Source organism: Protobothrops mucrosquamatus, unplaced genomic scaffold (genome assembly GCF_001527695.2).
Source record: "Protobothrops mucrosquamatus isolate PMUCROS unplaced genomic scaffold, P.Mucros_1.0 scaffold1225, whole genome shotgun sequence".
NCBI classification, from domain to species: domain Eukaryota; kingdom Metazoa; phylum Chordata; class Lepidosauria; order Squamata; family Viperidae; genus Protobothrops; species Protobothrops mucrosquamatus.
This window is the reverse complement of record NW_015387433.1, coordinates 99,148-239,504: the sequence shown is the minus strand read 5'-3', so window position 1 is coordinate 239,504 and position 140,357 is coordinate 99,148. Positions and strand designations below refer to the sequence as shown.

General features: G+C 46.2%; 8 protein-coding genes across 11 annotated transcripts in view; 6 read left to right on the top strand and 2 right to left on the bottom strand.

The window, feature by feature from the left end:
- Positions 1 to 3: 3 nt before the first annotated feature.
- On the top strand, positions 4 to 5,748 carry LOC107291915 (cytochrome P450 1A5). Its single transcript, XM_015820966.1, has 6 exons — positions 4 to 1,011; positions 1,683 to 1,809; positions 3,074 to 3,163; positions 3,557 to 3,680; positions 4,344 to 4,430; positions 5,460 to 5,748. The coding sequence occupies exons 1-6, from the start codon at positions 178 to 180 to the stop codon at positions 5,746 to 5,748; spliced, it is 1,551 nt and encodes a 516-aa protein (XP_015676452.1). The 5' UTR covers positions 4 to 177.
- A 4,416-nt stretch (positions 5,749 to 10,164) lies between these two features.
- Positions 10,165 to 20,806, top strand: EDC3 (enhancer of mRNA decapping 3). The gene is made up of 6 exons (XM_015820967.1): positions 10,165 to 10,328; positions 11,444 to 11,754; positions 13,183 to 13,515; positions 17,835 to 17,988; positions 18,102 to 18,319; positions 20,472 to 20,806. The coding sequence occupies exons 1-6, from the start codon at positions 10,165 to 10,167 to the stop codon at positions 20,804 to 20,806; spliced, it is 1,515 nt and encodes a 504-aa protein (XP_015676453.1).
- Positions 20,807 to 23,553: 2,747 nt separating this feature from the next.
- CLK3 (CDC like kinase 3) lies at positions 23,554 to 41,249 on the bottom strand. Of its 2 annotated transcripts, XM_029285043.1 has the most exons (13): positions 41,229 to 41,249; positions 38,477 to 38,628; positions 34,021 to 34,240; positions 31,559 to 31,652; positions 31,214 to 31,280; positions 28,533 to 28,649; positions 27,316 to 27,482; positions 26,686 to 26,780; positions 26,175 to 26,304; positions 25,838 to 25,920; positions 25,021 to 25,100; positions 24,603 to 24,693; positions 23,554 to 23,990 (listed from the first exon to the last, which is right to left on the bottom strand). In XM_029285043.1, exons 2-13 carry the CDS (start codon positions 38,626 to 38,628, stop codon positions 23,805 to 23,807), a joined length of 1,482 nt encoding a protein of 493 aa, XP_029140876.1. In that variant the 5' UTR covers positions 41,229 to 41,249; the 3' UTR covers positions 23,554 to 23,804. The 2 variants fall into 2 exon arrangements, with proteins under 2 accessions (XP_029140876.1, XP_029140875.1); XM_029285042.1 differs by lacking the exons at positions 31,214 to 31,280; positions 31,559 to 31,652; positions 34,021 to 34,240; positions 38,477 to 38,628; positions 41,229 to 41,249 and having other exon boundaries at positions 27,316 to 27,488; positions 28,533 to 28,541.
- A 3,098-nt stretch (positions 41,250 to 44,347) lies between these two features.
- Positions 44,348 to 49,621, top strand: LOC107291919. The gene is made up of 4 exons (XM_015820970.1): positions 44,348 to 44,685; positions 46,111 to 46,262; positions 48,691 to 49,000; positions 49,520 to 49,621. The coding sequence occupies exons 1-4, from the start codon at positions 44,455 to 44,457 to the stop codon at positions 49,619 to 49,621; spliced, it is 795 nt and encodes a 264-aa protein (XP_015676456.1). The 5' UTR covers positions 44,348 to 44,454.
- Positions 49,622 to 73,264: 23,643 nt separating this feature from the next.
- ARID3B (AT-rich interaction domain 3B) lies at positions 73,265 to 109,735 on the bottom strand. Of its 2 annotated transcripts, none has more exons than XM_015820973.1 (8): positions 109,154 to 109,735; positions 91,499 to 91,570; positions 90,188 to 90,260; positions 80,131 to 80,314; positions 78,472 to 78,731; positions 77,221 to 77,475; positions 75,204 to 75,308; positions 73,265 to 73,410 (listed from the first exon to the last, which is right to left on the bottom strand). In XM_015820973.1, the coding sequence occupies exons 1-8, from the start codon at positions 109,733 to 109,735 to the stop codon at positions 73,265 to 73,267; spliced, it is 1,677 nt and encodes a 558-aa protein (XP_015676459.1). The 2 variants fall into 2 exon arrangements, with proteins under 2 accessions (XP_015676459.1, XP_015676460.1); XM_015820974.1 differs by having other exon boundaries at positions 75,204 to 75,305.
- Positions 109,736 to 118,912: 9,177 nt separating this feature from the next.
- Positions 118,913 to 120,043, top strand: LOC107291912 (actin, clone 302-like). 2 transcript variants are annotated; one of them, XM_015820962.1, is made up of 2 exons: positions 118,919 to 119,050; positions 119,171 to 120,043. In XM_015820962.1, exons 1-2 carry the CDS (start codon positions 118,919 to 118,921, stop codon positions 120,041 to 120,043), a joined length of 1,005 nt encoding a protein of 334 aa, XP_015676448.1. The 2 variants fall into 2 exon arrangements, with proteins under 2 accessions (XP_015676449.1, XP_015676448.1); XM_015820963.1 differs by having other exon boundaries at positions 118,913 to 120,043.
- Positions 120,044 to 121,999: 1,956 nt separating this feature from the next.
- UBL7 (ubiquitin like 7) lies at positions 122,000 to 132,106 on the top strand. Its single transcript, XM_015820972.1, has 11 exons — positions 122,000 to 122,080; positions 123,332 to 123,571; positions 124,586 to 124,705; positions 125,476 to 125,558; positions 125,874 to 125,958; positions 126,384 to 126,441; positions 127,607 to 127,743; positions 127,961 to 128,010; positions 129,081 to 129,248; positions 130,335 to 130,457; positions 131,521 to 132,106. Exons 1-11 carry the CDS (start codon positions 122,017 to 122,019, stop codon positions 131,656 to 131,658), a joined length of 1,266 nt encoding a protein of 421 aa, XP_015676458.1. The 5' UTR covers positions 122,000 to 122,016; the 3' UTR covers positions 131,659 to 132,106.
- Positions 132,107 to 135,198: 3,092 nt separating this feature from the next.
- The window catches only part of SEMA7A (semaphorin 7A (John Milton Hagen blood group)), a 42,663-nt gene continuing 37,504 nt past the window's right edge, over positions 135,199 to 140,357 (top strand). Inside the window, exon 1 of the mRNA XM_015820969.1 lies at positions 135,199 to 135,262. Within this exon, the coding sequence (XP_015676455.1) occupies positions 135,199 to 135,262 (64 nt within the window). The remainder of the gene's footprint in view (positions 135,263 to 140,357) is intronic.

Genomic DNA, 140,357 nt, shown 5'->3' with positions numbered 1-140,357 from the left:
CAAATACAATATCTCTATATTGGGAGACACATGTACACATATGAAATTAAAGAAGCATTTTGACAAAGTTTAAAAAAAAAAGATGAACACTACGCAATACCAAACAGATATATAAATACATACATTCATCCTCTTCCTTTCTTCTCTGTTTCTTGGCTCACCAGCCTATTGAGGACGATGAAGTCGGTCTTGATCGGAAGCAAAAACATGGTCTCTGTCCCAGAAATCCTGATCGGCACTGCTGTTTTCTGTCTCCTGCTGCTCCTCTTCAGAATCCGGCAACGGATCCCACCAGGATTAAGGAAGCTACGAGGGCCGAGGGGGTATCCCTTGATTGGAAATATCTTAGACCTGGGGAAAAATCCTCATCTGTCGTTGACCCAGATGAGCCAGAAGTATGGAGAGGTCATGTTAATTCATCTTGGCGCAAAGCCCGTGGTGGTGCTGAGCGGGCTGGAAACCATCAAGCAAGCCCTAGTGAAGCAAGGGAGTGACTTTACTGCACGCCCAGATCTCCACAGCTTCAAGTTCATTGGTGATGGTCAGACCTTCACTTTTGGGAGGAATTCTGAGGAAAGCTGGCGCACTCGCCGAAAGCTGGCCCAGAATGCCCTCAAGACCTTTGCGACCTCAACCAGCCCAAACTCGTCGACTAGCCTGCTGGAGGAGCACGTCTCCAAAGAGGCAGAGTACCTGGTCATGAAATTCCAAGATCTGATGAGAGAGAAGGAGAGTTTTGAGCCCTTCCAGTATGTGGTGATCTCCGTAGTCAACGTCATCTGTGCCATGTGCTTTGGGAAGCGTTACAACCACGAGGACCAAGAACTTCTGAAGATAGTGGACATCAACAATGATTTTGGGCTGGTGGCCGCATCTGGAAATCCAGCTGATTTCTTCCCAATCCTCCAATATCTTCCCAGCCGCAGCATGGAAGCCTTCAAAGATCTGAACCAGCGATTCAACATGCTGGTTCAGAAGCTGGTTGAAGAACACTATGAGGGCTTTGACAAGGTGTGTCATTAGACATTAGGATTGTATATAGTCACCAAGCAAGGCTTAGAGGGAAGCGTTGGAAGGGGTTATATCTGGTCTTAATGCAGGGGTCTTCAAACTTGGCCCTTTTATAACTTGTGGACTTCAACTCCCAGAATTCCGCAGCCAGACACAAGTCATAAAAGGGCCAAGTTTGAAGACCCCTGTCTTAATGCCTTAGATAAGTTTTTCTCAATCTCAGCAACTTCAGGATATGTGGACTTCAACTCCCAGGATTCTGGCTGAGGAATGCTGGGAGTTGAAGTCCCCACATCTTGAAATTGCTGAAGCTGAGGAACAATGTGTTAAGTTGATCACCTCTTATTAATTGAGTTAATCACTATGGCTGACTTTGCACAGCAGGCTAAGCAAAGCAAACTGGACCCATCATGGCTTGATGTGATGGGTGAATTCCAACACTGTGGTTTGAATATTACCCGAGTCAGTAGAGGATGTGGACCCAGCCAATCCTGGCTTATTCAACAAACCACTTTTAACCAATACTCAGTGAGAACGACTCCTCGTGACCTAGTTTGCAGAAAAGTATTTGGCATGTGGTCGTCTAAATAACAATGTTCGTTCTTCATGAAATTGAGAGTCGGGCGGGCTGGACGTTGGTCTCACATCTCTCCTTCTGGTCTGCATTCCAGGACAACATCCGAGATATCACGGACTCCCTCATCAGCTTCTGCCAGGATAAAAAACTGAACTTAAATGGCAACAATGCCCTCAAGGATCAGAACATTGTTGGTATCGTCAACGAACTCTTTGGAGCTGGTAAGAAACCCTTGTCCTAAAGGCAAGCCCCTTTTTTCTTCTTCCCCAGGACCATTTCAGCAACATCCATTTAACAGACAGGTGTCAATGCGTTTAAAGAAAATAAACCTTTGTAGCCATCAAGACCCATCTCTGATTCATAATTCACCCAGATGCACAAACTGCGTCCCATCATTCCACGTTTCTCAGCCATTACTGCAGACATGTCAAACACAAGGCCCGGGAGCCGGATGCGGCCCGCGAAGTGGTTTCATGTGGCCCGCGGAGCCATCCTGGAAACAGTGAGGGAACGGCCCCCGCTGCCTTGGCCCTGGTCCAGGCCGGCCAGGAGCCAATGTACAATTTTGTGGTGGCCATCTATGCTGAAACACATTCAGTCTTAGCTCCACAAGGCCGTCTGGAAACAGCGAGGAACCAGCCCCTGCCGTGTCGGCCCCGCCCCCTGGGTGCATGCTGGGGAGGTGTCACCCTTTGTGAGGAATGAAGAAATGGAGCATGCCTTGGCGCTTGCCCCAATCCCACCCCCTTCTGCCAGAGACCCTCAGATCTGTCCCACTCCTGCCCAGCCCCCCACAGGCACCCTTGACGCAAACGATGTAGAGCTGGCCATGCCCACCCAGTAGGCCACACCCACTCCATCCACACCCACCCAGTAGGCCACACCCACCCTGGCCACACACCCCCAGCCCCCCGAGGGCAACTGCAATGCTGATGCGGCCCTCAATGAAATTTAGTTTGACACCCCTGCATTACTGTATCTTTCCTGTTTTTGTTTTTTTTTTTTTTGGGTCAAGACATAATTGACAGATGGGAAGGAGATGAGTCATCTTCATCATCCTTGGTAGTATTGCATGTGATAATAAAAATTTCAACTTGGCAGGCTGTAACATATTTTTTTCAATAGAGTCCTCCAGATTTAATTTAACCCTATCATTTGGAGACCTTTGAGGTCAGTGCTTCTCAACCGTGGCCACTTGAAGATATGTGGACTTCATCTCCCAGAATTCTCAAGCCAGTGTGATTTCAGGCTGAAAGCCTTTGGCGATTGGCAAAAATGATGCCATTCACTCAAGCCATCTTCTGAGCACACTTGCTTCTCCAAAATGAGCTAAGCCCTGGATGACGTAGCATTAGATATGGCTCACATGCTGGTGGTTAAATGAAAGCATTTAATATCATACAGGGAAACCCAGACCCCAATCTGCAATTCTACATTTGATGCTTAAATGCTTTTTTTCCGCCCTTTTTTTTTGTGTCTGTCCAGGATTTGATACGGTCACTACTTCTCTCTCCTGGTGCCTTCTGTATCTGGTGACTTACCCAGAAACCCAGAGGAGAATTCAAGAAGAACTAGGTAAATCCAAATCTGTGGAGCTTTAAAAGTCCCTTTCCAAGTCTGGCTTTCCATTGATATTCTGTAAATCTTATTGATTGATTGATTTGTATCCTGCTTTTATTTTTTTTACAAGAAACTCAAGGCGGTGAACATATCCAACACACCTTCCTCCTCCTATTTTCCCCACAATAACAACCCTGTGAAGTGAGTTGGGCCGAGAGAAAGGGACTGGCCCAAAGTCACCCGGTTGGCTTTCCTGCCTAAGGCGCGACTAGAACTCACCGCCTCCTGGTGATGGGCCCAAAGTCACCCACCTGGCTTTCATGGGACCTGAACTCACTGCCTCCTGTTTAAGTGCTTTCACCAGTAGACCAAAGTGACTCTTATTTCTGTTTTTCTCCTGACGCACAGACCAAATCATTGGAAGAGAAAGGACACCCAAGCACTCTGACCGTGCCATGCTCCCTTACTCTGAAGCTTTTATCTACGAGATGTTCAGGCATTCATCCTTCATTCCCTTCACAATCCCGCACTGGTAAGATTGAACTGACTGGAGAGTAACCTATGTTAGAAAATTAGAGATCAACATGACAAAAAGGAGTGGGCAAGTGATCCAGGATCTCCTGAGGTATTTTAAAGTACCACCATCATTTTAGGGGGGGGGGATTCCAGAGAGTTTGGAACAAATATGTGGGAGAAGAGCAGGCAGAGCTGGGAGGCAGAGCTAAGCTTGCCATCAGCTTAGAATCATTAGGTTGCCACAAATGCTCCAGATCCAATCCCTCTTGAATCCCATTGACTCTTCTCTGGAGCCAATTTAATATTGAACTTTCATTGACTGGATTCTTTTGCGTAGGCTTAAGCAATAGATCTTGTGAACGGCAACTTAACACATAGTCCTGATTTTGTTGTGGGCGAACTCAGCTCATTGTGGTAGATTCAAAAAGCTAGACTTCAGCAAACTGTGTCTTAGTGTGACGTGTGAACACATCCCCATGGTGACTGTAGGGTAACAGAAAATACTATTAGTGACTAGCAAGAGTTAGTAGTTTGTCAACTGCTTGGCCTGCTGTGTGCTTAAATTCCATGTTTTCAAAAAAGTTGATTGAATCTTATCAAAAGGACCGACTGTGTTCATGTGGTTCTGTTAATACTAGTCAGTCTGTTATCTTACTGCAAACATTCTCTTTCTGTTTAGCACCACTAGGGATACAGTTTTGAATGGCTTCTATATTCCTAGAGATACCTGTGTGTTTGTGAACCAATGGCAGGTCAACCATGATCCGTAAGTATTGCCAAGAATAGTTCTTTACTTAATTGCCAAGCAGAGCACAAATAGAATTCTTTGTGCAGTCAATTACTGTAAAATCTGAGTTGCATTTACTGCCATGCGGTGCCTTAAATTTCATAACTGCTTTAAAGAGTTGTAGTAAGGGCTACTACTGTATGTTACTTCCACATATTAAAAAGACTTACCTTTGGGGAACTGAATCAAATAGTTTTCACAGCCCCCGTAGCTAATTGCAATTGTGGTTGTAAATCAAACTTGAATATACCTGTACTTGTGCTTGGGATTAAGTACTAGTAGCAAAAATAATGAGGGCTTTAGAGGCCTCCTACAAGCCTTTGGAAGGGGGACTATGGGCTGTCTGCTCCTTCCCATCTTTATTCTAGATTCCGGTTTCCCAATCTTCGCACCTTAAAAATTGGTGAACTTCAGTTCCCAGAATACTCATCAATGGCCAAGATGGCTGTGGAATTCTGGGATTTGAAGTCCACACATCTGGAAATTTACATTTAGAGGAATTGTGGGCATATGCTGAGTCAATTCGATTCAAATCATTCAACTCAACATCTGTTCCCTAAGAAGTATGTGTAATACACTCACAGAAGATCTACCTGATCACCAAATCCATTTGGCAATTGGAAGATCTGGCTAAAAAGGAGAGACTGGATGAAATCTTCACAAAACCTTAGTAGGTTCCACATAGATTGTTACCGAAGGAAGGGGTTGGCAACTTCAGGAGTCATGTTCCAACTCGAATGTGGTTGATTTAATCTGGCTAGGCAAAGGATATTTGAATGTGTGCTTTCTCCTACTCTGCCTTGGGGGTTTCATAAAGAGATAACCTAGATCAGGGGTCTTCAAACTTAGCCCTTTTATGACTTGTGGACTTCAATTCCCAGAATTCCTCAGCCAGGCACGCGCGCCTGGCTGAGGAATTCTGGGAGTTGAAGTCCACAAGTCATAAAAGGGCCAAGTTTGAAGACCCCCTGACCTAGATGGTTTGTTTGCATTTTTTTTTCCCTTTAGGAAACTTTGGAATGAGCCTTCTGTTTTCAACCCGGAACGATTTCTTGCGACTGACGGGACAGGAATCAACCGAGCAGAGTGTGAAAAAGTGATGGTTTTTGGCTTGGGCAAAAGGCAATGCATTGGACAGAACATTGCGAAATTGGAGGTGTTCCTGTTTCTGACCACTTTGGTGCAGAAACTGGAATTCACCCTGTCTGGCACAGAGATGATGGATGCAACTCCCGAGTATGGCCTGACCATGAAGTATAAGAAATGCGAACACTTCCGGGTCAAACCCCGTTTCTAGCAAGGGAGAGCTGCAAAGAGTGGAGGCTGACCTTTGTCCAAGAAGGGGGGCAAGGGGTTACTTAACTGATAGGATTTATTGCTTGGTTTGGTGTGTGGCTCAGCTGCCCACAACGATGTTACTAGCTTGCTGCAAAGAAAAATGGGGGATTTATATCTCGGGGTGTATGTGTGTGTGTGTGTGCGCGCTTTCATGAGGTCTTTTATTAACACAGAATATCCTTTGAATTGTCTCAGAGCCTAAGCTGATCTAAAGAGGCACTTCATTCGAATCCGCGAATAATCCTGTGATGTGGGTGGCTAGATAGTCCACACTGAGTGAAATTGTTTTTCCAGCATGGAGTTATAACAATAATAATAGTAATAAAGTTGGAAGGGACCTTGGAGGTCATCTAGTCCAACTACCTGCTCAGGTAGGAAACCCTACACCATTTCAGACAAACGGCTGTCCAGTCTCTTTTTAAAAACTTCCAGTGTTGGAGCATTCACCACTTCTGAAGGCAGGTTGTTCCACTGGTTAATTGTTCTAATTGTCAGGAAATTTCTCCTTAGTTCCAGGTTGCTTCTCTCCTTGATTAGTTTCCATCCGTTGCTTCTTGTCCTGTCTTCAGGTGCTTTGGAGAATAAGTTGACTCCCTCTTCCTTGGGGCAGCCCCTGAGATGTTGGAACCCTGCTATCATGTCCCCCTAGTCCAGGGGTAGGCAACCTTGGCTCTTTTATGACTCCTGGACTTCAACTCCCAGAATTGGAATTCTGGGAGTTGAAGTCCAGGAGTCATAAAAGAGCCAAGGTTGCCTACCCCTGCCCTAGTCCTTCTCTTCATTAAACTAGACATACCCAATTCCATCAACCGTCCTTTATATATTTTAGCCTCCATCCCCTGATCATCTTTGTTGCTCTTCTCTGCCCTCTTTCTAGAGTCTCCACATCTTTTTTACATCGTGGTGACCAAAACCGGATGCAGTATTCCAAGTGTGGCCTTACCAAGGCATTGTAAAGTGGTATTAACACTTCACGTGATCTTGAGTCTATCCCTCTGTTAATGCAGCCTAGCACTGTGTTGGCTCATGGGGTTCTTATCACAAGTGTAAAACTGAGAAGCACAGTGATGAATTATTACAGGTTGGAGGTCTTGTTGAAAAACCACCCCAAAGCATTTCTAAAATTCTGGCCCTTGTATTGGAACACGGACAGCATTTTTCCCCATGTATATTATGCAGCAACTTCTTTGTATGTCAAATGTAGAGTCCTTCAGACTCGTTATCCATGTGCGAGAGGAATGCATCAACACATCTAGGTACACCAGAGCAGGTGGCCATCCATATGTGCACACCCCAGTTCGCCTTCTAAGATACTCAGCCATACAGAACAAAGAGGTTTTTCTTTTTCTTTTTTTTTGCAAGGGAAAGTATCTGGGACTTTGCAAATAACAGGGATAGAAGCAGGATCTAAATATTTTCAAAAGAATAGATGTAAGCTGGATCTACTAGATATTTGCAAGAGAACAGGGTGGGGTGGACCTAGAACTTTGCAAGGTGACATGGGTGGAATCTGGATCTAGATCTTGGCAAGGTAACAGGACCTGGACCTAGAGGTTGGCAAGAGGATAGGGATGATCTGGTCTAGATCTCTGCAAGGTGACAGGGATGGGATCCAAATCTTTGCAAGATGACAGGGAAGGAATCGAAAAGGAAGGAATAGAAAACCTATCATACTCTTGACTTCACTGGCCACTTGTGTTATGACTTTGAACTAGCCACTATCTCTTATCTTAATCTACCTCGTAGGGTTTCTTGTGGAACAAATGGCAGAAAATAGTATGCATACTTTGAAATTCTTAGAAGAAAACTGAAATTAAAATATGAACCAAAAAAAAGAACAAAACACGATCATTTTAAGTGTGATGACTGGGGAATTATGCTTGAAAAAGGTGCTTCGAATTATTAAATGCACTTTATGTATCAATTATCTGCCTACGAGCCACTGATTCTGCAGAAGTATATGTCACATTCTTGCCTAGAGATTAAATTTTGGATGACCCAGAAAATCTCTATTAAGTATTATATGTATATTGTAAAAATAAAAATAAAAATGGCTTTCTACAAGATGGTTTGTGAATTTGTCAATTGCTCTTTTAGAGGAAAAAATCGGATAATATTTTAAAGGGATACAAACCTTTAGGAAAACAGTAATAAAAACCGGTGACCTGACGCTTTTCTAAATAATATATTGGGCATTTACAGTTACACATGCATTTTTGCATACGCACCGATTTTGCTAAATTCCCCACAAAGTTTTGACTCATTGACAGACATTACAACATTTCAAGGTCTGGCTTATGGTCTAGCTCGGTATTTCTCAAGCTTAGCAACTTTTAAGACGCCTGAACTTCAATTCACTTATAAAAAAAGTTATAAAATTACCATTTTCAAAGTTATAAAAGCTGAATAACATAAATAAATAAAACTCCCATAAGTCCCCAACCAGGGGGATTCTGGGAGTTGAAGTCCACCCATCTTAAAGCCTGCTAGGCGAGGAATTCTGGGAATTGGAGTCCTGACACTTTAAAGGTCGAGAAAAACGCTGATCCAGCTTCCCTAAGCACCAATCCGCAGCTTTCCCCAATATCGCCAATACGCATGCCCAGCACCCCGCGAGCGCCTATTCCAACCGCCTTGCCCCTCTCGCGCGCGCATGCGCCCCAGCATACCTTCCCACGAAAGCCACCGTCTCTCCGCCTCATCCCTAGAGTGCCTTAAAGAGAGGCGGAAGCGGAAGTGATGGCCACTTCCCCTGCTGGGCGACGTTTCCGGAGCGAAGGCGTCCGAAGCGGAGGGTCGAGCGAGGCGAAGGCTGGAGCCCGCGGTTCCTCGGCTTCCCCGTCCCAGGTGTGGAGGCGGCCGTGGGGGGGCCTGTGGGGGGGCCGCAGGGTCCCCGCCTCTCCGCCGGCCAGGGCCGCCGCCGCTCTCCCGCCTGGGGCCGTTCAGGCAGGGCGAGGAGGCGCGAGGGGAGCCTCCCCCTGTTGGCCCTCTTTGGCTCGGCCACGCCCCCTTTGGAAGGGGAGTGACGTCACTTCCTCCCCTCCCAAGTTCGGTTCATAGAGCAGAATTGAGGAGCTGGGGAGGGGGAGAGGTTGGAGGGGGGGAGGACCCGGGTTCGAGTCTGCCCTCAGACGCCCTTGCCGTGATAGTCTGGGGAGGGGTTGCTCTTCCTCCCCCCCAAAAGGGAGCTTACCCCCCTCCCCTAAGCTCAGTGGGGGAGACTTTCCCCTCCCCCACCATTTTATCCTCCCCCCCCCATAGACCTGGGAATTAAGGAAGGGACTGTCCCAAGTTCTTCAGTGGGCTCTGGGTTCTGCTGCAGAGTTTGAACTCGCCACCTCAGCCAGTTTAACGCGTGTGGACTGCAGCTCCCAGAATTCCCAGCCAGCACATCTGTCTGCCCACCTGCCCATCTGTCAGATAGATAGACTGATAGGTCAGGGGTCCCCAACCCCCAGTCCGCCAGCAACCGGTCCGCACAAACAAGCAAAGCCCCATCCTTGGGATGCAAGCAGCACACAAAACCACACCCCCTCCGGTGCGCGGAAAAACCTTTCTCCATGGCACCGGTCCCTGGTGCCCAAAAGGTTGGGGACCTCTGTGATAGGTGGATGGACATATGGATTGATGGACAGCTAGGACTGACAGACAGGTTGGCGGACAGCTAGGCAGATGGACATACAGACAAAGTGACTGATGGGCAGACCGATGGACCAGCCAAGCCCACTGAATAACTTTGGGCAATCGCCCTCTTAACCCGGCCTACGCACCTGGCTGTTAGGGAGCGAATAAAAGATTTATCCTTAACAGACAACGTATTTCAGGAATTATTTCGGTGCAATCTATGTGGAGCCCTTGGTGCTCTCTGAGCTTGGTTGTTTGCTTGGGGACATTTCCTCACCTGACTAGATAACCTCATCAGTGCTCTGGTGATGTTGATGGTGCTCTGATGATTATCTCATATTGATAAGATAACCTTTATTGTCATTTTTATGAGCACCCTGACCCACATTAAAAATGAAACTCTGGAGCCTGCTCTCAAAAGACAGAATATATCTACCCATATACATACCTAACACACAACACCATATACATACCTAACATACAAAACCATATACATACCTAACACACAAAACCTATCATACTCTTGACTTCACTGGCCACTTGTGTTATGACTATACACGTGCTATATACATACATACATACATATGAGTAATGAAGTAATGTTGTTGGCCCAGGAAACGTCTGCAAGATAACCAAGCTCAAAAAGCATCAAGGACTCCACAGTTGGACCCTGAGCTGTAAACACTCTCTTTTGGTGCAGTATATATTAGCTCATCATCTCTTTGATTGTTTTGCAGCAATCCGGGAAATCATGGCTACAGATTGGCTTGGAAGCATCGTCTCAATCAGTTGTGGAGACAGCCTGGGAGTCTACCAGGGAAGAGTGTCTGCTGTGAATCAAGCTAGCCAGACAATTTCACTCACACGGCCTTTCCATAACGGAGTCAAATGTTTGGTACCCGAGGTTACTTTCAGGTAAACGCTTCTCCGGGACTCTTCGTTGAGGCTCGAAAACGGAATGTTGTCGTTTTTTTTCCTGAAAATATAGCAGGAGGCATGGCACATTCGTGGTATATGGTGGTTTATATTTCATATGAGCCCTGGTGGCGCTGTGCTTAGAATGCAGCACTGCAGGCTACTTCTGCTGCCTGCCGGCTGCCTGCAGTTTGGCAGTTCGGTTCTCACCGGCTCAGGGTTGACTCAGCCTTCCATCCTTCCGAGGTCGGTAAAACGAGGACCCAAGATTGTTGGGGGCAAATATGCTGACTCTGTAAACCGCTTAGCGAGGGATGTGAAGCGGTATATACGTCTAAGGGCTATTGCTATTAAGAGCTGTGGTGGCAGAGTCGTTAGAATGCAGCATTGCAGGCTGACTCTACCCCCTGCCAGCAGTTCGATCCTGAACGGCTCAAGATTGACTCAGCCTTCCGTCCTTCCGAGGTCGGTAAAACGAGGACCCAAGATTGTTGGGGGCAAATATGCTGACTCTGTAAACCGCGTAGAGAGGACTGTAAAGCAGTGGGAAGCGGTATATAACGAAGAGCTATGGCTATCTTTCAGAACTTCGAGCAGCTGATGTCAAATTGAATTGCTGTCTTCTTTTTTTTTTTTTGCAATATGTGTTTATAAAGGGGATGGGTTATTTGGAAAGCTGGAAGCATCTTTTGAAAATGGAAAATGGGTATACATTTGGACAATTGAAAATGGCTGGATTATGGTTCTTGGGTTGTTGATGGGACTTTTTGTCCATGCTTGGGGGGGAAACCAGCAGCCTGGAAGTCTGTCAGTTCTTACAAAAGTGAGTTACATTAAAGAATGTAAATCTTCGGCTACCTGAAGTCATCTTTAAGTGACTGAATAGACCTAGACTTAGGTTCTTCTGAGAGTGTCATTTCTGGTGGTTAAACTATGAACCAGGGTGATTTATGTTCCTATACAGCACTCTTCCCCAGCTTGAAGCCCTCAAGATGCATAGCTTTTCCTTTTCTATCTGATGCTGGCCGGAAGTGAGCAGAACAGGGCAGAGGATGCGACGAGAGGCAAGCGTTGTGGGCAATTAACCCCCACTCTGGCCCTCTTTCCCTCTTTAGGGCTGGGGACATCACCGAGTTGAAGATTCTGGAGATTCCAGGCCTTGGCGATAACGGACAGTGTGGAGATTTCCAGCACCCCGACCTTGGCATTCCCGCTCTCGAGGGCCTGGGTGGTGCCAGTCAGAACGGCACTGGCAAATTGCTGAAGAAGCCCAGCAGTGCCCCCCAGAACATCCCCAGGAGAACCGATGCCAAGAGCCAAGAGGTTGCCCTTTCTCCCCAGCTGCACCCGTGTTCTAAGAGCTACGTGGATCGACACATGGAATCCTTGAACCCCTCAAAAAACTTCCGCCGCAGGCACAACTCGTGTGAGTCTCTTTGGCGTCGTCTCCGTTGTCCCACCTTGGCGCGGCTCGGTTGCTGTGCCAGCTTCCTCTTTCTTGAGATGCGGACCGTGGCCCTGCCGGTGATAAGGTGGCTGCCTTTGCGCGTGTTCCTTCTACCTGTCTTCATAAGGCACTTCCTTACCACCTTGGCTCATTCCTGTCCTTTGAACCTCTTCCAGCCGTGTCAATATCCTTTTGAAGATGTGGTGCCCAGCATTGTGCACTGAGACTCTAGCTGTGGTCTGGCGAGAGAGAAGCAAAGACTTCACGGGTCTTTATACCATTCTTGCTGTGATGCAGAATGCCACTGTGGAGCCTGGCACCACCCCTTTGACTGACTGGTTCAAAATAGGGGTATTAGGAAGGGAAGGGAAGAAGTCTAGCGGAGGCTGGAGATAACTGGCTTTTAAAGTGGGCACGGTCAAGCTGATTTCGTTTGTTGTGCTAAGCCATAATGTGATTTGCATCATTCTGGCTTAGCATGATGGTTGGACCCAGCTACTGATGTCTTGTAACAGCTGAATGGAGTGAGGAACCCAGCTAGTTATATACTATATAAATGGTAAACATGAACAGTGGTTTAGTGCAGTAACTTTCACATACAGCGAGTCTTAAAACCTTATGATGCAAGCCGCTCTCAGCTTACGACTGGAATTGAACCTGGAATTAGAGCCATAAATTGTGCCAGATATTAAGCAGATCACCCCCTGACCGTTCCTAATTTTAACAACCTTTTTCACAGCAATCCTAACAGGAATCCACTGTCTGCCGTGGGCGTTTTTTGCCAGGCACCAAAAATAAAAGTGGTTTTCAGCAAAAACCGCATCTCCTGCTTGGGTGGGGGGGGAGGGTTGGACTAGATGACCTACAAGGTCCCTTCCAACTCTGTGATTCTGATAAATTGCAGTCATGTGATTGCGGGATGCTGCAAACAGCTGTGAATGACGATGGCTGAGAACTTGAAATGTGATCCCGTGACTGGGTGGGCAGCCATCTGAACGTGGAACCCTGGTCTTAAGTAACCCTGGGGAGGTCCGTAACTTCAACCGGTCATAAATTGAGGATACCATAGGATACCATAATCCACCCTAAGCATTTTGCAGCCAAGGAGGAACGATTTAAAAGGCAGCGCTGGGGGCTTCATCCTCCAGCAAAGTGGAGGATGACTCAGTAAGCCAGGGGTCCCCAGCTCCTGGTCCATGGACCAGTACCGGGCTGTGGCATGCCAGCAACCGGTCCGCACAAACAAGCAAAGCCCCATCCGCAGGATGCAGGCAGCACGCAAAACCACGTACCCTCCGGTCCGCGGAAAAACCTCTCCACGGAACCGGTCCCTGGTGCCCAAAAGGTGGGGGACCTCTGCTGTAAGCAGATCCCCTGCTCCTTTGACCCTACTGTCCTTCCTCCCAGGGTCGTCCAGTAGCCGCCATCCCAACCAGGTGACCCCGAAGAAAAGCGGCCCCAAGAACGGCCCGATGAAGAACAAGGACGACGAGTGCTTTGGGGACGACATTGAAGAGATCCCGGACACCGACTTTGACTTTGAGGGGAACCTGGCCCTTTTCGACAAGGCCGCCGTGTTCGAGGAGATCGAGACCTACGAGAGGAAGAGCGGGACCCGCTCCCGAGGCACGCCGAGTGAGAAGGCCGCCCGTTATCGCCACGATGAGAACATCCTGGCGTCTGAGCCCATCGTGTACAGGAAGATCACCGTTCCCCAGCCGAGCAAAGAGTTCTGCACTGGTGAGCTTGGCTTTTCCCACCCACAGGCAGTCCTCGACTTAACGGCCGTTCGGTTAGCGGCCGTTCTAAGTGAAAATGGCACCGGGAAAAATGGACTTGCGAGGGTTTTTCGCAGTTATGGCCGTTGTAGCACCTCCCCCTCCCCCATGGTCACGTGATTTAAAATTCGGATGCTTGGCAACCGGCTCGCTTTTATGACGGTCGCAGCATCCCCGAGGGGGGGGGGCTCACGTGATCCACTTTTGCGACCTTCTGACAAGCTTCGCTTAACAGCCGTGTTCCTAACTTAACAAGAGCCGTGTTTCACTTAACAACTATGGAATGGAAGCTCGTAAAATGGGGCAAAACTCCCTTGGCAACTGTCCCAGAACTGTTGGGCTGAACTGGGGTTGTAAGTCAGGGGTGTCAAACTCAATTTCATTGAGGGCCGCATCAGCATTGCGGTTGCCCTCGGTGTGTGTGTGTGGCCAGAGTGGGTGCGGCCTACTGGGTGGGTGTGGCTGGAGCAGGTGTGGCCTACTGGGTGGGCATGGCCAGCTCTACATTGTTCGCGTCAAGGGTGCCTGGGCAGGAGTGGGACAGATCTGAGGGTCTCTGGCAGAAGGGGGGGGGACCGGGGCAAGTGCCAGGGCATGGTCCATTTCTTCATTCCTCACAAAGGGTGACCCCTCCCCAGCATGCACCCAGGGGGGAGGGCTGACACGGCAGGGGCTGGTTCCTCGCTGTTTCCAGACGGCCTTGTGGAGCTAAGACTGAATGCGTTTCAGCATAGATGGCCACCACAAAATTGTACATTGGCTCCCTCCGGTCGGCCTGGGCCAGGGCCAAGGCAGCGGGGGCCGCTCCCTCACTGTTTCCAGGATGGCGTCCCGGGCCACATGAAACCATTTTGCGGGCCACATCCGGCCCCCGGGCCTTGTGTTTGACACGGCTGTTGTAAGTTGTACAGACTTCCTTTAAGCCTTAGGAAATTATTTGGGGCGCTGCTTTGAAAAGGAAGGTCTAATAGCGGTGTGGTTACTCTCAATCTACTTTAAATGTTCTGCACAGAGAAGGAACTGGAGCAAGCAGGTGTATCTGGACACCGCTGGCACCCTGATGCTCCGCGGAACTGTGGCCCAGTTGCCTCCAGCAAATCGGATTAGGCCTCAGAGTGGAACTGCGATTCTCACGTGACCCATTGAATTGGAGGGTGACCGCAGTCTAGTGGAGAAAACATAGTTTGTGCAGGGAAAAAGCCTGTCATGGTTGCAGGCAACCCCATAGAAGCAAGCAATGGTGAAAAAGGCCTGGGGCAAATGTGGGGGGATTTGAAATAAATCAGAATAAAGAGTGGGAGAAAAGCAGAAGCCCAGCAAAGGAAGTGTAACTGCCTCCTTCAGTGTCCTTCACAAAGCTGTGTCGGTTGGCAAGTGCAGTGATACCCTATCCCCGTGGTGGCGAACCTATGGCACGGGTGCCAGAGGCGGCACTCAGAGCCCTCTCTGTGGGCACTCGCACCGTCGCCCCAGTCCTAGGCCTTCAGCTGGGTTTTATAAAACTTTTTCACTTTAGGCCTCCTGCGCCATGTGCAAAAAAAAAAGGTCCAATCAATCAATCAATTGCAACTTCTCGCGGGAAAAAAAAGATCTTGGAAAGTTGGAATTGATTGATTGAAATTTTTAGTCCCACCCAAGTCTGCCGTTACCACCGCAGCCACGCCCACCCAGTGGGCCACGTCCACCCGGCACACGATGATACAAAAGTGGGTTTGGGGTTGCAGTTTGGGCACTCGGTCTCTAAAAGGTTCGCCATCACTGCCCTATTCAGTCCTGAGCTGATCTGTTGTACTCTTCTATCTCCCAGCCCGAGTGTAATTTAAATCTGGCTCCGGGCCAGCCTCCAGTTGCAGCTCTGTAATTACCTATATATATATTTCCCCTCTAGCTTTACACGCTACCTTTTTGATTGCCGCCCTTCCTGAGTTTATTTAAGAAGTCTGGTTGTGATAAGCTGGTCCGACTGGTTGCCCTTGCGTGAGGGAGAAGCAGGGAGGGGAGTCCGCTGGGTGCTCTCACGCTGGGAGCGATTAGCACAGAGCAGCGTGCAGCCGTAGTGCAGCACTGGCCTTGCGTGCAGCCGGGCTGTGTAATCGCACACCTTATCTCTCTCGTGTTCCCAACAAGATTCCCTTACATGAAGGGCTATTGCGAGCCAAGAGCTGCGGAGGCACGCGAGGCCGGCGAAACTAGAACACAAATATCATGTCCAAAGAGGCCCGTTTCCCTGGAGAATAGCCCAACTCTGCACCCTCCGTTCACCACCGTTGGGGCTCAGAGGTGCTGCAGAGTCCTCGGTTTACAACCGGTCACTAAGCGCTTGCTTACTTCCCAAACTCTGCCCACAGAGAACAGTGGGTTTGCACTTACAACCGCTCTGTTAGCAAAATCACAGAAGAGCTGGAAGGGACCTTGGACGTCATCGAGTCCAACCCCCTGCTCAGGCAGGAGACCCTATACCATTTCAGACAAATGGCTGTCCAGTCTCTTCTTAAAAACTTCCAGTGTTGGAGCATTCACCGCTTCTGGAGGCAGGTTGTTCCACTGGTTAATTGTTCTGACTGTCAGGAAGTTTCTCCTTAGTTCCAGGGTGCTTCTCTCCTTGATGAGTTTCCATCCGTTGCTTCTTCTCCTGCCTTCGGTGCTTTGGAGAATAGCTTGACTCCCTCTTCTTTGTAACCAGTGCTTTTGTCTCTCTGACTTTGAACATCTAGGATTGGGTGGTTGGGGTTTTGGGGGGATTTTTTTTTTTTTTGCAATAAAGTTATCACTGTTTTAGTGTGAGTTTCAAGAACAAAATAGCCGAAGCATTGATACTTAATGTAATAAAGCCAATAAAGATAAGGCAGCTACTTTAATTGACTGTGAACATGCAAGGTCAAACTACATACAGTTCGGCTTCCCTTTTTTTCTGTAATAAGCTTGTCACAACACACATTAAAACAACCTGTTGTTGCCAGTTGGATTCACAAGTCAGGGTTCACTTCGATTTGATTGAATTTGCCCATCCCTCTAAAGCCAAAACCAAACCAGGTTCTATTGCTATTAAAAAAAATACAAACATCTTGTGATTACCTCGGTAGGTGTCCCATCAAGATCTGGCACTGAGGCTACTGAGGGACAACTGAAATAATCTTTAAGAATAATCATTTTTTTTTCTTCTCTGTAGCTGTAAGCCATACCTTAAGGAAGGGATGAGGTTCCAATAGCTTCCAATAGCTGCACAAATTCCCAGTAATTCCCTTTTTTAGCATGAGGTGTTGGTAACTGTAGTTCAGACACATCTGGAGGAGCACAGCCTCCCTGCTTCTTCTCGACGGTCTGGATTCTGTCCCTCGGCTCTGAAACCAGCTTCTCTTTTAGGCTTGTTCACATGCTGGCCAATCGAATTGGGAGCAGCCATAGTTCCTTCAGCTTCATGTGACTGAAAAAGCCATTCATTGTGTCGACGGTCCTAAAGAATTCCAGAGTGGGATGGCCAAGTTGAAAAGGGTCAAGTCCTGTTGCTTGAGCCTGACCTTCCTTTGGATGGTGACGTAGGGGATGGGTCTGCCCTAATCCCTTTGCTCTTGGATAACTCTTCTCTGTACTCTTTCTAGAGTCTCAACATCTTTTTTACATCGTGGTGACCAAAACTGGATGCGGTATTCCAAGTGTCCAGTTTTGGTCACTGCGATGTAAAAAAGATGTTGAGACTCTAGAAAGAGTGCAGAGAAGAGCAACAAAGATGATCAGGGGACTGGAGGCTAAAACATATAAGGAACGGTTGCTGGAATTGGATATGTCCAGTTTAACGAAGAGAAGGACGAGGGGGGACATGATAGCAGCCTTCCAGTATCTCAGGGGCTGCCCCAAAGAAGAGGGAGTCAAGCTATTCTCCAGAGAACCAGAAGGCAGGACAAGAAGCAACGGGTGGAAACTAATCAAGGAGAGAAGCAACCTGGAACTAAGGAGAGATTTCCTGACAGTTAGAACAATTAACCAGTGGAACAGCCTGCCTCCAGAAGCGGTCCAACACTGGAAGTTTTTAAGAAGAGACTGGACAGCCATTTGTCCGAAATGGGGTAGGGTTTCCTGCCTGAGCAGGGGGTTGGACTCGATCAGGGGTTTCCAACCTTGGCAACTTTAAGACTTGTGGACTTCAACTCCCAGAATTCACAAGTCTTACAATTGCCAAGGTTGGAAACCCCTGGACTAGATGACCTCCAAGGTCCCTTCCAACATCATCATCATTATTAATATTATTATTATTATTATTAACTCCTGATTCTGGCCTTTCAGATTCTGGGCTGGTGGTCCCAAGTGTCTCCTACGAGCTACACAAAAAGCTGCTTTCCGTGGCTGAGAAACACGGCTTGACGCTGGAGCGAAGGCTGGAGATGGCGGGGGTGTGTGCCAGCCAGATGGCGCTGAGTTTGCTCGGAGGACCCAACAGGTAAAGATTCGGAAGTTCTTTTCCTAGAGCGGTGGCGACAAGCGGGGCTTCCTCTTCTGCACCTTAGCCGGCAGATCCACACGTGACGAAAGTAAACCCTCCTTCGCTTTCAGGCTGAATCCCAAAAACATTCATCAGCGACCTACCGTTGCCTTGTTGTGCGGCCCTCACGTGAAAGGGGCCCAGGGAATCAGCTGTGGGCGACACCTCTCCAATCACGACGTGGATGTCATTCTCTTCCTCCCCAATTTCGTCAAGATGCTGGACTCCATCACCAACGAGCTGACCCTGTTCGGCAAGACGCAAGGCCAGCAGGTGTCCAGCATTAAAGGTAACTGCAAATGTGGAACGGGGGGGGGGGGATTCGCTCTGCCTTTTAAATTTCTCTCTACCAATAAAGGAGAATATTTGTAGCTCAGGGTTGAAATGTGGGGTCCTGGTTGCTCTCTGAGCTTGCTTGTTTTCTTGCAGACGTTTCATGACCCAACTAGGGAACATCATCAGTGCTAGAAGGGAGTGGGGTTTGCATGCAGAGAAGAGGGAGGAGGAGGAGGAGAAAGACTCTGGGGTCTTTGGTGCTCTTTGAGCCTGTTTTCTTGCAGATGTTTCATGACCCAACTAGGGAACATCATCAGTGCTAGCCCTATATTAACTAGCCCTGATGATGTTATCTAGTTTGGGTAATGAAACATCTGCAAGAAAACAAGCAAGCTCAGAGAGCACCAAGGACCCCTCAAATTTATCTCTCAATTTCAAAGTCTTCAGATGGCTAATGAATAAGCCCCCAAATCATAAACACGGTAAAAGCCAGCACAATAAAATAACAAACAGAAAAACAGGATAATTTTTTTAAAAAAAGCTGCCTGCTACTAAAAATGTTCCAGATCACCACCCAGATTTTCCCACCCTCTAAAAACTTGAAATTGGGAAGCCTGAACCGGGCTGTTCCAAGCACTCCATAAAACCGTCAGTTAAGTGATTCAAAAAATTGGATCACTTCTTGGAAGCCTCCAGGAGTCATGTTGCCTTTCAACGTTGGTTCGTGCCACAATTAAAGGCTGTGCACTCCCTTGACCTTTTCAAACACCTCTCAGGAGGCGAGGTCAAGACTTGGTACCTTAAAGGCTCTTAAAATCAAATGTCTTTGTTTTAAAGGGGGAGGGGGAGGCTTAGGAAGAAGGTGGGGTGGTGGAAATTGTAATCCAATCATGCTTTGGGGGGGTGTGTGTGGCAGATTTGGTGTGTGTGTGTGTGTGTGTGTGTGTGTAGCAGTATGCGGAAGGACAGCTAAGAATTTAACGCAAGAGGATTACCGGGGCCCAGGAGCCGGGTGCAAAAGGCACTGCTCCTATAAAAACAGCTACCCCACTGATGGCTAGTATATATATATATATATATGGTTGCAAATAACATAAAAGACAGACGAATGACTCCTGGGAATATCCATGGTACAAAATAAAAATGCGAACACCAGGAGAATATAAGACAATTAAAAGTTTAGTAAAAACCTTAAAAACTTTTAAAAGCATACAATCATAGGGGCCAAGCTTTCGTCGGATCCTTCCGACATCCTCAGGGCACAAAGTCAATCAATGGGAAAAGCAGTTATAAATAAACCGACGCCTGCATCCGGGCCCTNCTCATTAACCCCTTTAACTATCCTTCTATCCTTAGAACGGAAAGGCAGCAGAAATAAGGATAGAAGGATAGTTAAAGGGGTTAATGAGGATGTTACAATGATTGGTTATCACGGCCCTGTCACGAGATCTAGGGCCCGGATGCAGGCGTCGGTTTATTTATAACTGCTTTTCCCATTGATTGACTTTGTGCCCTGAGGAAGAGGCAAGGAAGTTGAGGTCTAGTAAAGATTCTAGATGGGAAAAGCATTAGTTAGCTGCTTTCACCCGCCTGTTACATTTTTGAACCTTATTAGCTCCATCTAGTGGGGAGATGTTGGTTTGTTTTTCCATCTCAGGGATAAAGGCCGAACAGGTGAATTGGGGCACAGGCAGAGGCGACAGATTAGACCAGGGGTAGGCAACCTTGGCTCTTTTATGACTGGTGGACTTCAACTCCCAGAATTCCTGAGCCAGCCATGCTGAGGGGAAAGGGAGAGGTTTCCAAGCTGAGCCATGCTGGCTCAGGAATTCTGGGAGTTGAAGTCCACGAGTCATAAAAGAGCCAAGGTTGCCTACCCCTGGATTAGACTAAGAGGCCCCCAAAGTCCTTTTCTGAGTGGTTACTAGGCGTTTTTGAGAGACTCCTGCAAAACCTCCTATACGTTATGGCTTTATTGATTTGTATTCCACCACCATGCGCGGAGGGCTTCCCTTTTGATCTCCACCGCAGTGCTGTGAGAGAGGAACCGGTCCCAAGCTGTCCGTGGCCGGGGCTGGATTTGCACCTGGCTCTCACCCCCACTTCAGCATCACATCCCATCAGCCCCAATGCCTAAGGCCCTCTCTTTTCCTCCCTCACCGTAGATCTCCCAGAGACGCCTGTGGACCTCGTGATAAACTGCTTGGACTGCCACGAAAACGCTTTCCTGAGGGACCAGCCTTGGTACAAGGCGGCCGTAGACTGGGCCAACCAGAACAGAGCCCCCGTCCTCAGCTTGGACCCTCCCGTGAACGAAATGGAGCAAGAGGTCGACGCCAAGTGGTCGCTGGCCTTGGGACTGCCGTTGCCCCTGAGCGAGAGGGCCGGCCGGCTATATCTCTGCGACATCGGCATCCCCCGGAAAGTGTTCCAGGAGGTGGGCATAAATTACCACTCGCCTTTTGGCTGCAAATTTGTCATCCCGCTGCACTCGACCTAAGCTAAAGCCTCTCTCGTCCAGGGGAAGAAGACCGCCTCCGACTACCCGACGGATCCCGGCCGTTACGAAACGTTTGGACGCCTTAAGGAAATATTAACTTCCGGGCTGTGTTTCTGCTCCAAGGAGCAGCGGCGCAGCGCTGGGGGGTGGGGGGAGAACCGCAAGGACTCCCCTTCCTCTGAGCCATCCACGCTCTTGTGCCATTGCCGAAGAAGGCAGCTCACGTCTTCAACCCGCTCACCGTTGGTGGTGGGAAGATGAGCAGGGAGGTCCACTCACGCCAGGAGCCCTACTGGGTTTGGTTGTGTACCAGACCGTTGTGATTTTTCTTTTCAACTTTTGGGTTTTCTTTTTTTTTTTCCCCTTCTTTTTTTCTTTCAGCACTAGAGCGGGAAAGGTTGCTTGGGTGCTGCCCCTTGCCTTCCAGGATCACCGGAGGAAACGACCACAGTTTGGCTGTGCTGGGATTGTCCTTTCTCTCTTTCAAGCTCGCGTGTTCTTGGATGCCCACCTTTGGGTCGCCGTGGCACGGTAACGTGCTCCGTTTCCAGGACCCGCCCTCGTTTCCCCGCTCGTGGCTAAAACTAGCCCTTGCTTCTCCCGTTTCTGCTCGTGAACGTTGTGTGGGTGTCGTCAGGGGCTCGGGGTGCTTGAGGAGCAGAGGAGATAGTGCCAACTTTTAGGTTTCCACCGTAACGTGCGTCCTGCCATCTTACAGTGAAGAGCATACGCTGATTAACGGCTATTCCTTTTTTTTCCCCTTCTGGTTGTGCGTGCGACTATGTGCACAGGACAGAAAGGACTAGGAACTTTGTTGGGTGCTTGCTGTTCCCATTGGATACAAAGGCCCAGGAAGGTTGAAGTACTCAATCCCGGCACAATGGCCTGCTTCCCTTTAAAACAAGCACCCAGCAGTGCTTATAGAACGGACGTGATGTCGTCAGGTAGTCCAGGACACCCAATAAGAGGCAACTGGCTTGCAACAATTGTGGTCGTGCACACTGAAAAGCCCACGAGCCACCGTTTCTGTAGGCACCGTCGTACTGACCCTTGCTTCTCCTGTGTTTCTCCATTTGTGTGGGGAATTGTCTCACCATGCTCTCCGGGGGACCCAGTTCTTGCTATAAGGGGGCTTGTTCCTGCAGTCCTGTGGCGCTGTCTAGATTTCAGGCGCTCCGTGCATTAGCCAAGTGGGATGCGGAAGACGCCTGGCTTCAAGGAATCCACCACGCTCAGCCTTTTCTCGTCTCCAAAGATGCCATGCAGAATTCTCATTCATCACAATGATTAAACTGCAGTAAAAGCAGCTCGCTTGCCAAGTCGTGTTCATTTCCCCATTTGCTTCCCAAGCAGGAAATTGGCATTTCCCTCTCCCCCCCCCCCCCAAGAACTGTCAGCCAGACTGAAGCTATTGACACGGTTATAATCAATACATATATAAGCAACAGCTACCATGCTGGTTAATTTAGACTTAAAATTAAACTCCCTTTTTATGATCCCATAATCCCTTAATGCAGGGTAGAGTCAGGGTGACTGGGTAGAGCTGAGCATTTACCGGCTGGATACCCTTCCTGACTCCTATATGGAGTTCAGAGCAGATATTTTCTCTTTGTGCCCTAGGAGAGAAACATTTGCTGCTCCCTCAGGTTGAACTCTCAACTTTCTGAGTGGAAGGCGAGCATCTTCGCCACTAGGCCTCTAATTTAGGCTTAAAATAAATTTTAAACAATTAAAATTGGAGACTGGGGCAGAGAATTTACACACCCCGATTCTTACCATGGTGTTTAGTGCCATGCATATATCTTGTAATTTAATGGGAGTTGTGCATCTTTTAAGATCGAACCACAAGCTTGGGTTGAATTGATACAAGACCTTGGAATGGCTTAAGAGTTGTGTAAATCCCTGAAAAATCAGACCTTTTGCATAAATTATCCCTAGGAATGATAATAAAGTTGGAAGGGACCTTGGAGGCCATCTAGTCCAACCTCCTGCTCAGGCAGGAAACCTTATACCATTTCAGACAAATGGCAAATGAAGCAGGTCTGTCAGAAGAAATGGTGCAATAATGATGTACTAGACAATCACTTTTCTGTAGCTTATTTCAGTTCAGGATTTGTCATGATACTGGCTAGTATGGCACTCAAACCTTATTTCTTATCAAATATTCCATTTAAAGCTCATCTTCAGATAAATATATCTAAATATGTAAGTCAGGCCTCAGAATTCAGGTCCCAAAGGCAATTTATTATTATATAAAATGTATTGTTTGAATTGGCTGCCATTTTCTTTTAAATGCTTCCTTACTTTACTGCTGCATAACTTTTGAACATTGCTAAATACAGAACATTTTCTCTGAAAGAAAAGTGGGGCCTGATTTTTGGTATACATATATCCTCTCAAAACCACCTATTTTTAGTTAAAACTTTGCAGGTTGACCGTGAATATCGGCATAGCTCCTTCAGGTGGTTAAGCTGTACTTTTAGCTTTACAAGGCCTGGGTCTTTGAAGTCAATTTCACAACTGGATTAACCACAAAATGCAGAGTGACCAAATACGCTGAAGTACAAGATCCTATATCCTCCATGTTCTCCTTTACAAAGAAAAAAAGGACTTAAAAACATAGCCAGCAAGGGAAGAAACATTACTGTAAAATTCCCAGATTTGTGGCAAGATATAAAACCACCATTTTATTGTTAAATGTAAAAGTTCATTCATAGGAAGTCAAAGTAGCTAGACGCAGTCATAAGTAAATTATCAAACAATATGAAACACTTTTATTTGAACTTTACAACATATAAATATGAGATAAATCTGTGCTTCTGGACTGCAGTCCCGTTCCCCTCCCAGGTCTGATGTCCAATCTTAGATCGCACCAACACCGAAGTCCATGGTGCTCCGGGGGGTATGGGGGGGGAACCCTTGACGTTGTTCTCTGCAGAGGTCAGACTAATCTCGGAGTATTTACATATCCTGCTGTGGGCTCCCCTCTATTCAGCTGTCATCTGCTTAAATCGCGGCTCGAATCTCGGCAAGTGAGCCGCCGTTCCTCTGGAGATAAGCCAGCAAAGAAAGGGTGGAGCAGAGCTTCGCCGAACGTGATCCGCTGCGCAGGATCAAACTCTAACATTTGCATCATCAGATTAAACAACTGCAGATGCTCAGTGGAATTGTGGAGCATGTACGTCTGGGAGAGAAGACGAATAGGGATCCATAAATTGCTGGGCCTTTTTGAAGCCCTTGAAATAATTAGGGTTTTTTTTTTCATGTGATACCAGATTTTGAAAAAATATATTACTATATATTAGCAATGTATAGGATAGTAATGTATAGGGAATAATCCCCTGCTTTAAAAATGTTACAGAAGTAAAAACAGGCAAGATAAGAAGTTTACAGGAGGCGAACCCTTAAAAAAAAAAAAAAGCAGATCAGAATCTTGTCTAGTGAAATTGGGTGTACTTGATTGATAAGACACAATTTAAGTGAGCCTGTCTGCTAATTTTGGGGGTATAAAAGTGGCAAAATGTTTGATTACCACTTTCAGCTCATTTTAGGGCATATGGACTTCTCTTTCATTTACAAGACATTCCCAGCCAATGGACCCAGGTCTCTAATACTGGTTCAGAAAAAAAAAGGAGAGATCTAAGTATTTTTAATGGTTACAGAAAATTAGATAAACAACTCTGCTGGCATTTCCTGTTCCAGAGGCATAATGAAAGATGAATTCAGGTAACAGTCCATTGTTCTTGCTGTTTTTAATGAATTAAAAGCATTATTAAAAGCTTTTTCTCCCCCTTACCTGTAGTGGTTTGCAGTTCTCTTGCACGTATCTTCCATCAGAAGTGTTCTCATCCCATACTAAATTTCCTTTGTGAAAATATTTCTGTTTCCTGGTTGCAAACAAGGAAAAAGAAAGCACACAGAAAAACTAACTTTAAGGGTTGAGGCAAACAAGCTTCATTCCCCCCCCCCCTTAAATACTTAATAAAACCACCGCAGAAATTGTTCTACAACATACAAAGGCTCCACTGTGTAAACAAATCTTTCATTTACAGGTTTAGTACTTCCTCACGTGTGTGTTACTCTTCCAGAAAAACCTTGACCAGCATCTTATGTTGTCAACAAATAATCCTTGGCTGATCTACCTGTCCAAGATGATGATGGCCTACTTCCTGCTCCTGAAAAGACCAAACTTACTCAGAGTCAAGCACTCCTACCGGGTTTTGCGGATCATGTGCTGTGAAATTGGGCCAAGGATTTTCTCCATCATTACTAAGTGTTCTCTGTTCTCGTGAGTCTGTGAAGTCAAACAAAATAAGTTATTTCTACTCAGCAAAACAAAACAAAAAGCAGAATCAGCATATTTTTCCCTTTTCTCACTGACTCCAAGAAAGTAAGTAAAAAGTCAAGTTCATCTCTTTTTCATGTGAAGTAGACTAGAGGCTGAATACTACAAAGTCAACCACACACTCAGTCGCCAAAACATAATAAAACACAATGAGTGCACCTTAGCACGTAGACGAGAGGTTGAATGCTGCAACTGAATAGCCATTGATAGACAAGGCTTAATGACCAGTGCTTGTTCAAGGTTACGATAGTGCTGAATGAAGGGTACTTATGACGGGGTCCTTGTAATTGTGGCCATCACAGTGTCCCTGTGGTCAAATTATTGCAATTATGACATTGCCGTGTTCTCAGTTACATGACTACAACTTACAACCTTCCCAGCTGGCTTCTAACAAAGTCAATGGGGAAGCCAGCAAGAAGTCGAATGTTGCAGTCACACGAAATCCTCAAGGACTCAGGATGATTTGCTTAATGGGAACTGGGTCTATTTCTAAACAATGCACTCATACGTCACTATATGACCCCATCGCTTAGCGATGGAGTTTCCAGTCCCAATTGCCGTTGTTAAACAAGGACTACCTACAGTCTACAAAACACCACTGAAGGTCTGTCAAAAGTGCTCATGCTTTAACACAGAAGAAAAAAATAAATACCTGAATCTATCCAGAGACAATGACATTTACATACCTGGAAAAGTGTGAATCCCCGGTAATATTCAAACAGGATACAACCAATACTCCAGACATCGCAAGGCTGTGCCCAGCCCAGTTCTGCAAAAGAAGGTACACAATCACACTTGTTTTTCATAGCACCTTTTCATCCAAGTGAACAGATGACAACTTCGGCGATCACAACTGGAAGTCTACAAAGATGGCTGCGTTCTCTCTTTCCCACTCGGTCCTTTGGGTCCAAACTGCTCTGATTCTTTTTTATTCCCAGCGCTTTGCTTCCTGCTTTTTGTAAAGGAACTATTTAGCCAATTGGCTCAATGTGAAAATCAACAGGAACAGGAGTGTCGACTCACCCAAGATCACTTCTGGCGGGCGGTAGTGCCGAGTCGCCACAATAGTGGTGTGATGCTCATGGTCAAACGTGGCGCTTCCAAAATCTGCCACCCGGATGCAGGTGTTCCTGATAGATTTCTCTTCACAGTTCTGCAAGGCAGAAGAGAGGACGCCCGTTGCCTTCTCAAAAATGTGATATTCTCCAGGGAATGTTCTATAAATAGCCATTTTTTCCCGACTAGGTGGAAAATGGCCATTTGCTGCCTAAAGGTCACAAATCCCCAAAGCTAACACAAGTTAAATGGCTTAGCATCAGCAAAAAGACCTAACTCGTATACAGTAAGAATCAGAGCTACATCGAGGGAAGTGACCATTACATCGAGGGAAGTGACCATTTTCAAGCTTCTGAAATCTGGGAAAACTGCCCTACTGAATATTGCTTTAATCATAAGCTACCCCCTTATGACAACAGATATTCCTCATTTCCATGTAAAAGCAACCGGCCGGCCTTCATATTCAAATGAAACCCACCTTTTTCTCATTGTACAAGGTATCAAATTCTGAGTTTACAAACAAGATGTTTTCAGGTTTGAGATCTGTGTGGGTCAGCTGGTTGTCGTGCAAAACTGCAGAAAAATGGGAGGAGACATTCCAATCAGCTTTGTAGTTACAGCTACAGACTGGTAATCCAGAGCTGGAGTCTAATAAGGATTTAAGTACTGAAATATCTGTTTAGAAATAGCTATCCCGCAGACAGTTTTTTTAAAAAGATGCTGCAAAGTGTTTAGCCTTTTTGAAAGAAAATTGACCGAAAAGGGCACCATTCAGGCTAATCACCATCCCTAAATTATGAAAGTTTAGGAGATTTAAATTCATTTCCCTTCCTTTCCCTCCCCATCTGGTTTCGCAGTGTGCCTATCCAACTATTAAGCCATCATGTCCAGGTAGATATTCTCCCGCGAAAAACCTGGGTTGACTTTTGGCCCATTGGCCATTAGACCGACAATCTTGCTGGATACTGCAGGATTGATCAGGATACTAAACAAGGGTTGTGGATAACTAAAACCCCACCCCTCCCAAACAGAGAGAAAACCAAGATCTTTATTTCTTGGGGGGGGGGGGTCTTTCTTCTTAACCACAGATAACACGAGTAGCACTTACATTTCAAGGCATGGCACAGCTGGTAGGCCATGTGCCTTATCTGTGGAAGAGGATAGGGCTGGAAGTTATTCTCCTTCAGAAATTCAAAAGTGTTCTTGCTCAGCAGCTCGAAGGCGATGCACATGTGGCCGTGGAAATTGAACCAGTCCGACATCAAGACACACAAGCTAGGCCTAAAGGAGGAAAAGAACAGAGGGGGGGGGGTGGAAATCTGGCTGCCAAAGAAGCAAAACTGCCCGGCCCTTCGTTACCGCCTCATCTATGGGGCTGCCTTTAAAAATTCACCCCCACCTTTCGATCAGGAGCAACTATTACTGGGAAATCTGGAGAGAAGGAAAAGCAACTTAATGTAGCTTCTATGAGTGGATGGGTGGGATTTATTCCCTAAGAATAAAAAAGGTATTTATGCATAAGCATATCAAAGTATCTATTTCCTCAAAAACTAAAAAAATTCAAAAGAATTAATAGAATAAGCCAGACATGTCAAACACAAGGGCCAGATGCGGCCCGCGAAGTGGTTTCACGTGGCCCGCGAAGCCATCCTGGAAACAGTGAGAGAACGGCCCCCGCTGCCTTGGCCCTGGCCGGCCGGGAGCCACTGTACAATTTTGTGGTGGCCATCTTGGCACTTGCCCCGATGGACCATGCCTTGGCACTTGCCCCGGTCCCACTCCCTTCTGCCAGAGACCCTCAGATCTGTCCCACTCCTGCCCAGGCCCCCATAGGCACCCTTGACGCGAATGTAGAACTGACCACGCCTACCCAGTAGGCCACACCCACTCCATCCATGCCCACCCAGTAGGCTGCACCCACTCTGGCCACACCCACCCGGCCCCCCAAGGGCGACCGCAATGCTGATGCGGCCCTCAGTGAAATTGAGTTTGACACCCCTGGAATAAGCACTACTTAATTTTTAGAAATTCTTGGGAGGGGGCTGTGCTGATTCTCTCCTTCCAATGGAACAGTGTTTCTCAACCTTGACAATTTTAAGGCATGTGGACTTCAACTCCCAGAATTCCACAGCCAGCATTGCTGGCTGTGGAATTCTGGGAGTTGAAGTCCACATGCCTTAAAATTGTCAAGGTTGAGAAACACTGCAATAGAAGGTAAAAGAGTTGCCTATTTCATGTCCCCCCCACCCCAGTTTTCCCCCTAGAGGTTGTTCCGGTGTTCCTCTTTTGAAAAAAAGAACATGCAACATTAACGTCAATACTTACTGTTTACTGTCCTTTTCTTTTTCTTTAATTTTCTTTAGGACATTAATTTCTAGTCGAGCTGCTTCACGGTATTTGCCCACATTTCGAATAATTTTCAAAGCTACCAGAGATTTGCCTCTGCGGAGCAGGCAGAGAAAGAGAAGAGAAAGGTGGATTGTTAAGATAAGTAACCACAGACGTTTCCAATAAGTAAATGGCTGAGACTAAATTCAGTACTTTGGTTGTTCCAATAAAAAACCCCAAAAGGAGAAACGAATTTCTCTTCCCGTTCAAGCATCCAGAGACAGGGGTCAAAAAAACAACAGAGCAAAAAGTACAAGATAATGATTAAATCATAAAGCTGACAAAGGAACGGTGCTCTGCCTATCTCACAGCCTGAAGGCCCCCTTCATATCCTTTTGAGGGCCAGAGGTGCTTCATGCTACTTAATGATGCAGGTTCTGGATGACAAAGCACTAACAAAAGAGGCAGGTAATTGGGATTATTGGTTCAGCATTCATTTACTAGTATTCAAATAAAGCAGTGGCACAGCATAGCATCTTAATGTCCCCCTCCCCCAAATGCCCTGTCAGGGGGTTATGTTTTATCCACCCTGTAGAAAATCAGGGTGGCATCAATTCAGATGTCTTAAGGCAGTGGTGGCGAACCTATGGCACGGGTGCCAGAGGCGGCACTCAGAGCCCTCTCTGTGGGCACGCGCGCCGTCGCCCCAGTCCTAGGCCTTCAGCTGGGTTTTATAAAACCTTTTCGCTTTAGGCCTCCGCTGCCATGTGCAAAAAAAAAAAAAAAAAGGTTCAATCAATCAGTCAATTTCAACTTCTCGCGGGGAAAAAAAAGATCTCGCAAAGTTGGAATTGATTGATTGAACTTTTTAGGCCCACCCAGTCAGCTGTTACCACCGCAGCCACGGCCACCCAATGGGCCACACCCACCCGGCACCCGACGATGCATAAGTGGGTTTTGGGTTGTAGTTTGGGCACTCGGTCTCTAAAAGGTTCGCCATCACTGTCTTAAGGCAAGCTGTTGCACTGACAGGCCACCTCTGGTTAAAGGGGTCCCTCCAGTTAGGATTCCCTCGAGGTCAAGACACTCAGCAAGCCTCCTCTTGACAGACACTTTGGAGAAGGGGGTCTTGAAGATACTCGAGCCCTCAGCTGCGCAGGACTTTAAAGGGGACAACTGACACAGATTCTATATTACCCACAGAAGCTGACCGCTTCTGACGGAGTGAATTTAGAGGTAGTCCATGCTGTAACGAATCTGCATGGACTTCAATCCCATGTAGGCAAAGTTGCAAAAGTCCAACAATCTGGTACTTCCCAGGTACCTGGGAACCATGATTGGGAAACACTGTGGAAGACCTTCTCTATTTACCATTCTCTCTCCCCCCATATTTCTAGAACCTTGTCTAGAGACCATGTCTGTAACTTTCTTTCAGTTTAACACTGAAAGCTGCGTTCACCCCATGCGCTCAATTTGCTCATGGACGGGTCAGATAAACTCCAATACGAATAAGCTCCCAAAGGTTAGGAAGCAGCAGCTCTGGGTGGCCTGGAGTTAAAAATGCCTCTCCTCTCAGCCAGGTCATTCAAATGACAAGCCTCCATGAACAAGAGTTGGATTCAGAGAGCAGCTAGCAAAACAAGCTCCTTGTTCAGAGAAATGACTCCCAGAGCCCTGGCAACTGCTATTATCCAATTTTTCTAAAGAGGATTGGTCGCAAAAGCAAACCAAGCCATCTCCTAAACCTGGCTGAGGAATTCTGGGGCTTGGAAGTCCATGAGTCCTCAAGTGGCTGAGTTTGGAGAGCTCTGTCCTAAACTTTTAAAGCATTCCCAAGAACCCGCATGGGCTCCCAAATGAGCTGCTGTTCCGAGCAGCATTGCTTGGGGGGGGGGGGGGTCAGCCCTGCTTGCATATTGGGGGCAAAGCCTGCTTCCTGCCGCCTTGTTTCTGGGGGAAGGTCGTTCTTCAATTGCTTGCAGGTTTCCTTTCGCCCTCCTTTCTCACTTCCGGGATATACGTCTCCCCTGAGGGCCGTCTTGAGGATTGTCTCCTTCACTGAGGACTTTGGGCTGACCATTGGGGAAAGTCTGTGAAGGCGACACTTTTAGGACTCTTGTGTTTTTTTGTAAGGAAAAGAGGGAGGGGGGTCTTAAGGGTAAGAAAGACCTATGGTGGGTTTTGGTGAAAGGATGCCAACAGCAAGGAGGGGTAGCGGGGGTGTCACTGAATTTACTTGGAAATGCTAGCTTTTCTTGCAGCATTGCCAATTTTCTCTGTTTCTTCCCTCTTTTCCATTAGTGTCCAAGGGGGGAAGGAGGTGATGATGTTATGAAGTGCGTCCTTTTCTAAGGGAAGGGTGATTCTGTGCCGTTCCTGAAGAAATAAGGGCAACCTTGATGCCAATTGGTGAGATTGTACCCATTCAGAATCATCAGGGGAGGGTTCTCACAGGCTTTAAGCAGGATGTGAAAATGTGGCCCTCAAGGGTCTCATTAGTTGACCTAATCTGTGCTCCAGCTGAGAAATGACCGTGCACGCTAGTGGCCTTGGAAAGCCCAAAGGTTTTGACCTCTGCTCTAGAGGTAAATGCGACAGATTTCTGCCTTTGAAGCGGAGCCTGAATAATTCATCCATGGGTTAAATAGCTCACTGAGGCTGGGGATCCGGGCTCATACCTGGCGTGGTCCACGCACTCCACCACTTTGCCAAAAGTCCCTTCGCCAAGGCTGCCCACAATTTCATCTAGGAGAAAAAACAAAAGCGGATGTGAGCGCCGGGCACGTGCGCGCGTGTGTGAGGTCCTGCAATTTAACACAGCATTCAAATATCAAGAAAAGCTCTCAACTGCTACACTCTTTAATGCACAAGTTGTCTATTTTCTGTTGTCAAGCAATTACTGTTCAGTCCATTTTTTTATAAGCAATAAAAACATTAGAGACCCCTCCCGTACACTGAGAGCGATCTCGTCTAACATGGGGATAGAAAGTAGAGAGGTAAAGTTTTACGAAAGGTGGCTGTACATCGCTCTTGGAGCCAATCGCCGATCCTGCACACCAGGTGACCTTCCTTGTCATCTTCCACGCTCCTGCTGCGCTTATTGCTCTGTTGGCTTCTCTGTACACACCGCCCCCCGAAACGCCATCCGACCAATCGCACACAGCGGGCAGTTTCCGATTGGCAGATTGAGTTGTCATTCAAAGGCGGAGAGACGACGATGCGTCGGTGGTTGGATTTTCCAGATCCCAGCATTTCATAAGGCACACAGCATATATAACGATAGGGATATTGCAAGGGACACGTCAAGACACAAACCGACTTTCAAAACAAAGGTTAAAAAAAACAGCTACAGGTATGTAAAGAAACCGATTAGCTATGGGAGGCGAGGACTGGAGTCTCACAGCAGTGGTGCCCGTAGGTCTTGAGCGGGGAGTAAGCAGCGGGCATGTGCCCAGTGACCGGGCATGCTCCCAAAGGCCTCAACCGCGCAGGAAGGAGGATTCAATGAAAGCAGCTTCTCCATCAGCAACTTGATAATGGGCAACCTCCCCCCCAAAAAACAGGTCAGCAGAAGCCTACGTTGCCCCCTCCTACCCCAGGGGCTGTTCAGTTTTGAAGCACCCTCCGGTTTCAGCCTGATCAGATGGAAACCACTGCAAATCTGGTTGTTCTACCTTGGAGAAGCCTGGTCTAATCTCTTGTTTGCTTTCAGTACTGAGTAGAGGCCAAGCTTAGAAGAAGTCTTTAGACAGGAACCATGGGGGGGGGGGGGTTTCAAGCATTTTTAAAATGTTGCTGATGACTGTTCTATAAAGGACCAAAAGCCAACTAAGGTCATAGAGATCAGCCCCGCCCCGCCCCAATGCTCAGGAAAGTTTTCTGACCCTCTTGAAGAAGAAGGGGGAAAAACAAAACAAATCGGAAAAGGAGTCCTTCGTGGTCACTAGGTTCTACTGGAGGAGTGGGAAGAAACAGCCAAGCAATGCTGAAGAGTTCTGCTATTATAAATAATTATCCCAATCACCATTTTTAGGACAACCTTTTGATTGCAAAAAATGTTACAGCTTGTTTAGAATGAGCTGCAGGAAGAGGGGACAGACTCCAAAGTCTGCCCTCTCTTGTTCCACCTTCCACTGAGGAACAACTAATTGTCTAAGAGAAAGTGGTTGGAACACAGGCAAGGTGAGGTAACCTTAAGATCCTTAAGCATGTTAAAAAAAGGTTAAGAAAACAGAACTGTTTAGGTCACACCGAGCAAACTCCATTATCCTTAACGCGGCAATCATACTTTATGGGACCAATTCCAACAACGGGAATCTGGAGGAAAGGGGGAGACTTACAGTAAGCGGCCTGTAAGATATTAGCAAATGTGTAATTGAAAAACAGGGTAAGGAAAAGAGGACAGACTGGCTCAAACCATCCACAAAACTCCCTTCCTTTACTATGTGTGTAAGGGCACATAGCAATTATAGCATGTCCAGCCTTAGGTACCTGGGAGGTGTATGAATCAGTAAAGCAAGGTCATACATGCACCTTAATGTTCACTGCTTTGTTCTGTTATTAAATTACTTGCTTCCTTTCTTGGCAGATTGGTGAGTAGAGGCAATCCATGGTGAGATTTGGGAACTACTTCTTCATTTAATAATAATAATAATAATAAAAAAGCATTAAATAAGAAGGTAGTTGTAACCAAAGCTAGAAAAACCTATGTGTGTGCATGTTTCCCAAACCTCCAACAGGCTGAATGTATGCTGTAGCCTTGTATCATTGCCCCGCAGGTACTCAAATTCCCATCATCTGGAGTTCTTTGAGTCCTTGGTAGGCTGCCCACGGATAACTACGAGGCTGCATGGGTCATACATTATTCGGGCTGGCTCTGTGCTCAGCAGGATCTAGATTTCGCCAGAATTATCACAAAGAGGGTCGTATGACAAGAAAGGGAAGTTCTTCAGCCAAGTCCAACACAACCTGGCTGTGGTCAACAAAGGCCAGAGAGCTAGAGTAAAAAAATGCCCCACTGCAAAGGCAGAGAAACAGCCGGAGTCGCTCGAATACGACTCCCAAGCGTCACCGTGCATCTTATGGAGTAGACGCTTCAAGGTGAAAAAATTAAGGAAGGCAGCCCAGCCACTCTGAGTCACGTGCACAAGCACCCCTTGAGTCATCACCTCCCGATTCATCTTAGAAAACACACACTGGATTTCTCATCCACTACAGCTCTTTTCACAGCTGGGTCACCAAGCCTAACATAACCAGGACCGCACAAGAAACCTTAAGAAACCGTAACTGAGAGAGGGAGAAGGGCGGGATATAAATCCAAAAATAAATAAATAAATAAAATAAAAAAAAATAAAAATAAAAATAAAATAAAAAAGAAGATAGCGATTAGAAGTACTCACCCAATGTTATAATCAAAGCTGAAAAAGAGCTAGAAGGTCATCGGGGCCCTAGAACATTTCCTGAACTCGTTTTGGATGCTACTCACCGAGGAGGTGCTGCTACAAGACCTGGTCCGGCGTTTCCGACAACGATGTTGGTGCTTCCGGGTCCGATGACGCTCCCGCTCCCGAGATCGCCTGTGATGACGTGTAGAACGACGGGCAGAGTAATACTCCTCTACAAAAGACGGGCTCGGCTCTTCAAACTTGTGGAGTTCACTGTCCGTCCTGTCTCGGTACCCTCTCTGGTATGGCAATCTGTCCTGGCTGAATTGCAAACAAAAATCTCAGTACAAATGGAAAAGAGAAACGGCATCGTTCCCCCCCCCCCCCCGATACTGGATGTTGCTTACTCGCAACGGCCTTACAACAGCTGCCTAAAATAACTCTTTTTTTTATTGAAAATTTTTATAAGTTTTACAATATACCTCCCCTCCTCCCCGAAACCCACCCTTCCCTACGCCCCTCCCTCCCCCCCGACTTCCCAGAGCCAATCACAGGGTTAACAATACAGAAAGCATACTCTATCTAACATTAGATCACTATTAGATTAACAAATCTATAACATCCTTTAACTCTCTTCTAAACAAACATATTAAACACAATAATTATAACATCTTATTACTATTTATAAATAAAAATAAACTACATTAACACTCTAGAGTTTACTCAAAAANTCTTCTATAGTGGGCAAACGTTCCGTTTTCCAACATTGAGCTACTAGTAATCTTGCAGCAGTTATCAAATTCAACATCAAATCCATTTCTTTTTTGTCCAAATCTTCCATAATACCCAGCAAAAATAACTGCGGCTTAAACTTTATCTTTTTCTTAAAAATATTTTGAATATTCCACCATATCTTTATCCAAAATGCTTAAAATAACTCTTAACACACAAATCTTACTGACTGCTCGCCAGGTGCACCTGCCGATTGGTTAACCTTCAGGTCTCGTGGCACCACTGACTGGGGCACATTTCTGTCACAAAGCTGGAAATGCATCGTGTTTTGTTTATTTCTGAGGCTGCCGTTAGATTCAGCGAAAAAGAAAACGATGGAAAACAACAGCACCAGGAAAATAATGCTTCACTGAGATTACATGGGACAGGTTGTCCGCGACTTACAACCACAGTGGAGCCCAAAATTCCTGATGCTGAGTGAGGTATTTGTTAAGCGAGTTTTGCCCCATTTTACGACCTGTCTTGCCACAGCTGTTAAGTGAATCACTGCAGTTGATAAGTTAGTAACCCAGCTGTGAAGTGGATCTGGCCTTCCCCATTGACTATGCTTGCCAGACGGTCGCAAAAGGGGATCGCGTGACCCCCGGGGACGCTCCGACCGTCGTAAATACGAACTAGTTGCCAATCATGTGAATTTTGATCACATGACCATGGGGATCAAAGGTTGTAACTGTGTAAAACGATAGTAAGTCATATTTTTCATGCCGTTGTAATTCTGAACGGTCACTAAATGAACTGTTGTACATCAAGGACTACCTGTACATAATAAACCTTCCTACTTTATTCTTGGTTTGCCTCATCTGCATCTGCATTACAAATGAGGCCTTTAAGCAATCTATAATCTTCTGAGGTCAGAATTGTTAATAATGGCCAATAGCAGATCAGAGGAAAGACTGAGTGGGCAAGGAGGCTGATTTATGAAGCCACTCATGGAAGAGAAAAACAGTAGGACTAAACATCACTTTCTCCTTGGTTAGCTGCTTTACATGGATGTTCGGATGTAGCACACAGAACAATTAACCAGGATTTGGAGAAAAGCAGTTCTTTCTGCCATATATGTATAAACCCACACCCTACTTGGACTGAGGCTAGAATGTCAGCCTCCAGGATCAAGTGGGCTCTTTATTCCAAAGTCTCTTTGTACAGCAATCTACTGCTTTGTGGGCCCACTGTTCTATTTTTCACTCACGAAAATAACTTTCTGGTTCACAAAGGGCAATGAGCACAAAACAATGCAGAGCCTACATTTATTATCTCTTAGTCTCTTTCGTGGTACCAAGCATTTTTCAATTCTTAGTCCTCACAAGTATGAAGAAAATTCTTTCAAATGAAGGCAAAATAAAGCCTACCGCCAGAATGCCTCATGCACAGGTTTTTATTTCGGTTCATCCAAATACGGTTTGTACCTTTTTCCATACAAAATAGTTCACACATTACCAGCTAAGAAGCTCATTCATGCAAGAGATTCCCAAAGGCTTATCTGCCCATTTCTGTTAGTTCAGGATTCCAAGCAATGTATAAAAGTGAAATTCGTAATTCGATGCTAAAGCCAGCCAGCCTATAATTGTAGGTCACTGCTGACCTTTCAGTTTCCTTACTGGATTTCATTTAAAGTTTGAGCACAATGTTTGCCTGGTCTCCCCAGTTCCACAGAGACATGCAAGGGAATGTGGGGCTGTGATTCTCTATCACAATACAGATCTATGTTGAAGTAGTTGTTGGAGACAACCTCCCACATCTTGAGCCTGTGCTGCCCAAATCTGAGCCAGATTTTCTATTGGGGGGGGGGGAGCAGCCAGCTCTAAGAGCAAGAAGGATAGCAGATTGTTCCCCAGAAGTATTTCATTCTCCGAGACCGCCTTCTGCCGCAGGTTACCTCCCATCGGCCGGTACGCTCCCACAAAGTGGGTCTCCTCAGGGTGCCGTCAGCCAGACAGTGCCGGCTGGCGACCCCCAGGGGGAGGGCCTTCTCGGTGGGAGCCCCCACCCTCTGGAACGAACTACCCCCAGAGATCCGGGTGATCCCGGATCTCCCCTCCTTCCGCCGCGCCCTAAAGACATGGCTTTTTCAACAAGCGGGTTTGGCCTAGGGAATTTTAGTGGGGTTTTTAAGGGTAATTTTAAGGGTAATTTTAACGATTGGCCTTTACGAATATTTTCTTTTAATTTGGTTTTAATATGGATATTTATTGTAATGTTGTTTTATAAGGCTGTTAGCCGCCCTGAGTCCGGTGAGGAGAAGGGCGGGATACAAATTAAATTATAAATAAATAAAATAAATTCCATTTTTTTAATCCCAAACCCATGGGCCAAACTTCAGGTGGCTTGGGAGAGGTTCAGAGTGGGAACCTCTATATTTGTCACCTGATCTATTTCTGTTAAGAGGGCAGAGTGATTTACTTATCCAATTTCTCTGCCGCCCATCTCATGGTTTAGGCAACTCTGGGTGGCTTACATCAAGATAAAACCCACAAGCATTCAACAATTATAAACATAAAAACAGATTTAAAATGACAAAAAATTGAAACGAACTAAAAAAAAAAAGGTTTGGAGGGGAGAGGTGGAGTGCCTTCTCTTGTTAGTGCACCACCCACCTCCAGCCAACGGCTTTTCCTTCCGGCCTGCCAGCAGAGCCAGTTTTTAAAGCTTTCCCTGGAGGCTAAAAAGAGAGGGGGCGGATCTTAAAATCCACTTTAAAATGCCACAAGCTGTCTGGTATACATTATACGGTGGTGGATACTTACTAAGATACTGGTTCTAAATATTACGTCTAGGCCAGTGGTGGCGAACCTATGGCACGCGTGCCAGAGACGGCACTCGGAGCCCTCTCTGTGGGCACGCATGCCGTCGCCCCAGCCCCGCCTCTCCCCGCAGCCCCCTCCTCACCATCAGCCCCCGTGGAGGAGAGTCGCCCTCGGGCACAGCCCGCACAGAGCAGCACAGCCAAGGACATAGCCAGGCAGCAGGGACAAGACTCTGCCCTCGCGCCCCATAGCGTGCAGATGATGCTGTGGGGTGTGGGCGGAGGGCGTGGCTGCCATGGCGCTGCAGGGCTACCTGGGCGAACTGCTGTGGCGAGCCATGGAGCGGTGCGTGGCCCTGTGGGCAGGGCAGGAACAGAGCAGGCAGGGCGGGAAGCAGAATGAGGGCGGGTTTTGGGCACTCGGTCTCTAAAAGGTTCGCCCTCACTGGTCTAGGCTTTCCCAATCCTCTTCACTTTATCTGCAAAGCCTCCTAGTTCTTCCTAAGGTAAGCTATGTTTTATCTGCATAACCAAGGACTAAGGCAACTAATGTTTCATTATACGTTTTGAAAAACAGAGAATGCGGGAAAGAACCCTTATCAGAATTTGTATTCAGAAGCCAACAATCGAAAACAATCAGGTGCAAATAATTGCAGTGTCCTGCTTTGGAGCATTCTAGACTCACTAAGCTGTGGGCTGACCTAAGAAAGCAATTAAGAACACAATAGCAGTTTTGCTCAATCCAAAAGGACATCTGGTTGAGCGTTCGGTTGCCTTCAGTGGTGAAAGCGATTCACCAAGTCTCCACCACAACCTCACCAAATGTGAAAGCAAAATTCCTCAACTGTATATAAACCTGAAAGGTCGTATTTTTTTAAAAAAAAAATGAATAGCACGATGTACATTGACAGGTTTATTTTCTAGGATTCTTGATACCTACAGAGGTGAGAAGGTATCTCTGAGCAAACACATTTATAATTTCTCATTTCAGACCAGTCAAATGCTGGTTTCAAGCAGCTCACCTTCTAGAACGTGACCTCCTAGGAAAATCCCGGAGAGTGGGATACCGTGGTCTTCCCTCATGGTGCTCTCTGCTACGAGACCGCCGCCTCTTCCATCTATGGCTCATATAGGGCTCTGGCTCGGGTGAGTGGTAACGTTTGCAGTGATGCATCTGAATACACAGGGGAGACATGTGTGTGAATGAAAGAAGCCACCTCTCCAGCAGATCTCAAGTTCATCCCAATAATCCACACCTTTTTGCCCCCATTCACAACCTTCAAAAATCCTATTACACTCTTGTTTTTGTTAGTGTATCCTCAAGAAGGCAGGTTAGTGAAGCATCAAATTCAAGAATATTCATACCAGTGGCATTAAAAAGACCTTTATGACATAAGCAACAGACAGATTGTCTATGAGCAGTCATGTTAAAGGAATATTACCTATTTATATTAACGTTCTGTCGGAAATGTTATAACGTGAGCATAGCTGACACAAGATAAATTTAATGAGAGTCACTGTGTACATCATAAGGATATTGTTACTTGTTTCTATCGGGTAAGCTTTTTTGAGAAATAATTATAATGCAAACAGCTTTTGGAACTGCAAGTCAAAGCATCTCAATTACTGTTTTGACTTGCTAAAATAAAGAAAAGAACCAGAAATTTCTTAAGTCAGTATTTCATTAAAAATAACAAAGTAATAAAATAAAATAAAAAATGATTAGCCGCAGAAACAACATACTAAAATAAATTAATATATAAAGTTATTTAAAATACGTACAAATTACTAGTATCAATAACAAGAAGCCGTTGTATGGGATTAATGTTTAAAGATAGGAATTTTATTCTAAATTTTAAGGCTAGTCATCCATAAAGGGAAGAAAAGAAGGAAATGGTTACTCATATAGCAAAGCTGTCATTCCAGCCAGATATTCTTCCATACTAGTGTCAACAAAACAATTATGTTAAAACAAAAAAATTCCACCACTCCCAATGAGAGCTAAGCCCGGTAACCAGATTCTAGTCTCTAATTTATTCTCAAAATCACAACTATAGAACTGGGGATACAGGACTCTAATGAGATTAAAAAAGAAAGAAAATAGTGTCCTTTATCTAATATTTTCTCTCTCCCCTGGAAATTTCCACACAACTCTTACAATAAAGGTTTACATAAAAGCAAACTTAACAAAATAGTAACTGATGTATGATCATAAAACCTATACATCTAAGAAACTAAGTGTACAGTTTGTAAAAAGAGCATGCAAGGTATTTATATATTTGACCCTCAAATAACAAAATGCACCTTTGTTCAAAGCACATATCCTAAAAACAGCAGTCACTACCATATTGAATTGACTACTACTAACTACGAACAACCTTTCCAAACTGATGCACATCAGATGTGTACATTACACCTGTACTATGACACACCTGGACAGTGGTCAGAAGGCTGAAGAGAGGATGTAGGTAAGCCATTCAAGCAAAGCAAAAGAACCAAAGGCCCAGTTCACCCCAAGGATGCGTCATTGGTTCACATCGCAAAAAGCAAAACAACCCGACTTTTATGACCATTTTTCACATTTAATCACTGTAGCATCGCCATGGTCACGTGATTTACATCAGGATGTTTGACAACTGACTCATAGTTATGACAGCTGACACAATCCCCTTTTTTGATCATTTTTCACATTTAATGACCGTTGCATCGCCACAGTCACGTGATTTACATCAGGATGTTTGACAACTGACACGATCCCCTTTTGAGACTTTCTGACCAGCAAAGTCAAGGGAGGGGGGGGAGAGGAAGCCAGATTCAATTCGCAACCCGGTCACTAATTTAACAAATTGCCGTGATTCACTTAATGGACAGAGGGGGCAAAACCTGCTTAACCAATTCCTCGCTTAGCAAGATCAATGTCGGGCTCAAGCTGTGGGTCATAATTTGAGGACTACCTGGCGTGTCGTGCTTTTAAAGACGACGGGCGGCGGGGGGGGGGAGTCTGTTTGCACCAAGATGGGTAAAACCCAACCAGCCAGAACATAACCATCATGGCTTCCATAAGGAGCAAGATTTTTTTTTTAAAAAAAATCCGGGGCCATCTTTGCAGTACACACATTTCATGACGGTACTTTTTATCTTTAGGCAGGTTCAGGAGGAGCAAAGAACCCCTTTGACCCCCGAATTGGCCCTCTCCCCAGCGGGTCCCGGCCTTGCCCACTCCCAAAGCGCCCCCCGCACCAGGCCAGGCCCTCGGGAGAGATCCCGGAGGAGGAGGCCGAGCCACACCCGCGGGACGGCCCTGCACCGACCGGCGCGGGCGGCCACAAAGCGGGGTTTGCCGGTGGAAAGCCAGCTCCGGGCCGCCCCTTAAGCCCCTTACCCTCGCCCCCTCTACCCGGCGGGGGTCCCGGGCGCGATCAGGAACCACAAAAGCCGCATTCGGGGATCGGGGACCCGTCCGGCGGGCGGAAGGGACCGTCCACATCTGCTTCCAGCCGCGGCGCTGCGCCGGAGTTCCCGCGAGATTTGGGCGACCGAATTCGTGGCAGTCCCGGAGGGGGGGGGGAATAGAACGGTGAGGCCTTTGGAGGGGCGTGGCCCGCTCTCCTGCGAGGGAAGCCAAGCTCCGCCCTTCCTTTCAAGCTCCCCTCAGAAGCGGCGGGCCCGGCTACTCTGACTAGGCCCGTCGTCGCAGGCGACGGCTTTCCCGCTTCTACCCCGCCCTCTCCGCTTCATAAGCGCCCCGAGTACCGAACGAGCCCCGTCCCTCACCGCTGTTTCCGGCCCCTCCGAGGCCTCCGACTCGGCTCCTCCGCCACCTACGACGAAAACGACACTTGCGCGCAGGCGCACTCGGGCGTTCTAAGCGCTGTGAAGGGGCGGGGGAAGAATCTCGCTGGCGGTCGTCGTGCGGGCTAGAGCGGCTAACGCCGATGTCCTCCCCTTGGCCGGACGCCACGCCTGGTCGATAGCATCAGCCGCTCTAGACGTCCGGCTTAGTGGTATTGGAGGACTGCGGCAAGGAAGCATAGAGTCACAGGAGACGTGTTATTATTATTGCTGTTGTGGTTGTTATTGTTGCAATGTATAGACTGCCGAATCTCTAAGGGCTCTGGCAACTTATGAGAAAGACACATAGGGACAATAAACCAAGTGTGCAAAGGAAAGCTCCACACACTAATTAAAAGGGTCTCCAAACCAATTAAAAGTCAGTATACAAAATTAAATCAACTAAGGCAAAACTATGCCCAAACTGAGATGGAACCAGTGCATAAATGCCTTTCGAACAGCTCCCAGAAAGCCTTTGAGGTGGGAGTCAACTGGGAAGCCATTCCAACGTTATATAATAATTTTATATAAATAATTAGGAAACTAGATGGCTATCTGAACAACTGTGGCAAGAAAAGTCGTCAAATGGGGCAAAACTCACTTAACAAATGTCTCACTTAGCAACAGGAACTTTGGGCTCAACTGTACCTGTACTTAGCTATAGGTAAGCACTATTTAAGGCAGTAGGACTTAACCAAATCCTGCTGCAAAGCATTGCTGCACATTTATGTCCCCTTTCCTTTATATCGTTTTGACAGTTTGTAGATAAACGTTTGGTGAAACGTTCCTTCTCAGCAGGTCACAACAGGCTAAGCCACATTAGCTCCATTCATGGCCTGGGCAAAAGAAGAAGATGGTTAATTGGAGACTTGTGGTTTCATTCAGACCCCACAGGCTTGCCCTGGATGCTGAATTAATTCTCTTCTGCATTTACAGAAGACGCTGCACTGTACTTGAATGAAATGGTATTTCTTTTGGGTAAGTTAACTAAACACATTATACAGCTACTAAATCTTCAACTGATTAAATGCATCATGTGAATGAAGCTGTGCGACTCAACCTGGCATGGCTAGCTTTATTATTTAACACCCTTGTGACTCCAAACAACTAGCGTTTGTGATTCAGCTGATCATTATGCAAACAGACCATTAGCTTGGACTTAATATATGAACAGAGCCATCTGATTTATACATGGCTCCATGCCATGTACGATTCTGGTCAATTGTTTATTCAAAAGAACCGTGTTAAATCCCACCACTTTATTCATCAAACCAATATGGCATCATAAAGTCCGCACTTGTTTATTTGTTAACTCCACATTTTGTCTTTGGAAGTTTTAATAATCTAGTCTGCTGACGAAGGTCAGTGAACTCAAAATTTGTTTTATTTCTTTGTGGTTTTCCAAATGCTATTTTTGACACATCATCCCTTACAGTGACTTTTGATTGTTTTTGCTTGTAAGGAACGAGCGAAGCCACTGCCCATCTTCACAGCTTAAAGAACACCCGGCAAAGTTTACCTTCTTCCTCTTGGCACTTTTCCACTTCTTCTTACCTGGCAGGTGCCCATGTTTCAAAACTCCCAGTTTCCTGAACAACTGAAAGCAAGTAAGCAGCGAGATTAGTTGCCACCACAGTTCCCATAGTAGCAACTGCCTTGTTCCTCTTGGCATGGGAAAAAGCTAGTGCTCTCAGAAGCCAGCTTGATCAAGTGGGGAGATTGTTGCTCACTCCCCACTTATTGTGAGATCTGCACTGGGCAGCCCTGATTATTAGGAGGTAAGCAGGAATGATAATTGCTTTTTAAAATCACTTTTGTCTGCGATCTCCCCTTTAACAGAACGCTGGGCTCATTTGCTCAACACATCTGGAAAAAGGTAGCTTTCTAATTAGAATAATTTCTAGTTTTGCTCCCTGGTTAAGGAACTGTCCCTCTACAGACGCATGAGTTTTGGCTGAATGTGAGAATCTGTTTTTTCCTGGGATCTCTTCCCAACAGTGACTCTGCTATAGTTCCTGGTTCAAGTTGGGCATTCGGTTTCTTTGTCCTCTTTAGCAGAATTTTTCCAGGTAAAACTCCCACAAAGTCCGCCTTCTCTTTATTGCATCCACCAAAAGCTGCTTCCTTTCTTTAGGTTTTTTTTTCCATTCCTTTTCTTGTAGGTTCCTGCATGTGTATCACTTTAGCCTTAGATCAGCAAATCTTTGTTTTGCATTCTTGATTTACTGAATAGTATTGTATTGTATTGTTGATGTTTTCTCTTGAAATAAAGGGAAAGTTTACTTATGATCAAAAGATCCAGCTATGAAAATACAAATATAATCTAAAATTTGGCCTTAGATAAAACAGTTCAATAAATTAATATTACATAAAACATTTGCAGATGTTAATATTACATAAAACATTTGCAGATACTTTACTAAAGAACTGTAAAACAATTGGCTGAATGAAATAATGCACTTATCTTGGATTGTTTAATAAATTGAACCATCTCTTTTAAAGACTGCTTGGCAGAGTGATGACTTAACTGAAGCCATCTAGTGAATTTATGACTACATTTAGGAAATTTGAACCAATTACCTCATTGTCTGCAGTCAAAAGTATGTTATAAGAATGAAGCTTTGGTCTATGAGGGTAGAGAATGTGAATTTTTGAACATAGTTTGGAGGAACAAATTGGAGACTGTTTAAATGTCCCAGAGGTGCTTTTTCAAAAGGCAACTGGACTTTCTTCGTTTTTCCTTGAAGATGTTTCGCTTCTCATCCAAGAAGCTTCTTCAGTTCTTCAGTTCAGAACTGAAGAAGCTTCTTGGGTGAGAAGTGAAATATCTTCAAGGAAAAATGAAGAAAGTCCAGTTGCCTTTTGAAAAAGCACCTCTGGGACAACCACGACCTGGATGACTGAGAATCTCCATAGACTGTTTTAAATGTCCCGATTGTGAGATTTTCATTCCGTTCTGAAGAAACTTTTTCGTGCATTGGGTTAAAATGCTAATTTTGGGGAAATTTTTCCTTCCCCTCTATTTTGGGTCCTCGGTTTTGTTTTTTTTTTAGGTTCTTCAGACTGGATTCACAAACCTCCATCAGCCCAAACTTCAGACTGGATCACCACACTGATCTGGCCACATCGCTCAGGAAAGATACGTTTCCCTGGGATTCTCCGCTCTTAAATGTTACTCCGCAAGTGGACTGGATTTCGGAGTTTGCCTTCCCGATACAGAGGCGTTGATGGAGGCTTCCGATGCAGCTCTGTGGAGACAGGAAGCTCAAGTTTTCCTGGCCAAGACTCAGAAAATTCCAGCGGGAACCGTGTGTCCTTCTCTCCGTCTCTTTTGGCCGCTGGGCTGGAGGAGATCGGTGTGGAAAATGCCCTTCCTTCAAAGAGTCCTTTTCCATCACAGGTAAGCACTCAGGTGTTTCTGCTGAAGGTCAGGGTTCTCAGTTAACAACCGTTTGTTTAGAGACCATTCAAAGTTACAACAGTACTGAAAAAAAAGGGACGTATCGCCATTTTTCACCCTTACGACCCCATTGCAGCATCCCCATGGTCACGTGATCAAAATTTGGAGGCTTCGCAACTGGCACGTACTTATGACAGTTGCAGGGACCCGGGGTCATGTGATCGCCTTTTGCAATTTTCTGACAAGCAAAGTCAATGAGGAAGCCAGGTTCACTTAACAACTGCAGGATGAATGGTTGTAAAAGGGGGCAAAACCCACTTAACCGTTTCACTTAGCAACAGAAAGGTTGGGCTCAGTTGTGACCGTAAGTCAAGGACTATCTGGATTTATTTGTCAAGAGAGTGTACAAACTAATTCTGCCTCCCTCCTATTTTCCCCACAAAATGACCCTGTGAGATGGGTCCCTCTTGTTCATATCCTAGTCCAGCATCTTCATCACCAGAATGAGTATATATGTTTTTACTACTACTACTACTACTACTACTACTACTACTACTACTACTACTAATAATAATAATAATAATAATAATAATAATAATAATAATAATAATAATAATAAAGTTGGAAGGGACCTTAGAGGTCAACTAGTCCAACCCCCTGCTCAGGCAGGAAACCCTATATCATTTCAGACAAATGGCTGTCCAGTCTCTTCTTAAAAACTTCCAGTGTTGGAGCATTCACTGCTTCTGGAGGCAGGTTGTTCCACTGGTTAATTGTTCTAACTGTCAGGAAATCTCTCCTTAGTTCTAGGTTGCTTCTCTCCTTGATTAGTTTCCATCCGTTGCTTCTTGTCCTGCCCTCAGGTTCCCCAAAGAATAGCTTGACTCCCTCTTTTGGGGGGCAGCCCCTGAGATATTGGAAGGCTGCTATCATGTCCCCCCTCGTCCTTCTCTTCATTAAACTGTGGGAAGTCAGCCCCCCAGAGAAGGAAATATTTAAAGGGCAGAAAAATATATTTCCTCTGAGGATCTTAAAGAGGCAGGAAAGCATGCCCAATTTTCCTTGACAGCCCCAGGTCTCCCTCCCCCAAGCAGAAACCAGCTCTGTACAAATGCAGATTGTAAACCATGATGAAGACTTTTCTTCCAACAAAACTGAACATACCCGATTCCAGCAACCGTTCCTTATATGCTTTAGCCTCCAGTCCCCTAATCATCTTCGTTGCTCTTCTCTGTACTCTTTCTAGAGTCTCAACATCTTTTTTTACATCGTGGTGACCAAAACTGGATGCATGCTTTCTCCTCTCTCTTCTCCAAGAAGCTCTGATTTCCTCCTGTTCTTCCCAAAACCCAATGTTAGATATTTCCAATTGGTGCCCATTCGCATCCGTTTTGAAACTCTTCTTTCCTCTTTCCATCCCCTCAGCTGAAGACCGGTGGGGTAACAGAAGCCCTGGAGCTCAACAGCCCAAAAAGCAGCTCAGGAGGAACCAGCATGAAGTTCCTACACCCTGGGCCTCTTTTGAGAGCCATGTCTGTGGACCCCCAGCCTGGTATTCAGGCCAACGACGACAGAATGTAGGTTTGGAATAATCTGGAGATGACGAGGGAAAGCTTTTGCATGAAATCTAAGAGGGGCAGGCGGTCCAAAATTTACTCTTTTGGATACAGTGGGACTTACTCTCAGCTAACTGCACTGCAGCCAGGATAAACAAACTATATAGGCCGCAGAAGTTTCAGTTCTGTGGTTGGGCGAGGACTCGAATCTGGGTCTCCTTAGTTCAAGTCCGACATGCAAAAATCCATTGCATTCTCTTGGCAAACTAAACTCTCAACCTCTAATGTCATCATATAATTTGCAGGAAGGTCACAGAAGGAGAAAACATTCCGAGGATTATTGTACTTTCTGGGAAATGGGTGTCTTGCAACTGACCTGGTCCTCTCTAGGCAGGCCTGCCACAACAGTCATTTGTGGGGCATGTCCACAAACTCATTTTCCAAGTTTCAAACTTGTGCCCAGCTCCCAAACGTTGCCTGCCTTTGGTACAGCTGAATTATCGGACATTCCTGCTTCTTTCTGAGGCTGTTTCAGTCACACGTTCAGGGATGGTGTGTTCTGGACATCTGGAAAGATCATACCACTTCTTGTAGCATTTCGATGGCAACTTAGAGGTACACAGAGCCAGCTCGGTGCAATGGTGAACACATCAGGCTAGAAATGGGAGACCATGGATTCTAGTCCCCACTTGGGCACAGAGCCAGCTGGGCGAGCTTGGGCCAGTCACTTTCTCTCAGCCCTAGGAAGGAGGCAATGGCAAACCACTTCTGAAAAAACTTGCAAAAAAAAACCCCGTAGGGACTTGTCTAGGCAAAGAATTGGACACAAATGAATGTAAGAAAAAAAAAGAAAAAGGAAGGAAGGAAGGTATGGTCAGCTAGAGGGCAGCACCTAGCTGACCATTGTAGACAAACAACCAAATGGACAGCAGTGCCTAGCTGGCATGAAAAAAATTAAAGAGGGAAGCACTTGGTTAGTACGTAGAAAAATGAATAGAATAGAGCTGGAAGGGATCTTGGAGGTCTTCTAGTCTAGCCCCCCGCTCAAGCAGGAGAACCTATATCGTCTCAGACAGGTGACTGTCTAGCCTGTCTTAAAAACCTCCAATGATGGAGCGCCCACGATTTCTGGTGGCAAGTTGTTCCACTGATTAATTGTCCTCACTGTCAGGAAACTTCTCCTTAATTCCAGGTTGCTTCTCTCCTTGATCAGTTTCCAACCATTGTTTCTCGTCCTGCCCTCCGGTGCTTTGGTGACAAAGCAGAAATCTCAGATCTCTAGTGCAGATTGGAATTTTTTTTTAAAAAGACACTCTCTATAGAGCCTCCTGCTTGAACAAGGGGTTGGACTAGAAGACCTCCAAGACCCCTTACAACTCTGTTATTCTGTTTACTGTTAAAACTCTTAAGAGCAGTACGGCTCAATGGTGGGTTTGGGATTTCGTTGCTAATAACGGAGATAAGCAGGGGCTTTGGATTCGGTTTCTCAGAGATGCTTTAGAGCAGACACCTGTTTTTAGCTCTTTAAAGCAGCCTTGTCTTTTTTGGGAAATCACAGCTTGCTGCAAAGGGCAGCCACTCCACCTCAGGGGGAAGAGATGCAGCTAGCCTCTTTCAAGCGGCTTTAAAGAGCTTGCAGATTCTGTAGGAACTGGCTGTCTTTATGTTGTTTTATTATGTTACTAGCTGTACCCAGTCACGCGTTGCTGTGGCTCAGTCTGGTAAAAGCGTGTGTTGCTTTTACGTCCAACAGATGGCGCTGTTTTTCAAAAAAAAGCATGTTTTACCTGTCACAGGTGTGGCATCTATATAATATAGCAGTGATGGCAAACCTTTTAGAGACCGAGTGCCCAAACCACAACCCAAAACCCACTTATTTATCGCAAAGTGCCAGGGCTGCATCAGCATTGTGGTGGCCTCAGGGAGGGCATGGGGGCATGGCCCACTGGGTGGGCATGGCTGCGGTTATCACGGCAGACTGGGGGGCGTGGCTGGGGTGAGCATGGCCTCCTCGATGTTGCTCATGGGGGAGACGCCTGTGGGGGCTGGCGGCCTAATGGACCTGCACAAGTTGCTGGCAGCAGCGGCGCGCGTGCCCACAGAGAGGGCTCTGAGTGCCGCCTCTGGCACGCATGCCATAGGTTCGCCACCACTGTAATATAGGTATATAAAAACACGCATGTATTTGAATGCAACATTGTGTCAAAATTTCAAAGCAATCGGTGAAGAACCTTTGGAGATTTAAGATTTTGAACAAACGAACATTTACATTTTTATTTATATAGATTGTAAATCGCCCAGAGTCACTTCGGTGAAACGGGCAGTGTAGAAATTTAACAAATACACAAGACCATGGATGCTTTTACGTATCCACAAGGAGACCCGACGGAAGTTCTGTCTCCAAAATCCTTTTAAAAATACAACATGGGGGTGACTTTATTTTTGGCAGAGATGTTCCAAGGCGCCCGGAGTACAGCCTACTCTCTCCCAGTTCGACCCTTCGGAGGAGGAATTCCTTATCTCACCCTCCTAACCCTAAAAAGGAGGACTTTAATTCCGATCAGCCGTTGGCTAGTAGTAAGAGATGGAGCGACTCGCAGCCGGATCTGCAGGCAAACTTTTTGGAAGAGACGCAAAGGAAGGCGAAGCTCCGAGAATCTGGCTACTCGCTTGCAGGACAGCCAAAAGAATTTGGAGGACGGAACCTTGAGCTGGAAGTTGACATGATGGAATTTGAGCTCGGTTCCCTTAGACAGAAGGTAATGTAGGATCTCTCCCCAATCTGCCGACTGTAGAGATAGTCCTCGACTTACAACGGTTCATTTAGTGACCGTCCAAATTTACAATGGCACTGAAAAACGTGACTTATGACCATTTTTCACATGGTTGCAGCGTCCCCCATGGTCATGTGGTCAAAATTCAGACGCTGGGCAACTGACTTGTATTTATGACAGTTGCCGTGTCCCCCGGGGTCGTGGTTCTCAGCTTTTTTTTTTTTTGACCTTCTGACAAGCCAAGTCAGTGGGGGAAGGCGGACTCACTGAACAACTGTGTTACCAACTTAACAGCTGCAGCACTTCACTTAACAGCTGTGGCAGGAAAGGTCGTAAAAACGGGGCCAATGATCTTCTCCGTGAAAGAGTTTCTAGGGCAAATTCTCTTCCGCCGAACCGAATCGTTAAGGGAGAAAATACAGATGATTTTTTTTCCCCGCCAGGCCCTGGTGAACGTGCAGGCCTGCCTGTGAAATTTCCCCTGACTCCTTGTCTTTCCTGCAGCAGATGGAGAGCTCCTTTGCCTACCTAGAAAAGGAGAGAAAGTGGCTGGACGGGATCCGTTCGGAAGGCAGGAAGCGAAAAGGGGAACTGGATGAGAAGTGAGTAGGTCCCTTCTTTGAGAACAGGGGGCGGGTGTTGTACATCAGAAATAAAGGAAGAAGGCGTTGAAACTTTCTCATGCCGCACATTGCCGTTCTTCAAAAGAAGCCAACTCTGTCTGGTCCTGAAACTGGGCAATATTTCATAACCCTGTGGCTATTTTGTGGCTTCTAGACAACCAAGATGTTCCTATTAACAATTCCTAGAGCAGTGATGGCAAACCTTTTAGAGACCAAGTGCCCAAACTGCAACCCAAAACCCACTTATTTATTGCCAGGTGCCAGGTGGGCGTGGCCCACTGGGTGGGCGTGGCTGTGGTGGTCATGGCAGATTGGGTGGGTGTGGCCAAGGTGGGCGTGATCACCTCGATGTTGCTCATGGGGAGGGACACCTGTGGGGGCCGGGCAGGGTTGGGGGAGATCCAGGGGGTCTCTGGCAGGTGCGGCGGTGGGCAGGAGGCTTGTTCTGCAGGGTGAGGCGAGGCAAGGCGAGGCAGGGCTGGGCTGCCATTGTCGCAGGGTAAGACGAGGCAGGGGCCGGGCCGGCTGCCTGACACCATCGGTCCCCACACAGAGGCCAGCGAGCCCATGGGGGCCGACAGTGTCCATCAGCAGCCACAGCCTGCCGGCCCCTCGACCGGCGCACTTGGGCTCCGCAGCCTGCCGCCAGTTCAGAGAAGCCGCCTTTGAGCTGGACGGCTGGCCGACAGCTGAGGAGGCGATGCAGTGGATCGTGCCCGGGAAAAGGAGAGCATGGGAGGCCAGGAGGGATGGGACGGGGGAGGGAAACCAGCCATGCCGGGATGCATCCGGCCACATGGGACCTCGGCGAGTTAGCGGGCGGCTGGTTGAAGAGGGACGGTTGCCATCTCTGGTGCATGGCACGCATGCCCACAGAGAGGGCTCTGAGTGCCGCCTCTGGCACGCATGGCATAGGTTCGCCACCACTGCCCTAGAATATTGCTGGAGATACCGGAATCTGTCTTCTTGCTTGGCGTGTCTTTCAGGATCTTCAAGGTGGAAATGGAATTGGCCAAGACGAAGTCTTACTTTGGTAAAAGGGATCACCCCTTGCTCTCCCAGTGTTTCAGACAGAGTGAAGAGGTGGTAAGGAAAACCTTCCAAATCTAACACCTGGCTTTGAAGCGGCCCCAGGCTTAGGTTTATTTCGCAATTCTGCAATGAGGCAGAATTCTGCAAGAGTGCAAAGGAGATGTGGGCTAGGAGAATGGAATGTCCTGACCATCCCTGTACTTTTTGAATCGTTCATGCTTCAAAACAGACCTTTGCAGTATAAATACGTGGTCTAGCGCGTTCCAGCTGGGTCTTTGCAGGTGTGTTGGGTCATATCCCATCCTACCTTGCTAGTGTGGAGGTTAGCCATGCTGCAAGAGCCGTGCTACCTGAGGAACTATGGGAATTGTGGTGCAACACATTAGGGCAGGGGTCTTCAAACCTGGCCCTTTTATGACTTGTGGACTTCAACTCCCAGAATTCCTCAGCCAGGCAGTGCCTGGCTGAGGAATTCTGGGAGTTGAAGTCCACAAGTCATAAAAGGGCCAAGTTTGAAGACCCCTGCATTAGGGAGATCTTTGGGTGAGATGTTGTGATGTCTTGTAAGCTCCAGGGGGGTCGCCGAAGTAGCTTTGCAAGACCTGGGAGACAAACTGTCAATTCATTATTTGTGCCCATCACTTTTATGNTTTTATGTAAAATAAACCACTGCTTTTGCATTGCCCCTTGTGCAAAATACACGAAAGGCACGGCCATCTAATTGTTAACAAATCCCAGCCTTAGTTTTAGAGGTTTTGTCACCATAAATGTAATGTCCTCACCTCAAAGGATGAGAAACATTTACAACATTTAACCACCATTCGCTTAGTGACTGTTTGAAGTTACAGCAGCGCTGAAAAAAGTGACATAGGGCTGGTGGTAGCATCCCCAGGATCACGTGATCCAAATTCTGATGCTCGGCAACTGGCAGGGACTTAAGACTGTTGCACTGTCCCAAGGTCACACGATCGCCATTCGTGACCTTCCCAGCCAGCTGCCCACAGGCAAAGCCAATGGGGGAAGACAGATTTGTTTAACGACTGCTTGATTCATTTAACGGCTGCAGTGATTCACTTAAGAGCTGTGGCAACAAGGTCATAACATGGAGCAAAACTGGCTTAGCAATTGCCTTGCTTAGCAAAAGACCTTTTTGTGCTCGGCTGTGGTTGTAATTCAGCTCTCTCCTGGTAGTAGTATATCTCTTCAGTTGAGAGGTTGTGTGATGTAATGGTTAGAGGGCTGACCTGGCGCGGGCAACTCTGGGTCCAAAGTTCCCTTGGCTTTACTGTCTACTAATGGTCCAGAGGAAATTGCTTGTTCCTGTCAACCTACAGTAGTGGCCAAAATTGTGGAAACCTTTTGGGAAAAGTGTACAGCAGAAATGCCACCTTTGGTTAAGTTTCCACCCATTTTTCTTCTAATTTCTTTATAACTGTAGCCTTGTTCACTTAGTAATATTATTTTACATTGCTTTCTGGGTGACCAGTCAACTCTCTGTACCATTACTTTAACTTTATTACATTTTACAAGCTCACTAAATGAAAGGGAAAAAAAACCCAGCCAACATGATAGCGATCATATAACACACTGACAAATATCCTCCTCTCGGCTTCAATACATGACATCGATAACTGAATCCTACTGAGATCTGATTGGCTCATTGCCAAAACAAGATGACGCCTGATTGGCTCTCTAAACACTCACGCTCATTGGCTACAATCAGATGAAGGAGAGCTACCTGAGATCATCCTGAGCAAGTTGTGCTTCCTTTTTCTGGTTATTTGGCTATAACTGTTCATAGACTACAGTACAGATAATTGAACAAACTATGTTCTTGATTAAATTATCTTTCTATTGATATATCATTTTATGGTACTACTCCAAAAAACAAAGTGGTGTTATTAGCCATCAAACCTCAAAAATACACTTTTCCCAAAAGGTTTCCACAATTTTGGCCACTACTGTAGTTTGCTAAGAAGATGAGGGTGACCAAGGGTGCAGCTGGATAAAATAGTCAGGAAGATGACCTGGGTTGCTTCGAAGTCTACAAAATAAGTGTGCAAACTGAAAAATAAAAATAAAAATGGAAATATTCTCTTCAGTCCCAGGAAAAGTGGGATGTCGGCCACGAGCTACGAAACCTTCAAAAAAGTCTGGCTGCTTTGAAGAGCTGCATCAAGACGCTGGAAGAAAAACGAAACGAGATGGTGCAGCAGCTGAAATGTGTTCAGGAGGTTAGTCTGAATGGGCGGCCGAGTGTGCCGCTTGACTACTGCAGTAGGCAGTAGTGGGAAGGGTGGTGCTGCGGAAAAGAAATAAGCAGTACACAAAGGGGTTTTTCTCAGTGGCAGGGGACTCCATTCCATTTGCCACTCGCTTCAAACTGAGAAACGTTCAGTTCCATGGCCACGGAGTCTTTTCTGGGCAATGCCTGCCTTCAGGCCTCTCTAGCCCTCCTTCTCCAATGTTTCTATCCCTCTCTCCAGACCTTGAGATTCCTCCATTCGCTTCTTTCTCATCCCCCTTGTTTCAGTCAGCTTTCGACTTCACTGTTCTGGATCATGTTTGGCATTTATTGGGTTAAGTGCTGTCTCCTTAAGAGATGGCTAATGGGAAATGTAGTTTTAGCTAGTTAGCTATCTCATGTTAACAGGTCAGTATTAGGAGGCGCCTTTGAGCTCTTCTCAGGACATACTGGCTACGTGCCCAGTTTGGAATGACTTTGTTCATCCAGCCTCATGTCTCCTAGCCACACGGCTTGGAGGTCCTATGCCAACATGTGATGCTTATGCAGAAGAAGAGGGGAAAATCCATTATCAAATTACCTGTGGAATGAACCAATATTGCTGAAATATACTTTCGGACGTATCTCTACATAACTGTAAGTCATTGTTTAGGATTCCCAGAATAAAGCAATATTTTCTGTTTATTCCTCTGAGTTATCTGTCTGTCCTGGATAGGACTAAGGCCGTCTGTTCTGTCTGGGGCAGAACATTCACCATTATTAGACGTGAAGGTCTGAGAGCTGTTTTTTAAGAACCCAAGAATATTTCTCTTCTTTTGGTTCTTTCAGGGAGAGCAGAGCTCAGCCAGCCACCCAGTAGCCACAAATTTACTGGAAATGAAGCAAGAAAGACGCCAGCTCCGAGCTGCTTACAAGAACATCAAACTGGTGGGTTTAAAAAAAAGATCCTTGAGTTCAGGCCACAAATTGTCCATAAAGTTTTGCTAGAAGCCAGGCCTTCTCTGTAACAGGGCCAATCTTACCGATCACCCTCTCTGCAGTGGCTCATAAATTGCAATCCTGTATATCTTGGCCTAAAGATTTTGGCTCCTTTAGAAGCTTTAATCCGGTTTCATCTTTTCCAGCTTTGCTGTCTGGCGCGATAGGTTTCATCTGCAAGGCCAAATCATTTTCCTGGTTTATATTCCACCTGCTTGTATTTTGAGGTGGATTGTGGTTTCCTTTCCGAAGGACGCTTTGTCTGTAGTTTATGAATGAAAATGAGATCTGAAAGATCGCTCTTAACGACAACTTAATTGCAGAAGAACGTTGCCTTGCTTCAGCAAGTCCAGGATCTCGGTCTGGAGTTAAAGCATGCCCAGAAAAAACAAGGAGAATTCGAGGACCAGATCTCGGCTCTCAAATCAGAGCTTGCAAGTAGTAAGAATCAGGCCCATCAACAGGAACAAGAGAAAGTCCTCATCAAGGAGGAGATGAAATCTGTCCGGCAGGTAAATCTCAGTTCTGGGAATGGACTGTGTCCCTGTTCTTTTTAGGGAGAGGACCCATCCAATAAAAGCAGTGGAGCTTCTGACACCTTCATGGACACATCCATGCAATCTTCTTGGCTGCAGTGCGGAAGTGATCCACCACTGTCTTTTCAGCATGTGATGTGTCTTCTCAGTTTAGTTTACAAACCTTTGAATTCCCTGTTAAGCCTCCTACTGTGATGGAATGTGCACCTGGAGAATCAGAGGATAAGAGATTTGGCGACACAGAGTTTTCCTCAAAAGAGGCCTGGATGAAGAGACTGTGCAGTCCCGAGCTGGATGGGATGGGGGGGCGGGGAAAGAGGTTCAAGGGTAGACACATCCTGGAATATCTCAGGATATATCTAGTAGTACTGTAGAAGAGAATATTTCTGGCTCAGGGTTGAACTGTGGGGTCCTTGGTGCTCTCTGAGACTGGTGGGGTTTTTGTAGACGTTTTATGACCCAACTAGGTAACATTATCGGTGCTAGAAGGGAGTGGGGTTTGGGGGGAGGAGGATCAGCAGCAGCCACCGCCGCATCCTGGAATCTCTAAGGATACATCTAGTAGTAACACAGAAGAGAATATCTGTGGCTCAGGGTTGAACTGTGGGGTCCTTGGTGCTCTCTGAGATTGGTTGTTTTCTTGCAGACATTTCATGACTCAACTAGGTAACATCATCAGTGCTAGAAGGGAGGGGGGTTTGCGGAGAGGAGGGGAGAGGGGGAGGAGGAGGAGGAGGAGGAGGACTGTGGGCTCCTTGATACTCTCTGAGCTGGGTGGTTTTCTTGCAGATGTTTCATGACCCAACTAGGTAACATCATCAGTGCTAGAAGGGAGGGGGTTTGCATGGAGGAGGGGGAGGAGGAGGAGGACTGTGGGCTCCTTGGTGCTCTCTGAGCTGGGTGGTTTTCTTGCAGACGTTTCATGACCCAACTAGGTAACATCATCAGTGCTAGAAGGGAGTAGGGTTTGTGATCATAGGTCGAGGATTACCTGTAATTTTGCCCGGTTGAACCCAACTCGTGTGAACCAGACGAACTGATCTGAAAAACTGAAACAGTTCAATTTCCCGATCCCTCTCGCAGTCGAACGAAGAGCTTTCTTCCAAAGCAGCTGAGAGCCACCAAAGGCTGGAAGCTCTTTTAGAAAAACTGCATCTTCTGGAGGAGGATGAGAAGTCCCAGGCTAACCATATCCAGGCTCTGGTGGATGAGCGGACTCAGTGGCTGGAAGAAAAGGAGCGACACCTTCTCGAAAGAACGGCGGAGCAACAGTGCCAGGAGGAGACCAGGAAAGCTCTGCAGGCAACCTGTGAAAACCTCAGGTAAGAAGCATTCAGACGCTCTTCCCAATTTGGGGGCCGTAATCAAGTGCTTCAGGAGGACGACGAGCTGCTGCTGTAGCAAAATCTCTGTGTGCATAAAGCGTGTAACCATGGACAGCCCATTCATCATGAGTCCAGCTTCTGTGGCCAGGAAGTTGTTGTTGTTGTTAGTTGCGAAGTTGTGTCCGATCCATCGCGACCCCATGGACAACGTTCCTCCAGGCCTTCCTGTCCTCTACCATCTTCTGGAGTCCATTGAAGCTCACGCCTCCTGCTTCAGTGACTCCATCCAGCCACCTCATTCTCTGTCCTCCCCTTCTTCTCTTGCCCTCAATCTTTCCCAGCATTAGGCCCTTCTCTAGTGAGTCCTTCCTTCTCATTAGGTGGCCAAAGTATTTGAGTTTCAACTTCAGGATCTGGCCTTCTAAAGAGCAGTCGGGGTTGATCTCCTCCAGGACTGACCGGTTTGATCGCCTTGCAGTCCAGGGGACTTGCAGGAGTCTTCTCCAGCACCATAGTTCAAAGGCCTCCATTCTTTGGCGCTCAGCCTTTCTTATGGTCCAGTTTTCACAGCCATACATTGCAATTGGGAAAACCATGGCCTTGACTATACAGTACATACTTTTGTATGGCCAGGAAGTGGTACAGTCGAAATCCTAAATTTGCAACTTCACTTCTTGAGCATATCCATTCCATTGGAGTCTCGAGGCGGCTTACAATCAAGAGAATAAGGTCGCCTAATGGCTAAAGGGGTTGGGCTGAAGAGGACCTCCCCTGACGCTCCTCAAAGGCAACTCCAAGGGTGCAAAAACCAGTTCCCCAATTCCTTTCCAGATGGCTTGGAAGAGTCCTCAGAATTTTCATAAACCTATCTTGTTTTCCTTAGGGAATCTCAGATCCAGTTGCAGAAGGAGAAGGATCTCCTACAGGCTCACTGCCAGGACCTTGAAAGGCAAGCCGAAGAGTTGGGCAAGCAATTGAGTGAGCAAGAGTCAATCTCCCAAGACTGGAGAAACCGATGGGAAGAAGTAGGTGCAGCTTTGAAGACCAAGGAAGAAGACCTGGAGAAAAGGATTGCCCAGGACCAGGCTCACCAAGCCAAGGCACGGGTGAAAGTTTCTTGATAGCTTTCCTCTACTTCTCTCTTGGCCTTTCAACCATCCTAGTCCTTTGGGTCTTTCAGCCATGAGCTTGGGCAGAACCAGTGGGGTCCTGGATGCTCGCTGAGCTTAGTTGATTTCTTGCAAACGTTTTAATAATACCAAACAAACAAAGTAGCATCGTCACCCTCAACCAAGCTGGATGGAGGCCTGCTCAGAAGGGGACAAATTAGAAGGGCAGAAAGAACAAAATGCAAGAAAAATTGAACCGTGATTTTATCAACAGGACTAGTACTTGATTCCTTGCAGTCACTGAGATTCTTCTGGTTGTGGCTTTCTAACCTTTTTCAGTAAATATTTTAATCCAGGCGTCTTCAAACTTGGCCCTTTTATGACTTGGGGACTTCAACTCCCAGAATTCCTCAGCCAGGCACGCTGGCTGAGGAATTCTGGGAGTTGAAGTCCACAAGTCATCAAAGGGCCAAGTTTGAAGACCCCTGTTCTAATCCTTGGATTTTCTCCGGAGCTTATTTTAACGGTTCCAATCTTGGTAAAGACCAACGCCAGCATCAGTAACGCTGCTTTAGCAAACCTACACCCCTCCCCTTTGATTATAACTGGTTCTGCCTTCTCACATTCTAGATGTTCCCAAAAGAAGCAGACCTGGATCTTCCTGTGGTCCAAGAGGAACTGCAGAAGACTATGGAGTTGCTGAAGATACGTGACATGATGCATGAGGAGCAGCGTCTGGAGTTGGAATCTGCCAGGATCCAAGTATAGTATTGGCTGTGAACGTTTTCCCTATGGAAGGGAGACTAGTCAGAATAGAGCTGGAAGGGACCTTGGAGGTCTTCTAGTCCAGCCCCTGCTCGAACAGGAGATTCTATTCCATCTCAGACAAGTGGCTCTCCAGTCTCTTCTTAAAATCCGCCAGTGAAGCACCTGTGACTTCTGGTGGCAAGCTGTTCCACTGGTGGATTTTTCTCACTGTTAGGAATTTTCTCCTTAATTTCCAAACAGCCTTCTTCTATAGGTAGCTTCAGAAAGAGGCAGAACCTCTAAACAGGGTTCCTATGTTTCCTTAAACCAAACTTTATAGCTATGGTTTATTGAATATGTCGCCATTCGTTAGGTTCACACTGTTAATCAGGGCTCGTCATAATGAAGAATTGCACAAAACCCAAACTGCATTATGTGAAACCTACAGATACATCTGCGCCTGGTACTAGTAACTTTGCAATAGGTACCTTTAGGCAATCATCAAGTCCCACAAATCCAGGTAGGGTCCTGCTTTGACCCTGTCCGAGGTCTGTCTTACCTGATGGTGTCCTGGGCTCTCTCTGAGCTTGGTGGTTTTCTTGCAGATGCTTCATTACCCAAACTAGGTAACACTATCAGTGCTAGAAGAGAGTAAAGTGGGGGGAGGAGGAAGAGGAGGAGGAGGAGGAGGAGGAGGAGGAGAAGGAGGTCTTTAAGCTTGATGGTTTTCTTGCAGACGCTTCATTACCCAAACTAGGTAACATCATCAGTGCAGCGATGATGTTACCTAGTTTGGGTAATGAAACATCTGCCAAGAACAACCACCAAGCTCAGAGAGCACCAAGGACTTTTCATTTCAACCCTGAACTACAACTATTCTTTTATTGGTCTGTCTTTCCTGGAACTTGGCACAGCTGGGACCCTATTTAAGTCTCGGTGATGCCTGGAGAACCTCTGTGGCATTGTCTCAGGGCGGGCATGCCTCTTGACCGCTGACCGGCATTCTCGTTTCTTGGTAGAACACAGAATGGAGTTCGGAGAAGCAGAGGCTGCAGCAACTTCTCCGTGCATTGGAGGAACAACTTGCAGAAAAGTAAGGAAAACAAGGCAGCAAGACAGGGACCCCAGGGTGTAAAGGACTACTAGATGTCCACAGGAAATGACCTGTTGCACGTTCTCCAGGAAACGAAGAGGCTGTTGACAGATAACCCTCTCATGTCGTGATAAATTCCACCAAACAATGATAACAATATTGCAATAGTAGCGTTTCTGGAGGAAGAAAACAAAATTTCAACAAAACGTCAGGTTCCCATGATTGGCAATGCACTTTTTCAGACCTGTAGGGAATGTTATTTAATTTTATTTCCTATAACAGTGGTGGCGAACCTATGGCACGGGTGCCAGAGGCGGCACTCAAAGCCATCTCTGTGGGCACGCGTGCCATCGCCCCAGCCCCCCCCCCGTGGCCCCTTCCTCACCAGCAGCCCCCCCCAGAGGAGAGTTGCCCCGGGTGCAGCTTGTGCAGAGCAGCACAGCCAAGGACATGGCAGCTGGGCAGCGGGGACAAGACTCCACCCTCGCGCCTCATCACATACAGATGATGCTGCGGGGCACAGACAGAGGGCATGGCCATGACATTGCTGGGCTGCCTGGGCAATCTGCTGTGGCGGGCTGTGGAGGTGGTGGGTGGTCCTGCGGGCAGGAGACACGGGGACGGGGCAGGGGCGAGGTGGTTTTGGGGCACTCGGTCTCTAAAAGGTTCGCCATCACTGTCCTATAATGTCTGGGGGCCTCTATCCTCCTCTGCTAGCTGTTGCGTCTTCACTTTGACTTGTTTTTTTATGTCACTTTGTGCCCAAAGCCTACACATTGGGTACAATTTCCAGGAGGTACTTTGCTCTGTGGTTTAGTTCAAAAAGATTCTTCTCTCCAGGGACCAAGCCTTGAGAGACCTCAGGCAGACCAACGGTGTGGACAGAGCTGCCTTAGAGATGAGAACTTCATCAGAGCCAAAGAGAACAAGAGAAGGTCCAGGGACCTGTTACGAGAAGGTGGGTCCTGGTCAAGAAGACATGTCAGTTGGATCTGGCACGCCTTGAATATGATTTGAGCTACATGTAGAAGGCGCCTCCCATGTTCCATCCCAGTTGCTACGAGACAAGTGATCTTGGTGACATCCAATATGCCACGGTGAAAAAACGGGTCTAGATGGTCCCTTCTTGACCCAATGAAATTTTTGAATTAAGATTTATTTTTGAACATGGGGGAAGGTCCTAGGTAGTTCTTCCTTTTAAACCTAAACTTGGGAGCCTGTAAAATTGGTGAAGAATGGAGAGCAATTGGCCACACTACATAACCTTCCAGACTTTTTCTTCTTCTTCTTGTGCCATATCCGTTATCGGACGTTGGCGATCATGTTGGCAATCCTGTTTTTATCAGCAGCCGCACGAAAAAGTGCTGCTGAGTTTTGTCCAAACCAGTCCCTTAGATTTTGAAGCCACGATGTTCTTCTTCTGCCTGGACCTCGTTTGCCTTCANTAGAAAAAATACAGCATCTGACAAGCCTGATTTTCAGACTTAGGCTTATGTCGTGACTGCAGAAGACCTTTTTCATTTTGAAGAATGCTGTTCGAAATGAAAAAGGTCTTCTCCAGTCACCCCAGGAGAATAAGGAAGTAAGTATTGGAAAGATGCCCTTGGAAGGTCACCATAGTTCTTAATCTGCAGTCAGTTCACACAAACCTTGAGATGTGTGGGTTAATTTCCCATGTCATAAAAGAGAAGCACTCCTATTTGTGGTATAATCAGGACGTTGTTGTTTTTTTCTGACCCAAAGCTCTGTTTTTCCCTTCTAGGGGCGTCCTGGTGGCTTGGATGCAAAGACTGTTGGGAATCAGCTGGAAGGTTTCAGGCTACAGCAACATTTAGTGACTGAGCAGGTGAGATGTCACTCATGGCATTTACTCACCTTCCCGTCTTTCTCCCTCTGCCGTCTCTTTGAGGGCAAAGAGAGGACTGCTGCAGAAATGGGATTGTCCAAGCTTTGAACAACTGATATTCCTGCAGACATTTTGAAACAACATTCTTTTTCCTTCCCTCTCTTCTATCACTTACACCAGAAGGACGCCTGATGTGCTCCAGATGTGTAAAATTGCAACATTGCCATGCTCCCTGGCAGTGACGGGAGTTGTAGACCAACACTGGCACACACAACGTGAAGAAAGTCGAGAGAGCTTGGGGTTGTCCTTTAAGTTAGGCTTTCTGCTGGGGAATTGGAGACACAGAAGATTGAAAGTGTAGGAGAAGACCTAGACCAGGGGTCTTCCAACTTGGCCCTTTTATGACTTGTGGACGCTGAGGAATTCTGGGAGTTGAAGTCCATAAGTCATAAAAGGGCCAAGTTTGAAGACCCCTGACCTAGACAATCTGGTGAGGATTGAGTATATTCAGTGGGTGTAGGGGTGGTGGCTGATCTTTGGGAGAGGTTCTGAGTAGGGTTTCCTTTAATGAGTGACAGACAGAAGCTCTCTTCCATTGCTGCACATTCCAAACACCTCTTCTGAACTGAATCTGAAGCATCACACACACAATGTGAGCCACACTGGCTGCCATCTTTGATTGCCGATCCCACTTTCTCTGGATTTAGTTATTATGGCATTAGTAGCTTCAAGAAGTCCTCAAGTCTGGGTACAATTGTTATTAACCAGAATATTATTTCTGTGTTTCTGTTCTCCAAAAGCTGAAGGAACTGTTCAGACAGAAGCAACAGCAGCAAGCAGGAGCCAGGAAGCATCAGGATGGGGGACTCAAGGAAAAGAGCTCAACAGCATCTCGGAATGTTCCGCGAGTGCTGGTGAGACTCCATCTTTCCATCCTCTTGGTGGACCACCAACTGAGTCACCAGCTGCGTGGATACCAATCTTGTTTTGGGGAGCTTGTAGATCCAACCAGAGCAGTGGTGACCAAACAGTCCTAGAATGGGTTCTAGGTTCTTCAATTCTAGGTGGAAGGATATCAGATTCTGGAGCATACCCACAAACATTTTGCAGGGGCATCCAGTTGGCCATGGTGGGAATTAGGGTGCTTGACCAAGTCATCCTTTAGTTTGATCCAGCAGTTCAGCTTTTCTCATGAAATGTGATTTTGAGGGCGGACTCTTAGCCTTGAAGATGTAGAACCATCAACAAGGCCCAGAATGACTTCTAGTTTGCTTCTCCCAAAGACCACTGCACAGGCGTCCTTCGGACCTTCATCAGAAGAAGAGAGCCATTTGGAATCTGGAGACACATCCAAAAGGGAGGAAGCAGAACAGAGCCTTCAGCAGCAGCTGAAAGCAAAAACTGATGTGGTAAGCACATTGTCAAGGTTCCGACTAACGGACCCAAACAGTTCAGAATGCCAAGGCTTAAAGCTTCCTCAAAGAACATGTTTATTGGGTACATAATATCGGCACGGTCAAAAGTGAAACCAGCTCTAAAGTTCCCCCCAGGAATTCAATGTAACTAAGTGTAACATGTCTCTCCTGTTACCCAACAAGGGCAATTGGCGAGCTCTGTGACACTTCTTCTCCCCATCTTCCAGCACTTGTGGGAATGACCTTGGTTCCCACAGGACCGCTCTGTGCTTAGTCTAGCAGTCCTTTTGCTTTCTTCCCCCCCAAACCTGTGTGGCAATTGAGAATGACAAAGATGGCTTCAGCCAGGTTCGTTTCAGAAGTTGACACACAACTCATTTGCAGCTCCAACCTCAAAAGCAACCACTGAGAAAGAAGGTTGTCTCGTCAATCACACCTCAGTGGATGGCAGATGCTACTGAAGATAACTTGAACCACGTGTGGGATAGCTATAAAGCAAGGAGAAAGGGGGACGGGGATTGATTTCAGCCTGCAGAAGCTTACTCAGGAGCAAGGCACCCCTTTCTTCATACTGGCTATCCTTCTTTTTGTTCATCTCTTTTCTTGACTTAATAATAATATTAGTAGTAGTAGTAGTAGTAGTAGTAGTAGTAGTAGTAGTAATAATAATAATAATAATAATAATAATAATAATAATAATAATAATAATAATAATAATAATAATAAAGTTGGAAGGGAACCTTGGAGGTCATCTAGTCCAACCCCTTGCTCAGGCAGGAAACCCTATACCATTTCGGACAAATGACTGTCCAGTCTCTTCTTAAAAACTTCCAGTGTTGGAGCATTCCCCACTTCTGGAGGCTGGTTGTTCCACTGGTTAATTGTTCTAACTGCCAGGAAGTTTCTCCTTAGTTCTAGGTTGCTTCTCTCCTTGATGAGTTTCCACCCGTTGCTTCTTCTCCTGCCTTCAGGCGCTTTGGAGAATAGCTTGACTCCCTTTTCTTTGGGGCAGCCCCTGAGATATTGGAACCCTGCTATCGTGTCCCCCCTCGTCCTTCTCTTCATTAAACTTGGGGTTCTTCAAATGGGTTTGGACTGCAACTCCCCCCCAATTCCCAGCTACTGAAAAGTAAACTGTACATCACACTTGCCGTTGAATTCCACCCAATTTAAACGACGATCGAGTAAAACAAATATATGGAGGGTTGCATTTTTGTACATGTTAGTTTTATTTTCTTTTTCCTTGGTGAAGTTAAATGGCAATTCCCAGGTTTCCCTCTTGACCTGTTGCAAGCAATCAACGGCGGATTTGAGCTTTGGGGAAAGTTTTATTTGAAAAAAAAAAAAAAAGGCAGGATCAAAATAATTTGAATAAGATCCAAAAGCGAAACATAGCTCCCCTCATCCTCTAACTGCAGGCTCTCAAAAGCTTATTCGGTCCCCCTCTTTGCAGTGTGCTGTTAATTTGTTTTCTCACTTCCAGATTTCTGCCATGGCCTGTGAAATTCAAGCTTTGAAAGAGAAAAATGAGAACTTAATGCAAGGTGAGCAGCTTTCGGCTCTTATTTCAGCCAGGTCCCAGCTAAAAGAGGTTAACACGCTTTCTAACTTTTGTTTTAAGATTCAAATCCCCCCCCCACACACACACACAGAGAGACACACAAGCACTACTGTTTGGAGAAACCTTCGGCCGCTGAAAGTTCAGCTCTTTTTTATCATCCAATGTTTTATTGAAAACTTTTTTTATTTTCATCTCGGCTGCTTCCTCTGAGGACTCTTGGTGTAAGAGCTGTGAGATGCCCAGAGGGTCATCAATGTACGACCACAATTGAACCCAACATTTCTGTTGCTAAGTGAAACATAAGTGAATTTTGTCCCGTTTTATGACTTTTCTCGCACCGTTGTTAAGTGAATCACGGCAGTTGTTAAGTCAGGAACACGGTTGTTCAGTGAATCCGGCTCCCCCCATTGACTTTGCTTGTCCGAAGGTCATTTCGGGGGGTCATTTACCTGACCCCGGGACGCTGCAACTGTCATCAATACGAGTCAGTTGCCAAGCATCCGAATTCTGATCACGTGACCCTGGGGATACCACCATGGTTGTGTGAAAAATAGTCCTAGGTCACCTTCTTCAGTGCCGTTGTAACTTGGGTCACTAAACAAACTGTGGTTAGGTTGAGGACTACCTGGAGTGAGCGGAGGGTTGTTAAAACGAAGCTTGGCTTTCCTCCCAACAGCCAAACTGAGATTCCAGGAACAGATTCAGCAGATCCGCCAGCTTTCGAAGCGACCGCCGGAAAAGAGTCAGAGGGAGCTGCGGGTCCCCAGACTCTCCACCAGCCCCAAAGATGATGATGTGCAAAGTGCTCCTTGCCACGAGACTCTGGAGGTTTCCTCACAGGTGGATGAAACTCCATCCTCTTCCCAACGTGCAGAGATACAGGAACCGTTCCAGGCCTGCACTGGGGATGAGCCAAGGGGCACCTCTTTGAACACCAGGATGGCGCAAACGGGCCCCTCGCATCTCCCTTCTGAGGCGTCTCATCAACCGCCCAGCCTCTTCTCCGACACATCTTCGGCACCTGACAAGCTTTTATCAGCTCCAGTGGCTTCTCCAAAAGGCCCCCTCAAGCTTGTTGAGGATGAAGGAACGTTACTCAGCCCCCGCAGCTCAGGGCTTTTGTCCCCCAAGCCTTTTGGGGCCCCGAGACCGTGGTCCCCTTTCCGAGAGAGGGCTGAATCGCCGGTGAACAGAAAAGAACTGTAGCCACCAAGGTTGGTTCCTGGGGCAGAAGAAACATCCACCAAGGGATTTGACCTTGAGAAGGAAAGCTGAGGTTTCTTCTGCTTCTAATGTGGCTTCTCCTCTTTCTAAAATATATTGTGCTATTAAAAAAAACTGGACTGGGTTTAATCTTTGCCTAGTTATGGAAGATCTGCAAGATGATGATAAGCATATTACCTTCTCAGGGCTTCTTCTTTTTTTTTTAATTTTTATTTTTCCTTTTTTCCACTATACAACAAAAATAAAACTGAAAAAATACATTTTTTCCCTTAACAAAACCGTATTATACATCTCATATATATTATTTACAATTTATTTACATCAGTAATCATGTCTTTTTCTTTCTTTGTTCTAGCCAATCATAACATTTGTTCCATAGTTCATAAAATTCTGTTGCCTCCTTGTCTTTTAATTCTAGCGTAAGTTTATTCATTTCCGCGCATTCAAGAATTTTGTATATAATCATATCTTTTGTAGGTATGTTTTCACCCTTCCAACACTGAGCATATACTATACGAGCTGCTGTCAATATATATATATATATATAATGATGTGCTGGAGTTACTTTTTGATCTTTTTTGGATACAGGAGATAACTAAGGTGCAAATTGAATTCAAACCTGAACTATTTCTTCTGGGTATAATAAATTTAAAGCTCAGGGCTTCTTCTACTCTACCCTCACAAGATTGTTTGAAGCTAATACTCTTGGGGAGGGAGCTATTGGATCTTTGGCAGAAAGGGATGGGAAAACAAGAAACAAACATAAACGTGAGGAGGGCAGGAAGTTGGCTTACTTTTCGGAGCTCAGCTGGAGTCTCTGATTAGAGTCTGGCTCCCGCAACCTTGAATTTTTCTCTCCAGTTGAAATTCTCTCGGGTTTGGAGAAGATTGGTCCTGGTGCTCTCAATATCTCCAGGGCTTCTTCTCACCTGCCAAGGTGCTCGAGATACACAGCCACCTGCTGTTTATGTTCCTGGGTGTAACTCAATCCCCAACATCCCCTCCCTTCCCTGCCGATTCCAACAAAGCCGTTCAGCGGGATGGAGATTTCCTGGCAGGTTCACAATGGAGATTTGAAAAAAGGAAGAGAATTCTGTAGCCCTGCTAGTGAATCAACCGCTCCTCTAAATGGCTTCCTCAAAACTCAAGTTTTTAGGAGGGACCTCCAGTAGCTTTTGAGCTGGGCCAGGATCAAGCCAAAGATGCAGTGAGCCAATGATCCAGTTTGTATCCATGAAAGTAACCAGGGATTGAATGCCGGATTAGATGAGAATCTAAATAGCCCTTGGAATGGTTGTTTTACCAAAGGGCAAGGGGGAATTTCCCCATCTCAAAAAGACAGGATGGCGGCATGGGCTAAGCCAGGGGTGTCAAACTCAATTTCATTGAGGGCCACATCAGCATTGCGGTTGCCCTCAGGGGGACCGGGTGGGTGTGGCCTACTGGGTGGGTGTGGATGGAGTGGGTGTGGCCTACTGGGTGGGCATTGGCTAGCTCTACATCGTTCGCGTCAAGGGAGCCTGTGGGGGCCTGGGCAGGAGTGGGACAGATCTGAGGGTCTCTGGCAGAAGGGGGTGGAACCGGGACAAGTGCCAAGGCATGGTCCATTTCTTCATTCCTCACAAAGGGTGACCCCTCCCCAGCATGCACCCAGGGGTTGGAGCTGACACAGCAGGGGCTGGTTCCTCGCTGTTTCCGGACGGCCTTGTGGAGCTAAGACTGAATGCATTTCAGCATAGATGGCCACCACAAAATTGTACATTGGCTCCCGGCCGGCCAGGGCCAAGGCAGCGGGGGCCGTTCCCTCACGGTTTCCAGGATGGCTTCGCGGGCCACATGAAACCACTTCGCGGGCCGCATCCGGCCCCCGGGCCTTGTGTTTGACATGTCTGGGCTAAGCCATGGTTAACTGCAGGCTACTGATTTTATCCTTGTTGCCCATCAACTAACCTCACTTGCTGGCTTCACACAGCACACGCACACACAGAACCACGAATTGGTCCCCAATTAAGGCTGGCCTATTGTGCAAAGCTCACAAACAGATGGAACACCAGCAAGCTGAGCAACGGATTGAAACGCTTTAAAAGGATAAAGGAGAAACAATCACTAAAAAGAGTGCCAAAGGGATCATGAACGCCACTGCATTGCCAAGGGGGTCAAGTCTGGAGGCCAAACGGGAGCAGAGGGCTCATCCCGCCTGTAGCTCAGATCTGTTCGAATCCAGCTTCAATAATTCAGACCGACCCTTCAGCGCTATTTTACGTTTCACAGAAGGGCTTCCGCCGGTTTCTACGGTGCCACAAAAGCCTGGGTTGGCTTTAGTGAAACCATTGTGGCACTGTGGCATCATTTAAAGAAAAGAGAGGGGGGAAAAAAGCCATTTTATGAAATACTCGATCGTCAAGATTAATAAACAGAAATCTTAACATAATAAGATTTCGACAGCACCTTTTTCTGGTGGATTCGAGTACCTAATTTGTACTCCGAAACAAGGAGGACGACAGCCACGCTCTGAAGAGGTAGAAGTTTATTGGAATATAAACATTCAGATAACTTGTTAAGATAGAAAACAAAAAACGAAAAAAAAAACAAACCCAACGACAACATATACAGACACTTGCTGGAAGGAAAACATCTGAGGTATTTAGTTATTCACCATTCTAGGCTATCACATTTTTTTTTCTTTCTTTCTTTAAATAGTTAAGAACGAGCTAGTTGCGAGGCTGCTGTAGTTGACCTGATCTTAAGATTTACGACCTTCCTTCCTTTTTCTAACCTCTTGGGAAGGAAAGGAAGAACAGCAGCCAAAAAGGGCTGTGTAGGGTTTTGTGTGCAGATCCTTCTGGGGTGTGTGTGGGGTGTGTGTGGGTGGCACCTCCCTGCTCCTTCCGTTCTTGATGGATCACATCCATCCAAGGTTACCTAAAAGCACTGGAGCCCATTTGCTGGACTAAGGGCAAAAGGTGGGGGAGGGAGGGGGAGCAAGACCACTGAAACATCTGTTGGAAATCCCCAGGGGTTAGTTAGCCCTGCTTTATCGGCTGGGATTCCAGGATCAGATCCTCAGATTGCTCAAAAAGTTGGGACTTGGCTGGACCGAAGTTCATTAGCCAGAAAACAGGTGTGGAGCAGCCCAGAACTCAAGGTGAACGCTTTAGGTATGGGCTGGATTGCCCTTGATTCCCACCCAAATTGACCCGAGGCCCTTGGATGGCGAGTGGGGGGGGGGGAGGAGAAAGCCACCTCTGAAAATACGGATCTGTCTTTGGAGAACCTGCCCTTCCCATCATAGCTGAAAAGTCCTGAGTGCCATACAATCTTTTAATATCCCAAGTTAGGTAAGGTAGAGTGAAGCTCCCCCCACCCCCCGCCTCCCAAATTGAGGCCTACTCTGCTGCTGGCTTATGGACCCCCCCCTCAAAATCCAAACAGAAGAGAGGAACGCTGCGCAGAAACGGAGGGGGGCTCCTGTCTTCACAGTCAAAAAAGCGGCCCGGCAGAGCAAAAATAAGAAAGACAACCCCCGCCCCCCCCAATTAACAGAGTCAACGTGTGATGCCGCAGCTTATCTGAATGAGGTATATATTTATATTTATATATTTATATATATATCGTTTACAAACCCCCTCAAATCTAGCTTCCCCCCCTACCCACCCGCCCCCTAAAACTGGAGAAGAACAAACTCTTTTACTTCCCTGCCTGGTTCCCAGTTAGCTGCGTCCGTCCGTGGCTAAAAGGAACGAAGGGCCCCCACCCCCCAGCCCTGGGAAAGCCACTCCAGTGAGCCAAAACAGCTTTCTGTGCAAGAAGTGCAATCTTAAGCATGGCTGGGATAGGCACAATCGTTTTTAAAACTCGGGCCTGAGACCTCCTGAAGAGAAGACAGCAGTGGTGGGAGGTTAATTTTTCCAAGACAAAAGGGGGGGGGGAGAGAAATCACCTGGGCTTGCAAACTTCTATCACTTTTTACCTTTACCCCCAAATAGCTTTATTTCCAAAGCCAGGTTTTGATCTTCAAGAAGGCTTCAGGTGGGGTAAAATTGCTGGAGAGGGGTCAGCGTGATTAAAAATAAATAGTAGTTTAAACACCCACAAGTGTTTGGCAAAAAGTTATTCCCTTGTCCCTCTCTCTCTCTCTCTCTCTGCTCTTGCCAGCCCTGGTTTGAAACTCTCAAAATGATGGGATGTGCTTTCAAGATGACTCCTCTGGCAGAGAGGGCCAGGCGTTTCCTTCCAACAACCGCCAAAGGGTTCAGTTTTACAAGCTGGGAGATGGCTGGGATGGTTTCCTAAGTAGTATAACAGATGTGACAATCTTAAATGGACACACACACAAGCACGCACGCACGCACACACACGTACAGAGAAACTTTCACGCAAGAATCCTACTAGGGGAAAAAAAATCAGCTAAAAAGCCACAAGTCACTCGGAAAGCTTGGCGGATCCTGGACTGGTCAATTCTTTTTAGCCTCTCTGCCCACCTGCCTCGGTCGGAAGACTCCGTTAACCATGAGGCTTCGCTACTTACGCAGTCTTTAGCCGGAGGAAGATGGACAGGGGAAATGGCCCCCAAAGAGCACAATCTTTGGGCTTCCTGCCTTCACTTGGAATGGAAGCAGGGAGGGACTTTAAACATGGCCCCAGGCAGACGCAACGATCTTTGGAGTTGAAGGCGTTCAGTGAGAAAGTTGACCGCGTTCTGAACGAAGGGCAAAGGAGCTGCCTACTGGTTGAAGATAAGCCCCACCAGCTAGACCTTATCTTGGCCACCAGGACCGAGAGTGGCTATTGGGGGCTCTGGTTGACAGGGCAGGAGATAATATGGGCTGTCCTTTTCGCAATCTGGGCCTCCTGCCTGTCGGGGCTGCAAAAGGGACGCGGGCGCTTTGGCATCTCCAGCACTTGATATACGAAGGCCAAAGTCCGATTAACGCTTATCTACGGATCCTTTTCAAGAACGTTTCTTTCTTGGTTGACGAAGACATGGGTGGGATGCTCACCACTCACCGGTAATACGGCCGGACTGGCAAGGGATGGGAAACAGATTGCAAGGCATCTGGCCCACATTGGGTAGATCCGGGCTGTCCGAGTATCATTGTCTCTCATTTGCCCCACTGCTAGGTAGCAACCATAAAAAGTCCCATCAAATTTGTTCAGGAACATCTCGTTCTTCAAGGGGCTGCGTGGCTAAAATCTTTGTCCACTTGGATGGAACGAAGTCTATTGGCCAGAGAGGAAGAGGAGGAGAAAAGATCCTTAAAAGACCTGTTTAAAATAGAAATTGAGGGATCCGGCCTCTTGTTATTGGCCATGTTGAGGTTCTTAGCAAGTTTTGGGAGATCACAGATTCTTCTGCCTTGCCTAAGGAGACCAACTGGCAGCGGGTCTTTACTATTCTAAAATTGCTACAAAACAATATGGTAAGAACGTGGGAAGCATCCAAACCAGCAGGAGCCGAAAGCTTTCACTGAATCCTTAGAAAGATCATAAAGAGGAGCTGATGTTGATGACTTTTAGAATATCTCTTTGAAGTTGGCCAAGAAGAGGCCCTTGCTAATGAAGCATTCCCTCTTCAAAGCAGCAACTTTAGACCCCTAAAACATCCCACTTCTGCAAAGTGGGATGCCTATACTTGGCACAAAATTTTTATTTCGTTTGGATTAAATTGCCAAGGGGCTGGAGGGCAACTTCAGGCCCTACTTCTCCCTTCCCTTCCCTCAATCTGGTGCCCTCCAGATGTTTTGAGCCTGTAACTCCCAGAATTCTGCACATAGTTGCCAATCCCAATACAGTGAGAAGGTGCTAAGTTGGAGAAAGCAGATCACTGAAGTCCACACGGGGGCTTTTTTTCGGCCGAGTCCTTCCCGTTACAATTAGGAAACGTGGATTTTCCCACAAAAACTGAGGAGAACTGGAGGTAGCATCCTGACAACCACGATCTCTCTCCAGAAAAGATCTATCCAGTGGATTCATTTCCTGATCTTCACAGGCAATTCTCCGGAGCCATTTCTCCCCCCGTGGAAGTTTGCCTCTGTGTGAATTTGTCCAGAAAGCAACACCATGGAAACAAAGAGAAGAGATGGGTCGAACCGATTTCTTTGGATCGCAAAAAGAAAGCCATAATGATTCAATATTGTCACAGTCATCATATTCCAAGACTGCCTTCCGAGCTGAAAGTCCTGCCTTCATTTTGAAATGCAAGCAGGCTATGAACCCGAGTCTAAAAGCTGGGGGGGGGGGGCTGAGGGGATAATCCTGTAGCTCAAAAGCTCATTCATTCATTCATTCATTCATTCATTCTCCCCAGAGTGACCAAACTACTATGACACAGGCTTTGGATTCCCTCAAATGTCATGTTTTCCATTCACACGCTAAAAAAAAATAGTATCAGAACGACAAGCCAGGCTTGACCAGAAAGGGAAGTGGACGGAGGGGACACCTCTCCGAGGCCAACAGTCATGGCTGCAAGAGTGACTTTGAAACCCCTGAGTTCATAAACCGACTTGACCCATTTGAGTGCTCTTCAGATAGATCGGGATTACAATTCCAAGAACTGGAACTGCTACAGCTCCTCTCAGTTAGGAATTCTGGAAGTCCCACATATTTAGAAAGCACGATGCTATAGAGTGTTTCTCAGCTTGGGCAACTTTAAGAGGAGTGGAGTTCAACTCCCAGAACTTCCCATTCTGGGAGTTGAACTCCACTCCTCTTAAAGTTGCCGAGGTTAAGAAATACTGCTGTAGAAGGGTATAAGCCCTTTTCTGGGTTAAAGAAGGAGAAAAAAAAGAATTAACCTGCCACCAGTGCTGGTTTCTATCCACACCCGAGGCAGTTTGTGCCAAGCACTTCCCTGACCTATTGAAAATACCAAACCTTCATTCCTTCAAGCCAGGGAAAAGTTTCGTTCCTCTTTTGCTTTCTCTCTCTCTCTTTCTCTCTTTCTCTCTCTCTCGATTGGTGTCTCTTTGGTGCTACAATATATAAAATTCAAACTAAAAAGCAGTCGACGAGACATATAAAAAAGAAGCTTTTTAACATACGCAAATCCTTCCAGAAGAGGTGGAAAAACAAAACAAACAGGAAAAAAAATAAAATAAAAATAAAAATAAAAACCCCAAACCCACCCAACCCAACAACACAGCAATAAGTACATTTTTTTTTTGTTTTTGAGGTATTTCATCTGCTCGGAAGAAGCTGTCGCAGTTCTGTAGGATGACTGAGCTAGACCAGGATGGGACGTTTCCCCCTTAGGAAGGTGACATGATGCTGAGCTGAGCGGACAGCAGCTCTATTGAAAAACAAGCAAGCAAGAAACCAAGACGACCTTAGTTGGATTTGAGGGAGGCATGAGAAAATTGGAGAGGGGGGGGGGAAGCAAAAACAAAACCTAGTTTTCAGCACACTCTGGTTTCAGGAGAACGTTACGGGCTGCAGAACTGGGATGTGTCGGCAGGCAGGCTCAGAAAACAGCCCCCATTCTCTTTTTATTTGAGAAAACGCAGGCGGTCCTACACCGGATTCTGCAAGGGATGGCATCAAGACTGATGCTATACATCCACCTCTTTTGCTAAAAGCAAACCCCAGTGTTGACCCAAAGGCTGTTTCTGCCTTTGCTGCTATTTTTCGGTTGGTGGGAATTGACTTCCCGTTATTTCTCGGCCGACACCCAAAAACAGTCAGGATTAAGCGAAGAAACAGAGCGGTCTTCGGAAGAGCCTCTGGCAGGGATGTGAAGACCTTCGACTGCAGATAAGGACTGGAGGCAGTTCCACAAACAGCCTTTGGCTATTTACATCTGGGTTTGGTTTGGTTTTTTTCTTTTTCTTTTAAAAAAAAGAAGCTAGCTATGATTTAATCGCTGCAAATGAAAGCCCGGAGCGAGGAGCTTGGGGTGCTGAAATCGTTCTTCCGGCAAACCGGAGGAATGGCAGGGAATCTGAGAGATGGAAGGATAAAGGGGAGCCAGGCGGCGCTAAGGATGATAAGAGGGTAGCGGAGGATTGTCAACACACAACGGCAGTCGCATTTGGAAAGGGGGGAAAAGGGAGAAAGAAACGAGAGAGACAGAAAGGAAGAGAAAAAAAAAGAGCAGGAGAGCGCCTCCTTTAGGCTTCCCAGGGGAAAAACGGGCTCCTTCTCGGTGTGTGTGTGTGTGTGTGTCTTTCATCCTAACTCCTGGCAATGGTCAGTCATCCACAAAACCGCTTAGCCTGTCCAGAGAATCCCTGATTGAAACACGCCTCGTGTCCCCTTCCCCCCCTCCCTCCCCACTCACCCCCCCCCACTGAGGACACAGCAAGACCTGAAAAAAAAAGGCTAAAAAGCCAGCGAGGTCCATCCGGATGGGAAACTCGCCAGCACAGACACGGCGGCTCTCCTGCGGCTGGCCCGCCCGGGGGGCAGGAGGGGCTGCTTGGGGCCAGATCAACGGGGTGGGCGGGTGGGGGTGGAGGCAACTTCTCCCGGGGACAGAGGAGCCGCTCGAGGCTGGAGAGCGAGCCCACCGCCGGGACCCTCAGAGAGACCAGCTGGTGGAGGGCTCGGCGCTGGGGGTGCCTCTGGAGGAGGTGGGGCTGGGAGAGCTGCTGTTGGCCCCGCCGGTGCTCTGGGTGTTGGAGCCGGCAAGGAGGTGGACGACGGGCTTTTGGGCAAAGAGGACGCCTGTTGGGGGGGGGGGAAGAGAGGAAGAGGAGGATTAGTTGACCGCTTTGAAGCAGAGCTCAGCGAGTGACTAAAGCAGGGGTCTTCAAACTTGGCAACTTTAAGACTTGTGGACTTCAACTCCCAGAATTCCTCAGCCAGCAAAGCTGGCTGAGGAATTCTGGGAGTTGAGGTCCACAAGTCTTAAAGTTGCAAGTTTGAAGACCCCCTGGACTAAAGCCTCTCCCTTGGAAGAATCACCAAGGACGAGTCCCAAAAGTGCTTTTTCAAAAGACAAGTGGACTTTCTGGTGCTTTTTTTTTTTCCTTGAAAAGGTTTGGCTTCTTACCCAAGATGCTTCTTCAGTTCTGACTGACTGGTCAGAATTCAGTCAGATCCGAAGAAGTTTTTCTTGGAGGAAAAGCGGAACGTTTTCAAGGGGAAAAAAAAAAAAGCCCAGTTGCCTTTTCAAAAAGCAACTTTGGGACAACCGTGACCTGGATGATGGAGAATCTCCATAGGCACAAACCAGGGAAATTGGACCAAATTCCATCTCAGCTTCTTTCCCACTTGGTCCAACGTTCTCCTGGATCCCATCAACGGCCAGCCACCAACCGAAAGAGGACCTGCCTGTTGTCCAGGTGTTCCTCATCCAGGTACTTTGGACGGCATCAGTTAACCCAGTGGGAGAGGATGTGCTATGGACTCTACAAAACCTCAACCCAGTTCCTGGTCAAAAGGATTCAGGATCAGACTGGTGGGAAGATCCTTTGCCAGTTCAGACACCAGGCAAATGTGCACAACCTTATGCCATGGTATGAGCCGTGGTGGCGCAGTGGTTAGAATGCAGTACTGCAGGCTACTTCTGCTGAGTGCCAGCAGTTCGACAGTTCAATTCTCACCGGCTCAAGGTTGACTCAGCCTTCCATCCTTCCGAGGTTGGTAAAAGGAGGACCCAGATTGTTGGGGGCAACAGGCTGACTCTGTAAACCGCTTAGAGGGCACTGTAAAGCCCGGTGAAGCAGTATAAAAGTCTAAGTGCTCTTGTTATTGTCCTTCCTTCCTTCCTTCCTGCCAGGAGTTTGATTCTGACCGACTCAGCCTTCCAAGGTCGATACAATGAGGACCCAGATTGTTGGGGGCAATATGCTGACTCTGTAAACGGTTTACATAGTCAGCATATCGCCCCCCAACAATCTAGGTCCTCATAAAACCCTGTGAAGTGGGATATAAGTCTAAGTGCTATTGCTATTGCCCTTCCTTCCTTCCTTCCTTCCTTCCTTCCTTCCTTCCTTCCTGCCAGGAGTTCGATTCTGACCGACTCAGCTTTCCAAAGTCGATACAATGAGGACCCAGATTGTTGGGGGCAATATGCTGACTCTGTAAACCGCTTAGAGAGGGCCATAAAGCACTGTGAAGCGGGATATAAGTCTAAGGGCTATTTTCTCAATCTTGGCATCTTTAAGACGTGTGGACTTCAACTCCCAGAATTCCCCAGTCAGAAGTCCACACGTCTTAAAGTTGCCACGGTTGAGAAAAACACGGGGATAGATAAACTATCAAAACTCTTTTTCAATGCTCCCTACAAGATCTGAGTGGCAGGAAGGAGAATCTGAGTCTTCCAGAGGCAAACCCCTGTGCCTCTATGCCCAGAGGGATCCCTGGTCTGGAAGCTCCCCTTTGCAGGTCCCCATGTGCTGCGAATAAGTGTGAGAGAAATCGCAACTATCAACCCCAAAGAAGTGGTTTGGGGATGCTTCTCTGCATAAACCCCTCCAATTTCCACCCCTGGTCTTACTTCCAAATGCCCTCACCTGCATAGATTGTGCCATTGATTTCCACTGACATATTGATGCTGCCGAAGCCAGAAGGGGTCCAGTTTAAAGCTGCTGCTGCTGCTGCTGAATCTGATTTATCTTCTAGAGAGGGAGAGAAAGAGAGAGAATGGGAGAGACAAAAAAAAAAAAAAGCAGAAAAACTAAGGAGGGCTGATTGAGGCTTGCAACCTATAGAACAGCTTATCTACTCTTAAAAAGTTCACCCTTGCTCTCTTCCCTGCCTTCTCCAAGAATAACTAAAACTACCAGATATTAGACAGGAACGTCTGGGATGGGATTTCTGCAGAGGGTCAGCCTGATCCCAGCACCCGTCAGACGCCACAAAAGTTGCTACCTGGAGCCGCTTCCAGGAGGGAAGTTTGCCACAAAATCCACAATCTGGTTCCCACGTTGCTTTAAGCCACAGGGCACCTAAGTGCGCTTGGCTGAATGAATGGCCCATCGCTGTTTGGCTTGCAAAGCAGACCAAGCTATGAATCAGATTGACCGAGAGAACCTGCTAAGCTAGGAAACAAACTATTTGATGGTTGCAGCACGATGACGCAATAACTCAACCAGAGGCTAAAGTGAGGTTCACTTTCCCCACCCAGTGAAATGTCAGTACCCCACGTCTTATCGGGGAGGTGGGAGAGCAGGGAAAATCTGAAGGCATCAGAGGTTCCTTAAGATCAGAATGGCTCAAACTCTTCGGATGAAGCCAAGAGAGATTGACTCTGTCTCCCCACTTCCTCCATCCTTCAGTCTCCCCACCTCCTCCATCCTTCAGTCTTCCCCTTCCTCCATCCTTCGGTCTCCCCACTTCCTCCATCCTAAGGGTCCACATGGATTTAAAACAAAACATTGAAATGAATAAGAATCCTCTTCTTGTGGAAAACAATGGTTGTTTGGGGACTTCCGGTCCTGCACAGCAGTCGAGGGATTTGGGACTCTGTGCCCTTCGGCTGAGTTTCTTCCTGTTAGGGGACCCTAAAAGGGCCAGAAGCCGCCCCGAAGAGGTGGCAAAGGAAGGAAGGAAGTCCCGGGGACTTCGGAGAGATGGCGGTCGACCCGATCGGTCCAGGAGAAGCCTTCCAGAAACCAACAGGAGAAAGGCTAGCCTAACTTCAGAGTCTAGCCCAGTGATGGCGAACCTTTTAGAGACCGAGTGCCCAAACTGCAACCAAAATCCCACTTATGTATCGCCGGGTGCCGGGTGGGCGTGGCTATGGTAGAAATGGTAGACTGGGTGGGCATGGACATGGTAGGCGTGGCCAACTCGATGTTGCTCTGGTAGGTGGGGCAGTGGGCAGGAGGGCATCTTGCTCAGCGGGTGGGGGGGCATGGGGGGAGGCTCCTGAGCCCCGCAGCTCTTCCGAGGGGGGGAGGAGGGGCTGTGCTGGGATTGGGGCTCCTCGTGCCTTCTGCTGCCCTCATGCGCTCTTCTGCCGAAGAAGCTGCAGCTCCGCTTGACTGGCAGGGCAGAGGCACGCTCGCGCATGGGGACGCACATAGGGCTGCTGCCTCCCTTTCCGTGCCTGCTTCCGCCGAAAGTTGCTCCCTTTATAGCCTCGTGCCTATTCCCAGACTGCACATGTGCAGAGAGCTGCGCATATGCAGCTCTGTGGAAAGCTGCGCATGCACGGAGAGGAGGAGGGAGCAGCTCAGCCCAGCAATGGCTCGCATGCCACCAGAGACGGCTCCGTGTGCCGCCTGTGGCACGCGTGCCATAGGTTCGCCACCACGGGTCTAGCCCAAGCTGCAAGCAACCGATGTCAAAAGCACTATTTTAAACTGATTGTAAACAGCGCGCTGGAATCTGGGTAAGAACATCAATTTTCTCTATTCTACTTATCAACTTTCCTGAAGGAAAAAAAAATCCCGAGGAACAAGGTTGTTTGGGATTTTTTTGCGGGGGGGAAATCATGATAAAATGGAGCAGAGACTCCCTTGGGGCTGACACTGGGTTGGAGCAAGCGAGGGGACAGAGACCGCAGCCCGGCCAGCGTGGGCTCACCTCGGCCGTTGATCTTAATCTTCATGGGCAGCTGCCGGGCCATGCTGAAGAGGTTCCTCTGGAAGGCCTGCTGGACAAAGCGCTGTTCTTCCTCCGTCATCCGCGCCATCTTCTCCGCCGGTTCCCCGGACTCCAGCCGTTCCTTCAACTGTTCCAAGGTGGCCGTTCTGGTGGCTGCCGTGGCCTGCTGGTTGGCCAAGCTCACGGGCATGGCGAGGCGATTTGGCGCGGAGGTGGTCAAAGGCAGGCCATCACCTGCAGCGGGGAGAGCAGTTCTCAGGACCTTCCATAAGGCGGGAGAAGCACCTTGGTTCACTCAAGAAACAGGCAACTGTGAAACCAAGCTTTATCCTAGATTATAAAGATGGGCCTGACATGGACAGCAAAATCAGCCATGGAGCCAGCAGAAGATTTGGGACGGGGATGTCCAACACAAAGTCTCTAAGGTGGCATTCTGCCCATTGGTGGACTTCAACTTCCATCATTCCCCAGCCAGAATGGAATTCTGGGAGTTGAAATCCACAAGTCTTTTAAAGTTGCCACGGTTGGACATCTTTGCTTTAGGGTAAACCCCAAAAGAGTTCTATGCAGGTGGTGCCCAACAAGGAGAGACTCTGAATAACTACACAGAACAACTACAGATTTCTTGCCAGGCATCCAAAATCCACTGCATTTCCCACGGCTGTTTCTTAAAAGCTTTATGACTTTCCCAGTTTAGCATCCTCCTGCCTGCCCTGAAATCCTGGATTATCCCCAATCAGATGCAGCGATGCAGCCCTGCTTGGCATTCTTTTTGAAAAATCACCCAAGACCTTAACAAAATAATAATAATAATAATAATAATAATAATAATAATAATAATAATAATAATAATAATAATAATAATAATAGCAGCAGCAGCAGCAGCAGCAGCAGCAGCAACAACCTGGCCATCAAAACTGCGCAATTATGGATGAAACGTGTAACAGTGATACCCATTGTCATTGGGGCACTGGGAACTATGTCCAAAAACTTCGCAAAACACATCAAGAAACTGCAGCTTCCTGCAATAACTCCAGCAATGTTACAAAAACCTGCGCTACTTGGAACATCTTATATTTTAAGGAGGTACCTGGTTGACACCTAGGATGCTGGTAGCAACCCGTGTCAACCATCAGCGCCAGCCAATCTGAATGTTCAGTTGACTGAGGTTCATGTCTAATGAATAAAAGCTAATAATAATCATAATAATGTTTAAAAGGGCTGGCTCACCTTTCCTGAGAGGGCCTGCTGAAGACAGGTGTAGGTTGCTAGTTGTGCTGCTGGGGGTGAGGCTAACAAGGGGGAAGCGGATCTTGGGGGGACACAGGAGCGAAGGGGGTCCCGGGGTTGCGGGGGAGAAGCTGAATAAAGGGGAGCTGTAACTGGGCCGCCGGCCTTCCCGCCTGTTGCCGTCGATGGCGGCCTGCAGCTCAGCAGGTGAGCTTAAGGACTTCTTCTCACATTCGTAGGCATAGAGGTACTTCATATACCTGGGGGGAAAAACGGAAGAGGCTCAGCTGGGTCAGGAGGCAAGAGAACGGGATGAAGTAGCAACGCATCTTGCGAAGTGTAGGACAAGGAGAGGCAGAGCCTGGGGACGGAGTCAAGAGAGGAATCAGCCTGGAATCGTTAGGTTGTCACAAACGGCCTCAGTCCAATCCCTCTTGAATTCAGTTATTTCTTATCTGATGCCAATTTAGTCCAGACTGATAGCTGACTAGACTCTTGTGTATAGGTTTGAGCAATACATTAGCTTGGCTGAAACTCAACTTGTGCTCCCAATTCTTCACACTTGATAATAAGCCACTGTTGAATGAGTTCTGGCCTAAGAGGTAAACCATGATCCAGAAACCAAACTGCTGGATTTCCTCCCCTCCCGTTATGCGCAAAAGACAAATAACAGGATTGCTTAGCATGGAAATGAGCAACTTCACTCAGCCAAAGACGTAGGTCGCTTTTGGCATGACAAGTTGAGGGCCGAAGCCTAATTTGTATGAGGGGGTTGCTAAAATATAGGCCAGTGATGGCGAACCTTTTAGAGACCGAGTGCCCCAAAACTGCCCCCGCCTCCGCTCCACCTCCCTGCTCCGCCCCTGCTCTGCCCCCCATCCCCCGCCCCACCTGCCCACAGGACTCACTCACCGCCTCCAGGGCCCGCCGCAGATCGCCCAGGCAGCCCAGCAGCGCTATGGCGGCCACACCCTCTGCCCGCACCCTGCAGCATCAACTGCATGATGGGGTGTGAGGGCAGAGTCTTGTCTACTCTGCCTGGCTGCCATGTCCTTGGCTGTGCTGCTCCGTGTGGGCCAGACTCGAGGGCGACTCTCCTTCAGGGGGGGCTGCTGGAGAGGAGGGGGTCGCGGGGGGAGGCAAGGCTGGGGCAACGGCACATGTGCCCACAGAGAGGGCTCCGAGTGCCGCCTCTGGCACCCGTGCCATAGATTCGCCACCACCGATATAGGCCTTCAACAACAAGAAAGCCCCACCTACTGTATTCTGAAGGGATTCTGGTGTCACCAAGGAATGCTGTGAAGGCCTTCTGGTCCCACATGGCACCCTTATTACACCTCAGGCTTACCAAGATGCAGTGTTTCTCCCCATGCTGCCTGGGGAATTCTGGGAGTTGAAGTCCACCCATCTTAAAGTTGCCCAGTTTGAGAGACCCTGCTAAGATGGATGAATCCACATATTCTCTCGAGCCGGTGGTTTAATATCCTGGGTTGACGGTAAGCAGGTCAGACACTACACTGAAGCAAGAGGTATACAGGGCAGGGGTGTCCAAGCTTGGCAACTTCAAGACCTGTGGACTTCAACTCCCAGACACCAAGGGACCAAAGGCCTTTGACTCTTCTTCCTGTAATGCTCATCCCCAGCCCTGCCAGGACTTACTGGGTGCGAAGTGTAAATGCTGCACTGGTGATGGAGGTGGGGAGGTTAAGGCCTTTGGTGATCTCCCTCCAGATCTTCTTGTTGATGATCTCCACCAAGCCTCCTTTTTCGGTCACCAGCTTGTACAGCATATAGAGGTCAAGGATCTGCTTGGCCATGATCGGGATGCGGTTGATGGGTGTCCCTGAACGACAGCAGGGAGGAAAGAGAAAGAATAAAAAAAAAGACAACAGGTTACCAGGAGACCTTCTACCTTGAACCACTTCTACAAACCACCGAGAGCTCCTCATTTCCTTCCACCAATGAAGGTATTTTCCACCAGGACTTGAGACTTGATCCTTTTAATCTTCAGGACTTTTATTAAAGGCAAATCTAAGGAAGCATCATCTAACTGTATTCCCTGTCTTTTTTTTTGTCTTTCGTCCCAGTCTCAAATGGTACATTCCAGATGAGGGCGACTCCAAACCTGGCAACTTTAAGGCTTGTGGACTTCAACTCCCAGAAAGGCTGGGGAATTCTGGGAATTGAAGTCCACAAGCCTTAAAGTTGCCAAGGTTGGAGACCCCTGTTCTAGACCATTGTGTCATGTGTCTGATTAACGAAACACTTAAAAGGACTTTCAGGCATATTTTTTCCTAAAAGCATTTATTAAGGTTACAGAGACGTCAGTACAGCATGGTGGAAAATGCTTAGGTCTGGCTTCTCTTCCCTTACGCATATACATTCTAAGCATTTCCCCCCCCTTATTTTGGGGTCATGGTTCACATCTTCCAATCAACTTGGAAGATGTGATTTACTTCTGGTTTCTTTTTCCGGGCTATCCTTATTCTCCTCCCTTTTTCCCTGTTGCCTGATTTAACTATAAAAATACCAGACAGTTCTGCATATTGTCAAAGCAAGAATATACAGTATTTGCAGCGTTGACACATTGCTTCTCAATCTTGGGAACGTTAAGATGGGTGGACTGCCATTCCCAGGATTCCCTAGCCAGCATGACATGACAGACCAGTAACAACTAACCTCTGACCTGCCCCTCACTTTGGTCTGAGATCCTTTGACACCCCCAAAGATTGTCCATTCCTCTTTTTCTAGGCTCTACTGCACACAACTCCCCTCCCATCAATCAAACTCTTAGGGCACACCACTCAAACGTTTCATCTCGTTTACACAAAATAAACGAGTAGATTTGCTCTTAAGACGGAGAAACACAGATCATTTCCCTTAAGACGTGCTTCTCTCTGGAAGCCATTTTTCGAGCAGTAAAGTAGATTATCGGGTTAAGGTTTTGGCCTTGCTTTAGCATTTTATAAACCAATCTAGCCAGTGAAATCCTGAAGACACACACTGCAAAGAAAAATAGGAAATGCCACAGGGGGAAGATCACAGATAAGAGCCAGCTTGACCGGAAAGGGTGAGAAATCTCCAAACTTAAGAGAAGTTGCCCATAAAACAGATTTCCTGTAACTTGGGCTCAAGGTCCAAAGCAGAAAATATTGATGGAGTGTTCTACCACTTTTAATGTCTAAAAGCTTGACAGGTTAACACGTCTCTGGGTTAGGAACAAATGCTTCAGAGCTGCTGTTCTTGCGCGTAGCCTCTAGTAGAAGGTTTGCTGATTAAAAATTCACACACTGTGGTGGTTGGCTTGATGCTGAAATTACTGAGTAAATCGTAATTGGAAGATTGGTTTTGAGCTTGGTGTGGGATGTCCCTGCCTGTCCCAGAGGATGTTCACAAGGCCAGATATAGGGCGCCCAACTTGGAAAGGGGAACCCTTGCCATATATGATGGACATTGATGTTGGCTTTTGAGAAGGCCTAGAAGGTCAAGCTGGCTACAGATTAATTATGGCTTATTTATGGGTGAATCAAGCCAGGATTCTGTTCTTGAATGATCGCCAAAATGATGATGGTGGTCTCTAGATGGAAGTCAATTACAGGAGTTGGTGGCTGGCACACCTAAAGGATGCAATGTGGCCTCTAGAGATGCTACAAAAAGCAATAGAAATAGCACTTATATACCACTTCATAGTGCTTTACGGCCCTCTCTAAGCAGTTTACAGAGTCAGGCCTATTGCCCTCCAATAATCTGGGTCTTCATTTGACCGACCTCGGAAGGACGGAAGGCTGAGGCGACCTTGAGCCGGTCCAGGATCGAACTCCTGGCTGTGGGCAGAGTTAGCCTGTAATACTGCATTCTAAGCAGAAGGAAGGAAGGAATAGCACTTAGACTTATATACTGCTTCACAGTGCTTTACAGCCTTCTATAAGTGGTTTACAGAGTCAGCATATTTGCCCCCAACAATCTGGGTTCTCATTTGACCGACCTCGGAAGGACGGAAGGCTGAGTCAACCTTGAGCCGGTCCAAGATTGAAATCCTGGCTGTGGGCAGAGTTAGCCTGTAATACTGCATTCCAACCACTGCACCACCCTGGCTCTTAATTTTAAAGAGCCACCTTTTTAAAACGACCTGCATTTTCTAACCCGCAAAGCACAAAAGTCTATCCATCAGGGTCCCAAACAGTTTGCAAATGCTTCTCTACAAGCCACCTGCCAAGAGAAGCTCAACCAGGACGCCTGAGCTTTCAGGCTTACCAAGAACAACGTCATCCTCCCTAATGGACAATTTTTGTGCTGCTGTTCAAAATGCTATAATAATAATAATAATAATAATAATAATAATAATAATAATAATAATAATAATAATAATAATAATAGTAGTAGTAGTAGTAGTAGTAGTAGTAGTAGTAGTAGTAGTAGTAGTAGTAATAATAACCATCAAACATCCACATCTGCCTATCCCAGGTCCTTGGTAAGGACTCAATAGGTAGAAAAAATGCCAAATCCAGTCTGAACAATCTGGCTGACTGTGCAATGATCAACAATAGTAGTAGTAGTAATAGTAATAATAATAATAATAATAATAATAATAATAATAATAATAATAATAATAATAAAAAATCCAACTTGGACAGCCCATTTAAGTTTTTTTTAACTCAAGCCAACGGAGAGATTATCTGAAGAACAGAATAAAATATGTTCCTATCCTCTCTCCTTTTTTATTTTAAAATAGGACTCAGCGAGAAAAGAGTGGGGGGGGGAAGACGGTTTGCCTTCCCATTCTGGGGAGGTCTGCACCCTCGAGAGCCTTTCACAAGCAAAGGTGAGGAGAAATAAACACACACACACCCAGTAAGTGTGGAAAGGTCTCGTATTGGGTGCCCTCCCCCCCACCTCCCCTTCCAGAGCCAGCCCCCCCCCCCAGAAGGGGCTGGTGATGAGTTGTTCCTGGAAGCCCCTGGTGCTGAAACGGGAAAGCTGAAAAATGAGTATCTTGGGATGGAAGGAGGCCAGGCCCGATCTTTTCACAGCTGGCTGCCAGGCTTGTCAGGGCTCATGATGGATGACTGTCATCTGGCAGGGTGGGGATTAATGATCTGTGGGTCAGAGGGGAGAATTCCAGAGGGAAAGGTCACCGACCGCAGCAAAGGCATAATAAGACTTGTTGCCGTTTGATACAGGGGCCTTCTTTTTTTTTATTATTATTACTGTATTTTCCAGCCTCTCTTTCTCTCTTTCCCATTCCAAGCCTGCAGCAGGGACCGTGAGTCTGCAACTCTGCAAAAGTCCCCATCTTTGTTAGCGGAGAGAGGTCAGCCCCTGCTCTGCCCTGGGATGTAATCTGGAGCTCCCGATTCCACTGCTGGGCCTGCCCCTCCCCTCGGGCCCTACTGCCACCCGATCCCAAGCTATGTGGGTAAATCAGAATCAGACCAGGTTTAGCCACCAAAACAACAGTCGCCCAAAGACTTCAAAAGAAAGCAGCTTTTTAACAAAGAAATCCTCAAGTTTTGCAACCTGGAATCGTGTGTTCTTTCTCTCCATAAAAAAAAAAAATCTAAAATAACTAAAACGACATCCTTTGGTTAAAGTAAAAGTAGTTAAAAGAAAAAAAACACTTTTTCAAATTGTTGAAAACCTGGGGCGCCCCATCAATATTAGCTCAGCATTCACCGACTAGAAATCTTTATCAGTAGTTGAATAACAGTCCCCGTCAAATTCAATCAGGCTATTGAAGACAAATCTAATCGAAAGATCCGGAATATCTGCCGTTCATTTTTTGCATCACCCTAAACCAGGGGTAGGCAACCTCGGCTCTTTTATGACTCATGGACTTCAACTCCCAGAATTCCTGAGTCAGCATAGCTGACTCAGGAATGCTGGGAGTTGAAGTCCATGAGTCATAAAAGAGCCGAGGTTGCCTACCCCTGCCCTAAACCTTCTTTCCTAAGGTAGTTTCCCCCCAATTTCTCCCCAACTATGTTTGTGCATGGTGAATGGAGTTAATAAAAACAGAGACAGATATGAAAGGACTGAGGGCCACAAAGCCAAACTTTTCTAGTGTAAAGCCGCCAACCCAGTGAGACAGAACAGAATAACAGAGTTGGAAGGGACCTTGGAGGTCTTCTAGTCCAACCCCCTGCTCAAGCAGGAGACCCTATACCGTTTTAGATAAACGGCTGTCCAGTCTCTTCTTAAAAACTTCCGGTGATGGAGTGTCCACAACTTAATAATAATAATAATAAAGTTGGAAGGGACCTTGGAGGTCATCTAGTCCAACCCCCTGCTCAGGCAGGAAACCCTACACCATTTCAGACAAATGGCTGTCCAGTCTCTTCCTAAAAACCTCCAGTGTTGGAGCATTCACAGCTTCTGGAGGCAGGTTGTTCCACTGGTTAATTGTTCTAACTGTCAGGAAATCTCTCCTTAGTTCCAGGTTGCTTCTCTCCAGGAAGGACGGAAGGAAGGCAGGAAGATGGGAATGGAAAGAAGGAAGATGGGAAGAAGGCAGGCAGGCAGGCAGGCAGGCAGGCAGGCAGGCAGGCAGGCAGGCAGGCAGGCAGGCAGGAAGATGGGAATGGAAAGAAGGAAGATGGGAAGAGGGAAGGAAGATGGGAATGTGAGGAAGGAAGGAAGGAAGGAAGATGGGAATGGGAGGAAGATGGGGAAGGAAGGAAGATGGGAATAGGAAGAAGGAAGGAAGGAAGGAAGGAAGGAAGGAAGGAAGGAAGGAAGGAAGGAAGGAAGGAAGGAAGGAAGACATTAGAAGGCACCAGTCATGAAGAAATGTTGCCGGCCATTAGGTTCTCTGTTCACATGAAAGCACACCAGCTCTGCCCTTCAATTTTATTTAAAAACAAGTAAGGCAAAACCCTCCCACTTCCCGGGACGGCCAGCTTAATTTACCGTACTCCACTTCCCCCCCACCACCATCCTGACCATTTCCACAGCGGGTATTTGCACCTCCGGAGGCAGCAGCGCTCAGTTACCTGACTTCACACGCCTGCAGACCATCAGGCCTGCTTATCAAAGCAGGAGCAGGGAAGCAATCAATCATGCCTTATTTGACAGGAGCCCCAGTTTAATCGACACCTATGGAAACGCCATGGAGTTCGGCTCCCCCCCCCCAACAAAGAGGGCCAGACTGACAGATCACAGCTATTTCGGAGCCCAGTTGCCAAGTTGAAGGCAGCCTTAACAGACACCTGCCCCCCCCCCAATATGGCTGCTAACCCTCCTGCNAAGATTTTGGCCTTAAAGAGCACACAAAGCCATACGAGTGTAGTCCTCAACTTACGGCCACGAAGGGAGCCCAAAATTTCCCTCGCTAAGCGAGTCATTTTTTAAAAGTGAGCTTTGCCCCATTTTACGACCTTGCTTGCCACAGCCGTTAAACGAATCACCGCAGTGGTTAACTTAGTCACACGGTTGTTAAGAGAGTCTGGTTTCCCGTCGGAAGGTCGTAAAAGGGGGACCCCATGGACCTTGCAGCCGTCGTAAAGGTGAGTCAGTTTCCAAGCGTCTGAATTTCATGATTGCGTGACTCTGGGGATGCTGCAAGGCTCTATAAGGGTGAAAAATGTTGCTTTTTTCCAGTGGCGCTGTAACTTTGAACGGTCACTAAATGAACTGTTGTAATTCAAGGACTACCTGTGCCATGACTTACAAACCATAACTGGCCACACCCGTACAATATTCTAAATATTCTAAATCAAGACCAGCCTAAACATTCTAAATTAAAACCGAACCGACTAAGCTCAGCCGAGTGTGTTAGTCCTGACAGCGTCCGCTTGACGGGCATCTTGTATCCTGCTAACCAGGACAGGAATGTCCATGGCAGGGGTCTTCAAACTTGGCCCTTTTATGACTTGTGGATTTCAACTCCCAGAATTCCTCAGCCAGGCACGCTGGCTGAGGAATTCTGGGAGTTGAAGTCCACAAGTCGTAAAAGGGCCAAGTTTGAAGACCCCTGGTCTAGGCTCATCTCCAAGTTAATTCAGGGAATACCGTTGCATGGGGAGACATCTTCAATTTTAAAAAAGCAGAAAGAAAAATATTTTTACTGTTATTTCATACCTGCCTCCGTCTGTAGAAAACTGGATTCCCTTTCAGTGAATTTGGGGAAACCAAGAGTGGAGTAGTTAAAAAAAAAAAGAGAGGCTCAAACTGCAGCCACAACCACAAATCGGAACCTTTTTGCAACATGCATTGATTGATCAAGACCAGGGGTCTTCAAACTTGGCCCTTTGATGACTGGTGGACTTCAACTCCCAGAATTCTTCAGCCAGGCACACGTGCCTGGCTGAGGAATTCTGGGAGTTGAAGTCCACCAGTCATCAAAGGGCCAAGTTTGAAGACCCCTGGTCTATGGAGATTCTCCGTCATCCAGGTCACAGTTAACCCAAAGGTGCTTTTTCACGAGGCAACTGGACTTCCTTGTTTTTCTTTGAAGACATTTTGCTCCTCCTCCGAGAAGCTTCTTCCATTCCCCACCATCCAGCCAGAGCTGAAGAAGCTTCTTGGAGGAGAAGCGAAACGTCTTCCAAGAAAAACAAGAAAGCCCAGTTGCCTCGTGAAAAAAAGCACTTTTGGGACAGGAGAGGAACGCTCCTGTTCTCCTGCTGCATCAAAGGCGGAGAGGCTCACGAGTGGATAAGCTCAAATGCTTGTAACTAGCTAGAAGGCAAATGGGAAGGCAGCAAACTTAAAACAACTGGGGAGGTCTTAGTAAGTAAGGCTACTTGCCAGATACTTTGATTAGTGCCACCACTGCTGGCTGGAGATAAAACCGCCCCCAGCCCCGGCAGTTAGCAATATTAAGAGTTTTTCCACATCTGAAAAGAAGCAGATAAGATACACAACAGCAGGAAGCCATTTGGCCAGCCTCACAAAGAGCCTTCTATGGAGAGACCCATCAAATGTAGGAAGAACAAGCCATCTGGGAAAACTGAGGTCACCTACAACCTTGAGCAGCAGCAGCAGCAAAGTGATGCAATCTGAAGCTTTTGGGTCTCTGTGTGTGTGATTTTCACAAAGAGAGGTCCTTAAAGGAGCAAAACCGTTTTTCATGACCACGCAATCGTTCATGAGTTTGCAGCACTGGAGTTGCAGAATCTGCAAATGTCAGCGGTCTCTACCAGCTTCAGTTTTTCACCCAGCCAACCTCTTTCTATTAAGAGATTTCTGGGGAAGAAAAAAAAAAAGCAGATGGCTATATCTCCAATAGAAAATAGAAGAGAAAGCCAGTGTATTTAATAGAAAAGTTGAAAAACCTAAATCCCTCAATTGGGGCTGCACAAAATGCCTGAATTTGAAGGGCGTTGAGCATTTGGAAAACTGGAGCAAGAGAGAGATAACGGTTCTTTTGTCACAACTGTATTAATTTTTCATCGGCTTCTCAACCATAATTGTTAAGAGCTATTGCCTCAGACAAATGGGAACTCTTAGGCCTTAAAGCAGTGTTTCTCAACCTTGACAATTTTAAGGCATTGCTGGCTGTGGAATTCTGGGAGTTGAAGTCCACATGCCTTAAAATTGGCAGGGTTGAGAAACACTGCCTTAAAGTTTTTCCTGGTCTCCTAAATGTTGTCATCTACTCAAGACCACAGTTAGGGAAGTAAATAGCTTGTCAGTTGAAACTGGAATGAGCTATTTTATGCCACTGCTCAAAAGTTAGATGGTTTTGTGGTTTCCGAGTTTACTGTGCTATTAGTTTTAACCCTAACCATCATGGAGATTTGTTTGGGAAAGAAACCACGATCTATCCATCTGTCACTCTATAATTAACATGTCCAGAACCTCAACTGCAGAACTCTACAGTGATTTTGGTTCTTCCATATTCTCTTTTTATTGTCAAATATGCCAACCTGCAACAACTGACATATTTCTATGGCAACGTCAAGAGAATAAACCACTCCACAAATTATTTATAGGCAACGTAAGTCAAAAATAAAAATATGCAAACATTCTTCAAATGGATCTTCAAAAAATCAAGAGTAAGCATTCCTACCTATATTAAGTAGAAATAATTTTGTCTTTTTCTTGGGTCTTGTGAGTTACCACAAGGAAGCACCCTACCAAAGTAAAAGCATAAATGCCACAAAGAGTTTCTTTTTAGGATAAAAGTAGCTCGTATATGAGCATTCCAGATACATCAAAGCTTTCTCTCTCCTGAAGATTGGTTTAACAATCAAGGACACTGGATTGATTTTTAAAAATCCATTTATAGTTCAAAGACAGTTGAGTTTGAAAGACAGATAGGCAGGCCATTCAAACACATCTCAGCTGACTTCACAACCTTAATGCTTTGTGTTCAGCCTTTGACGGGACTTAAAATTGATCCGATTGTGGCAATGTTTCTATCAAGGACAATCTTTCACATTTGATGCCTGGACCCTAAGAAGGATCAGGACTTCTTAGTCCTTGAATAGGACCACTTCGAAATTCTGACGCTGTCAGCTGGACTGGAAAATTGAAAACCATCCCAAAATAGAGCAATGGAAAGCAATTTCCATATTGCTGTTGAAAAAAACCCGCATAGATCAGGTCACCAAGCCAGTTGGATTTTATGGGCATGAAGCTGACATGGTGCTTGTTAAATAAACCAGTTAATAATAAAGATCAGTTACCCAGGTAATTAAGATAAAGTAGTCTGAAAAAAAACCCCAATGAAGAATGAAACCTGAAAGAAGAAACAAAATGAAATATTGCATCAGATTGGAAAAACTCAGCCTAGAGTAGAATCACTGCCACAAGAGGCTGCAAGGACCACCAACTCCTAAAGCTGGAAAAGGAAGGAAGGACAAGAAGGAAAAACTAATCAAGGAGAAAACCAAACTAGAACTAAGGAGAAATTTCCTGACAGTGAGAACAATTAATCAGTGGAATTCAGCTTGCCTCCAGAAATTGTGGGTGCTCCATCCCTGGAGGTTAAGAAGAGATTGGACAGCCATTTGCCTGAAATGGTAGAGGGTTTCCTGATCAATCAGGGGGTTGGACTAGAAGACCTCCAAGGTCCCTTCCAACTCTGTTATTCTGTATATCAGGTTGTGGGAGAAGGCTATCTATGGCTACTAATCATGACAGACAGGTATAGCCTCCCGTTTTAGAGGTACCAGCTTCTCAAAATCAGTTGTTGGGGAACACATCTCTCTCTCTCTCTCTCTCTCTCTCTCTCTCTCTCTCTCTCTCTCTCTCTCTCTCTGTGTGTGTGTGTGTGTGTGTAAGAGAGAGAAAAGGAAGATTTCTGCAGGCATAGCCTGCTAGTCAGCTTCCTATTGTCATCTTCTTGGCCACTGTGAGAACAGAACTCGGAGCCAGAGCTTCTGGTCTGATTCTGCACAATTCTTCTCATTTAGCCTGAATTGCAAGTCAAATAGGAATCATTGCAGTTGATCATTCCTGTTCCCCGTTTGCTGCTTTTTCCTGCCAAACTTTGGACAATTTAAAGATAAAGATTTATATTTTTGTTCTAGTAAGCGACACCCATTTTACTGCTCAATAATATTTCAATAACCCCGAGCTGGATATTGAGGAAGATGGAACAAACGGCATCCTTATGACCTATTATCCAATAAAATGTGCTACCTTATATTCTTGGAAGAAAAAGTCCTGAGTCATTTTCCCTCCCACCTCACAAATTTGCTTTCCCACAGGTTTCTAATTCCAGCATACAGAACAAGCAGCCACATGTTTGTTTCCCCCCTTATGCACTCACCCCTCTTGTGCATAAAAATGAAGAGATCGTCCAGGAACTTCTTCCGTTCGGGGTCACTATCCAATTCATACAACTGTGGAATAAAGCAAGCACAATTTAACTCGGGCTGGGCGTAGAAAGGAAAACAAGATTTCAGAGCCATGTTCAGTGGGTAGAAAGGCACAACTCAACTCAGATTGGAAGTTTCCTCCCCCCCCCCCAAAAAAAAACCAGCAGAAAAAGATTTGAAGCTCCTGTTTAATGCAGCCTCGGGTGTAAAAAGAAAAAAAAAATCAGGCTGGCGACACAGGTAGTTTGCATTCCAGGCACGGATAATATGGATCTAGAAACCAGGTCCTTGGAGGCTAACGTTGCAGCAGGTATCAATTTTCTGAAATGGAGGTGAGGATTGAAGAAGGTGGTGGCTATAAAGAAAACAAATGTCCTAAACCAGCATTTCTCAACCTTGCCCCACTTTAAGACGCGAAGACTTCAACTCCCAGAATTCCCCAGCCCAGCCCAGCCAGAATTGTGGGAGTTGAAGTCCCTGCATTTTAAAGTGGGCAAGGTTGAGAAACACTTTCCCAAACAATCTGACAAAAAAGCTAGCAAAGATATCCAGATCAATGGCTCCACCACCACCACAACGCTTGCTAAATAAATCACTGTGGATTTGAAGCCTGGACATCGTTAAGAGGTACTAAAAATTACAACCCAAGAAAGCTAGATAAGGGATGATCAGCCCAGCCAGATCAAGAGATCTATGGAAGCTGATTTGGAAGGAATCCAAGCCTCCTCCTAACAAATTGGCGAAAGGCTCATGTTACTTTGTTACATAGTACTTTGAACTCTGGTGCTGGAGAAGACTCCTGTGAGTCCCCTGGACTGCAAGGCGTTCAAACCAGTCAGTCCTAGAAGAGATCAACCCCGACTGCTCTTTAGAAGGCCAGATCCTGAAGTTGAAACTCAAGTACTTTGGCCACCTAATGAGAAGGAAGGACTCACTGGAGAAGGGCCTAATGCTGGGAAAGATGGAGGGCAAGAGAAGAAGGGGACGACAGAGAACAAGGTGGCTGGATGGAGTCCCTGAAGCAGGAGGCGTGAACTTAAATGGACTCCAGAAGATGGTAGAGGACAGGAAGGCCTGGAGGAACGTTGTCCATGGGGTCGCGATGGGTCGGACACGACTTCGCAATTAACAACAACAACTGTTTGAAAGCTCTTTTTTTCAAACCCCCTCCAGGTAGCAGAGCCATCCCAGGCAGTAGAGTTTTGGCGATAGCTTCCACCCTGGATGCAACCGGACAATCCAAGCTAAGTTGTTGCACTGACCTTGGCAAAATCCCGAGATATCTCTCTTCCTCTGCTACTGTCGGCTTCTTCGCTCCAAGTTAGGTTCCCGTTCTGAAGAGGAAGAAAACCAAAAGCAGACAGCTATTAAAAGAAAAGAGCGGGCATTGATGGAGATGCTCCATCATCCAGGTCATGGCGGTCCCCAAAAGGTGCTTTTCAAAAGGCAACTAGACTTTCTTGGGGTTTTTCCCCCCTGAAAATGTTTCGCTTCTCCATCCAAGAAATTCCTTCAGTTCTAATTGACCGTTCATTCAGAACTGAAGAGGCTTCTTGGGTGAGAAGCGAAACGTTTTCAGGGGAAAAAAATACCAAGAAAGTCCAGCTATTTAATAATAATAATAATAATAATAATAATAATAATAACAACAACAACAACAGTAATAATAATAGTAGTAGTAATAATAATAATAACAACAACAACAACAACAACAACAATAATAAAGTTGGAAGGGACCTTGGAGGTCATCTGGTCCAACCCCCTGCTCAGACAGGAAACCCCACACCATTTCAGACAAATGGCTGTCCAGTCTCTTCCTAAAAACCTCCAGTGTTGGAACACTCACCACTTCTGGAGGCAGGTTGTTCCACTGGTTAATTGTTCTGTCAGGAAGTTTCTCCTTAGTTCTAGGTTGCTTCTCTCCTTGGTTAGTTTCCATCCGTTGCTTCTTGTCCTGCCTTCAGGCGTTTTGGAGAATAGCTTGACTCCCTCTTCTTTGGGGCAGCCCCTGAGATATTGGAAGACTGCTATCGTGTCCCCCCTCGTCCTTCTCTTCATTAAACTAGACATACCCAATTCCAGCAGCCTTTCCTTATATGCTTTGGCCTCCAGTCCCCTAATCATCTTTGTTGCTCTTCTCTGTACTCTTTCTAGAGTCTCAAAATCTTTTTTACATCCTGGTGACCAAAACTGGAGGCAGTATTCCAAGTGTGGCCTTACCAAGGCATTGTAAAGTGGTATTAACACTTTACGTAATCTTGATCCTATCCCTCTGTTAATGCAGCCTAGCACTGTGTTGGCCTTTTTGGCAGCTGCAGCACACGGCTGGCTCATATTCAAGTGATTGTCCACTAGGACTCCGAGATCCCTCTCACAGTTACTACTATTGAGCAACGTACCTCCTATATATTATACCTGTGCATTTGGTTTTTCTTGCCTAAATGTAGCTGCCTTTTTTTTTTTTTGAAAAGCATCTTTGGGTCGAAAGAGCAGGTAAGAACACCAGTGGGTCACTCCCAACAGAGGAAACATTTAAGTTAAGAAACAGGAATCGGTTAATTGTTACAACCCACCTGAGCCGGTATAAAACTGGAACTAACCAGCTTTTCCTCAAAGATGGGCAGTGATTTATAGAAGAGTACTTTGCATGATGTCAGATGTCAAAGGATGGTTTCATTTGCATATATTGGTACAAAAGTTCCAATTCCTTTTTTTTATTTTTCTTCTCCCCTTTAGTAAATGAACCCAATTCCCACATTTTCGCAACTTCTCATGCTATAAGGCAACTTTCCCTACTGGGCATGCAATTCTTGTCCAACAGGCCAATCAGTGGAAATTCTGGGAAATTCTGCAGATTCAAAACTTCTGGAGAATGCCATTAATACAATATCAGATCGATGGTGGACTCCCATATCAAGCTCTGCCATAACACGGTTTGTTGGATTTGGACTTAGCATTTTCAATGAAAACATGGTAGCATCAACTTAACATGTGAAGCAAGCCAGCTATTCAAGAAACAATCTTGGTTCACCAGAGCACCTTGCTGATGTAAGTCCTTTGCTACTGGCTGCAGAAAGGCTCAAGAAATGGCATTTTTTTTGTTCCTACTCATTCTTCTCTGTAGGCAAGACAGACTGTGAGAACCAATAAAGGAGAATATTTGTAGCTCAAGGCTGAAATGAAAGGTCGTTGGTGCTCTCTAAGCTTGGTTGTTTTCTTGCAGACATTTCATTACCTGATTAGGTAACATCATGAGTGTTAGTACAAATGATGTTGCCTAGTTTGACTAATGAAATGCCTGCAAGAAAACCATCAAGTTCAGAGAGCACCAAGGACCCCTCAGACTGTAAGAAGTTGAACACAGTCAACTGTTATGGGAACATGAATCCTGGACCTCATGGGTTTAAAATAGGGGTGGAGAACGATGGCCCTTTTATGACTTGTGGACTTCAACTCCCACAATTCTTGAAGCCCACAAGTCATAAAGGGGCTATGGTTCCCCACCTCTACTTTAAGACAACCTTTTCTTCAGCACAGACCTCCTTTAAATATTTTTTGTGGCCACAGACCATGGCCACAGACCCCCAAGATTTAAGATTTAAATTATAACATTTTGTTCGAGCCTTCACGGACCTCCTGTGACGACGTATGGCCCCAGGGATTCGTGGACCACAGGTTGAGAACTACTAATTTAAGAGGCAAAACTCTCCCAGGGATTTCTGTCACAGCCCAAGCAGTGGTCACACCAGGAGGCTATGGAAGAGTAGTCCTGACTTTCTAACGATTGTGGGAATGGAAGGATGACTACTACAGCCCTCCCAACTGCAAACATTGCAATGCAAAAATGCCCGGGCAACAGGCAAAAAGCGAAACCAATAAGGTCAAATGCCAGGGGATGTGTGTGACCCACCATCTGCTGGTAAGCACACAGGATCTTAAATCAGATGAAAAGCCACTGAATGCAGGGAGGGGTTTCCAAACAAAAACAGTTTTTAATTAGAGCCACTTTAATGCCCACAGTTTAGTGTCATCTGGCACTGACACACACACTGAATTAACAAGATGAATAGCTCGGGGATGGGCAGCATGACTGACTGACTGACTCACACACACACACACACACACACACCAATCTTTTGAATGGCACAGGTTGCCTTAAAGCCTGCTGGTTTTATTTGAGCCAGCAATTCCGGCTGAAAAGTCAATTATCCAGTGAGGCCCATCAGCCGAAATATATTTAATGGAGGATTATGACTGCTTGTGTTGTGTCAGCTGTTTTGTTGCAGCTGTTGCCTCTCTTGAGCCAACTTCAGAAACAGCTACAGATACAAATCTCGTCTTGACAAGCAGGACAGCTAAAGGTTCTCCACACAACTAAACTAGCCACTCACAATACCGGCCAACCGGCATCCCAAAATGCAAGTTAGCATCCTGATACAGGCACAAGTAGTCCTCGACTTACAACACTTTGTTTAGAGACCGTCCGAAGTTACGGCGACACTGAAAAAAGTGACCTACGGCCGCTTTTCACACTTATGGCCACCGCACCATCCTGTGGTCACATGATCCAAATTCAGACGCTTGGCAACTGACTCATATTTATGACAGTCGCAGTGTCCCGGGGTCATGTGATGATCCCCTTTTGCAACCTTCTGACAAGCAAAGTCAACGGGGGATTCACTTAACAACCAGGTCACTAATTGAACAACTGCAATGATTCAGTTAACAACCGGGGCAAGAAAAGTCGTAAAATGGGGCAAAACTCACTTCACAAATGTCTCACTTAGCAACGTAAAATTCTGGGCTCGACTGTGGTCGTACGTCGAGGATTACCTGTAGAGTTGTTAAGCTAATGTTGTTTTGATAAGGTTTATATTATGACAGGACTTTTGGACTGGAAGGACTTTTTTTCGTCTGTTTTTGGATTCTTCTGCCCCTCTTCTCTCTGAAGTGGCTTTTTTCCCCCCACAGTCCATTATTTTATTAGTAGAGATGTGACTTAAATATTGATAAATTCAGTTTCCCCACCCACTCCATTGTTTTATTGATCGCTTCTTCTGCAAAAATCTAAATGGAAATTGCAAAGATTCCTTGTAACAATAACAATAAGCACTTCAAAATATAAGAATACGTTTTTTATGATTTATTATTAGACCCCTTGTAGCTTTCTGTTTAAATCCTTAAGGCATCTTCCTACTGTTTTTTTAAGTAATAAAAGAAAAAAAACGTTATTGGCAAGGATCCATAGGTATTCCAAAGCGCAAAGAGCCACGTTGGTTGGAAAAAGAAGCACCACTGAAACGACAGCACATAAGACACAGTACCATTTTTAGAAGCTGCAATTACTGGTGTGTTTAAATGTGTGTGTATCTTTTTTTGGGGGGGGGAATTTTATTGATTTTCTAGTTTTACATTTAAATATTTGAAAAGCAATGTGGCGGCTGAGTTGGTCAATAATTCAATAACATACAGTCTGAGGTGGCTTCTTATTTGCCTAGTGCAGGGGTAGGCAATCTTGGCTCTTTTATGACTCATGGACTTCAACTCCCAGAATTCCTGAACCAGCCATGCTGGCTCAGGAATTCTGGGAGTTGAAGTCCATGAGTCATAAAAGAGCCAAGGTTGCCTACCCCTGGCTAGTGATATTCTGGCTAAAAATATTAACCTTTCACCGGAACAGAAGAACAGCAGAAACAAAACCAAGGCAGTGAGCATTGCCCACGACTGGAGGGAAAATGGAACAAGGGAGATATTTAGTGCTATTTGCAGGGGTGGCATTAAGAAACTTTTCTTTTGAATATTAGACAACGGTGGCAAGAAAGGTTGTGAAATGATTGCAATGCTCACTTAACAACTGTCTTGCTCAGCAACAGAAATTCGTGATCACAGCTTGAGGACTTCCGGTATCGACCAGTCCCACAAGCCACCTGATTGTACAAAACTAGCGACAAGGTACAGACAAGCTGCATCGATTGGAGCTGGGATAGAAAAAAACCCCAACAACATTTCCATTCCTCGTGTAGTCAAAAGCGTGATTTAAGTTCTCCTATTAAAACCGCACAATATTAACATTTACGTTTCTGGGTTTTGTTTTGTTTTTTTTAATTTGCCCAAGACGCAGGAAAATGTTTATTTTTATTGTGTGTACCTTGCAACTGGCTCTGTGCTGCCCTTACCACAGTAGCAAATTTCAAATGTTTATGATAGGAAATAAACACTGCTGCTGTTTATATCTCAAAACAGGGCAAAAACGTTTCTCCAATGACCAGCCTTCCTAAGAGGAAAATCAACTCTGCCTTTATCTTCAAGGAAGTGACCAGGCTTAGCATTTTGTGTATATATAGAGGAAACACAGTAAACAAATGACAATGAAGGTTATCTAATCTAAACTAATCTAAAAAAACAAAAACAACCTATCAATTTCACAATGCTTTCTCTGCCAGGGCAAATGAGCAGGCTTTGCACCGTGGGGGGGAAAAATGGGAATTGTCTAGTCAGTAACTTTGAATAATTGTATCGAAGCTCTACTGCATTTATTTTCAAATCACTTTAAGTGTGACTACAAGCAGTTGAATGACAGAGTTGGAAGGGACCTTGGGAGGTCTTCTAGTCTAACCCCCTCCTCAGGCAGGAGAGCCTATACCATTTCAGACAAGCCTTGTCCAGTCTCTCCTTAAAAGAGGTCTTAAAATGGGAATGCATTCCCTCCAGAGGGAACTTTTAATAAAAAGTGCCAATTTAAACCATTCCAATGCGGGAAAGAACTACATGAATTTGCTCTTCTCCAAAGCTGGCAGAAGAATTAGTTTATATCTTCTTAACATCCGTCAATGACCTCATCCATTTAGTCCCCCAGGGACATTCTTTCCTACACATCTTTTTGTATTCTAGCTTTTTTCTTCCCAAACTAAACTAAACTAAACTAAACTAAACTAAACTAAACTAAACTAAACTAAACTAAACTAAACTAAACTAAACTAAACTAAACTAAACTAAACTAAACTAAACTAAACTAAAACTAAAGGAATTCCTTTTCTGTCTCCCACCATCTTGTTCCTTGATAATCTTTTGTCCCCCAACTCATCCTGTAGACCAGTGCCCCCCAAACATTTGGGTGCTCGGGGCCCGGTTCCATGGAGAGAGGATTTTCTGCAGACCGGTGTGTGTGTGTGTGTGTGTGTGTGTGTGTGTTTCGTGCACTGCCTGCATCCCGTGTGTGCTTTGCTTGTTTGTGTGGCCCAGTTTCTAGCGTACTGCGGACTGCTCCCGATCCACAACCCAGGGGGTTGAGGACCCTTGCTGTAAATCAGGGGTCCCCAACCCCCGGTCTGTGGACCAGTAAAAGTCCGTGGCATGCCAGCAACCGGTCCGCACAAACAAGCAAAGCCCCATCTGCGGGATGCAGGCAGCACACAAAACCACGCACCCTCTGGTCCGTGGAAAAATCTCTCTCCACGGAACTGGTCCCTGGTGCCCAAAAGGTTGGGGACCCTTGCTGTAGATGGCTACAAGCTGGTTGCAAGCTATTTGTTGCTGGCTTCCTGGGATTTTGACTGGATACTCCAATACAGAACGCGTTTTATTCTATTGAGTCTCCCACCGAGATTGGGTAGAATTCACCCGTGCGCTTGTCATAAACCGGCATGTGAGGGCACGCAGATATGTCTGCAGTCAGCTTTAAAGGATGGACAACTCCAAATAAGCATTTTGAAATGGTGTTGTTCTACAGGGGAGGGGGGGATTAAGTCCTCCAGGCATCTCCAAAGCTTTGTCTCTACCCAAAGGGCTGGCACCTTCCAGTTAACTATCAAAGCATGTCAGCCCCTCCCCAGAGCAGGCAAGCTTGACTTTACAGAAGCAATTAAGAGCAGCAGCTATTTTAGGATTACTCCCAAGCCACCTGGAGTATCTTATTAGAGTGGAATTCAGAGGGCCAAAACAATTGCAGTCTCTCTCTCTCTCTCTCTCCCCCCCCCCGCCCCCCCCTTTCAAAAAGCCTGTCGAAATCTTTCCTTGAGGGCAACACTAGAAATTCCTAACATGATCGTGAGCCCCCCCTCACTCCTCCAATTTTGGAATTCTACAAAAGAAACCCTGTCAATCATTTGGGGACCTGCTTCTGGAAAAGAGGGTGTTTTAAGACCGAGGGGGAATCTCATCAAATGCCTTTCAGGGTTTTCCAAAGGAAGGAGCCCTTTATTCTCATTGCAAAAGTTGTGTGTGTGTGTGTGTGTGTGTGTGTGTAGGAGGGGGACAAACAAACAAAAAAAACAAGGCTGATGTGTGCAACAGACTTTCTACACAAAGGTTCTTCTCCGAGAGCTCAGAACTTGCTTCCTGATTCAATTTCTAGTCTTCCAATTACAACCGTCCGTTTAGCGACGATTCAAAATTACAACAGCACTGGGGGAAAAAAGCAGGTTATGATTGTTTTCCACATTACCGCCATGTGATCGCAATTCATGTGATCGCAATTCGGACGCTTGGCAAGTATTTAGGACACGGTTGCAGGTCATTTTGTGACTTTTGACAAGCCAAGCTAATGGGGGAAGTCAGATTCACTTAATGATGGGTGTTACTAGCCTAAGAACAGTTGTGATTCTCTTAATGGTGGCAGGAAAGGGCGGAAACAATTAACAATTAACCAGTGGAACAACTTGCCTCCAGAAGCGGTGAATGCTGGAAGTTTTTAAGAAGAGACTGGACAGCCATTTGTCTGAAATGGTATAGAGTTTCCTGCCTAAGCAGGGGGTTGGACTAGAAGACCTTCAAGGTCCTTCCAACTACTACTACTACTACTACTACTACTACTACTACTACTACTACTACTTCTTCTTCTTCTTCTTCTTCTTCTTCTTCTTCTTCTTCTTCTTCTTCTTCTTCTTCTTCTTCTTCTTCTTCTTCTTCTTCTTCTTATTATTATTATTATTATTATTATTATTATTATTATCATTATTGATCATTGCAGTCAGCCAGATATTCAGACTGGATTTGGCATTTTGTCTACCTATCGAGTCCTTACCCAGGACCTGGGATAGGCAGATGTGGATGTTTGATGGTATTACAGATATCGTCGCAGGATGGAAGCAGTTCCTAGTAAGGCCGCCTTTTGCAATTGACTAATAGCGAATTTGTCAATGCCGATGGTGTTCCAGTGGTGCTCCATTTGTTTTGGGATTGCACCCAAGGCGCCTATTACTATTGGTACTACCCTTGCTTGCTTTTGCCACAGTCTTCTCCAGTTCTTTCTCGTCTATTCTGCTGCCTCCAGGCACTGCCACGTCCACTATCCAGACTTTATTATTATTATTATTATTATTATTATTATTATTATTATTATTATTATTATTATTATTATTATTATTGGGCAAAACCTACTTAACACATGTTTCACTTAGCGATGTAAATTTTGGGCTCCGTTGTGGCCGTAAGTCAAAGACTACCTGTACTGCTGTGGTTCTATACCACAATTTCACCCCCCCCCCCCAAAAAAAACCCTGGCTATTTCTTAAAGAGGGCAGCTGTTTTGAGAAGCCCTGTGAATTCAGTCCGCAGAATTAAGTGGGTGGGAGATGCAATTTGGGGATTATTAGAGAAACAAGCAAAATTCCTTTTGTGGGTGGAGAGGAACTGTTGGAAGTGAACCGGGAGCCGTGAAAAAGCTCCGGTGGCATAAATCTCTGCTAAGATTAAGTTGCCCGTAAAGAAAGGGCAGTCAGTCCCCTCAAAACAAACACAGTCTGAGAAAAGAGGAAAAACACCACTAAGCTTATCAGTACAGATTCCTCTCCTGGCAGCTTTTTAAATGCTCGAGAAGTAGATTGTGTTATACTTTTTAAGGGTGAGGGGGGGGGAGGATGGGCCTTTCAGGGTGCATATTTAATCAAGATTACTTTGCAACTATAGCAGTCGGTTTTGCTGTGAGCCAGGTCCTGATTAAAAGAAAAAACCCAAAACACTTCGCCAAAACTACGGAACAGAAATAATGCTTGTCAATTTAATTCCTGCCCCTTTATGTGAGTACTGATTACTTTGATAGTTCAAAAATGGATGTTTTGGATTGCAAATTCCTCCCCCCCAGCTTCTAAATGTGTTAATAATAATAATAACAATAATAACAATAATAATAATAATAATAATAATAATAATAATAATAATAATAATAATAATAATAATAATAATAAAGTTGGAAGGGACCTTGGAGGTCATCTAGTCCAACCCCCTGCTCAGGCAGGAAACCGTATACCATTTCGGACAAATGGCTGTCCAGTCTCTTCTTAAAACCTTCCAGTGTTGGAGCATTCACCGCTTCTGGAGGCAGGTTGTTCCACTGGTTAATTGTTCTCACTGTCAGGAAGTTTCTCCTTAGTTCTAGGTTGCTTCTCTCCTTGATTAGTTTCCATCCTTTGCTTCTTCTCCTGCCTTCAGGGGCTTTGGAGAATAGCTTGACTCCCTCTTCTTTGGGGCAGCCCCTGAGATACTGGAACACTGCTATCCTGTCCCCCCTCGTCCTTCTCTTCATTAAACTAGACATACCCAATTCCAGCAACCCTTCCTTATATTCTTTAGCCTCCAGTCCCCTAATCATCTTTGTTTAAGGCTACATTCCTACCGTAATGGACAGTGTTTTTCAACCCTGGCAATGTTCAAGACATGTGGACTTCAACTCCCAGAATTCCCTAGCCAACAATGTGGCCAAGGTGGAGGAAGTCTGACATAGACCCTCACTCCTCCGATGCTCGTGACTTACTTCATCTTGAATTCCGACAACTCTGAAGGGGCTGAGTTTGCATTAAGCCAAAAGACAAGCACCTCTGCAAATTAGCACCCCTAAAAATAATTTCTCCCTTGTACCTTTCAAACAAGCAAGCAAAAAAACCCACCATACAGGCGGTCCTCGCCTTATGACAGTTCATTTACTGATCGTTCAAAGTTACGACGGCACTGGAAAAAGCGACTTATGGCCGTTTTTCACACAGCATCCCTAGGGTCACATGATCAGAATTGGCAACTGACTCGTACTTATGACGGTTACAGCGTCCCGGGGTCACGCAATCCCCTTTTGCGACCTTCTGACAAGCAAAGTCAATGGGGAAGCCTGATTCACTTAACAATCATATTACTGACTTAACAAGTGCAGTGATTCCCTTAGCAACAGTGGCAAGAAAAGTTGTAAAATGAGGCAAAACTCACTTAACAAATGTTTCACTTAGCAATGTAACTTTTGGGCTCAACGGTGCTCATAACTCGAGGTCTACTGTACAGGCAGGGAGCAATATTAAAGAAATCTCAGCCTGAATGGAACTTTTTTTTATTTTTTATTTCTTTTATTTGTATTTCTACTTCCTTGGACCACAGCCATCAAGAGCTCTTGATATATTTTGATTTGTGGTTTACATCTGCATGAATTTGGGAAGTGTGACGAAAGGGAGAAAAGAAACTAAACTTCGCGGTGTTTCTTTTGAGGATTTTTTTTGCCAGCCTCTTGAAAGACAGCCAAAGCTTCCTCCTTGTTCTGCGTTGGCAATATTCTCGCCGCCCCTCTTGTCAGAAGCTGAGCTGGCTCTTTTGTCGGCGAGGGTGTTGTGACAATTAATTACTTTGTGGTGGACCCTGAATGGAACTCAAAGCAAACAAGCATCAACAGCCTCCTTCCTTTTGAGAGTACTCTTTGCTAACCGAAAACGTTCAAGGGGGCTTTAAGTTGACTTTTCCCCAAAGAAAAGGGTTTTTTTTTAAAAAAGAAATAAATAAAAAGGGGAAGTGAAGAGGAAAATTAAAAAAAAAAACACCCAAACAAATAAAACACCAAGGACGCCTCTTAGCTCTGAATGCATCCATTTCAAACAACGTTAGGCAGAAAGCCATTTTTAGATCAAACCACCATTCTGGGTTGATGCAAATTGCAAATTTAAGTAGCTCTTGACAGGAGAACATTACAAAGGGCAGGCAAAAGACTTAATTCTTCCCAGACATTAAGGGACAAGAGGGCTGCCTGGAACAAAAATAGGTACCTTGCTTCTCTCGTCTTACAAAATGGGTGACTGACATCCATCCCAATGTCAACCCTGCCTATTAATAGACACCATAATCCTGGGGTAGCTAGTTAAATGAACTGTGGATGGAGGATGCCTTTGCTGAATGTCCCTCAGAAGAATTCCTGGCAAGCAAAGATTCTCCTTTAAATTAAATAAGAAGAACTGATTTCAGCTCTCTGGTTTACAACAAAAGAATTCTTTATTGGCCAAGTGTGGTTGGACACACAAGGAATTTGTCTCCGGTGCAGAAGCTCTCAGTGTACACACGAGTAATAGTGATAAAGCAGGAACATAAACTCTGGTTTACAACACAACAGAGACATGTAAAAAAAATGCGTACTCATAGTCCTCAACTTACGACAAGTTGCTAGGTGAGACAGCTGTTAAGGGAGTTTTGCCCCATTTTACGACCTGTGTTGCCCCAGTTGTTAAGTAAATCACGGCAGTTGTTAATAACACGGTTGGTAAAGGAATCCGACTTCCCCATTGACTTTGCTGGCCAGAAAGTCGCAAAAGGGAATCGCGTGATCCTGGAACACTCCAACCATCATAAAATGAGCCAGTGACCAAGCATCTGAAATTTGATCATGTGATCACAGGGAGGCTGCAACAGTCGTCAGTGTGAAAAACAGTCATAAGTCTCTTTTTTCCAGTGCCGTTGTAACTTCGAACAGTCACTAAATGAACTGCTAAACATAAAAGGAACGGTTGCTGGAATTGGGTATGTCCAGTTTAATGAAGAGAAGGACAAGGGGGGACATGATAGCAGCCTTCCAGTATCTCAGGGGCTGCCCCAAAGAAGAGGGAGTCAAGCTATTCTCCAAAGCACCTGAAGGCAGGACAAGAAGCAACGGATGGAAACTAACCAAGGAGAGAAGCAACCTGGAACTAAGGAGAAACTTCCTGACAATTAGAACAATTAACCAGTGGAACAACCTGCCTCCAGAAGCGGTGAATGCTCCAACACTGGAGGTTTTTAAGAAGAGACAGGACAGCCCTTTGTCTGAAATGATATAGGGTTTCCTGCCTGAGCAGGGGGTTGGACTTCACTAGAGGATCTCCAAGGTCCCTTCCAACTTTTGTATTATTATTATAATAACTGTTTTAAGTGGAGGACTATCTGTATTTTTTTTTCTGAAGTGGAAGATAGTTTTGCCGACAGCACAGAACAAGACTCGTAATTATCTAACCAACTAAAATGGAGACAGTCAGAATATGGTAGGTTGCTGCTTGTTTTCTTCACTTTCCGATCACCTCTTTGATTTTTAAGAAGAAGAAAAAAAAATAAAGAATATCAGAGGTATATTCAATTACCCTGTGACTTTTTTTTGTTTTGAACATGGCAATAAAAAGTCCTCCGGCATATGCAGAACCTAACTTCTAGAAGGATCTTGAAACAAAGTCACTAAGAAATCTGGATTCTAGGCCAGAATTGCTTCTTCGGTGTCCTAGGTGTGGAATTTGACACCATGCCATCACACAGGCTTTTCTTTTAACAGCCATGGGGACCCCCGCTGAGGAAAAAGCTCCTCATTAAATGCTAAACTGGAAACATTCTTGGAAACCAGGAACACCCCCCCTCCCCGGTTCCCCCAATGGCTTCATGGACTGGACGGAAGAGGTAAGATGGAGACTGATGCAAACAATCTCAACTGGAAACCTTTTTTAATGGACAGGAGTTTGGGAGAGGGAGGGAAGCAATTTTCATCTGCTGGAGGAAAGTCACACTTTTCTTTCAACGTTTTCCAGAAAACCCACCTCTCACAGCACAGAAAAAGAGATTATTTCACCTGATGGCTCAGACAGGTAGGTTTCTCCAGGTATTTAGTCCTTGACTCACAGCAATTCATTTAGTGACTGCTCACAGTTAGATTGGCATCGGAAAAAGCGACTTAGGACCATTTTTCACACTTACGACCATTGCCAGCGTCCCCGTGGTCACATGGTCAAAATTCAGATGCTTGTCAGCTGGTTCCTATCTACGACGGTCATAATGCCCCGGGGTCACGTGATCAGCTTTTGCGACCTTCTGACAAGCAAAATCAATGGGGAAGCCAGATTCATTTTACAACCAGGTTACTAAGTTAACAACCGCAGCGATTCCCCTAACAACTGTGACAAGAATGGTCGCAGAAAAAAAATGGGGCAAAACTCACTTAACTAATGTCTTGTGTAGCAACATAAAATTTTGGGCTCTAAGTCGAGGACCACCTGTATGCCTGTTTTTTTTCCCCCCCCTCCCTTCGGTGAAAGGGTTTAGAAAGCCGACGATGGAGACTGAAGCTGTTTGTTCTCAGCACAGCCCTTCTCTGACGTGGTCCACCCCGCACCATTTATACACGTGGGGTATAAATATCCCTTGCGTAAACATCAATTGCGGTAACATGAATAAGCTTTCAACCCTCAAAGCTTCTGGCCAACATGCAAAACGAGAAGGATATTTTGCAATCCGCTGGCATTCTCTTCTGCGCACTGAAGCAGAGTACACAAGAGGTGGGTGGCCTTTGGGCCTGAAGCACTGGCTTAGTCTGGCTGCAAGACCTGGCCAGGGAAAGGTGAGGTAGTGCTCTGAACAGGTGGCAGGTAATTTAGAGAGAGAGAGAGAGAGTGGTCCACACTAACCAAGGAGAGAAGCAACCTAGAACCAAGGAGAAATTTCCTGACCGTTAGAACGATCAATCAGCGGAACAACTTGCCTCCAGAGGTTGTGGGTGCTCCAACACTGGAAGTTTTTAAGAAGAGACTAAAATGGTATAGGGCAGTGGTGGCGAACCTATGGCACGGGTGCCAGAGGCGGCACTCAGAGCCCTCAGGTTTAATCAGTCAATTTCAACTTCTTGTGGGGAAAAAAAAAGATCTTGCAAAGTTGGAATTGATTGATTGAACTTTTTAGTCCCACCCAGTCTGCCGTTACCACTGCAGCCACGCCCAGCCAATGGGCCACACCCACCCAATTGGCCACACCCAGCCAATGGGCCATGCCCACCCAATTGGCCATGTCCACCTGGCACCCGACGATGCATAAGTGGATTTTGGGTTGCAGTTTGGGCACTCGGTCTCTAAAAGGTTCGCCATCACTGCTATATACTATATACTTATCCTCTTTTAACTCCATGAAAGTGGCATTCAGGCAATGCTCACAATGTTGCTGGCTGCTCCATTCTAACCCCCCCCCTTCTCCCTGCCCGCCTGGATCTGAATGCCCTCCGCAGACGTTTTACGATACACAAGCTCTTTGAGTTGCAGGCCACCATTTTGCTTCAAATGTACAGGGAGCCCTCAATTTACGGCCACCACGGAGCCAAAGTCGATGTGAGAAATTTGTTAAGTGAGTTCGGGCCCCGTTTTACGACTTTTCCTGCTATGTTTGCTAAGGGAATCCGCTGCAGCAGTTAAATTAATAACCCGGCTGTAAAGTGAATCTGGCTTTCCCATTGATTTGTCAGAAGGTCACGTGATCCCCGGGACACTGTGAGTCAGCTGCCAAGCATCCAAATGTAAATCACGTGACCATGAGAGGTGCTGCAACGTGTGAAAAATGGTAAGTCACTTTTTTCAGCCGGCAGTGATAACTTTGAAGGGTCACTAAAAGCAAACTGTCCCCCTCTGCTTCTAAGGCAACGTGTGTGTGTATGTGTGTGTGTGTGTGTTTTAAAGGTACAGAATTAAAAAAAACCTTGCACATCAAATTAATTTTTAAAGGCCTGGCTTTTTACAGATTTCTGAAAGAGAGCAAGAGCAGAGGGCTTAGCCCAGTGACGGCGAACCTTTTAGAGACCAAGTGCCCAAACTGCAACCCAAAACCCACTTATGCATCGTCGGGTGCCGGGTGGGTGTGGCCCATTGGCTGGGTGTGGCCCATTGGGTGGGTGTGGCTGCGGTGGTAACGGCAGACTGGGTGGAACTAAAAAGTTCAATCAATCAATTCCAACTTTGCAAGATCTTTTTTTCCCGCGAGAAGTTGAAATTGACTGATTGATTGATCACTTTTTTTTTTTTTGCACACGGCGGCGGAGGCCTAAAGCGAAAAGGTTTTATAAATCCAGCTGAAGGCCTAGGACTGGGGCGAGGGCACGCGTGCCCACAGAGAGGGCTCTGAGTGCCGCCTCTGGCACCCGTGCCATAGGTTCGCCACCACTGGCTTAGCCCAACTCCTCAGGGGCTGCATTCCGGAGTCCGAGTGCGAAAGAGAAGACATTCACTGCAAAGCGAGGGCAAATCTATCCTGGAAAAATCAAAAAAGACGTTTGAAGCGCCCGCTCCCAAAAGCCAGTCCCTCCATGTGCTCGGCATCTGAGAGACTGCGCAACAAAAAAAACAGCGCCTTGAAATACTGTGGGAAATTGGTAGAAGGAACAGCAGCCCAGTTCAGTTGGTTTTCTAAAAAGGAGCTGTGAAAGAGTCTTCCTAGAGTCCTCGGCTTGCCATCAATTAATCAAGCCAGTTCAGTTGCCTTCTCAATAGAGCCTTTTAACAATAGTCCAGTAAATCAGAGGTCCCCAACCTTTTGGGCACCAGGGACCGGTTCTGTGTGCTGCCTGCATCCCATGGATGGATGGGGTTTTGCTTGTTTGTGCGGCCCGGTTGCTGGCATGCTGCGGCCCGGTACCGGTCCATGGACTGGGGGTTGGGGACTCCTGCAGTAAATGCTGGCTTAGGTACTTAAGGGAAGCCTCACAGCCACAACAAAAAGTCACCCACAGCACTAGACACCGCAAGAAGCAAGGAACCACCGGCCCACCAAAGGGGATGCAAATTATGCACTCAAGCACCAGAAAAAGTGGCTTTGTTTTTCTTTAAATTTGCTGTTAAGAGTCCAACATACCCCTTGGCCTTTGCACGCAGCAACTTTTGTGCAATGTGCAGGCAGTACACAACTCAGAAATGTGGTAGTAAATATGACTGGTGCACCCACTTAAGGCACACACAGATTCCGGAATTGAGTGCACCAAAAGGCCTAATTGCACCGAGGAGGAGCAAAATACTCTTTCCAGTTGCATCACCCGGCCTGCTTGTTAATTGCAACACTTCAAAGGCTCTTTCGGCCACTGAAAGCACAAGGACTCGTTATTCTCAGGCCGGCCGCACTGAAGCTGTGGGTGTGAACTGCAAACAAAACTTGTGAGGGAAAACAGGAGAGGCTTCCTGGGGTCTATATAAATAGAAAGCTCTTTCTTTCTTTCTTTCTTTCTTTCTTTCTTTCTTTCTTTCTTTCTTTCTTTCTTTCTTTCTTTCTCTTCTTTCTTTTTCTCTTTCCTTCCTTTCTCTCTTTCCTTCCTTTCTCTCTTTCTTTCCTCTCTCTTTCTTTTCTTTCTTTCTCTCTTTCTTTTTTCCTTTCTTCTATGCGCATTTCCCCTTGCTTAATTCACAGTGGCAGTCAGGAGCCCCCAAAGGTTTCTCACTTTTGCTTCTGCTCATAAAAAAAAAGTGCTAAGGAGCTGCTGCTGGAGGGGGGGGCAAGGGGGGGGGGAAAGAGGAGAGGACTTAGGAAAGAGATGGTTCACTTCCCAGAGCTCACCATTATCAAAGGCTCTCGGCTGCAGTCAAAGGCTGACTAAGGTTTCTGACCCTGTTTTTTGCGTCACCAAAGGATTCCACTGGATGTCTTTCTGGCCCAACTACAGTAGTGGCCCAAATTGTGGAAACCTTTGGGGAAAAGTGTACAGTAGAAATGCCACCTTTGGGTTAGGTTTCCACCCATTTTTCTTCTAATTTCTTTATAACTGTAGCCTTGTTCACTTAACAATACTATTTTACATCGCTTTCTGGGCGACCAGTCAACTCTTTGCACCGTTACTTTAATTTTATTACGTTTTACAAGCTCACTAAATGAAAGAACACAAAAATGAAAGAACACAAAAAAACTTGATAGCGATCACATAACACACTGACAAATGTCCTCCTCTCGGCTTCAATACATGACATCGATAACTGAATCCTACTGTGATCTGATTGGCTCATGGCCAAAACAAGGTGACACCTGATTGGCTCTCTAAACACTCATGCTCATTGGCTACAATCAGATGAAAGAGAGCTACCTGATCTCAACCTGAGCAAGTTGTGCTTCCTTTTTCTGGTTATTTGGCTATACCTTTTCATAGAATACCGTACAGATAACTGAACAAAATATGTTGCGTTACATTCTCGATTAAATTATCTTCCATTGATATATAATTTTATGGTACTACTCCCAAAAAAAAGTGGTGTTATTAGCCATCAAACTTCAAAAACACACTTTTCCCATAAGATTTCCATAATTTTGGCCACCACTGTACCTTGCAGGGGCCTGCCTGAGAAAATAAAACAAGGAGACCAACTCCTTGGTGAAAAGCGGCACACAGCTAGTCCTCGACTTACAACGGTTCATTTAGTGACCGTTCAAAATGACAGCACGGAAAAAAGTGACTCAGGGCCATTTTTCCACAACAATCGCTGTGGTATCCTCACGGTCACGTGATCGAAATTTGGACGCTGGGCAATTGGTTCATAGTTATGAGGGTCGCAGTGTCCTGGGGTGATGTGACCACTTTTATGGCGACCTTCTGACCGGCAAAATCAATGGGGAGGCCAGATTCACTTAACAACCGTGTGACTCATTTAACAACTGCGGCGGCAAGGAAGCTCGTCAAATGGGGCCAAACTCACTTAACCACCGTCTCGCTTAGCAACGGAAATTTGGGGGGATTTCCCCTGCAGTCGTAAGTCGAGGACTGCCTGTAAAGAAAAAAAGGAAACGGATGCCCAAATACGGTGCACGGCTTTCCCTGCATAACCTAAGGAAGAGCCACATCTAACACAACACAACAAAATCCAAACTTGCAAGCTTCAATTGCATCCCGGGCTCTGTGTGTGTGTGTGTGTGTGCAAATTTTGACTGACCTGTTTGAGCTGCTCATCCAGTCTCCACGTTGGTCTCCCAGAGGAGGGGCCGGAATAGAGCGAGTTGGGGGCTTCTCTCCCCACTTCGTCCTTTCCCTGGAGGTTCCGCTGGACCCCCAGAACTGGGAGAAGCTTAGAGGAAGGAGTCACTCTTTGGTTGTGGGAAACCACTTTGGAAGCGTGAAAGTATTTGAGAGCGGACCGCGCATCCTGGCCAGTTCTGGGAGCACTGTCCTCCAGATCACCATCTTCTGAATTTTCTTCACCTTCTTCTTCTTCCTCCTCTTCCTCCTCCTCTTCCTCCTCCTCCTCCTCTTCCTCTGAGTTCAGAGCACTCTGATCAAATGTCCGAGAAGCCCCCAGGACAGGGGGCACTCTAGCTGAAGGTCCGAGGATGGGCCCACCGGAAACTTTGCCGGATGTGGCAGCCAGGCCAGCTTGCTGGACCGTCATCTGTTGGGGGAACTGCAGCTGATTCTCTCTCACCTGCCTCTGGGGCCGGTCTCTGGACTCCATGGGCAGAGGGGCCACCTGCTGCTGCTGCTGCTTCTGCAGCTGTTCCACAACTGCCTCCAGCTTCATCCTGTTGTTAACATGGCTGGGTGGAGGAAGGAGTTCGGATGGACGCGGCTCCAGACAAAGCCTTCGCAGAATCTGAAACACAAATATTGGCCTGGAGAATTACTTCTTTTCCCCCCCTCCCCTCAGCCTGCTCCGAGGAGCCGCAAAAATGAAAGCAGACCGGGGAAAGCCCAGGCAAGAAGAGTTCACGTTTTTGCTGAATTCCGAGATTTCTTTGCAAAGGGAATGACTTCCTTGTATAAAACCCAGCCCAAATCAGCATCAGAAATGACTTTATCGTAGGTGGACACAAGACGCTTTCTGCCTCTCGCCCTGCCGTGTTTTCTTTGAAAACATCTTTGACACTTTCTCTTAATGCTATGCAAATAGTCGGTTCCTGTATAGTCCGAGCAGAATGGGATTACAGCCCAGGGAAGGGGAAAACAAAAAAGAACAAACTTCACCCCCCCCCCCCCCAATGTCCACCAATTGTTGTGCTGGCATTACACTCTAAGAAAGATATGCAGAAAAATCTTTACTCAGAAATGTCTTCTAGAGGCAACTTTCTTCCTTTGTTGCTTTGTTGCTGAGGAATTCTGGGAGTTGAAGTCCACAAGTCATCAAAGGGCCAAGTTTGAAGACCCCTGTTATAGAACCCAAGTACCAACAGAACGGGGGTCTTCAAACTTGGCCCTTGTATGACTTGTGGACTTCAACTCCCAGAATTCCTCAGCCAGCGTGCCTAGCTGAGGAATTCTGGGAGTTGAAGTCCACAAGCCATACAAGGGCCAAGTTTGAAGACCCCTGTTCTATACGCTGCTGTAATTCCAGGAGAACCGCTTAGAGAGGGCTGTAAAGCCCTATGAAGCAGTATAGAAGTCTAAGTGCAATTATTAGAATAAAAACGGGAGGTGGGGTGGCTGAATGCACACACAATATTCGACAGTCCAATTCAAGAAATTCAAGGAGAGAAGCAACCTAAAACTAAGGAGAAACTTCCTGACAGTTAGAACAATTAACCAGTGGAACAACCTGCCTCCAGAAGTGGTGAGTGCTCCAACAGTGGAAGTTTTTAAGAAGAGACTGGACAGCCATTTGTCTGAAATGATATAGGGTTTCCTGCCTGAGCAGGGGGTTGGACTAGATGACCTCCAAGGTCCCTTCCAACTTTATTATTATTATTATTATTATTATTATTATTATTATTATTATTATTATTATTATTATTACTATTACTATTATTATTACTATTATTATTACTATTATTATTATTATTATTATATCGGTGCAAATGAAGGACTACCTTTTACTTTTAACGGTGGCAAAAGCTGTTCTGGTCCATACATTGGGAGGTAGAAATCAACCCTAGAGGGAAAAAAATATAGGCGGTCCAATTGGGGCCCAAAGCGTCCAGTGCTAAAGCAAGACAGTTAAGTGAGTTTTGCGCCCACTTTGTGACCTTTCTTTGCCACTGTTGTTAAGCGAATCATGGGCAGTTATACCTAATAACATGGTTATTAAGTGAAGCTGGCTTCCCCGCTGACTTTGCCGGTCAGAAGATCCCCAAAAAGGGATCGCGTGACCCCGGGGGATGCTGCAACCGTCACAAATGCATGCCGGTTGCCAAGCGTCTGAATTTTGACCGTGCGATCACAGGGACGCTGCAACGGTCAAGGCGAAAAATGGGTCGCAAAGGGTCCCTTTTTCCGGGGCCGTTTGTCATTTCAGCCAGCAAACAAATGGATGTCCACCGAGGGCAACCTACAAGCGAATTTGCAGATCTCGAGGGGCTGGCAAGAAGTAACAAGCAAACTCTTGCAGCTGGCAATTATGAGATCAAGTGTCTGTCCGCCATCTTCCCCTCCCTTCCCCCCCCCTAAAAAAAAAAAAAAAAGCAATTGGGAGTTTCAGATGTAATAACAAGTGTTAATGAAACCGAGGCCTACTGTTTAAAGGCAAATATAAGGCCCCTGATATCCCCCACCCTCTGCCATCGCTGTGCTTTTTAGGGCACACCTTTCCCTTTGTCTGTGACTTCTGCCTTCCCGGTGATAAGTTTACTTTTCTTCCCTACCGTCCCAATTTTAATTTAGAAACACCACAGGGCACCACAGGTCCCGGTGAAGTGCCATCTGCAAGGAGATAATGAATAAGAGGATAATAAACAATGAATGAGCTTCGTGGTCAACGGATGAAAGGCAACCAGCCACACGATCATTAAGGGCGGAAATACATTGGGGGTGGGTGGGTGGGAATCGTTATTGGAGCAGAATTTCCCCGATGCGACGGAGAAACCCAAACTGCAAAGCAGGACGGAAGAATAATTCCCTGTATGTGTGTGTGTGTGTTTTTTTTTTGTTTGCTTTTGTTTCAGCTGCTCCTCTGCCAGCACAGAAACACTTAGCTCCACCCGAGATAAGATGCATAGCTTTAGCAAAACAGACCCTCCAAAAGAGCAATAGGATGTTTTGCTAAAATTAAATATGCCATCTCCGGCGGCAATAAAATCACCCCTCTGCTATTTTAAGAAAGACCGATTCATCAAGAATTTCCCGTGACTCTCTTGAATGTTCTGTGAAACTAGATTGGAAGGTCATAAGCAATCCTGTTAACACTGAGGCTGGTTCCCGATTTACAGTTGTTGTTTTTTTAAAAACTACAAAGGCAACTCAATGCATGCGGGAACGAAAAGTGTCCATCCCACCATTATTCTAACGGCCACAATGGTAACAGCTAGTAAAACTCTTTAGATCTACAACACTACTTGAAACATGCTTAAATTACAAGCAATCCCTCACTTATGACCATTAGTTTAGTGGCCATTTGAACTTATGATGGCACTGGAAAAAAAAACACCTTTAAACTAGTCCTCACACTTAAAACCACTACAGCATCCCCATGGTTACTAAGTGCCCAAAATGCAATTGTGTGAGCATCGTGCAAAGTCAAATAGCCCCACTCCCAAATGGTAGTTATGACAGATTTTGAAGTTCTGATGGTTGCAATTGGGGGTGGGGGTTGCAACCATCAGACTTTCAAAATCTGGTCATAACTATCTTTTGGGGGGGGAGCATTGTCACAACTTTGCACAATTGCTAAGTCACCAGTCATTCAGTGAGGGCTGCCTGTACATAAAACCACCTACAAAATAGCTACATTCCTGCACTCCAGATGCACATACATCGCGAGAGATAAACTAATTTCCAAAGAAAATCTATGAACACTTTCAAACCTCCTCTCATTCCAACTCAGGCAGCCTAAAGTGAGCTTCCTGGAAACCTCAATTGTGCAAGAAGTACATTTGCATATTAATAGGATTACGATAACATAGCCCCTCCCAGCGCTAAGACTGTCTTTGTGCATAATGATAACCCACAGCTGAGTGACATGATACAGGCTGGCTTTGAAAAATCCCAAAGGCCCAGATTAGCCACAGTTCTAAGTATGGACATAACTCAGACCAGCATTTAGTTAAAAGAAAAAAGAAAACAAATACAAAAACTCGTAGTCACATTTGGCAGGTAGGGGAACATGGAACTTGAAGGCTTGTCTCGTCTCAGCCTTGTGTCAACAATCCACAGCTTTTCAGTATGTCTGAATGTAACGGTCAGCTCTTTCATTATAACAGGTTGATAAAGTTATGATGGATAGGCGGAAAAAATAATATTTCTTCTTTTTTATATAGTGGGCAACTGAAAGGGACTTAATTAGCAGCAGGTTGAAAAGGCAATTATACAGTCCTTATTCTAAGCAGCGCTCAAGGTTAACTCCCCAAAAGACTAGGGAGGATCAGAGGGCGATGCTCTTCACTATATAAGCCATGACTAAAAGCACTGTATAAAGGAGGCAGTGTTTGCTGCCGTCAACAATTGTGGCCTATCAATTTGGTCTAGTGGTTAAGGCACCAGGTTAGAAACTGGGAGATAGCGAGTTCTAGTTTTGCCTTAGGCATGAAAGCTGGCTGGGTGACTTTGGGCCAATCACTAGGAGATGGTGAGTTCTAGCCCCGCCTTAGGCATGAAAGCCAGCTGGGTGACTTTGGGCCAATCACCAGGAGACGGTGAGTTCTAGTCCCGCCTTAGGCATGAAAGCCTGCTGGGTGACTTTGGGCCAATCACCAGGAGACGGTGAGTTCTAGTCCCGCCTTAACTTTGGGCCAGTCTCCCTCTCTCTCCACCCAACCAACCTCACAGGGTTGTTGTTGTGGGGGAAATAGGAGGAAAGTGCGTTGGATACGTTTGCTGCCTTGAGTTATTTGTGAAAATAATAAAGGCGGGATATAAATAAATGAATAGAATCTGGTGGGTTGAATTACACCTCCCACTGCAGCAAAGAGGGGACATGAGGGCAGGACAGCCCGGGAGCCCACAGCAACACCTCTGGTGGGCACCAGGCTGGGGAGAGCTGCAGACCCTCCCTCCCCCAAAACCTGGGGATGTCTAGTGCTCTGGACTACAACTCCCATCCTTTTCACACCACAGCAAAGAGAGCGGTCTGGCAAGGAGCACGGGAAGCCACTGCAACACCTCTGGTGGGCGCCAGGTTGGGGACAGCAGCAGCAGACACCCCCCCCAAACCTGCAGCTGTCTAGAGAGCTCTGGACTACAACTCCCATCACCTTCCCCACCGACATGGCACGGGTGCGGGGGGACGTATTGGTGGAGGGAAGAACGGGAACCTATTGCAACACCTCTGGTGGGCGCCAGGTTGGGGACAGCTGCAGCACGCACACACACACACACACACACACACACCACAAACCTAAGGCTACCTAGAGCTCTGACTACAACTCCCATCACCCCGCCCACCGACTCGGCCCGGGTGGGGGTAGGGAGATGTGCTGAGGCTGGGGGAGGGGAGAGCGGGAGCCGCTTGCAACGCGTCTGGCGGGCGCCAGGTTGGGGAAGGCGGCAGGCGAGCGCCCCGGGGCTTCCCGCCCGACAGCTCCGCGCCCTCCTCGAGAGGAAAGCCCGGCCCCGACCCCCCTCCTTCCTCGCCGTCCCTCACCTCGCCCTCTGCCGCCTCCTCCTCCTCCTCGTCCTCCGGCGGGGTCTCCTTCGCGACAGGCGCGGCGCCCGCCACAGCCACAGCCGCCTCAGCCGCGCCCCCTGCCCCCTCCCCCACCGGGCCGGAAAGAGGGGCCGGAGGAGGGGACTCTATGGGCCACGCGCCGGAAGAGGCGTCACCGGGCGGGCCCGGGCCCATCCGCCACTTCCGGTTCTGTTTTTTGGGGGGGGGTTTGGGGGGCCAGAAAGTCCAGGCTTTTGCGAGGGCGGTTTTTACTTGTGCCTTTTTAATAGGGCTGTATTGTACGGGCGAACGGGGTGCCGCTCTATCCCTTCTTGCCTCGATGCCCCTTTCTCCATAGAGATGTCAAAGATAGAGCGACGTTGTACTTTGCCTCCATGTGGAGGAAAAATGTTCAGGCCGGAAGTCGGGTTTTATAGTTGTTATTTTGATGTTGTTTAATCTCTATAGTTTGCGGAATAGGAGGAACTAAACAGACAGAACTAGGAGGAAAAAAAACGAGGGGAAGGGAAAGAACAAAAAACACAGCAGGGGCAACGCTGGGGAAACCATTCTTTCAACGGTTACTATAGCAACCGCGAAGCGGCAGGCCAAAGAAAGGGGTGGAGCAAAGGCAGCGCCATATTCTTCCGTTCCAGAAGAGGGCGGGCCTTCCACAGTGGACAGCCAATGGGAGCGCGCAGGAAATATAAATGCCTCCTGGCGGGAGAATATTGCAATTTACATCGGGAGGGGAAAAAAGGGGGGGGGGAGAGTCATGACGATGGCGCATGCGCATAGCAGCCCAGGTTCCCAAGTTTGGTGGAAACTTAATTTAGCGCCTTGACTTCGCTTAAAAATACTGTTGAAAGAAAAGTCTTCACCAGGGTCTAGTCCAAGCCGGGAATAAACAAAATGGAGACTGCTTTAGAAAGAAAGTTGTGGTTTATGGAAGAGCAGAGCCAGACAGGCCGCTCTGGGAAAGCTGACCACATGTAGCTGGGAATGGTGGGTTTTTATACCTTCTGGGGCTTTTGAGGTTGCTTCCTGTTCCTGGTTGAGGCTTTGTATTTCTTGTGTCGTGTTCTTTGACCTGAGTCTGAGTGTATTCTGATGGTGTGTATGTAGATTTTAGGGGTCTTTGTCTTCCTAACCTCATCAGCTTCTAGCTTCCTGGCTCCAGCTTTTCTGAAAGGATTATCACATCTGCATTTCTAAAAGCTGGCCTCTGCCTAGTTTCTGCTTGGGGGAGTGGAGCCGGTTTCTGCCTTTTTTAAAAAAAGATCTCCTCCGTTATTCCTTTGGGGAAATATATTCTGCCTTTCTAATACTCCCCAAAATATTTCTTTTTCTGGATTCTTCCCACGATACCATATGCTCAGTTGTATTTTTAGCCAACGCATTCAGCCCAACATTTCTTAAATTATAGTTTAGTCTTATGTGTTGTTGCATTGCTTCTCAGGGCAATTGGATTTCAAATCCGCCGAAATAATTTGCAATCTTATCAGCTTGCAAAAATAGAATAAAACACACATTGGAAATATTTAAATCAGTGTTTCTCAACCTTGACAATTTTAAGGCATGTGGACTTCAACTCCCAGAATTCCACAGCCAGCAATGCTGGCTGTGGAATTCTGGGAGTTGAAGTCCACATGCCATAAAATTGTCAAGGTTGAGAAACACTGATTTAAAGGATGAGGGAGAAAAAAGGTTAGGGAAACAAAGCCATTCATCCTGCACAGATAAGGGGAGAACACCTGAATTGTGCATAATTGGGTCAACCCAACTGCAAACGGTGAGATTTAATACTGTAAGGAAAATAATAGAAAATAGCATCGCCTGCTTGATTAAATTTTGTACTCAAGAGGACGAAGAAACATGTACCAGTGGAGAATAGTCTTCAAAGTTGACTTCTCACAACAGATGGTAGATGTCACTCTTGGGCTTGACTCATTCCATCTTGCCATGCTTTGTCGCCTCAAAAATATGTTTATACTAGCTGTGTTGCTTGCTGCAATCTATCAGCCTCATTGTAGCCATGCTCCATCCACTGCAGCATGGAGGTCTCTTCCGCCTGTTTCCAATCAATACGGTCCTGAGGTTTCTCTTGCCAGTTGAGCCCGCAATACTAGCTGATGTTGTTGATCCATTAGGTCAACAGACCATGAGAAAGTTGAATTCAGAGCAAAAGGCAAGGGTTTAGGAAGGAATTGGATTATCAGAACAAAGGAAGGAAGAACAGGATTATTATGTGATTTAACTTTAAAGCAATGGTTTAGTATGTTGTTGAAAAGTTATTTTCCTGCCTGCCATATCTTTTCTTTCTTTCTTTCTTTCTTTCTTTCTTTCTTTCTTTCTTTCTTTCTTTCTTTCTTTCTTTCTTTCTTTCTTTCTTTCTTTCTTTCTTTCTTTCTTTCTTTCTCCCTCCCTCCCTTCCTCCCTCCCTCCCTATTTTCGAGAAACTGCAAACACTTGATTTTAATAAATTTTTTATTTATGCCCGTAAGGAAATTAATCTTATGCAATCCACCAAATATATATATATATTTCTATGACATCTAAATCTCTATGACATCCCATGGTTTACATTATAGCACTCTCTGAAACTGAGTAAGCACCAGGAAATGTTCTTGAAATATACACAGAAGGATTTTTGGAATACATCCAAAGATATATTGCTCATAAATGCTCCTGTTTAGCCTTATTTGGTTATACTGCAGTTTTCCTCCTTACGGAATAGCTATGTTTTAATGATATTTACTTATTGCACAAGCAACCTATATTCACATTTGTTCACAGATACATCAAGTATAGGATCAAAGGGCAAAACGAGCAGGAAACTGATAAATACCAGTGGGGAAAAGTCAAAGGAAAGGAAAGGATTTGATCCTTGCTGAGACAATTGTGGAATTAATTGCCAAGTTAACCACCCTGCCTTGGGGTAAGTATAGACTTGATTTAAACCATCACTCTCCCTAAATGTTTTGCCCCTATTGGTTTGAATGCAGTTGCCAGTTGCGGATTAAGAGAAGCTGAGTTGTAACAGGATGTTAGATGAAAAGACCAAGAAATTATAATTTCTCTTCAAAGCTAGCTCAGAAGCTGCTGGCTTGGTGGTAGAACATCCCCTCTACATTCAAAAAGTTCTAGGTTTGAACCCTGCCCTTGTGAACAGCATCTAGAATGGGCTAGAAACAGGAATATGGAATGAAGGAATGAAGAGCAAGTAAGATGGGACACAGAGCCAAAACAGGACCAGACCAAAATGAGAACTGAATGAAGCTTGGGAAGACCTCGTAGTCCAACTAATGCTCCCCTAAAATAAGAGGTTGTTTAGGAAGCTCTTTTTAATGGTCCTCCAGAAGATTTTTCTATGAGAAGTTCCCCAGCCCTAATTTGTATATTCCTTACCAAAATCATCGTACATAATGTCACTGAACTTTAGCATATGTTTTGGGCTGCTGCAGAAAAGGTATTCAGGAATTGCGAAACTTCCTGACAGTTAGAACAATTAACCAGTGGAACAACCTGCCTCCAGAAGCGGTGAATGCTCCAACACTGGAAGTTTTTAAGAAGAGACTGGACAGCCATTTGTCTGAAATGGTATAGGGTTTCCTGCCTGAGCAGGGGGTTAGATTAGATGACCTCCAAGGTCCCTTCCAACTTTTATTATTATTATTATTATTAAATCCATTTCTTCCAGCCCTTGTCTCCTAAAAGTGCAAGTTACTCAGCTCTTAACTCTTATCTTTTTTTTTCTCATTTGAACATGGGAAAACGGAACGGTACAAAAAGAGAAAAGGTTACTTTAGGTCAACGTTTTGGCTTGTCGTGCCAAAAATTTGGAAAATGCCTTAACTTGCATGTCACTGACCCGCACCTCCAAGCAAAAGAGAAACAATTCCGTATATGTTCATTTTAAAAAAACAAAAAAACCCACAGTCCAATCATGTGTGGTGCTGTGTATTATATAAACAAACACCAAACAATTACAAAAATGAAATACAAGTAAACGCCCCTCCCTTCTGGCATTGATGACGCTACCTAGTGGGGTAATGAAACGTCTGCAGGAAATCAGCCAAGCTCAGAGAGCACCAAGGACCCCTCTTGTACTGACTTTGCAGGACACAGAGCCCATAGAAATAGTAAGTGTATCCTTAATGTCTCTGCCTGGTTCTCTCTTAGGTTTACCTACCAATGGCCAACCAAGAGATTACAGCCCTTGTGGTGGACAACAGCACTAGGAACTGCAGAGCAGGGTTTGCAGGAGAGGACCTGCCCCGAACAGTACTTCGTCCCGTCATAGGGAGGCCCAAGCAGCAGAGTGCAGTGGAAGACGCCACCGGAAAGGCCTATTATGTGGGAAGCGATGCTCAGAGCAGGAGAGACATCCTGACCTTGAAGTACCCCATTGAAAATGGCTTTATTACCAACTGGGATGACATGGAGAAAATCTGGCACCACGTTTTCCACAACGAGTTGCGGGTGGCTCCAGAGGACCGTCCAGTCTTGCTGTCCGAGCGTCCCGTGAACATTAGAAGCCACCGGGAGAAAATGACCCAGATTATGTTTGAGAGCTTCAATACATCCGCCTTCTACCTGCCCATCCAAGCCGTTCTCTCTCTCTATGCTTCCGGCCGCACCACTGGAGTAGTTCTGGATATCAAGAACGACCGGACGGATCCTGTCCCCGTCTACGAAGGCCACGCGGTCCACCGAGCTCTCCACCGCGCAGACCTGTGCGGCGAAGACCTGACCGACTTCCTCCTGCGGATGCTGAAGGACAGAGGCTACCACATCCAACCAGAAGCGAGGGAGACGGTGGAGGACATCAAGGAGAAGTTTTGCTACGTGGCCCTGGATTTTGAGAAAGAAATGGCCGCCGGTACGCCCGCCTCTCTGGAGAAGCAGTATGAGCTACCCGACGGGCAAGTGATCACCATCGGCAATGAGCGTTTCAGGTGCCCCGAAGGCCTCTTCCAAGCCGAACACGTGGGTAAAATATGTTGTCCTATCCACGAGAATGTCTTTAATGCCGTCATGAAGTGTGACCAGGACCTCCGCGGCACAATGTTTAAAAATGTCGTGCTGGCAGGTGGCACCTCCATGTTCCCTGGCTTTGCTGAAAGGTTGCAGCCGGAGGTGGTGGCACTGGCTGCCCGAAATACAGAGGTCAAGATCTTTGCCCCCTCAAATCGCACCTGCTCAGCATGGGTTGGGGGATCCCTCTTAGCTTCTCTTTCTCACTTTCAGCATATGTGCATCAGCAAACAGGAGTATGAGGAATTTGGCCCAGCTATTGTACACCGAAAGTGCTTTTGAGGGTTTTGGGGTTTTTTTGCTGCTTCCATTCACTATCCACATGTCGAAGTGGTATTAGAAGCAGAATAACAGAGTTGGAAGGGACCTTGGAGGTCTTCTAGTCCAACCCCCTGCTCAGGCAGGAAACCCTATACCAGTGGTGGCGAACCTATGGCATACGTGCCACAGGTGGCACGCAGAGCCTTCTGTGGGCACGCACGCCGTCACCCCAGTCCTAGGCCTTCAGCTGGCTTTTATAAAACCTTTTCGCTTTAGGCCTCCACCACCGTATGCAAAAAAAAAAAAAAGGTTCAATCAATCAATTTCAACTTCTCGCGGGGAAAAAAAAAGATCTCGCAAAGTTGGAATTGAACTTTTTAGTCCCACCCAGTCTGCCGTTAGTACGGCAGCTACGCCCACCCAATGGGCCATGCCCACCCGGCACCCGATGATACATAAGTGGGTTTTGGGTTGCAGTTTGGGCACTCGGTCTCTAAAAGGTTTGCCATCACTGCCCTATACCATTCCAGCCTCTGAAATGATGCCTGGCCTTTTTTTTTTATAGAATTGGCAACCTGCAAGGGAACGGTTGTTTTAATCCAGGCATGTCAAACTGCTGGCCCGCGGGCTGGATGCATCACACCAAAACCACGCCCACCCCACTGCCGGCAATGGGGGGGGAAGCCGCGATATGTCACGTGATGTTGCGAGTTTGACATGCCTGTTTTAAGCGGTCCCAGTTTGTAATTCACTTGGAATATTGACTCTATTGATCCTAAGGCACAAAGGATGGAAACTTTTTTTTTAAAAAAAAGAATAATCATCCTACTTGTAAGATCAGTATCTGAATCTGTAATTGATATTGCTAGAATATCTACTTTTTCTCTCTTATCTATATTCAGTTCTCTAAGGCATCTTATTAATTAGTACTCTATTATTAGAATCTAATTATATGCTATCGGCATTGCATTGAAAAAACATACCAAAATGGAGAAAATGGAGTGATGGATGGTATAAATAAATAAATCTAGCTGTTAATAAATGGATTGAGTTTTATGGATATATCTTTTTGCTTCCTCGAACGCCTCTCATTTAATTACTACTCTGTATATTCTTTACTGATTTTAATAGCCTTGTTATATTTATAGTTATTCTTCACCCTATTTTCTGGTGGCTATATGTCACCAATGCTATTTTTTTTTAAAGAAAAGAAAGCTAAAGAAAAGAGATTTTTGACTGGAGATGACAAATTGGGCTTTTCTTGCATCTACAAATTTGGCATGGTTGTGCCAGATACGGGTTTTTGTACTGTGGATTTTAAATAGGCGTGAGTTGGGCAATCCTATAAATTTTAACAAATGAATAATTGGTTCATGATCCTCCAGGAGAACAATCTTAAAGTATCTTTGTAAAACTTGTATGATTAAAAAAAAATAACTGGAAGAGTCTACAGACTTTGATATATTCTTTACGACTTGGTTTGTTTCTACTGGCTGTCAATATCAGTAAAACTGGCTGTTTTTTAAAATTAATGACAGTAAAAGGAAAGGGCCTCTCTCCTCCCAAATGGGCTGTGTGGTCCTACTGCACAGGGAATAAAAGGCTCCACGCCCCTTGCCTCTAAAGGGTGCAAACCTTTCACACAGTCTCTTGCGTGAAATACACGTATACTATAGCAAAGGATGCCCCTTGCTGGCTCTAGCACTTTTGAATCCCGCGCGCCCCTGAATCCCGCGCGCCCATTGGCCGCCTCCTCCCTCCCTCTCTTTCTCGATTGGCGAGGACGCGGAAGGCCGGGGCGTCACAATGCGCCCGCCTCGACTCCCAAGCCCCGCCTCCCTCAGGACTGCAGTTCCCAGCATCCCTTGATACGGAGGGCGGAGCTTCCGCTGCCGTTCGCCGCTGCCTCGCGGGCGGACGCTTCTTTTCCACTCGGCGCGGCTTGGCTCAGCAGGGAATGTGAGCACTCGTTGCGGCCGCCTACAATCCCCGGCATGCCTCGCGCGGGCTCGGGCAAGCGTTTCCGGTTGGAGCCGCCGGCTGGTCGTAAACATCCAGGTAAGGAGGAATAAAGGGTCTTAGTGGGGGAGGGGCCGGGTTGGGGTGGTATGGAGGGTCTGTTGGGGGGGGGCTCCCCTTTCCCTCCCCCCTTTTTTTCTCCCAGAAAGCATAGCAGTGAACCTCAGCGGGGTCATTACTCGCCTGGGCCACTGTCAGAAGGAATGCAGTACTGCCCAATGGGTAGAGCTGATGAGTGTGGCCTTATTTTTTTTGGGGGGGGGGAGGGAGACCCAACCCCTATCTTTGGTTTAACTCTTATTTTCCTGCATGGTTTACTCCGATCCTCTTCCAAGGCTTCAGTGGGCTCTCCACCCACCCCCCACCCCCACCTCCATTAATTTCTATCCTCATAACAACCCTGCGAGGTAGGCCAGCGCGTCCCAACTAGCTCCCTTTTGCCCTCGTGGAGTTGGCAGAAGCAGGACTAGTAATGAATGCATTGGAGTTAGTTTTAGGTGGGAGAGAGATGGCACTACACACACACACATACACACACACACATACAGCCAGAGTTCGAAACATTTATCATGGTAAGATAAGATAGATGGATGTTGTAGATTAATGGGTGCTGTAAATAGATGATAGATAGATGATGGATGCTATAGTTTGATTGATCAATTGGTATTTAGATGATAAATGTGGATGGATGGATAAATGGATGCTGTGTATAGATGATCGATAAGTAGATGGAAGATGGATGTGTAGATGGGTGGATGGAAAGGGATAGATGGATGGATGGATAGATAGATAAATAGGTAGATTGATAGATTGATAGATGAATAATTACATGGATGATGCTGTAGATAGATGATGGATGGATGGATGGATAGATAGATAGATAGATAGATAGATAGATAGATAGATAGATGCTGTAGATAGGTAGATAAGCTAGATAAGATAGAAGATGGATAAATGGATGGATGCTGTGTATAGATAATAGACAGGTAGATGGAAGATGGATGATGTAGATGGGTGGATGAACAGGTGGATTGATGGGATGGATGGATAGATGGGTAGATAGATAGATAGATAGATAGATAGATAGATAGATGCTATAGATTGATCAATTGGTAGATAGATGATAGAAGATGAATAATGTAGATGGATGCTGTAGATAGGTAGATAAGATAGATAAGACAGAAGCGGGATAAATGGATGGATGCTGTGTATAGATGATAGATAGACAGATGGAAGATGGATGATGTAGATAGATGGATGCTCTTGTTTCTGACAGAGTTTCTTTTCCAGATTCTGCTTGGAGTTCAGATTGGGACCTCGGAGAATCGAATCACCCCAGCCCCACCATGTCTCTCTCGGAGTGTTACATCGCGGTGAAGCTAGCCGACCAACCCCTGGCTCCCAAATCCATCTTGCGTCTGCCGGAAAGCGAGCTGGGCGAGTGCCCGCTGGGGGGTTGCAGCATCTCATACCTGAAACAGCTCATAACGGGAAAGTTACAGGAGTCCATCCCTGACCCAGAGTTCATTGGTAAGCTGGTACAACGTGGTTTTATCAGAGACCCAGGTGGCTCCCCCAGGCTGAGCTTGATGGCCTTGGGAAAGATTGTTAGGCCATTAAGATGCATGGACTTCAACTCCCAGAATCCTCCAGCCAGCTCCTTGATTTTTTATTTTTTTTAAATTTGGGCCTTGGATCAAACCGGAGATGCAATGATGTCAAATATAGGTAATCCTTGACTTACGGCCGCAATTGAACCCAACATTTCTGCTGCTAAGCAGGACAATTGTGGTGAGTTTTATTCCATTTTTTTTGCCACCGTTGTTAAATGAATCACTTCAGTTGTTAAGTTGGTAACACAGTTGTTAAATGGCTTCCCCATGGACGTGGCTTGTCAGAAGGTTGCAAAAGGGGATCACACGACATCCCCCAGGATCAACGCAACTGTCGTAAATATGAGTCAGTCGCAAAGCGACTGGATTTTGATCATGTAACCACGGGGATGCTGCCACGGTCGTAAGTGTGAAAAATGGTCCTAAGTCACTTTTTTCAGGCTGTTTGTAACTTCCAATGGTCACTAAACAACTGTATGTTAAGGATTATCTCTAATGCTCTTTCACTCCGTTCTAAATCTTTTTACTGGCCTTATTAAATACGGGGAGTGTTTATGACTAGGACAGGGGTAGGCAACCTTGGCTCTTTTATGACTCGTGGACTTCAACTCCCAGAATTGGGAGTTCCTGGCTCAGGAATTCTGGGAGTTGAAGTCCACGAGTCATAAAAGAGCCGAGGTTGCCTACCCCTGGATTAGGACATAGCATAGCTGGCTCAGGAATTCTGGGAGTTGAAGTCCACGAGTCATAAAAGAGTCAAGGTTGCCTGCCCCTGGATTAGGACATAGCATAGCTGGCTCAGGAATTCTGGGAGTTGAAGTCCATGAGTCATAAAAGAGCCGAGGTTGCCTACCCCTAGACTAGGATCCATCAAGTGTGTGGTCAGCCAGATTTGGTGGGGGGTTCAATATAAGTCTTGGCTGCCTTTCAGATCTGATCTATTGCGGGCGTAAACTGCGGGACGAACAAACCCTCGAATTCTACGGGATTCAATCTGGCTCCACCATCCACGTTCTCCGAAAATCCTGGCCCGAACCGGAACAGAAACCAGGTAAGTTCTCCGCTTTGAATCTGAAGCTGCTTCCCGGTTCCTTTGTTATTCCTTTATTGGCAAAAAAAAAAAAGCCAAGCGTTGAAATGGCGACAACCTTAGGAACAGTGACTTCGTTGCTGCATCGGGATCCCACAACCCAAACAGGTTTTTAGGAGAGGCTGGGTGGCCACGTGCATGCTTATAACCACAAGAGAAACCCACGTCGCCTGGAATCTGGACAGCAGGTCAGTTTTTGCAGTACGACGTACAAAGATAATTGAGTCTGGAATTACGGTCATAAAACGTGTCGGGTCGTCAAGCAGGTTCCCAGGCAACCGCACCCAATTTTACAACTTTGGGGGGAAGGTGGTCGTTAAACGAACACCACAGTTATTGAGGAACATGGCAACTGTTAAGCAAATCCGTTATATGCCATGGGCGTTTTTTTGACGGAAAATTGGAAGCAAAGACCAGAAACAGCTAAAAATAAATAAATCACAGACACAATGACAGCGGGATGCGGCAAATGGTTGCCAGGCGCCCAAAATATAATTATGTGGCCACTGTTGGAACTCTGGAACTGGGAGGGAAAGTATGCTTTTGTGTGGGGGGGTGTCTGTCATAACTTCGGATGGTTGCTAAGCCACCGGTCGTTCAAGCGAGGACTGCCTTTATTACATTTCTTCCGATGGTGGAATCCCTGGCAATTCAGTTCTGCGAAGGTTCGTTCCGTGTTGCTTTTTCGAGAGTTACCATGGCCGGTCTCTGCTGCCTTGTCTCTTCCACAGAGCCAGTGGATAAAATGGCCGCCGTGCGGGAGTTCCGCGTCTTACACACCGCGCTGCACAGCAGCCCCGTCTTCAGGGATTCGGTGAGCCTCAAAACTCTGCTTTTCTTTCTGTGTTTTTTATTTGGCTTCCCGAGGGTCTGGGGTCCAGTCTGGTGGTTCCTAGCGTGGCCTAGCTCAGGGGTCCCCAACCCCCGGTCCATGGACCGGTACCGGGCCACGGCATGCCAGCAACCAGTCCACGCAAACAAGCAAAGCCCCATTTGCAGGATGCAGGTGGCACACAAAACCACGCGCCTTCCAGTCTGAGGAAAAATCTCTCTCCACGTAACCGGTCCCTGGTGCCCAAAAGGTTGGGGACCTCTGGCCTAGCTGAATCTCCCTGGGTTTTCCACGCAGGTTTTCAAGATGCTGGGCAATAAGGAGTCTCTGGATCAGATCATTGTCGCTACCCCAGGCCTCAGCAGTGATCCGATCGCTTTGGGTGAGTCGTAGACCCAAAATTGGGTTAGGTTGTAGTCTGGGGTGTTAGAGCCGGATTGTAACTCCTCGGCCAAATGCTGAAGCTTTCTCCATGAGAATTATGAGTACACACCATCAAGAGAGCGACCTGGATAATTTTCCTAAATTGGATTTCTAAAAGAGCCTTATTAAAGGCTTGAAGAATTGTATGAGGTGGGACAAAGAAAAAAAACTGAAAATGAAAATGAAAATGATGAACATTAAAACCTCGCCTGTGCATCCTAAAGATGGGAAGAAAAACGAGTAGCAGGAAAGGTCAGCCTTTTAATCAGGTCTTATCTTCAACTCCAGAGAGGATGGTTTGGTTTTTCAGCTTCCTTATTTTTCAGTAGATATAAGATTGTCTGCCATTTGCTCATTAGTGATCTCGCTCTCTTTATCTCACAGGGGTCCTGCAAGATAAAGACCTGTTCTCTGTTTTTGCTGACCCAGCCATGCTGGACACGTAAGTTTGCTACAGGGGCTTTAAAAAAAAATAATCATTATGCTGTTCTATTTATTTATTTATTTGTAAAATTTATTATTTTCCCATCTTCCCATATGGTAACTCTGGGTGGCTTACAATATTAAAAGAGAAAACTGTATAATAGGTAGGTAGGTAGGTAGATAGAGACAGATAGATATAGATACAGAGATAGACCGATAGATAAATGATAGATAGGATGATAGATAGGTAGGTAGGTAGATAGGTGGGTAGATCGATAGGTGGGTAGACAGACAGACAGATAGAGACAGATATAGATACACAGATAGAGCGATAGAGAGATAGATGGTAGATGGGTAGATAAGTGGGTAGACAGACAGATAGAGAGATAGATGATAGGGATGATACATAGGTAGATAGGTGGTTAGATAGATAGGTGGTTAGAAAGATAGGTGAGTAGACAAACAGACAAAAAACTGTATAATAGGTAGGTAGGTAGGTAGATAGATAGAGACAGATAGATATAGATACAGAGATAGACCGATAGAGAGATAGATGATAGATAGGTGGGTAGACAGACAGACAGATAGATAACCTTTATTGTGATTTTTTACTGTGGGCACAATGGAATACATTAAAAATGAAATTTAGTTGCTCTCAAAATGTACACATAACACATTTAAACATACTATATACAACTTATGTATAGACCTACAGCCTTACATATAAGTAACATTAATCACTGTCCATCTTGAATACATAATGGGAGGAAGCCTGAGAGTTCACAAGGTTAATAAGTTAATAATAAGATAAATACAGGTAGTCCTCGTGTTACGACCGCAACTGGCCCGTTTTACGACCTTGCTTGCCACAGTTGATAAGTCAGTAACCCAGTTGTTCCCCCACCCATTGACTTTGCTTGTCAGAAGGTCACAAAAGGGGATCACAGGATGCTGCAACGGTTGTTAAATGTGAAAAACGATCACAAGTTGCTTTTCCCAGTGCTGTTGTGACTTTGAATGGTCACTCAACGAATGGGTGTCAGTTGGGGACTTGCACTGTATTCTGGAAATCCAGCAGATTTTAGGCTGAGAGACCCGACTGGGTGAGCTTTGAGGCCATCCAACTCTATGGTTCAGCGCCTCTCTAGCCCTCCTCCCCGGTTCGTTCTCGCTGCTTTTCCTAGACTCATCCCAAGCCATCCCGCCTTGGTGAATGCCATCGTCCTGGTCCTTCATTCTGTGGCAGGCAGTGCCCCGTTGCCCACCGCAGAGACCTCCTCGCGCAGCAGCATGCCTTCCAGCTCCTACCGAGACATGCCGGGTAAGGAACATGCTACGGCACAGAGCAGAAATTGCCGGATTTAACACTTGGGGCTACATGTGGTCCTCACTGCCTGAAGTGACGGTGGCGTTGAATGAATGGTGGCTTATGCCTGGTCACTGAAATTACAGCCCTTGGCCATTGGAGTCTGGTGGGAGAGGCCTGGCTTTGGGACGAGGTTCAAAGTGGCTTCTTTCTCTCTCCCTCTTTTGTCCAGGAGGGTTCCTGTTTGAAGGTCTCTCTGATGATGAAGATGACTTCCATCAGGTAACGTGAGAAGATGGGTGGGCGTCTCTGAGAAGGGAACGCCAAAGCATGAAGAGAATAGAGAACAGAGAATAGAGACCAGAATAGAATGTAGAATGTAGAATAGAATAGAATAGAATATAAAATGGAATATAAAATGGAATAAAATATAAAATGGAATAGAATGTAGAATGTAGAATAGAATATAGAATAGAATAGAATAGAATTAGAGGAGAGGAGAGGAGAATAGAATAGAATAGAACAGAACAGAACAGAACAGAATAGAATAGAATAGAATAGAATAGAATTAGAGTAGAATAGATTTAGAGTAGAGTAGAATAGAATATAAAATAGAATATAAAATGGAATATAAAATGGAATAGAATATAGAATGTAGAATAGAATTGAATAGAACAGAATAGAATAGAATTACAGAATAGAATAGAATAGAATAGAATAGAATAGAATAGAATAGAATAGAATAGAATAGAATAGAATAGAATAGAATATTTGGCCAAGTGTGATTAGACACACGGAATTTGTCTCCGGTGCAGAAGCTCTCAGCATACATGCAATGCAACAGAATAATGATCATCATCATCACAGTCATAATACTAATAAGAGGGGGGAGCAAAGAATATAATAAGTATAAATAATACTACAGCCACGCTGCATGGGTTAATAGACATTAGGCAGCACTGTGAGACTCGGGTGTGCAGCAGAGTGAAGGCACGAGGGAAAAACCCATCCCTGTGTCCAGTTGTTTTGGCACGCAATGCCCTGTTGCACCGTCCAGAGGGGAGGAGTTGAAACACTTTATGTCCAGGATGTGGGGGGTCTGTAGCTATTTTCTCAGCCCTCCGACTCGTGCAGTATACAGGACCTCTATGAGTTTAGAAGGCACTGATCTGTACCTTTCTCAGATCTTCTCTTGGCAGCAATACGGGATTATTCTTCCGAGTTTAAAATGTGGCTTTGAAAAACTCTGGAGCTCTCAGCAGCTTCATCTTATCCTGGGTCGGAATGGGGAGTAAGGATTTTTTTTTTTAATCCAAGCCTTGTTCTGAGTGAGGCCTCTTCTCTCCCGACAGAGCACAAGGACCACCCCATCCAGTAGCACCTCTGGATCCCGGCCAGCATCTCTTGGCTACACAGGCGCAGCGGGGCCTCGGCCCATCACTCAGAGCGAGTTGGCCACCGCCCTTGCCCTGGCCAGCACCCCGGAGAGCAGCTCACATACCCCAACGCCTGGAACCCAGGTCAGCGGGATGCAGGTCTACTCCCTCTTGAGAGGTGACAGTGGGAAAGACTTGGTCTAAAGCAGGGGTCTTCAAACGTGGCCCTTTTATGACTTGTGGACTTCAACTCCCAGAATTCCTCAGCCAGGCACGCGTGCCTGGCTGAGGAATTCTGGGAGTTGAAGTCCACAAGTCATAAAAGGGCCACGTTTGAAGACCCCTGGTCTAGGCTCATCTCTTAAGTTAATTCAGGGTATACTGTTACATGGGGAGACATCTTCAATTAAAAAAAAGCACAAAGAAAAACATTTTTACTGTTATTTCGTACCTGCCTCTGTCTGTAGAAAACTGGATTCCCTTTCAGTGAATTTGGGGAAACCAAGAGTGGAGTAGTTAAAAAAAAAAAAAAGAGAGGCTCAAACTGCAGCCACAACCACAAATCAGAACTTTTTTGCAACATGCATTGATTGATCGAGACCAGGGGTCTTCAAACTTGGCCCTTTGATGCGCCGTGGCCTAAAGCAATGTTTCTCAGACTTGGCCACTTTAACTCCCAGAATTCAACTCCCAGAATTCCCCAGCCAGTCTGGACTTCAACTCCCAGAATTCCCCAGCCAGTCTGGGGGTTGCAGGCCCTGCAGTCCGATATCTCTGGAGGGCACCGGGTTGAGGAATTGTTGATATTAGTCCAGCGCCGATTTCAAAAACGGCTTGGAAGAAGAGCTTTGGGTTTCTGCAAGCGTCTTCTTTTCAGGCATGATCACATTTATATAAAAAAGGAAGGCATGCTGCATCTGCTTTAATGAGCGGAATCATTAAAGCAGCACGTCTTTAGCGTGTCTCTGAAAGCAGCGGCAACTTTAGGCTGTCAGGAAAGCCTGAAGAAAAAAGAAAACTTGGATAAATCTGTGGATAAGCCTTTTCTTATTCTGAGGCATGCAAGGAGTCTCATGTAGTTTCTTGATAAAAAAAAACACATCTTCCTGAGTTATGAATGTTGTTACACGTCGCCTTCCTTCGTGCTAAGCTGGCTGGTAAGCCAGGAATGGGCCTGGCAAGCGTAGGAAGGCGTGGTCTACTCTTGATTGACAGTTTCTGCCTTTTCAGGGACATTCATCCGGCACATCTCCCATGTCCTCCAGCGTGCAGTCGGGAACACCCATCACCAATGACCTCTTCAGCCAGGCCTTGCAGCACGCCCTCCAGGCATCAGGACAGCCTAACCTTCAGGTCTGTAAACCTCAAGAAGCTGGGATGGTTCATTCATTCATTTATTCATTCATTCTCACCAGGTCCTAAATGGTAAAGTTGGAAGGGACCTTGGAGGTCATCTAGTCCAACCCCCTGCTCAGGCAGGAAACCCTATACCATTTTGGACAAATGGCTGTCCAGTTTCTTCTTAAAAACTTCCAGTGTTGGAGCATTCACAACTTCTGGAGGCAGGTTGTTCCGCTGGTTAATTGTTCTCACTGTCAGGAAGTTTCTCCTTAGTTCTGGGTTGCTTCTCTCCTTGATAAGTTTCCATCCGTTGCTTCTTCTTGTCCTGCCTTCGGGTGCTTTGGAGAATAGCTTGACTGCCTCTTCTTTGGGGCAGCCCCTGAGATATTGGAACACTGCTATCATGTCCCCCCTCGTCCTTCTCATTCATGTCCTTGCATTTGGGTTCAGCCCTCCAATGGTCTAAATTGGGAAACTGGGGGCATCCTAGACCACCAAGCTAAATCTCAAAACTGCCGGGAACACCTGGAAGCTTGGCATTCATACAAATCAGCCACCCACAGACACACAGAGACAAACCACATTTTCACCCCATTCAAAAGAGGCAAAAGAAAAAAGCTAAGAAGGAAACCAAAAGAGAAGAACGCACCCTCTTCAGTAGCTGACACTCAGATAAGCAGGGATTAACACCAGACAAACTTATCAAATAGAAAAAAAAACCCCACCCTAATCAGGAAACTACCAAGGGGAAAACCCCCATCACCCCCACCAACATTATCAGGGCACCTTCCCTGTACACAAACAGGGAGTAGACCCCACACTCCCTCACACTGATGGTGATACTTAGCTGGGTAATGAAACATCTGCAAGGAGACCATCGAGAGCCGCAAGGACTCCGCGGTTGTCTAAAGTACCCAGTTCTGCTGGCCTCTTCCCAGCACCCCAGAGAGACAGGTGAGGCTCAGCAGTGATGGGAGCGAGAGAGACTCGAATCTTGCACCAGGGCCCGGCTATTTCTGTATCGGTGACGTTGATTGACCTGCTGTCCCTTCCTTTGTTCGCTTTCCCCTTGCAGAGCCAGTGGCAGCCCCAGCTGCAGCAGCTGCGAGACATGGGCATCCATGACGACGAGCTGAGCCTCCGCGCCCTGCAGGCCACCGGGGGGGACATCCAGGCTGCCCTGGAGCTCATCTTTGCAGGAGGAGCCCCTTAACCTCCGCCAGGCCTCCGATCCCGTAGGAGGTGACGCGACGCATGCGATCTCTGCACCCCCAAGCCGGCCCTTCGACGCATGTGGGTCCCCCCACCCCCATTCCTCGGTGTGTTCCTTCTCCCTTTGCATTGCGGGGTCCCAGAATGTTGTGTCCCATCTCCTTCTCCTTGACTCCAAACGAGGACCCTTTCAACAGGAGCTCTGAACATCGGACTGCAGTTTGGCAAAACGGCTGCCTTAAGACGGGAACGTTCCAGGATCTGGATGTTATTGCCTGCTCCAGAAATGACTCAGCTCTGCCCCATCCCTAAAAGGGCTCCTTGATCATTTGAAGAATGCACTCATTTCCCTCTCTTCCTTGTGGTGGTTTTTCTTCCTGCCCTGGCCAAGCTTCCCAAGTGGCTTGCTGGACTCTTAAACTGTGTCATTAAATCTGGTTTCCTCCAAATAATCTCTTGCTTGCTTCTTGCTGCTGCTGCTGCTGCTGCTTAGGTTATTACAGCAGCTAATCCTTGACTCAACCACCATTTGTTTAGTTTTTAGTTCCAAGTTGGAACTGCCTTGAAAAAAAAAGTGATTTACAACTGGTCTTCCTACTTAACCACGGTTGCAGCATCTCCCACCGTCACTTGATCAGAATTTGGGCACTTGGGAACTGGCATGGATTTACCATGGTTGCAACGTCTTGTGGGGTGGTGTCACGTGATCCCCATTTGTGACCGTCCCAGCCGGCTTCTGCCAAGCAAACTCATTGGGGGGGATTTGGATTTGCTTAATGACCACATGATTCCCATAGCACGTCAAAAAAAAAAAAGGCATAAAATTGGGCACGACCTCTTCGCTTAGCGATGGAAATTCTAATCCCAATTTTGGTCGTAAGTCCTTAGTCCAGTGATGGCAAACCTTTTAGAGACTGAGTGGCCAAACTGCAACCCAAACCCCACTTATTTATCACCGGGTGCCAGGTGGGCGTGGCCCACTGGATGGGCGTGGCTGTGGTGGTCATGGCAGATTGGGTGGGTGTGGCCAAGGTGGGTGTGATCACCTCGATGTTGCTTGTGGGGAGGGACGTCTGTGGGGGCCGGGCAGGGTTGGGGGAGATCCAGGGGGTCTCTGGCAGGTGGGGTGGTGGGCAGGAGGCTCATCCTGCGGGGTGAGGCAAGGCACGGCGGGTGTGCCATTGTCACAGGGCAAGGTGAGGCAGGGGCCGGGGCGGCTGCTGCCTGACACCATCGCCCTCCACACACACAGGCCAGCGGGCGCATGGGTGCTGGGATGCATCCGGCCATGTGGGACCTCGGCCAGTTAGCAGGCGGCTGGTTGAAGAGGGCATGGTGTGCGTGCCCACAGAGAGGGCTCTGAGTGCCGCCTCTGGCATGCGTGCCAAAGGTTCGCCACCACTGCCTTAGCCTGTACTTGAGGCCCATGAGATGCGATTAAGGGACATAAAAGATTTTTGAATCCTATGTCAAACAACTGCATTTTATTTTTCAAGATTGCTTATAGTTTTCTCACTTGGGCCGTTAGAATCCCGGCTTGTTAGAAAGTCAAGGGCAGATGGCGCTCACCCAGTCGCACGCTGCCCGCCATCTTAAGACGTAAAAAGGAATTCTTTTTTGCTTCTGTTAACTTTTCCCCCTGTTAATTTTTATGTCCTTGTGCAAACTTTGGAGTTTCCAAATTCGGCTGGAAGCTCGGTGTGATCTAAGATTAGTCCCTTTGGGGATACATCTACGAATCTGGGCTTGAGATAGTGGAGTGTCGTTAATTTGACAGCCAGTTCGGTGTAGTGGTTAAGGCAGCGGGCTAGAAACCAGGTTGTGAGTTCTAGTCCCATCTTAGCCACAAAACCAGCTGGGTGACCTTGGACCAGCCCCTTTTTCTGAGCTCCAGGAAGGAGACAATGTCAAACCACTTTGGAAAAACCTTGCCAAGAAAACTGCAAGGATTTTTCCGAATGGACTTGGAGAAACCATTCAATAGAAGGAAAAAATAATAATAAATAACCTTTTTGGACAGCAGAGAGCGCTGTTTCTCCATCACCAATGCAGCTCCACCTAAAGATTTCAAGCCAACTTTCCTTAGAAAAGAGATTCGGGAAGAGAAATTCTCCTTTCTCCCCCCTTAATTTTTTTTAAAAAATCTGCTGGATTCCTGCCTCAGTGACCTTTTGGAGCATTTTTCAGGCAGCGGATCCTTGGGGTGGAACCAGAATCGCTGCTTTGACCACCAGGAATGAAAGAATTCTTTCAGTAAGTGAAAAGTGCATTGTGCCACGTTGGAGAAGTAGGAATCGCGAGAGATTTTCCAGAAATTCCGAAAACATCCTTTCTCAGGAGTAGGATGGACCAGAATTGAATGCTTTTACAGCTAGTCCCCTCTTAAGGACTAGTCGCTTAGTGAACTCACAACAGACCCTCTACCTGCTAAAAATACTTCTTAATTAGTTCTGCAGCATTCTGTGGTCCCATGGCAGTAATTTGTGAGGTCTTTTTGCCAGATTGTGGTCATGTTTGGCTTAGCAAAGGAAATTCTGATTGTAAGTCAAGGGTTACCCACAGTTCTACTCAACGCTCTTTTTAAATGGAATGTAAAGAATCTAACCTTTCCAGCATCTCATGTTTAAAAAGCCTGGTTTGCATTCTTCAATAGTTGGGTTAAAGGCCAACTTGTGTTTGGGGGGGCCCTTGGTGCTCTCTGAGCTTGGTGGTTTTCTTGCAGTTGTTTATTTGGCTGTTTTCTTGCAGACATTTCATTACCCAAACTAGGCAACAGCACTGATGATGTTACCTAATTGGGTCAAGAAACGTCTGCAAGGAAACAATCAAGTTCAGAGAGCATCAAGCACCGCACAGTTGTTGTTGTCGTCGTCATCGTCATCATCGTCGTCGTCGTCCTCCTCCTCCTCCTCCTCCTCCTCCTTTTCCTCCTCCATTGCATTCTATTACTGATGATGTTACCTAGTTGGGTCAAGAAACGTCTTCAAGAAAACAATCAAGTTCAGAGAGCATCAAGTACCCCACAGTTGTCCTCCTCCTCCTCCTCCTCCTCCTCCTCCTCCTCCTCCTCTCCTTCCTCCATTCCGTTCTATTACTGATGATGTTACCTAGTTGGGTCAAGAAACGTCTGCAAGAAAACAATCAAGTTCAGAGAGCATCAAGTACCTCACAGTTCTCCTCCTCCTCCTCCTCCTTTCCTTCCTCCATTCCGTTCTATTACTGATGATGCTACCTAGTTAGGTCAAGAAACGTCTGCAAAAAAACCACCCAGCTCAAAGAGCACCAAGGAGCCCTCATTTCGACCCCGAACTACAAATATTATTGAAACTTGTGTTTTTATCAGACTGGATTAGAGTCTCGGGCTGAGGGCCTTCCCCACCTCCAGAAGCCCCCTACTCAACCCCTCACAAGTGGTGGAAGACCTGCAAGCGGGCTCACCTTTACCCACCATGGCTCAGGACGCCCACCCAGAGGGTGAAAGGTGTGAACCTACAATTTTCATTTCCCCCCCCATGGGTTTTCCACAGGTGATTTCAGATCGATGCAAAGCCGCCTTCAGAATGAGTTCCGCAAAACGCCGAGTGTTCCTCTCCCCCACGCCGAAGGTAAAAATTTCTCAAGAAAATTGGAACCGCAGCAGGGGAGGAAAAATAAGAAAAGCGGAGAAGTGACAAATGTTTAACCGTATTTAGCGGTGCGGTTGCTGCTGTTGTACTTCGCACCTCTGCCCACGAGAACCGTTTGCCCTCCAGAGCTGCAGAGGAAAATGGAAAACATGCAATGGGACGGTTGACTGTTTTTTTCTCACTTCAGGTGTGCACTGGAAACTCAACCTTTTTTTTAAAAAAAAAAACACACCAAAACCCACAGGCTTCCTGCCTGCAAATTCTTCTTCCCAGTTAACTCTGTGTTGCCCTTGAATGCGCTTTCTCTAGTTCCTGACCTTCTTCTGCCATTTCCAGTCATCTCAACGCAGCCAAGATGGAGGGAAACCGCTGTAGTGGATGATCAACAGATCTTAAAAGCCACTAATAAAATTCTTGTGTCCCCTGAGAAGTGGGACCGAAGACAGCTAGTGGGAGAGGATCGGTCTAAACTGGTGTTTCTCAACCGTGGCAACTTGATTGCAAGCTGGGGGATTCTGGGAGTTGGAAGTCCACAAAGAAAGTTGGCAACTTGAAGCTTTGTGGACTTCAACTCCCATAATTCCCCAGCCAGCCTTGGATTGTAGGCTGGGGAATTCTGGGAGTTGAAGTCCATAAAGTTGGCAGCTTGAAGCTTTATGGACTTCAATTCCCAGAATTGCCCAGCCAGCCTAGGATTGTAGGCTGGAGAATTCTGGGAGTTGAAGTCAATAAAGTTGGCAGCTTGAAGCTTTATGGACTTCAACTCCCAGAATTGCCCAGCCAGCCTGGGATTGCAGGCTGGGGAATTCTGGGAGCTGGAAGTCCATAACATTGGCAGATTGAAGGTTTGTGGACTTCAATGCCCAAAATTCTTGGCGTTGAAGTTCACAAAGCTTTAAGTTGCCACGGATGTGGTATCTGAAGCAGATAACTGAAAACCCATCTTAGTATTTATGTCTTCCTGTGGTATTTATTACACACTGGAATTCAAGTAATTGCACCTTGCAGAAACTATTAGCTGCATACCTGCATATCCGAAGACATTTATTAGACTCCTTTAGGGCTTGCAGGAAGTAACCTGCCCCAGACGCCGTTAAACCAGAATGTTGGTCCATGGGTTTGAAATCCTTTTTGTTTTTCTCTGGCTCGGTGAATTTTATATTGCCATCCTGAATTCTCAAATCTCCCTTGGCACTTAGGAGGCTGCTGGAAAAGCTTCCATTATATTGAGATGCGAGTTTACCCAAGCAACACTGGGTAGTTAATAATATCTTTATTCCCACATCCCTCATTAAAATGCACTTTTAGCTTCCTCTCCGGGCGATTAAGCAGAGCAATCTCTCTTTACTTTTTTTTTTCTCCAAATCTCCGTTTCCAACATTTTGGTCCTTCTAATTTTTCAACTTGAATTTCCATGCCCCAAAACTTGATTTTTCCCTGCAGTTCATTCGGAATGAAGTCATATTTTCTCCCAACTGCTGGCAAGGCCAAAATCAATAGTAATTCATATAAATGGAAATAGCCCCCCCCCACTCGAATGACATTTATTTTACAAGGGAGACACTGAACAATCTCGTTCCTGTAAACGCCCCATGATCTCACTGGAGTGGGATAAATAGCCAATGCAGCTTAAAATAGCCCCAGAGAAGACTTTGGTTAAGCAGCAACCGCTATCCAGTGGTACAAGAATGCTGCCGCTCCTCTAAAAATTTAAGATTTGCTTAATTTGCAAGATCAGGCTTGGGGGCTAAAGCAGAGGTTCCCAACCTTTTGGGCAACAGGGACTGGTTCTTTGGAGAAATATTTTTTTTTTAAAAAAAAGTTTTATTATTATTATTGTTTTTTAAACAGAGTTCAATCATAATTATTCAACAAAAACGTGTTGTCTGAGTATCTTATTCACCAATACAAATTAAATTCCTAATCCCTAAATCTTTTCTCTAACCATTCATAAAATAGGTCCCACGTTTGAAAATAGTCTGTTTCTCCTTTTTCTTTCAACCTTCAAGTAAGTCTGTCCATTTCCGCACAGTCTAATATTTTTTTTATTATTTCTTCTTCTGGTGGTATTTCTTCGTTCTTCCAATATTGTGCAAATATAATTCTTCCCGCTGTTATCACATGTAGAATTAAATATGCACTTTGCTTATCAGGTTTTTCTGGCATTGTACCTAGTGAAAAAAAAAATCAGGTTTATAGTCTATGTGTTTCTCCGGGAGAGAGATCATTTTCACGGACTGGAGGCGAGGTGGTTTCGTGTGCTGCCTGCATCCTGCGGATGGGGCTTTGCTTGTTTGCACGGACCAGTTTCTGGCCTGCCGTGGACCGGTGCCGTCCATGGACCAGGATTTGGGGACTCCTGGGCTAAAGCAAATAAGCTTAACCATGTAAGCCCGTGGTGGCGAACCTATGGCACGCGTGCCACAGGTGGCACGCAGAGCCTTCTCTGTGGGCACGTGCGCCATTGCCCCAGTCCTAGGCCTTCAGTTGGATTTTATAAAACTTTTTTTCTTTAGGCCTCCGCTGCCGTGTGCAAAAAAAAAAAGTTCAATCAATCAATTTCAACTTCTCATGGAAAAAAAAGATCTCGCAAAGTTGGAATTGATTGAACTTTTTAGTCCCACCCTGTCTGCCGTTACCACTGCAGCCACGCCCACCCAATGGGCCACACCTACCCAATGGGCCATGCCCACCCAATGGGCCATGCCCACCCGGCACGCAATGATACATAAGTGGGTTTTGGGTTGCAGTTTGGGCATTCACCGCTTCTGGAGGCAGGTTGTTCCACTGGTTAATTGTTCTAACTGTTAGGAAGTTTCTCCTTAGTTCTATCTAGGTTGCTTCTCTCCTTGATTAGTTTCCACCCGTTGCTTCTTGTCCTGCCTTCAGGCGCTTTGGAAAATAGCTTGACTCCCTCTTCTTTGGGGCAGCCCCTGAGGTATTGGAACACTGCTATCATGTCCCCCCTCGTCCTTCTCTTCATTAAACTAGACATTCCCAATTCCAGCAACCGTTCCTTATATGTTTCAGCCTCCAGTCCCCTAATCATCTTTGTTGCTCTTCTCTGCGCTCTTTCTAGAGTCTCAACATCTTTTTTACATGAAGTTCACAAGTCTTAAAGTTGCCAAAATTGGACACCCCTGTGGAAGNATTCCTAACAATTTGTTTCTCGTGATACAAAAACTTAATACATCATCCTTAACCTCTATATACACCTCATTCTTCTACATAATACAATTATATATACAATTATATGTACAATTATGTGTATGTTTCAATCCTATCGTTAGCTTAAGATCCGAGCAGTTCTCCTTGATTCATACCAGCGGTAAAATTTGTCCCAGATTTCGAAATATTCCAGTTCTGTCTTATCTTTATTAAAGAGTGGTGGTGCAGTGGTCAGAAGGCAACATTGCAGGCTGACTCTGCTCACTGCCAAGAGTTCGATCCTGACCGGCTCAAGGTTGACTCAGCCTTCCATCCTTCCGAGGTTGGTAAAATGAGGACCCAGATCGTTGTGGGGAGGGAGGCTGACTCTGTAAACTGCTTAGAGAGGGCTGTAAAGCACTGTGAGGCGGTGTATAAGTCTATTGTTATTGCTATTATTCTGAACAGTCTTTGTGGGAGGTTTCACCAACTTTTGTTTTTAAACTTTCAACCGACTGTTTCTGGCCGATAAGACATTCTGTTTGTACTCAAAGCGAAAGGAATTGAGCAAGCTTTTTACCTTATCTCTCTCTTTTTAGCTTATCTCTCTCTTTTTAGCTTATCTCTCAACTGGTGAAGGTCAATCCCGTGCTATATGCAACGTTTGTTCTCTGTTTGAATTCTAAATCCATCATTTAATCATTTCCATCCTCTTGACACCGGACTCGTGTAATTTAATTGAGGCAGAGTTCTCATCTAATAGTAGCCAAAGTTGAAATCCGTAGGGTTCAGAAACCCAAGGTTAAAAAGTAACACTCACGCTAAATGTGACAGGGTTATCATCTGCACACTTCTGCGTCTCTTTGATTGTTTGTAACCTTCCATTGAGCGAAATAGTGCATCATAGGGCAAAAAAAAAAGGGGATCAAAGAGCCACCGGGTAGATAAAAGGGAGATAGCCAGGAGACTTGGGGAAATACGAAACTTATGAGCCTCCTGCTCAGGAAAAGACAGAATCTTTTCCATTTCCATGAGAAGATAAGTAGGACACTTGAAATCAACCCTGATTAGAAAACAGTGTCTTGTTGCAGGAATTGTGTATGTCTAGTCTAGTGAAAAGAAGGACTATGATATGAAAGCAGCGTTCCAATATCCAAGGGGCTGCCCCAAAGGAGAGGGAGTCAAGTTATTCTCCAAAGCGCCTGAAGGCAGGACGAGAAGCAATGGAGGAAAACTAATCAAGGAGAGAAGCAGCCTAGAACTAAGGAGAAACTTCCTGACAGTTAGAACAATTAACCAATGGAACAACCTGCCTCCAGAAGCGGTGAATGCTCCAACACTGAAAGTTTTTAAGAAGAGACTGGACAGCCATTTGTCCGAAATGGTATAGGGTTTCCTGCCTGAGCAGAGGGTTGGACTAGATGACCTCCAAGGTCCCTTTCAACTCTGTTATTCTGTATTCCTGAAGCTTTCATAGTAAACTTTTGCTTGCCCTTCTGAACAGGTTGAAAATGATAAAGAAGCTTTTGGAATTTTGGAGAACAAATTTGAACCTGTGTCCGCTGAGCAGGAATTGCGTTTCGCTACCTGAAAGAACTGGTTTGATTTTCGATCTCTCTGGCCAGAGGGGTTGAACTGGTTGTTTCCCCTCAACCCCCACTGTCCATTCCATTCCCAAACTGGGTGTATTTTCTTTCAATAAATGGGCTGGAAGATTTTTGGGAAGTTGCGGTAAACATGCATAGTTATGAATGGTCATTTGAGTTTCTGTAGGAAATGACTTCAATCACACCATTCATCCTTGTACTCAGTGGCACCATCAACCCATTCCTGTATCCCAGAAAATGATGTCCGGCCACTTGGCCAGGATGGACAGGAAGACAGGGCAGCCAGATTTAAAGGGAAAAGAAAACATGAATCAGGATGT

Excerpts from the sequence above, each read along its gene's own strand:
- ARID3B (XM_015820973.1), bottom strand. The coding sequence starts at position 109,735 with ATGAAGCTGGAGGCAGTTGTGGAACAGCTGCAGAAGCAGCAGCAGCAG. Across the intron at positions 91,571-109,153 it reads TGGATGAGCAGCTCAAACAG|AACGGGAACCTAACTTGGAG; the intron begins GTCAGTCAAAAT and ends CTTCCTCTTCAG. Across the intron at positions 90,261-91,498 it reads TATCTCGGGATTTTGCCAAG|TTGTATGAATTGGATAGTGA; the intron begins GTCAGTGCAACA and ends TTTATTCCACAG.
- EDC3 (XM_015820967.1), top strand. The coding sequence starts at position 10,165 with ATGGCTACAGATTGGCTTGGAAGCATCGTCTCAATCAGTTGTGGAGAC. Across the intron at positions 10,329-11,443 it reads GTACCCGAGGTTACTTTCAG|GGCTGGGGACATCACCGAGT; the intron begins GTAAACGCTTCT and ends TTCCCTCTTTAG. Across the intron at positions 13,516-17,834 it reads GAGCAAAGAGTTCTGCACTG|ATTCTGGGCTGGTGGTCCCA; the intron begins GTGAGCTTGGCT and ends CTGGCCTTTCAG.
- LOC107291912 (XM_015820963.1), top strand. The coding sequence starts at position 118,919 with ATGGCCAACCAAGAGATTACAGCCCTTGTGGTGGACAACAGCACTAGG.
- LOC107291919 (XM_015820970.1), top strand. The coding sequence starts at position 44,455 with ATGTTACTCCGCAAGTGGACTGGATTTCGGAGTTTGCCTTCCCGATAC. Across the intron at positions 44,686-46,110 it reads AGAGTCCTTTTCCATCACAG|CTGAAGACCGGTGGGGTAAC; the intron begins GTAAGCACTCAG and ends CCATCCCCTCAG. Across the intron at positions 49,001-49,519 it reads TCGGTTCCCTTAGACAGAAG|CAGATGGAGAGCTCCTTTGC; the intron begins GTAATGTAGGAT and ends TCTTTCCTGCAG.
- UBL7 (XM_015820972.1), top strand. The coding sequence starts at position 122,017 with ATGCCTCGCGCGGGCTCGGGCAAGCGTTTCCGGTTGGAGCCGCCGGCT. Across the intron at positions 126,442-127,606 it reads GACCCAGCCATGCTGGACAC|ACTCATCCCAAGCCATCCCG; the intron begins GTAAGTTTGCTA and ends TGCTTTTCCTAG. Across the intron at positions 129,249-130,334 it reads CCCCAACGCCTGGAACCCAG|GGACATTCATCCGGCACATC; the intron begins GTCAGCGGGATG and ends CTGCCTTTTCAG.
- LOC107291915 (XM_015820966.1), top strand. The coding sequence starts at position 178 with ATGAAGTCGGTCTTGATCGGAAGCAAAAACATGGTCTCTGTCCCAGAA. Across the intron at positions 1,012-1,682 it reads ACTATGAGGGCTTTGACAAG|GACAACATCCGAGATATCAC; the intron begins GTGTGTCATTAG and ends TCTGCATTCCAG. Across the intron at positions 4,431-5,459 it reads TGGCAGGTCAACCATGATCC|GAAACTTTGGAATGAGCCTT; the intron begins GTAAGTATTGCC and ends TTTTCCCTTTAG.
- CLK3 (XM_029285043.1), bottom strand. The coding sequence starts at position 38,628 with ATGCATCACTGCAAACGTTACCACTCACCCGAGCCAGAGCCCTATATG. Across the intron at positions 34,241-38,476 it reads AGGAGGTCACGTTCTAGAAG|CCAGGACAGATTGCCATACC; the intron begins GTGAGCTGCTTG and ends TTTGCAATTCAG. Across the intron at positions 28,650-31,213 it reads GAGTGCGTGGACCACGCCAG|AGGCAAATCTCTGGTAGCTT; the intron begins GTATGAGCCCGG and ends CCTGCTCCGCAG.